Genomic DNA, 121,896 nt, shown 5'->3' with positions numbered 1-121,896 from the left:
TTGATTTGTTGTTTGGGTTTTGTGGTTTGGCTTTTTAAAGCAATTTCAGCTGTAGGCTTACTGGTTTGGCTGCCTGCAGACACACCTAGAATACTTGTAAAAGTACGTGGTTTCTTGGCTGTACTGAGAACTTCAGACAGATTGGTTTAAGAGGAAGTACTTCAGAGATATCTGATGAGAAATTGCTCTGTGCTTGACAAATTGCTCTGGACAAGAGAATGAAAATAAAGAAATGAGACTTCAGGTGATAACAACCTGAAAACAAAGAGCCAGAAGATTAGAACTAGGATGTGGTCAGAAGTTTCTGAATAAAATATCAGTGATATCTTCCTTGAGTTTCTGCCACTGGAGTTATGTTTCAGATGTGTGCTGCGCACAGAGAGTATATCTTCTGTACACAAGAACGTATTACTGTCTTCTGCATTCCCACCACTGTTCCTTCTGTTTGCTATGAGCTAAGCAGGTGTTGACATTCAGGTTCTCTTACCATTATTTTGATGTAATGATACACGGAAAAGACTCCACTACTGAAATAAATAGTAAAGTAGGTATGTTGAGCAAGCTGTATGCATTGTTTTTAACAAACAGCTTCTTAGCAAATCATTTAACCTCTGCTTCCCCCCTCCCGCTGATTCAGTACTACCTGACACCATGCATTGAACTTGAATTACAGCAACAAGAACTAGAAATTAAATTCAAAATAAATGTATTTTGATAATGTTTGTGGCTTTAGAGTTAAATTTTTTTATAAATAAACACATTAAACTTCTTTATTGTTACACATAAAGCTATTACCAGACAGAGGAGTAAAGGACTTCAGTATATGATTTCAGGTTGATATCTTCGACCTGTCCTACATATTGTGTGGCTACAGACAGGGCATTTAATTTACCTGTGCCTTAACTTCCCACCTGTGACACAGGAATGGTAGCACTTCCATCTCTCTTCAAACTGCTATGATGAGAAATAAATATTGCGGACTACTTAGATGCCATAGGAGTGGAAACAAATTAAATACATGACACATAAAATGATGGAGCTGTTGTGATTACTGTGAATTATTATGAACAGATTCAAGACAACTGGATTGGTGGTCTTGAAAAAAGAAGGAAACGGTCTGTGCACCTGTGAGAGAGTGAAATCCCCCCTTTTCAGTGCGTCAATGCACGCAGCAACCAAGGTAAATTCACCTCTTTTCCCTCGACTCTTTTGGTATTGTAATGGCTGTTGGTTTTCCGAAGGCAATTACCACCCAGATGTTTTCCTATCCCGGCGACGGCCCGGAGGAGCATCCACCGGCCCGGCCCTGCCCTGCCCTGCCGGCCCAGCCCGGCCTACCCCGCCGGGCCGCTCCGTCGCGCCCCCTGGAGGCGCCAGCCCAGCCCAGCCCCGCGCCCCGGCCGTGTCTCGCAATCCCTCGCGCCTTCGCCGCCCGGGGCTTTTGTCGTGGGGCTCCAGAGACTCGCCTCGCGCCGGGCCTTGGCGTTTGTCCCGCCCGCGCTGTCCCCAGGCGCCGCTGCGGCTGCTCGGGGCGCGGGGACCCGCACACGCACTGACGGGGAAGGAGGGGATTCCCCGGACAGCCTGCGGGACGGAACAGAACGGAGCGGAGCGGGAGTTTCCGTGCAAGAGCCAAGGGGGAAGGCACCGGGGAGGCTCCTCACTCACTAACGCGCAGGGAAGAGATTCCCCGGACAGCCGGCGGGACGGGACGGAGAAGGAATTTCCGCGCAGGGGCCAGGGGCAAGAGACCGGGGAGGCGCAGGAGCGAAATCGCTCGGGACCGCACGGTGGGCACGCCCCCACCGGGGCACTTCCCCGCCCCGCACGCTTTGGGGTCGCGGCGGCTCCGGTGCCGCTTTCCCCGGAGAGCCCTGGCGCGTCCCCTCGCTCGGGCCGTCGGGCTCCCCGCGCCCGGGGCGGGCACGCGCGGCTCCCGCTCGCGGTGACGTCACGCCCCGCTCCCGCCTCGCCGCCCCAGTCGGAGGGCGCATCCCGCGGGTGCGGAGCGGCGCGGGCCGGGGCTCCGCGTTCACCGCGCTCCGCGCCACGGGCGGCAGCGGCATCGCGAAGGGGAGGCCAATTGGCGCCGCCTCTTCCCTCTCTTCCTCCCGCCTTCCCGCCCGCGCCGCTCTGTCCCATGTTCGGGCTGGAGAAGCCGGCGGGGCAGCAGAAGCCGGGCAGAAGCGGTGGGCTTCCGAAGATGGCGTCCGTGGGGGATTTTAACGTGCTCAGCTCCAGCATCCCGGCCACCAGGGTGGAGCTCTCCGTGTCCTGCAGGTACGGTGGCGACTCACGGCCGCATCACCCGCTCGCCCCGCGGCGTCGGATGGGGCGGACGGGCGAGCGGGCAGGTGCCCCTCGCCCCGGGCTTGTCAGCGGAGCGGGGAGGAGAAGGGCAGCGCGGGACGCTCTCCGCATGCCCGGTGCTGTGCGAGGCGCTCTCACTCCTGCCCTCGGAGGGTGCCGAGCGCGGGTAGCTGCCAGTGCAGCCGCGGGCAGAGCTGGACGCAGCCCGGGGCCGGCTGCCAGCTTGCTGCAGCCCGCTGGCCGCGCACCGGGCGTGTCCGCCGCAGGGTGCTGCCGGCGGACCCCGGGGCCGAAGCGCCGGCTTCCGCGGCGGCTGCGGGTCCCGCCGAGACGGGCAGCGGCTGCCGCCGCCCCGCATCCTGCCCGCGCCGCTGCCGGGAGCGGGAGTCGCATCGGTGAGCGCGCAGGGCGGGTTATCCGGCAGGTTTTTAACTTCTGGAGCTGTCCCAAGAGCCGTGGTGGGGACGGAGACCTCCCGTCCGGAGTAATCCTGTCGTGGGTTATTCAAGGCTCTCTTGCAAAACTTAGGGGAACGGGCGTGTTGTGTCGCCTCGTCATGTTTTATCGTAACGCTGCTGCCGCGAAATTGAGAGAATGCCAACCCATAACACCAAATGTGGTGTCTGTGGTTTTGTTCTTTTGACGCTTGTTTATAGGCATTTCAAAAATCCTGCTTTCTCCTGTGACGCAGAGATTTTCTCATTAGAGGTCTAAAAAATACTTCTGTTTGTGCGCTTTTCTATTCATGTCTTCGTTCACATTCCGCAACTTCCTTGAGTATTTCCTAGTAGTTGCAAAGAGGTCACGCCTTTCACCAGCAGAGTTGGCAGCTTCTAGAGGAAAATTTGAGCTATCAGTGTGTTTCCTGATGGGAAATGAGCCCGTTTCTTCTACAATCCGTTGCTTCCTTTTATAATGTAGCTCCCCAGAGCTGTTGCCATTACCAGTCCTACTACCAGGACAGAACGGCAGTGCTCTAAACTTAAATTGTCAGACCACTCCCTCTCTTTCCTTAGTAAATAAAATATGATTTGATGTTTTATCAAGTGTTGGTTTCAAAAGAAGGCTGAAGCAGTGAGGAATAGAGTAAGATTAAATTTGTAATACTGAAATAGTCACCAGGCTGACATACAAACACCCCGTTGTACTTGCTGGCTGTCTTTGCAAAGTTCACAAGCACCGACTGTTGTCCGAGGAAGGGTGTGCTGTAATGTGTAAAAGCAGTCCAGGACCCTTAGTATTACTTTTAAGTTCTTCAAATAGCCTGTCACAGTTACAGATGTCAGAACATTTATGCTGAATTTGACCTAATTCACGGAGTATGGGAGTTCCTTTAATTCCAGGTATCATATGTATATACCTGCAGTGTTTTACAGTGGTTTAAGAATCTTTCAATAGTTACAAAGAAATGCAGGTATAGAACGTAGTCAGTCGATTCTGACCTTACTTGTAACTAATTTCAGTATATTTCAGTATATAGTTTACAGCGGCAGTTTCTCTGTAGGTGTTGTTAAAAGCCATGTCAGTTTCGTTGAAACTCTTTCGTTTGTCTTGATGTCAAGTGCAGAAGGATGGGAATTTCAATGGAGATTCCTTTCTTCTGTATGTGCTGGATGACAATTCTTGATTACAAAATTATGCTTCAAAGCGGAGTATAAAATGAGTGACACTAGGGCAGAGATTAATGAGTAACACGTTTGTGATTCATCTGTAAACTCACTTATTGGCTAAAGCTTGTGAAATGTGGTGTTAAATGAAATTGTGAAAGACTCCAAGAGCAAACTGCAAAATACAGAGAATGCTAAAAATTCTTTAATAATTAGCAGCTGTGTATTCTTTAACACCTGGAGAGAAATGCTTTTAACAGCAGTTTGGGTCACAGCATTTGTTTTCCTTGATACCTGAAGAGTTGTAGGACCAATTTGATCACTAATTTGTGTCAACAATTGTTAGTTGATAACTATTATTTATTCCTGGACTTTTTTCTTAGGTTTTTCTTTTTGCTTGGCTTTGGGGTTTTTTGTTATTGTGGTGGTGTTTTGGGGGGTTTGTTTGGGGGGTTTTTTTGTGGTTTTTTTTCTTGTTTTTCTTACAGGAGATGAGGGCAGTTCTTCCAGTTGGTACAGGAGGTGTAACTTGGTGGTCAGTGAAGCAGTGCAAGCTGTTTGCACCACAAAGTAAATTTGTGACTCTGGGCAATATTCTGTCATCTGTTCTGTCTTTCTGTCTGTCTTATTCAATAAGGATACAGTTTCTATTCATTTAGCTTTCAATTCTGTGTGGTTTTTCTGTCAGCATTTCCCAATTTGCCTGCATGCTCATATGGCAAGTATTAATGACTTATTCAGGTTCAGCACTATGCAGATGGCATTGCACTACTTGATATTCTCCGAGCCACCCTGGTTTAGCTCCAGGGTCACATCAGGTAGTCTTTAGTAGAAGTGCATCTCATGAGATGAGAAATTCTGTGAAAATTGTAAAATCCAGGAATGTTTTGGTTATCATGCTCTTTCTGGGATTTCTTTATGGCTAAAAGCTTTTTATATCATTCCCATGGCTTTTGAATGCCAACATTAGTAGTTCTACAAATGCTAGACTAGCAAGAAATTAATTCTAGTTATTACTACTCAGTGCCTATCGAATAAAAACTTCACAATTCTCTTCTGACTCTATAAGATGTAGTTTATCAGAAAGCACTAGTCTTTGATCAAAAGCCAGATCTAATATGGCAGAAGAATTTACATGTATTATCCCAGAGGATCCTTTGGTGTTGGTAATTGTCCACTGTTGTCTGGATCAATTGTTCTAGTAGCTATCTCCCTCTGCACCCTGTCTCTCCCTTCATCACATGTCCTGAAGGGCATTCATGGTCTGATGAAAATGTTACCGTCACCTGCCGTGCAATCTTTAGTTGTTGCTGCCTGGCATAATTTTGCACAGTTGTCATGTGGTGAAGGACCAAGACCTTGTCCCTGCAGTCTGTGTGAAAGAGTGGAAATAGGCTGCACTCTATCTTTTTCTTCACTACTGTTTTCCAGCCCAAAGGTTCCTCTTCATCTAAAGGGGTGTTGGCACTGCATGCTGGTTATAAGCCTGTGTCTAGACATGACTCTTCTCTTACCAGCTGTGTGGGTAGGCTTGTGGTCCTACACGCACAGGTAAGCTTCAGGCCATGTATGTGTCATCCTGTTTTCCCTCCATTGATACTCTCCGCTGATTCTATTCTAGTTAAGTTTTGGAAAAATTTCATACTCTGTTCCCATCTTCCCTACTGTTAGTGCAGTTGTTGTGTGTTGACTGAACTAATTTATCTAATGCTGAGAATTGCAAGTTTGTGCTCTGTGTGAACATAAAAAGTTCAGTGTAGTTTAATGGGTTCAAGGTTTTAATTATTTGGTCTGATCTGTATAATGATGATTTCTGTTCATCATGGTTACTGTGTGAACTGACCTAGGTTTTTTCCTGGAGTACCTGATAATTCTGCAGCCATTCTGCAATCTTACGTTAAAAAAAAAGTCGAGTTTTGTTACACCTTATGTTAGTGTTTATTTATGGACTTACCAATCAGAATTATCTTCTTGAGAATGTTTTTTTAATATCTGTGGGAAAGTGAAGCTGTAGTTTCATCATTTTATGACTTCTAGTAGTGTATCAAAGATGACACGGTTATTGGAAAGACAGTAGAATTGTTGTAAAATATTGACACAGTACAGGGTCACTTTGCTAATTCAGAACGTTTGTTATGCTAATACTGCTCTGAAAGGCTCTATGTTCAATCAGGCAGTGTGTCTTTATAGGTCGAGGTTTATGTAGGATAGGCTCTACACTGCCTGTGTTCCCACAACAGGCATAATGTGCGTAAAAGCACCATAAACGCCTTGTCACTGTTAATTCAACAGAAATAAAACTGGTTGCCCATGCGTGCTTTGCATCAGTTCTATGCCACTTCACAGTTTGTACAGAGATCTAACAATAAATGAGCTGAATGGAATTAAGCAACCCCTATTCTCAGTAATTAAGATAATTTAATTTCAAGTTTCTTGCACAGAGGAACAAAACATACTACTTCAGAATTTTTTCTTTTGTTTGGCATTCTGAAAGTCTTAACCAGCCACTTCCTAGTGTTTGCAATACCTAAAAGTATCCTTAATTATATCTTTGATTGTCCTAGGCATTGATTTCTGGCAAGATCACATCTCTCCAGCCATCATACCTACCTTCTGGGGTTTTTTAAAATTTTAATAATTTTTTAGAAATCCCTGTCACAGAAAGAGACAATGATAAAAGATATATTCCTAACAAATTATTTGAGCTTGTAACTCTGTATAGTACAAAATACAGAAAATGAAATTAATTTTGATTGTAAATCTGGTTTTTATTTTCCTGCTTTCTTTGTGTATGTGTTTCCAGGTTGGATTAAGGGTCCGTGGAATGGTTATATGTGACTGGCAACAGAAGGTTGATCTTACATGTTTTTTTTCTTTGAGATGAAACTACCTAGACAACCAGCTGGCTTCGGATGAGAAAAAACATAAATGGGTGACAGTGTCCGACAAAATAGTCATGGAGACGCATTCCTGATAGAGTGCATGGTTTAGTTTTCACCTGTGTGTGTGTCAATTGTTTGAAATTTAAACATGCAGCCCTGTGACTTCTAGAATTTAAGGCAGATTGCATGGGTGAGTGTCTTCAGGAGAAATGAGCGTTAATGTCTTTGAAATGAGCTCTACCAACGTCAAGCTGCACAGGCTTGTTACAGAACCCAGACGGTTTGACTCCTGAACTTTGGGGTAATAGACAAATGGGTCAGCACAAAGTCCATTACAGAACCAACATACCCTGAATTTCTAAACTCCAGAGGAGAATGACATGTTCAAGGGGGGAATAGGTGGTAGGCTGTTCGGGAAGGCTATACGTTCTGAGTACCTCAGCCACTGGGGGAAGGAAGAGGGCATCATGCGGCCGGGAGTTTAGATTAAAGGAGGCTGTGCCCTGTGAAACCTCCAGAGAGAAACCCCACGTGCATATGGCCCAGTGGACTCCCTCTCTTTATTCGAATAAAGCTGTGGGACTGCTCTGCCTCTTCTGTGGACACTGGCTTTTCATAGCATGATTTTCTGCACACTAGGGACAGGCTGTTACAACCCATCCCTGAGATGGGGTAACTAAAAGTTCTTACTAGATCCCTTGGGGTGGATCAAAGTGAAATGACACTGAATGATCAGTGTGAATACACATGGCAGGTTTATTTCAGAACAGTTTGATTACAATGGAAAGGAGGTGTGTATCTACTTTGGTTATTTTCTATAAAGGTATACAAATATCACTTAAGAAAATATACAGGGAAAAGAAAGAAAGGGTAAAAGTACATAAAGGAGAGGAAGGATATCACTACCTATGGATCCAGCACCGAGACTCGATTGTAGCAATTTCGATGTCCCTTGATCGAAGTGGTGGTCACGGTCTTTATCCGTGGAGGGTGGAGAAGTCCCCGAATAAAAGATTCAGTGTGTTAATATATGTTCAGGTGGGAAGGCCCAGGTACCTCCCCTGGGAGTGGAGTTTTACACTGATGAAATACTGTGGATCCTCCACAGTCTGGGGGTGCTTGGGGGATCTCTGATGATTTGTGGCCCTTTCTAAGACAGGACCACTGTTTCTCACGACTGCACGGTTGAGCCAGTTGTGACTTACCAGAAGGAATGAATACCTTCAGGCTTATGTATGAATGTCCCGGTACCTCCCCCAGGGGGTGGTTTTACACCTGAGCCTTATCAGGAGAGGACATTGGCATGATAAAAAGCATTACCCCACCTTGCAGGATCTGCTTCTTACTGGCCTTTTCCCTTATCTGGCTCAACAAAGAAGGTTGTTGATAAGCAAAGCTTGGTTTCTTGTGGTCATCCTCTGGTGGTGGGTGTGCACCTCCTCTGCACTGTGGCTGTTCTTATGAAGATCAGTGGTTTCACCACACATCCAAAAATTCTTCTCCTCCCCTTTGTTTAGGGGATGCAAATCTGGCCTCAAGAAAGCACCTGCTGCTTTTGCAAATCTGATTGTTTGAGTCATTAACCTTTAACATTTCACAAAGGCTTCAGATTTCATGCAACCTTGCAAGTCTCAGGACTTGTCAAGTTTTGTCTGAACTTGTCTTTGCTTACATGAAGCTTTGTTTGGGTTTACTTAGCTGCAAACCCAAACCCGGTACTGGGTGGCGGCTGCTTAGTTTCACTTTGGCTTTTCCTTGTATAATTATGTAGTATAACCGTATTTCTTTTAGCAGATAGTAGTAGCAAGTAGTTATTATGTGTATAGTGAAGTATTTGTGACCCTCACAGAATGGTGTAGTGCAGCAGAGCATTGTCACCGTGTGATAGCAGAGGCTTTGCAAATTGGGAGCACAGGATGGGAGTGTGGCAGCAGAGGGTGAAAAGAGGGTGCTCAGGATGTCCCCTTACTGGGGATCCCAGTGCTTTAAAGAGGTCATCCGTGGTTGGTAAGGAAGTGGAGTTTGGGAGCTGGGCAAAACCAAAAGTGGTGAAAGAGCAGGTCTCAAGCAGATGCAATACAGGCTGTACACGGTGTACATAAATGTGGATATAAAATGGAGTTGCAGATGAATGAAGTCAGAGCTGTTAACTCAGCTGGGGGTCCTCAGAGTGGGGAGGAAGAAGTCATCAACATCATACTCCTTCTCAGACCACCTCTTCCACCCCTGCCACCTCTGTAAACTTCACGGTTCTCCCCAGACAGGACATGGGACACTGACGGGTGGCTCACTGTAACACCCTCCCCCAGCTGAAGCCCACTGTCCTAGGCCTCAGAAAGGTGGCATACAGGGAAGCCTGGCAGCAGGAAAAGATCTAGGTGCTAGGAAATGTGCAATGACTTCATGTATTTTTATGAAGGCTTTCTATGGCAGTATTATTTTCCTCATTTTTTTCTCTGCCCCTCTGAGCAGTGGCTCACCCACTGACAGTCCTGCAATGGCAGAGAAAGGATAGATATTACACTGTTGGTATATATTTGCTTTTTAAATTACTTCTTTGAGGCATACCTTTCAAAGAGTTGTTTCAGAAGAACTGTGCGAAACTGATCCGTATGTTTTATATGTTGTTATACATTAATGAAACACTCTATTAACTGTATTATACATTCCTAAAGAAATCAGATCTCAAGTAGGGCAGCATATCCATGGATTTGGATGGTCTGGGTGAAAGTAACTGGAAAGGAGTGGTGAGTTGACACTAGATTGAAGATCTCTTTTGAGGCCACCAGCAGTCCTTAGTGCCATCTCCCAGGATACATCACCAGGAGCTCAGAGCCAGAGACTGTTTACCTGTCCACCCTTAACAACATAAATGTGGATGGCTTATTCTGTTGGTTTCAAATAGTAATTGGGGTGGTACTGAAGCAGAGTTCCATCATGTTGTGATAGTACTAAATGGGCTTTTTTAAAATTTAAACTGGAATAGTCCAAGATTGTGTTCAGGTCTGTTTCATCTGTGGAAGTGTATTTTTATAACCCAGCATTTCCTGTCTGTTTCAACAGAACTCCTGTAAAACTATTGCTGTGTTAGAGTAAATAAACTTGGCAATTCCTTTGGGGTTTTTTTAACCCTCAGAAGTAGTCAGCAGTTTTAATAGAGGTTTCATCCTAAAATTGTTTGCATACATTTAGCCAGAGATGGCTTTCTGTGGATTGTCATAAAACTCAGGGAAGCACTGCTGGTCTTACGCTTCTCATTGCTTCTCCCTTTCTTTTTTCCCTAATGGCTTCTGAATCAATATATTCTTAGCTTCACAATAAAAGTTACAGTGAGGCTGAAAATTATTTCTTTGTTTTCTGGTGAACAAGAAGAGTGAATTACTTCTCCAAAGGTTATGAAGAGGTATTGGGAATGTTTTCTTAAGCTTGCACATCAGAGATATGTTTGCTTTCTGTCTGGTTCTTCTAGTGCCCCAAAGAATGGAGATGGTTGGAACAGAAAGGAACAGGTCATCCTAATTGCCTGTTAGTCAGTGGAGCCACTGTTGTCTCACCTGTGAGCTTATTCTTAGAGAACCAGTTATTTTGACAAGAATGTAAAATTCTGAGAAATTGTCTGATCTGCACTTAGGTCCAGGGCATTTTGAATCTCGAGAGCTGGAGGCTAACAGCTGGCTTTGTTGTGCTCTGACAGAATACAGGAGAGAGTAAATAGTTGTGGAAGGGTGACTACTTAAGCTGCTACTACAGTTTGTGAAATTACTTTGCAGGTAGGTCAAGTGGGCTCTTCACTCGAGTGGACTCTCTGGATCATACGTCATCTTAGGACTGATCCTTGCAAGTTCAGTGGTACCATCAAGGCTGAAGGGCAGTGACTACTCGGTTAATACAGTTATGTTACATTTAGTAGTACTGTAGATACTATTCTGCACATTAAAAAATGACTGGGATGCTCCCTTCTTTATCAGGATCGTCCTTGAAAAAGTGATGTAGGCCCATTGTTAAGTGAGGGAAACAGAAATGCATTTGTTTAATGAACTAAGCACAATTCCTTTTTCCATAGATTGATACAAGTGTGACAGAAGTAGTGTATGCTTATAATGTATAATACGAATATGATACACTGAAAATGTACGTTTTCTAAAAATTAAAAGTTATTTGGCATGAGTAACTAACTTCTGTGTTTGCAAACTGCTGAATGCTTTATTTCACAACCAAAGAAGTTTTGCATGCATTTAAATGTAATCTAAAGAGGAAGAGAAACATAAAGCCATAGCACCCAGAGAAATTCTTACAAATTAATCTGAAGTAAACCCCATTTTTATCATTAAGGATTTCAGAGCTGTTGAAAGCAATATATAAGTAAGTCTTTTCCCAGTCAATGCAGATTTATTCCTTTTTTTAATTTTGAAACTAGAGAAGCAGATTTTAAACTGTTCAGTTCTGTAGTTACTGTGGTCTGTTGTTCAGGGCCGGAATTCTGTAATTTCTGATGGAGGAATTGGTTTTACTTCTGCTTAGCAGTTTGGAGTAACAAAGGGTTAAAAAAAAACTTACAGAGAAGGAAGTTCAGCAATTGATCGCTAAAATAAAGTGAAATTTGAAGGAAAGTATATGTGGATAAGGTGAGTAAATGCTACTATTTAGTGTACATCTGACAACACACATATAATATATAATGGACGAGAGATGTAGGAAGCAGCGTGGGCTGTGATGGTTTCTGGTTAGCTGCCACTGCTAACCAGATCAGTGAATCTTGGAGCATCTGATTTATACCTCTGAGTCGTTTTCGATTAAACAGTACCAGACACTCAGCATTAGGAAGCATTTCTTTACTGAGAGGGTGGTCAAATGCTGGAACAGGCTTCCTGAAGAGGTGGCCAATGCCCTGAGCCTGTCAGTATTCAAGAGGCATTTATTTGGACAATGCCCTTAATAACATGTTTTAACTTTTGGTCAGCCCTGTAGTGGTTGGGCTCTTGGGTGGGATGATCATTGTAGGCTCCTTCCAACTGTAACATTCTATTCTAAAAAACTTCTTGAGCGCTGCACTGTTACTTTATAAAACTGTTGCTTTGGTAAGGTTTTATGGAGTTTATGAAACTGTGTGAACAAAGTGATTCTGTAAGGCATAGATAAATATATTTTAACTTTTATCTTATTTAGTGATCGCTTTCTTCCTTGCCCTGGGGAAATTGCTCTCATTATACAGAAAAAAAAATCCCAGCATTTCCAGTGTTATGGATCCTATTAATTTCTTTTTCCCTAGACATCTACGCTGTTGCAACTGTTTTGGAAGGTCCACTCCAGAATGGGCAGGTGCAGAATGAAGTCCTTCAAGATCTGTGCTGGTAGAATAACACTTTCTGCACAGATATTCCTAGACTTCCTTGCTGTAGATGTTTGATATGCATGTTTCTCAAGGAAAAACGTTTTGGTTTTTTTCCCCCTCCCTCATAATTGACAGAAATTCCTTTTCCTTTTGCATTCTTTATCTGAAATGCTTAATGGGCATTAAAAAAAAAAAAGATACCGTGTTCAGTTAAAATAGAAGTCTGTTTCTCTTGATACTTTGATTAGGAGAAAGAAAAATTTCAGGTATTTCTGGTTTCTGAATTTGTGAGCTTTCCTGAGACAAAGCAGTTTACTACCAAAGAGAATGCTTTTCTCAGGAAAAAGTGAAAAAAATGACACTGTATTGCTCAGTCTGTGCAGAAAGTGCTATTGAAAATTAAGAGCACGAAGACTACCTAAATTTCTAGAAGGACATCTAGTCTGCTTTATATTTTGTGTTACTATTTCTTGTGGCTGTAGATTGTCCTATGCTTATGTACCATGCAGTTTTCTTATGTTTGAAGGAGCACTTTGTTATCCCCCTGAAATGAAAATGCACAAATGAAATTGAACAGCCTATTGAGTTGTTAGGTGATTTAGTGGCCAAATCAGACTTTTTTTTTCTTTTTTTTGTTTTCCTGTTGGTACTTTTTCTTTAAAGTTCCTATTGAAATTGGCTGCATTGCTTGAACAGCTTGCTAAGTTCTTATGTTACTGTTTTGGTTGGCTATTTATGATTTGGACAATCAGGCATGCTGCAAACTTTGCTGAAGACATTGTTTATTTGTAGGAAAATGTGTGAAGGGTTGAATTGACAGTGTTGCAAGTTGTACTAGTTCAAGACAATTAGTTGATTGCATCAATGACCTAAATTACAATGTTAAACTTGGGTATCTCTACCCTTGCAATGCTTTCAGGAATACTGTTTATGTAGAAATGTTCTTAACTCTCCGATTACCCCAGAGCAGCTAATAGCTGGTGAGGAGGAACATTCTTAAAAGAAGTATTATAGATTCTTACCTTCTTTTAATGCTGTTCCCATGGTGGCTGCTTTTCCAGCTGCTGGAATAAAAGTGTCAGGATAGACTGAGCTTACAGTACCAGGCCAGTCTTTATGCTAGTATGTGTATAGGAAAAATAGAGGGGAACAAGATTTAAAAAGGAACACAAAAAGAGTAGAAAATATCTAAAGAACTTGAAGCACATTAACTTAGTATTAACATGACTAAAATTGCTTAATCCTAATCTGCAGGGACAAGCGCTAACATACCAATTATAAGGTCACTGTATAGTCATCATGCAGAGGAATTAGAATTGCTTGGAATTCTAATGGTGAGTATGATCCAAAATCTAATGTGCTATTTCTTTCATATAACTCTAATTATGAGGTTTTATTGCAATTCATTTTGGGATAATCCAATTCTAATTACCAGGAATTAATGGTGTATCTAGGTATGTATAATTAAAGAGGAATAGGAAGCAATTTTCGTTTTGGGTTGGCAATTCTGATATTGCAGAACTTGCTACACTGTCTTTTAAAGCAGTTTGTAGTAAGTGTTGTCAAATACTGACTTGGGTTCACTGATTTTCCTAGGTTTCTTAATACTTCCAATTGATATTTACGTGATTTTTGTTTGGGTAGGATACAGTTTCGCTGAGTATAGTTGTATGTGTAAGAATTACACTTCGGAATGGACTAGAGAAATTCTGAAGAATTAGTGTATGCAGAATTCAGGTTCATTCACAAGCACTAATATTAAAGCTAGTGCCTGCTTTGGCTAGATTAAATAAAACAGATCTGTCCAATGTTCATTTAAAGCTATTTTTTTGTTCATATTGCTTGTTTTGAAAGGTGAACTTAGCAATACCTGAATTTGGAATACGGTATCTTTTCATTGTTGAAGTCTTAAGTGGACCACTTAGAACACCTGTATTGAACAAAATATTCATACACTTTTCAGCACTGTTCAGTAGCACGAAGATTATGTGATTTAGATCTGAATGAGAGTAGTAATTGGTGACCCTTGAAGAGGCTCTATTAATTACTAAAAATAATAAGCTATAAGGGATGTAAACTGGTTATTTAATCCTTTCTTTTGCTCTGGGGTAGGATCAAAGAACTTACTAGAATTTGTAGCTCTGTGACATATTCTTGAAGGCAGTGGGGATTTCACATCATGTCTGCCCACCTTTAACAGTGAAAGATGGTAAAACAATGGAATAAAGTTCAGCTTCTGTGCCTGCAGTGCAGAAGATTCAATTTATGGTTAAACCTGTTCCTACTTGCTCTGTCTATATTGAGGTCAGCTTCAATTTGTAGCAGGGTTTCTTTCCCTCATAGATACAGTCTTTATACTTCCGATTATTTCTGTTTTCACTGAACTCCAGTGGCTCCATGTCTGTTTTAGATTGCAAGAAATTGGAGTGTCCAAAACATTATTGCTTGAATTGAGTGTTTGCCAGTGTTATGAAGACCAGACAATTAGTCTAAAGTGGCATTTTTTGTTTGTGTATTCCAGTATGCCTTTTTCCCAAAGGTACAAGGCTCCTGACTTGCATTCAGTTTGTGGTCAACTGTGATGTCTAGGGCTATTTTTGACATAACTGCTGTATATCCAGCTACGTGTAGCTATGCTGCATTTTTGCTGTTAATACCTTCCAAAGTTTAATAGCTCTTTGTTGTCCTTGTTCGATGCCATCCTGTTTTCAGAACATTTTTCTAGTCTGTCAAGATAATTTTAAAAATTTATTTAATTTTTTTTTTTTTGAATGATGAAATGTTGGTAACTATTCTGAGAATAGTTTCTGGTCAGTCCTGATTCTTCAGAATTGTTAATTTAAGTCCATTCATATGTGTATGATTTGCAGCTGGCTGAAGTGTGGTTATGATATTGGGACTGCATTCCATAACAAAATTAGTATTTTTTCCTAGGTGTTCTGTGGACGATTAGAAGAATCTTAGTTTTGATGCATGTCCTATGTGTGGATCATTTCTGTTTACCTTACTTGTCCATGACAGATTCTTAGAGATACTTCCTGATGGCTCTGAAATCTTACAGCCATTCTTTTAAATAAAGTCTTAATGTTTTTGGGTTGAACTGGCGAGTTACTCTCTGGTAGACATTTGCAATTTAAAGGCATTTCTCTTCCCAATGCCTGTGTACTAGTTTGAAAACAAACTAGTGGGAGACACCAAGTCAGAATAACAATTTAATAGGGAAATAAAAAGGAAGGGGGAAGAAAAAATAAAGGCGGATAACACTGTTTCAAACAGACAGAGTCAGGATACAACCTGGCACCCTGTTAGTCAGCGTGGTGGTAGCAGTCTGGTAGAATGGTGGCTGCAGTCCTCTAAAAGTGGTGATCCTGTAGTAAAGGGGTCTGCTCTTCCTCAGAAGGTCCAGTGGTGGCTATGTAGCTCCTGTCCTCTGGAAATCCAGTGGGAAGGTTGTCTCTGGTGTTCAGAGTCTCAGATTATATCCAGGATTGTTTCCTCCCTCTGGGTGGAGCATCTCACAATGGGGTAATGAGTCATGAGGCCAAGTGTTGATGAGGCTCATTAACAGAAGATAGTCCGGAGGGAGTTCTCTCTGAGTCATGCGGCAGGACAATGATGGGCCATTAACAGAAAGATGGTCTGGGGGGAGGAGGCAAGGAAACATTGCCCCACCTGATTTCAACAGCTCATGAGGATGGTAATAGAATACACTGCAACCCAGGACAGCCCGTTACGTGTACATGTAATGTACATGTGGTTGCTTTTTGATTCGTGGTATTGGAGTATATGAGCCACAGTTTGTTCAAATCCAGAATGGATAATAAAATGAAATGTAAGCTGACTCCAGTGTTAATGCTGATTAAGTCTTGTATATTAGGAGGGCAGAAGACTAAGCTGGCTCTTGATTAAAAATGTTAAAAACGTATATGCATTGGTATCTGATTTGAATCTTTCACAATTTTTTTATACCTAAGATTATTTTTATCTTTTTTTTCCTTATAGAAATCTTTTGGACAGAGATACATTTTCTAAATCTGATCCGAGTGAGTATATAGTATTTTATTGTTTATTCTTCTTACCTATTCTAAATGTGCAAACACCGGAATAAAATTAGGTGGGTGATTTTCTTCAGTGTCAGTTATGTTTACATTGTCTTTGTGACAGTTAATTAGAATAATTAAGTTACACTTGAATAAGTTACAGTTATAATTAATGCTATGTGAACTGGAATTTTAAAGACTGTTTTTAATACTGCTTTCCTGAGCTAAATAGTCCCTTACTTAGCATGCAACCCATTCAAAGTTTCCTAAAATTAATAAATTCTGGAAAGTTGGGTTGCTGTTTCTTTTTTAGTATATGTTGTTTTAGAACTTTTTCAAAGCTATTAGGCAAAATACTAAATAAACTAGAAACATTTGTTGCTGTTAGTACATACTGTCCACTAATCTTTGAGTCAAATGCTGAAAAATAAAATTGAGTTAATTAATCTCTGGGAAGCACTATCTTTCCTGATCAAAAATGGTATGATGGTTTTGGAATTAATCTCTTCAGAATTGTAAGCCAGTGACACTCACTTTTCTCATAAGCTGTATTATGACTGGATCCCCCAAAACTCTCATGTCTGTGAATTTATGATGGAACTTTTGATTTAAAATTCATTGCTCTCTTCTTGTATTAGATGCTTTGTAGAAACTTTAGTCAAGGAACCAAGATAACAAAAAATTTCCTTTCTTTTCTGATAATGTTTATCAGAGGAGTTCTGTAGTGTTAATAGACCAGTCCTTAGGTTGTGGTGTCATCTTGTCTCCCCTACAACTCTCCATTTGCTTTTATCTATAAGTTCAATTTCTGTTTTTAAGCCTGGGCTTTTCTTCCTTAGGATACCACATATTGTGCTTACTGACATTGGAAATAACCCAAGACACATATACTTGTATCATGTGTCTGAACATGCACCCATGTCCCGATATTTGAATACTGAGTCATGTAGCAGTATGAAACATCTGAGTACTTTTGGTAGAGTATATGTTTCTATTCTGCATCAAAAATTTCTTGAGAGAGATTCCACAATACACTTTTGAAGGGAAAAGCTTCTACTTCCTGGGGAAAAACTGCAAGAAGTTAGGAGTACCTTTGAGATTTCTAACCTATAAAGCTTTTTTTTTTAAAAAAACCCCCAGCAAACTAGGAGACATAGGCAATACCTTGCCTCTGGTGTAGGGAGATCACACAGAAACAAAACTGAGTGTTTTGCATATTAATAAAAATTTTTAGTTGGCTAAAAAAGCAGTAAAAATTAGGGTTGGATTAGATGATCTTCAGAGGTCCCTAACAATTCTGAGAAAGAAGACCCTCAGTTAAACTGTTTTGAAGAGTGCTCAGTGACCTATTGCCCTCTCTTGAATTCAGAGAGCTCTCATACTGGCAAAAGTGATAAGGTGTCTACAGTTTTTAAGCTCAGATATTATTAAGGACAAGTGCTTGAAGTTTTTTATCAGCTAGGGAACTCTATTTGGCATAAATCGCAGGGTTTGAGTGGCAGGGGTGTGCGGTGTGACCTGTGTGGGAGAAGGCCATGCACAACCCTGTGACAGTCACAGCTGGTTCCAGTCAGCTCTGAAAACCACATGAGCGGTGCTTGCCTGCCAGAACTTCTGCCAGCCAGGGGAGCACACAGTGCCCTGCTCAAACGTAGCCCAGTAAAAAACGTGTCAGCAGTTGCGAGCTAGAGGCAGAGCTGCTGAAGTTGCTGCCCGAGCTACAGTGCTGGAGATGCTTTCTTGGGAGGAGATGCTCCATGCAAAAGGCTCTGTAGCCTGTGCACAGCCCGAGAACGCACAGGTGGGCGAACCAAAGTGATCGTGGCTGGTGGGTGACCCCTTCTGGGGAAAACATGGAAACAAAGTGGCAGGAAAACCAAAAGAAATCTTAGTATCTATTTTAAAATATTTCTGAGAAGTAAACTGGTGGTATTTTTTAATGGATTCAGAGTATATGGAAATATTTTTAAAGTATCATGAACTTGCTTATCAATTTGCAACATACTGCTTTTTCAGTTATGGTAAACAGCTTATTTAAAGCACTCAAATTGGTGGTGTGCTTTAAAGATCTGTTCTCCAGCTATGAGTACCCAGGTATGCTGCCAGTCAGGCCTGTCTGTCACAGGGTAGCAGTATAAAACCATGGAGTACAGTAATACTGTCCTTGGTGAAGAGAGAAGAGGGAAACTGTTGGTTCTAGAAGTGCTCATACTGTATTTTCACTCAAGAAATTACTTGTCAGAGCAGCTTTGCTTTTGGGTACTCTCCAAACAGTGTACATCCAGTTTTAGTACTCTGCAGGTTTTTTTACTAGCCAGTTTAGTTTGTTTGCTTGTACTGTTCTTTAGTTGGGCACAGAGATACGGTCCTGCTGTAAAATGGGGGAGTAGTATAAAAGGTTCTTGTTCTTTTGTATCTGGAAGTACAGCAGAACAACTTTCCTCAATGTCTGTGCACTTGGACAAAGGCCATTCTTATGCTGGTCTGTATACAGTAACTTTATTCTGTAGCTAAAAAGGTGTCAAAACCAGCGTTCTTCCACTCTCACAAGATCCACTTTTACAGCTACTGAATTTGCAGTACATGGTTCTACCCTCATACAGGGTAGAACCATGTAGAGTCATTCTGTATGTTGAGGTCTCATTGCATTTGGCTATGGCAGTTCTAATATGCTTTTTATACTCCAATGCTTTTAGCTAAGCATCATACTAATAGTGAAAATCCAATTTTATCTTCTTGGTCTTTCAAAGGGACACACATGAATGTAGTTGACTTCCATGTGAATATAAACAGCCTTCTCCTGAAATTAAAAAGGCACTTGTGATTTCTCTGGTTCTCTTAGGAGATATGCTTGGCCTTTTTTTGATACTGTAATTGCTACTCAGTATTCCAGTTCCGACCACTTCCCTGCAACCTAGAATATTCATGCCAAGAGGAATAACTGTAGAGATAGTAGATATAGATGGGACAGGCTTGGATAGCCCTTGTTCATGAAGTATTTTAAATAATACTGAAGCCTCTTACTGTCAGTGCTTTCTGCTCAGTGGAATCAAAGCAAGTCACATATACTGATTTACTGTAGCATTTGGACCATTCTGCTCTCCCAGTTTGGAGACCACTTTTTCTAGGAATATTTTTTTTTTAAATCGACAGGTTTTGTTGTATTTTTTATTTTCTTCTAGACAGCTGAGCTAAAGTCATGCTTCCCTGATGAGACAGGAATAAGCCCTACAGAGGAGATACAGATTAATGATTTTGGCATGTTTCTTCTGTCTGATGATGGGCAGAATTGTTTTCTTCCTGTGCTCTGACAACTCAAGCTGAGCCCTGCAGAGCTGTGCTGGCAGCAGCACAGTTGGGATGGAATGTCCTCCTGTGGAGCCCTGTGGCTCCTGAATATGGATCATCAAAAGAGTCCAGTATGAAAGACTGAAGACATAAAAACTCTTCCCTGGGGAATCTCCCCATGGAGAATAGTAGCAAGAAGAATCTCTTGGCAGTTGGGACAAAGGGACCTTAGGGCAGCTCTGCCTAGAAGGTATAAAAGCTGGTCAGTGAAGAGTATTAGGGAGCCTTGCTAAAACTGGTACCATGAAAAGGTTTAGGTAGCATGGGGAAAAGGTCAGCTTTATTGTGGGTAAGTCTTCCTTGAAATGGAAGAGGTGTGTTGTTATGTTTGGGAAAACTGGAATGGGCAATGTTGGTGTAAGAGTAGTTGCCAGGCTAAAGGATAAGCATATATGCATTGAAGGGGAAGGGACCAGAGCAGATAAAGGAGGCCCAATCTATCTTGGAAAATAGGAAGATGCAGGCTATAACAATCTATAATATTTTGGGAACTGTATCTACAACAGAGTAATAACTGTTGACTTTCCCACCCTCTTCTTCATTGCAAGATTTAATTAAATTTACCTTGAATGTGACATTGTGGTATCAGTGTCCAGAGTTAAAAATTACTAAATATTAATATTCCTGACTACAGATGTAGATGTATCTTCTCTTGGAAGAGCTCATATGGCAAAGCCTTCCAAAAGGGTTTCTCAGTTTCTCAGTGCTGCTCTGAACTTTCTCATTGCTCCCTCAGTTTTTGAGATGATGAGAGAAAAACTATTTTTTCAGCTCTACCTTAGGATGATATAATGGCTTTTGAAATATTATTTACCCCACTTTATTCCTCCTTCTCCCACATGACAATGCTGTTAACTGTTTTTGCTTAAAAAATTGGTTGCTTCATAAAGCCCTTAATCTCTGGTTTGAGCACTTCAAGTGCTTTAGATCAACTTTACCATATTTATCTGCATTTCTCCAGTGGATATGACTTTGACAAAGTTTTTGATCATTGCAATTAGCGTATGAGGATCTTTACAAAACTCTTTCCAAGAGCCTTTAGAGATAGTGAATCTTAACATTGATGGAGACCAGTATCAGGGTTAGTTTCCTAAAATTTATGGGGTGAGTTTTAGAGGAAAGGTAGAAGAATTTGAAAAATTATTCTGAATTTACAAAGTATTTATCAGACAGACTGGAATATATGTCTTTCTTATAGCTTTCATTAGGTCTGACTTTTTTTTGAAATGTCAGTTTGAGATGGGTATGTGTATGTGTCCCTGTCAGACTTGCATACTTACAATAAAATATGGCATGAGATGATTGCTTATTAGGCTATATTTTTGTTATATTTAAAATAGTGGCTACATCTGCAGCCTAGAGGGGAAGACCTTATTGCAATCAACAACTTCCTCTGATCCCTTCTCTGTGGTGAGTGATCTCAGTGACAGGATCTGAGGTAGTGGCCTGAAGTTGTGTCAGGGGAGGTTTAGGTTGGATATGAGCAAAAGGTTCTTCCCCCAGAGGGTGGTTGGGCACTGGAACAGCTCCCCAGGGCAGCGGTCACAGCACCAGCCTGACAGAGTTCAAGAAGCGTTTGGACAATGCTCTCAGGCACATGGGGGGACTCTTGGGGTGTCCTGTGCAGGGCCAGGAGCTGGACTTTGATGATCCTGATGGATCCCTTCCAGCAGGGTCCCTTCCAGCTCAGGATACTCTGTGATTCTGCAATTCTAGATGTAAAGGGTAGTCAGAAGTTCAGTAACCTACATAACTTTCTTTAGCTGATTTCACAGCTTCTATTTCATTCTGTTTTCTCACATTTTCCCATTTCACTTCATTCTTCATGTAATACGCTTCAGCAGCCTACTCCAGAGAGTGTTGTAAAAATAGGCTTTTTGGTTTGGGTTCAGTCTACTATAAACAGTAACCAAAGGTAGGCACATAATTGCCAAGAGTTTATTTAGATTAAATGGAGAAAGACATCTCCTGAGAATTATTTTGAATTTTTTTTTGTAAAAGCTTTTTTTCATATACAAGACATCTTATTTAAAAAATAAAAGTGTTAACTTTGAGCTTCTATGTGAGCTAAAATAGTGAAATAGCTTTTTTCTGTTTCTCCTCTTATTTGCTACTGCCTAAGGGGATTTTTTTTTTTGGTGTGGAGAAAATGCATTTCAAGTAAGAAAATGCATTTAGAAAGTTGACTTCATTTCTGATTTGGTCTGTTGATCATTCTGACTTCACTGAGAACAAAATCAGACCTCTACTTTTGTTGTTTGAGGCTGCAACCTAAAACAGTAATATTTTTAACTTTCTTTTGAAAAATAATGATTGGCACAGGAAAAGAATTTGTTGAGGAAAAAAGTGTTCAAGTATCTGTATTTCTGTTGTTTAGAAAGGGATTGAAGAGGAGTTTCAGGTAAAAGTTGCTTTATGGTAGTTACCTGCAACTAGTTCCAAACTGTAGAAAATAAGGTTTATAGTGCTCTTTCAGTGCAAATGATCTGTACTTAAAATAGTGTTTAAAAGACCTGATAATGATCACTGTACCCCTGTCACCAGTCCCTGTGATGAAAGCTGCAGCTTAATGTGTAGTGAGTGCTGTACTGGAAATACAGACCTGAGTGAGACCTGGGGGATTGTTCTGCTCAGTCTTTCAGAATCAGGTTAGGTCAACAAATTCAATTGATTCCATTTTTTATCAGGCTTCAGTTTAAAAAAAATAAAGTATGCATATGTGAGATGCTTAAATATATATAAATAATTTGAAGTAAAATTAAAGGAAGAAAACCTGAGAAGTCTTATTTTTTTCCTTTTTCTGGTTCTATTTCCCCTGTTTCTTTTCAGTGGGGTCCTCACTTGTTTTTTTTATTTTAATTTTCTTCTCTCTTGAATGAAGTATATTTTAGGGTAGTTGTGCATTAGATTATCTAGAATAGCCTGACCATCCACATTTAAAGAAGACCTGCTTTTATCCAGTTTTGTTTTTAAAGATTGACAGGTGCTTGCTGGAGGTCAAGTGTAAGCGCTGCCTCCCATTTTAAGGCGCTCCATTTATTAGCTGATTTCTACAACAACTAGACCATATTGTCACCAGTCTGGTTAGGCTTGCTGACAGTTGGGGGAAAACATTACTGTTTGATTGTCCTAGTTACTAATTTCCACAGCAGAAGAGACTACAAAATTAGTTAATTTAAGGATATGTTAAAGTTTGAAAATAACCAAACTTTTTTTTCTTTTCACAGTCTGTGTTTTGTACACACAAGCCATTGGAAACAAAGAATGGAGAGAGGTAAGATGCATATTCATAGATGTATAAACCCTTTCAGTATATTTAAGGCTGATCATTTGCTCTAGCAGAGGAGGTCATGTCATAGCCTCTTGAATGCCATGCTAGGCTTATGGGAGTTCTATGAACTAGCAAACACTTAGAACATTGCCACACTGATCTCAATTTCCATATCTATATCACACATTTCCATCAAAAGGGGAAAATAATAGAGAAAATACATGAGTTTCCCATTTTACAGTCTTCCTCAGATAAATTAAACCAGACTTAGCTGTTAATTTGGATAAGGTTTGTGGCTCTCAAGAAAGGAGGACACTCAAACAGTACATGATCTGTGGAAGAACTGAGCTGTGGTGATGGTCAGTGTCAACAAAATTAGTCTGTAATTGTGGTGAAGATCTACCTTTGCTTGTGTAGTGTTTCAGAGAAGTTAGATGCTGCTGAATGGAGTGTACACTAGGTGACAAGGGAGGGAGGATATTATGCATAGGTTGGACTTCTTATCTATGTGTGTAAACAGAGAGATACGTCTTAAGAAACTAAATCAAGTACCTCAAAATTGGATACCTGCAGCAGATCAACATTTATAGCCTGGAACTCTGTCCCGGTTCTTAGTCATCTAATTTTTCTCCTCTGTTGTTACTCTTTGAAAGAACTGATAGCATTGGGGAAAAGGGTGGTCATCTTTCTACTGATAAAATACACTATTTACCTGCATTCAGAGAGAATTGCTGGAACTGTTCTTCACTACAAGTGGATCGCTGTGTGTCCGTGGGCTTTAATTATAGAGCCAAGAGTGGAATGTACTAGCTTACTGATTTTCTCTGTAAAAGAGAGGAGGTCTGATACTGTTGTTTTCAGAACTGATATTTTCTGTGATTATACTGTATAAAATTTCCAGTGGGAGGTGACCAGGGACACAGAAAACAGACCTCTTCTCTTGTATTTGGTGTCCTTGCCAGTTGGCCAGAGAATTGTATTTTCTGCTTTGCTGAAACATGGTGGATGTGGGTTTCAGTCTTGTCAGGAAGAGAGAATTTAATTTGTCTCATGCTTGGGGAAAAGCTCATATAACTGTGCAATGCATGAAACACTGTACCTATTTAATTTGTAGTTTTTAGCTAAATTGCTGCTCTCTGTTGTTCTTAAGTAGGTACTAGACATTCTCTCAGTACACCTACTGGATCACATTCCTCTGATGATTTGTATGAAGAAATGTCAGTTTAGGGACTCAAAATGGGAATTCACTAATTCATAATTAAATTATCAGATATAGTGGGCATACACAGGGTTCTAAATGTCTGGACAGCAAACTGTGAAAACAGCAGATTCTTAAGTCATTCAGGTGTCTAGGTGGCTTGGTACAGTTTGGTTGTCAAGCTTAGGTCATCACTCGAGCATTTGGGTCCTCTTCTGGTCCAGGAGAATTTTTTTCAAAATTTTGGCTTTTATTATTGTCTAAGGTTCATATGTAACTTGGTGGAATTTTCATACTTCTCTTGTGTAGCTGTTAAAAATGGTAAGTACTTGTTTTAATATTATAATTGTCCTGATGGTAGGATGCTAATATAATCTTTCCTAGAAGTACGTATAAATAAAGAGGAAGTTTAGGAACTACAGGCATTAAAACAGACTTTCGACATTGCAGTTGCTAGAAAATCTGAGTTTTTTACTTTAAATCATAATTATCTCCATCTTGTCTATCAGGAGGTTCAGATATAAATATTTGCAACTCAGTTTTATGTTTACAGTTAGTGGAAAAAAGTAACATCTGGAGGGCAGTTCACCATACCTAATTTAGATGTCTGCATTAGATCAGATGAGTCATTCTATAGAAATGCCTCCAAGAGACGATCAAAAGTCTAAACTTCTGACTATGTCAGATGTAAAGTTCCGTGAGTAGAATCCGTTCCTAGTATCTGTTACAACAGTCAAAATTAAGAGGTTGGCATTGTGGAGGGGCTTAGTCAGAACTGTGCTTTATATGTGTGGCATATTGTATTTATACCAGCAGTAAAAAAATTAAGGTGGTAGGTAGAAGATTAGTCCTTTTAAATAGTTACTTTGATTCTGTTACTTTCCCGAATAGTGTTTCTGAAGGTTTTTGCTTCTTGGCCATGTTAAGATTTTAGCTTTACACAGTTGTTAGTGGGGAAAGTAGGCCATGTGGAGAAATAATTAATCAGTAGCTATGTTATTAGTCATAAGTGACTGGATTATGGAAATAACCTCTTCTGCTTAAAAAGGCTATAGGTCATTGGGAAAACAGATTTTAAAAGGTGATTAATTTAGCTGAAAAGTATAGACTAGTGATTTTTAGAGAACAGCATTTTGATGTCATAAGTAAGGTAAATTCTATTCGTAATTTGTCAGTTAAGTAATTAGTTATAGTAGTTAAATCATAGAATCATAGAACCATTTTCAGAGACTGAAAGTAGTACATGCCTCAAACATTGGTATAAAGTTTTGCTCATTATAAAGAAGCTACAACCGAAGAAGCTTCAGGCCTGAAGAGTGGGACTTTGGACTGAAAGTCAAACTGTTGAGTAGATAAAGGGAAACGCATTGTTCAGTCATCTCAGGCTGAGGGAAAGGTTTGCATCTACAAAAGGCCAAAGCCACCAGCTGCAGCTATCCCCAGTTGAGTTTGGGGTCGGGGGAGAGCACAGCTCACAGAAGCCAGGTTTACACAGACTCCCCCCAACTGAGGGGGGAGGAGGAGGTTTTGGGCGCATGGTGCAACCTCTGGTGAGAGGCAATAAACACCCATCCTCTGTTACACAAACTGGCCCAGCTGTGGAACCCCCAACCCCACAGGCCACATCCACGGGACTTCCACGTGAGAGGCTTGGCCCCACAGGGCTGCACAGAGTCTGCTGTGAGAGACTGACCCTCACCCCAGGGGGACATGGCTGGACATGCCCACCTAGCCTGAGCATGTACACCCATGGGACTCTGTGCCTTCTGGGGAGACCTTCACCACCGGGAAGACCAGCTGGAGAGGATCAACGAGCATCGTTGGGATCCGCGGAGTGGTGATATTTTCCTTATTCTGTCCCCCCCACCCCCTTCCTCCCTTCCTCCCTTCCTCCCTTCCTCCCTTCCTCCCTTCCTCCCTTCCTCCCTTCCTCCCTTCCTCCCTTCCTCCCTTCCTCCCTTCCTCCCTTCCTCCCTTCCTCATATTTACCATCAAATAAAACCCTTACTATTGTTACTGGCATATGGTCTCGTTTGCGCCTTAATTCGGGCAGAGGAATTTCCAAAGAACCTTAATAAAACTGGGTCATAACACCATTTAAGTTGGAAAAGGCCTTTAAGATCATTGAGTCCAAACATATTGAAACACAGAATTTTAAAAGAAACATAAAGATGTAGTTAGAAGGTTAGCTGTGCTGAATTTAGTTAAAATAGAAGTGAGCTTAATCAATTAAAAGTTAATAGTTAAGAAGAGCTGGACCTCAAATGAGTTTTCAAGATGTGAGTAACTGATTACTAAATAACTGATTACCTATCACTTTTATGTTTGTTTAGCTGTGCTTGGAATGAGAAACAGAAACATTGATAAATAGATTTAGGGAATGTAAACAATTGTCAATTTCCTCCCTATCTGAGAACCTATTTAAAGTCACTCAAAGAGGAACTGGAAGGTCACCAAAAGTAATTTGTATTGTTAAAACCCAGGAAGGCAGAAAGGTCAAATTGAGGAAGACTACTACTTCATCTTATGAGACCACTCCCCTAATAAAAAGACCACCGACTCAATTCAGAGAACATACTAGGCATGCTTAATGACATTTAAGCTAATTTCCATACGAAGCGGAGAATGGGAGGTGTTAATGTTATACATATGCATTTGTTTTTTGGTTATTCATAACTTTTGTAGATAAATAAACTCTGTGTCAGCTTGTACCTTTGTGCTGTATATCAGGGAATTATCCGGCGCAGCTGCCTGGCGCTGGAGTAAACATATACTTTATAACTCTAAACTGTTAGAGAGTCTTTGTCCGTCTCATTTGGGTATCAATATTAGATCCCTACCCATATTTTTGTAAATCAGTATGTGAAGGAATCACTTGTGTAGCCCATGTAAAAAAAGTAAACAGACAAAAAACCTGAAGCCTCAACTAAAACCCAAACCAGTAATTTAAAATATTGAAAGAAAAGTTAGTAGTGCCACTGAATTCAGTCTCTTGAGTTTTATAACAATCTAAGTATAATTGATGAGAGATAAAGGTGACAGTGTAATGGGTATTCAGTTAGGCCTTTTCTGGTCTCAGTGTGACTTGATCATCAGCACATTGCATATTTATCTTTGGTTACTGATACACTCTGTAATACGTTGTAAATCAAGTCTGGCAGATTTCCCAAGGGTAACGTGGTTGTAGTGTAAAATGAAATACTGTTTATTGAAAAAAATGCAGAATTGAAGATACGAGAAGTACTTACAAATTTATGATGTTTTATTATTTTAAAAAATTAAAACTGATGCTTAGCTGCCATTTTATAACTTCTTTTTCTTTTGAAGTAACTTCTCCTTTGGATTCATACATAGTTCTATTTCTAACTGAGCTATAAAATTTAAACCCATGATATATGAAATATGACACTCATGGCATAATTTAAGAGGAAGGAACCTATGTGTTCTCCAGCCTCCTGTTCATCTGCTGTGTCTGGGTCACCCTTCTGATCCATGAAAAGCCATCTCCAAAGTTGGACCAGGTTGCTCTGGGCTTCCCCCAGCTAAGGTTTGAATTTTTTTAAAATCAAAATATTTTCAGCTTGACAAGACCTGAGGCACTTCCTATAAACACCAGGAAACAAAAGGCATTTTGCCAAAAGCTCAGAGAGAGGAGCAATGAAGAGAGAGCTGAACTGAGGTGAAACAGGAGATGGATAGTGCAAAAATTATACATTTGCAGTGGTAGGACTGCGTTCCCTAATATTTAAAGCTATCTGAAATAATATATGCAAGCTTTTGCTTGCTGTTGTGTCTGGTTGGAGATTTTTTGGTGGGCTTTTTTTCTGGAAACACTGGATTTTTGTTATTGATTCAAGTTTTTGTGGATTTTTATTGGCTTTGGGAGCTGATATTGATACAGTTTAGGTCATACAATACAAGGTGTGTACCGCTCTATATTGAAATATGAGGTCTTCTGCCACTCTGTCTTCATCCACAGATAACTGATCTATTCATGTGAATGTCGTAATTTTCTTTCATGGCATCTGTTTAAGAGAAGTTTTTACAGGCTCTCATATACCTCACACATTCCTGGTATTGGCAGTTTATTTAATTTTACTTCCTTATAGCATGTAGCTTAAACTTGCACTTTTCTTTTACAGTTTGGAAGAACAGAAGTAATTGATAATACTTTAAATCCAGATTTTGTAAGAAAATTTATAATGGACTACTTCTTTGAAGAGAGAGAGAATCTGCGATTTGATTTGTAAGTTAACAATCTGACTCTAACAGTGCAGCCTCTGTAAGCATGTAAAGTTTTGTCCAACATAAAATCAACTTGAAGAGAGGTGGTATCTATTGACATGGGATAAATTAATGTAATAAACTTGACTGACTTAGGATTGCTTCCTCAGTAATAAATGTGTAACATTGTAATGACGGAGTTTTAAGAAATTGGCAGGTTAACTAGTCAAAGTACAGTTATACTTAAAATTATCACTTTCAGAAAATAGTTAAAGAGCAAAAGATGTCAAAACATTAAAATATTCTTCCAGCATAGCCAGCAAAACAGGTATGAATATACTGTCCAGAAATAAAATACTGTACAAGTAGTACAGAACCAAAAATTTCTTTACTTTGCATCTAAATGTACTAAATTTTAAGATTTTAAAACAGCAGCAGTTGTTCTAGAAGTAGATGGCTTTTGACGTTATTCCTGATGTGCTCATTTCATACCACTGGTGGAATTGTTTTGACTTTCACTTTATTCTTTGGAAAATAGAGTTGAGAGTCCAGTCACCAGGTCATGTCACTGTTGCATGTCATCTCTTGCATTTCAGTCCATTCTGGTTGTTTCAGTCTTTGTGATAATCAAGCTTGTCTTGTTTTTTTAATTTTCATCCTCTTTTTTATTAGCAGTTCTTTCTTAACCTTGCCCTAAGAGAGAGTATGAATAACCCTCATAGATAATTAATTTTTGCTGCAGTTTTGCATCATACTATGCATAGTGGCCACAAACTTTCTTTACATATCCTTTTTTAGCTGAAGAACTCTTTTCCCATTTCTTTTTATTTCCTTTGCAAGATGTACTAGACCACCTGTTTCAAGGAATGAAAGGAAATACTTAATGCCAGGAAGATTACAGGGTGCTTTGACGTGGCTAGGTACAAATTCTTCCGCTTTCACAATGGAAGCCTGATGCAGACTTTATTTGTAATTTTAAAAGTTGGGTTTAATGCCATTCAATCTGTGGAGTTATAACTATTGTGGGTTATTTTAAATAAGTTTTAAGTCAGAGCTAATCAGTTCGTGAAATAAAGGATCCTTCTCCAAACATTGCTGAAATAACCACACAGTGGGGGCTGTGTGGAAATCTGGATTTGTTTGCCTCTTGCTTCTCAGAGAATGCATGTATCTTTTGGGGAGGGGGCAGTGCAATAAAAGAGAAAAGTGAAGGAAATGAACTGGAAAAGAGGAAAGCCAAGCTCAGTCTAGGGAAAGAAAGGGGAGTCTGTAAAGACCTTCTGGATAAGTGCTATCTGGAAAGGACTTGGGTCTGGAAGGGAAAACACAGCCTCCTGTTTAATTCTTATGTAGTCAGGGAAATGGACTCCTGTTTGTCTGTTTATGACAAAATAAATACCATAAATTCTCTGTGTAAATACCATACATTCTCTGTGCTTATCAGAAAGACCCCGACTGCTTTCTGCTGCTCTTCTGGGTCACCTGGACACAAGTCTGTTCTGAGCTCAAAGCTGAACAGCTGTTGCTGTCTTTGCCTGCAAGTGACCATATAGCCATATTGTGTGAATTTACCATAGAGCCCTATAACAGTGATCGATGAGAAATTAAATATCTTAGAACTCTGAGTTAGGAATGTAAATCTCATATGGCTGCTCATGGATTAAACCCAATTCTGAAGCTTTAGAAAGTTTCCTATATTAAATTCTGTGACAAAATTGTGTACTACTGTTGGCCAAAGTGTTATTTTTCAAAGGAATTCCTTATATGATTCATATCTTTCGCAGGAAAAGAAAAATAAAGTGGCAAGTATATGTCTGATATTTGGTGCTCCATAAATGAGCATGACCTCCTTCCTAAAATGTACAGCTACCAATGTCACAGGCCCCTTTCTGTTCACAACTGGTACTTTGTTAGTGATTTTGCCAGTGAAGTAGTTCTTTGTTTTACTTCTGTAACTATCCTTCAGGTCAAATTATCAGTTGTGTTTTTCTGTTCAATTTCACCAAACAGTTTGCTTTTAATTGGAGGTTTTAACTAGTATTAATGATATTTACAGGAATTTTTTTTCTTTATAAATATGTTTCTAAAGTTTTGAATGTGCTGTACCATATCCAGCGATGTTATAATATTCCTGTCATCCTGACTTGTGGTCTGGTCCATGATGCATCCCAGCAACCAGTTGTGGCAGCACAACCAAAGGGATAGCACTCCATGCAGTGGGAACAGGAACATGCAGGGGAGCAAGGGATGGGCAATAACAGATAAAAACATTTTCAGTTTATTGGTATTGAATTGGAATGGATTATTGATAAAAATATTACTTGGATTATCTGGTAAAGATGGAAGACTATTAAAGTATAGAGATTAATAATCCCATATGAATTTCTTACATTATTTTTTTCAATCTCTCTTAAATTCGGAGAGTAATATTTTTAACTCTTGATTGTGGAAGGGAAACGATGACATTTTCTAACTGGAGCAAGACTAAGATTATGATAAACTCAAAAGAACAAGTCAATCTCTTGCTAAAAGCAGTTTAGTTTATTGTCAGTTATTTCTATTTGCTTATTCAAATGACTGAAAAGTTGCATAAGAAAATAATTTACAAGTTTGTTTTCTAGGGTTAATTTTTAATTTTCAGTCTGCTATTTGGCATCTTTCATTGTTCAAACAGGAATATCAGAAGAATTTCTCTTTAAAGCATCCACTTTGTTGGAAATGATTTAATTTCAAATAGCTAGTGAGCCATAGTCCTCTAATATGTGATGACTCAGTTTGTCTTCCTTACTGGGGAACTTCCATTCACAAATCTATTTGTGTGAATTTCGCACATGGAAATAAGTGAAAGAATTCTTAATTTTTGTTTCTTTACATAATTGTCCTCAGATATGTCATCTGGCAACTCTGATATAATTTTTTTTTTCCCCGAAGCTATGATGTTGACTCAAAGAGCCCTAACCTGTCAAAACATGTAAGTTCTTCCTCACTATTAAACTTCCTTGTGCTAAAATGCTTACGTTTCTTAAGTATGTTTATTTTCTTTGGACAGTAATATCAGATACATAGAGACAAATATGGTGGTTGTGCTATGAGTAAAAACACATACAATGCTAATGAGTATAATTTTAATGCGATATTTCTCTTGCAAAGAGTATATTTAAACACACATGTATACCTTTTCAGATATGTGATATGCTGCATTTTGTTGATACTTTTTTGGGTCCTAAAAATTGAAGCATGTTTTGATTGTGTCACAGTGTTAAAAGAAACCTTTTATGCTCATGTTGTCTTGAAGTGGGAGGGATGAAATAGTAACTTTAAAATTTAGAGATGCAAGAGTAGAATTCAGAGGCTCCTCAGTGACTATTTTTTATAAATAAATGCAGGCAGGCTTTGGTAAGAGAACCTTTGAGAACCTGGAGCAAAGGAAACAAGGATAGTAGAAGGAATACTCTGTGTGCTTTGCAGTGAAAAGATAAGACATTTTAGCCGTTGATCTCCAGTTACTTCCTCCCTGTAGAGATTGTGTAGTGCCTTAGAATTACATCTGTAAATGTAACCCACTGTTATGTCAACTAGGTAGTAGTGAGTCTGTTTATGATTCATTGTTGCATAGTTATTACTAAGATGTGGTGTTCAGCAGAATTTGTTCTTCTGTAGGGAACAGCTCAGATAAATAGGAAACCAAATTTCATTGCTTGAAATATGAATTCTGAATTTTTATGTTGTTGCTTTTCAGGATTTTTTGGGACAGATGTTTTGTACACTGGGAGAAATAGTGGGATCACAGGGGAGCAGACTGGAAAAACCAATTGTGTAAGTATTCTGGAATGTTGGATGAATGCATACTACTGCATGAGGCAAGAGTTGTGCTTTTTTGCTTTGAGATATGTTGATATACAGAATTCACAGATACAGCTTTTAAGAGAGCATAAATAATTACATGCAACAGAAGTCTTTCTTTATATAGGCTATGATAATTTAGGTTCCATTTTGGACAATTATCAAAGGAATTGACTAATCCAAAATTTTTTTCAACCCCGTTACATTAGAAGTAGCTTGAGTGTACTCATCAAAAAAAAGGTTTTGTTTTAGTTTGCAAATTAGCATATCATAAAACTTTTATTGCCTTTTGTTCAAGCATTCGAGTTCCTGCAAAAAAACCTGCATGAAGAAACAGTGAGGAATCAGCTGACCAAATTATCAAATTTCTAATACAATCATACAAAATTATTAACATCAGCAAATATTGTGGTTATTAGACAATAGTATTTTATGATTCTCCCCTTAATCCTATTCTGGATATTAAACTTTTATAACATGTCCAGGAAATAGCCTTGAGGACCAGTACAGTAAGTGGCATAATAGAAAAGTTGTGTTAGGTTATGTGATTAAAAAGGTTGTCTGCAAACGAGCGAGAAGAGTGTCCCAGTGGTAGGTGGGGGAGCCCAAATACCTTGTCCTGCCTGCTTTCAGACCCATCCCGGGAGAGTCATCAGCTCACGGAGTCCCATCTCCACACCCTCAAAGGATTACAGAGGTACAAGGCAGGCATGGGAACTCCAGTAACATAATTAGGGAAACAGTCCCTGCCTAGCTCCAGGGCTGGCCCAGGAGAACCAGAGCCCCAGCACCGTGGGATGGCAACATGCAGTCACTGCTTGTTCTGGGCATGGTTTTAGTTCTTGAGGCTGAGCAGGTTGGCTGCACAGTTTGACTTCTACTCGAGCACAGAAATACTGTCTTGTCAGTTGGGACAGGAGGTTGGCCCTATTTTGTTCACTTCTACTAAAACAAAAGTTCACTGACTTTTCACTATCTAGGCCTAGCTCATACTAGGTGCTTCAGTGAATTGTGCTGTCACACATGGACTGGTTTGACTGGTTCTCAGTTAATTCTACTGGAAGCCTGTGGTCACTTGGTCAGAGAAAGTGCTGACTTTGAAGACACCTATATTTAGTAAGATGAATCTTACCTGACTTTTTGAAGGTCTTCAGATTTGCTTTTGTCCTCAATTAGTAAACTATTCAGCGCAGTACCCATTTTTTTCCTGAGAAAATTCCTGACATTTATTTTGAACGTACAGATAAAAAATTGTCCATTCAGCAGTTGTTAAATGAAGTCTGAAGTGAGTAACAGATGAAGTTTAAAGTTTGAAATTATCTATTAGAAAAGAAAAAAATATCAGTGAAAATTCTATGCAAGAAAGGTCTTATTTCACAGTTGTGGTGGCCTGTGTAATACATTTTCTCTTTGGTAAACAAGCATTTCTCAGGTCTGGCTTCTGATACTCTCTTGTATGGTAGTTACTAGGTGGACCCAACATATGGGTAGATGCATGTTAATGAGAGAGTGTTTGACTTTTTATCAGTTCTTCTTATTGTCCCTGTTTTATTTTCTCAGTGGTGCTTTTGACAGTGCTGTGGCTTGACAACTATGCCTGATTGATTGTTCATTCTGGACTCTCTGAAGTCTGGATATCTGGGTGTCTAGGAGACATTTCTGTTGTTCATGAAACAATTGCATTGCATTTCAGGGTTGTTTGCTTGTAGGTGTGTGTTTAATGTCTCTTAATATTCAAACAACGAAAATTCAGTTGACAACATTACATGTCTTCCCTTCTTAGGGATATTTACCATTTTGAATTTACTGCTGATGTTCTCTTTATGATGTCAAGTCTGTGTTCTTATATCATGAATGCTCTTTATGATTTATGAGTCAAGAGAGCTTTATCTTTTCACCATATTTCTGAAGTTCATTAACATTTCCCTTTTTGGTTCTCTGCCAATGGATGTACAAAGAAGAGAATGCTTGGTGCTGTTTTAGCCCAAGCAGCTACCATACAGAAGTAGCACTTTTTGTGCTTAAGTAGTTTGAGAAGCTTGAATTCCATTCTCTGGCATTCAAGTAAGTTGTGACATTCTTTCAAAATGAAAATTAGAAAGACTTGAAGCTTATTCTTCGGATCTATCTACTCTAGGCATTTACAAAAGTCTTAAATAATTCAGTACTCCATGGCTGCCATGAGCTGTCCAATTCCAAGTCAGACTGTGTGTCATCAGGGAAACTTTCCTTAGGAAGTCTACAGTGAAAGGGTAGTCTTGTCCTTCATCAGAATTAAAGTAAAACATCTCAAGCCTAGAGAGTTACCATTGCAGTGGTTAGGCAGGCAGGCTGAAACACACCTTGCACTCATCTTCATGGCAAGTACAGAAGTGAAGGTACACAATGCGCATTTTTCTTTGCCTACATGGCATGCATGCCTTGCAGTTTCATTAGTATTATAAGCACCAGTGGATTACACCTCTGAGGCATGAACCTGACAGTATTTCTTCTTGGCAGCAGTGGTATTGTCCCCTGAACCTCTCTCTCTGTTTCTGATATTATTAAGGACTTGGAGTTTTATGCAGTGTGTCACAGGAGAGTCTTGCTCCCAGTGTTATTATCCCTGTGACTCTGAACATTTTTTGATCAAGAACATACTTTAGTGTTGCACTTTATTTTACAGACTGGCCAGCTACAGAGGTGACTATTTCTTTTTGAATAATTTCTACTGGAAAATACTTCTAGTAATTCAAAGAAGGTGAAATTGATAATCTAACATTTTAACAGTAATGTTTGTTCTTTTTGCCTATTTGGTTACTAGATTCATTAAATACCTTCTCACGACAAGCTCCGTGTGTAAGATTTACTCTGACTGGCCTTGCATGCTCCAGCTGTATTGGCATGAAAGGATAATGTGCAGATACATCTACTTCCAGAAATTACATGGTTTTGTTTTTCTCTCAAGAGAGTGTCACCTGCTCAGACATTATCCAGAATTAGATCTTTGCACGTTCTGTCTTCCTAGAGAGAAGATGCTAGCCACATTTATAACTCTGAGCAATGTTTTTTTCCAGGATCTGCTAAGTGCATTCCTGTAGGGATTCCCTTGAGTGAGGAGGTATCGCCATTGCAAAGCTTAATGAGCATTCGCTGCTTGTTATTCACATCTGAGAGCCGTTGCCTGCTAATGAGGCTGTACTGGAGCCAGCTGGCCTATTAGGTGAAGTTCTTTCTCCTGTCCTCTTGCTGTGAACATAATTGATAGAAAAACACCTGAACTGACTTTCTATGTATATTTCTCCTATCCTTTTATCTGTGGGTGTGATCATCAGAGGGCTAGGCTCTGCAAATTCAGGGATAAGACTAAATTTTTGATTGACCTGAAAAATGTTCCATTCGCTGCCTCATTGCAGTTCTAGCTTGCAGAATTGGAGGCTCTTTTTAACCTCTCAGGTTTGAATTTCCACATAAATTGTCATCTTTTTCACAGACTCTGTAAAGGTCCATCCTGGTTAAAGCCCAAGTACTCTTCAGAGTGTCCTTTCAAACTTCTCTTGGTGCTGCAGATGTGGTGTCTCAATTGTGGAATTATTTGTTCTGAGACAGTAATTACTTCTCAAGACTCTTGTCTAGACATGCAGGTATTGTTGAAAACCTTTCATGTGATAATGGTTGTCTGTTCTGTTCCTCTAACAATGAAATTACTTGCTCCTTCAAATACTGTCCAAAAAGAGGTGGTCACTGCAGAGAACCTACAGGTTCTGGACTCTCAAACCAGTAGGACCCCCTGAAATGTAGACTTTCACATTTTACTTGCCTTTATTCAGTTTGCACTCTATTCACACTTAGACTGGCACATTTTCTATATCTGAGTTTCAGATAACTAGCACTGAATAGTGGAGTTGACTGCAATTATGCAATACAGATTACAGATAAAATATATATATATATTTATATCTAATACTCATTATTACCTCACAAACCCTGATATGTAACTCTTTCCAGAGAAACCCTGTGAAACTGGTAGCCTGAACATAAATTTTCTATTGTCATTTCAGTGTGATAGAACCAATTCCAGGGTAGCTCAATACCAGCTATCCCTTAGAGCTAAGGAAGATGGGCAATGGGTACTGCATTCTGGATTTAAACAGGTGGAACTCTTATGTGCCTGTCTTCAACACAGTATTAGTCATATTTCTCTGGCAATTGGAAAGACTGGTCTGTAATGATGAATCTCTAAGTAATTGTTTTTTTTCATACAAGGATAAGAACAGCTTGAAATTATTTTAGTGTTTTTACAGGGCATTATTGTTAGTTAAAGTTCATTCCATTGCCCTGATCTGTGACCACTGAGGTTTTTGTCAGGGTGCTGACTTTACATTTAAGGATTTTTTTTCTTAATGAATGGTTTGTAAGGGAATTCGTAAGAGAACAAACTCTTTAGTGTCTACAAATGGTCCAATACTATTTTCAGGCATGTAGACTTAAATATACCAAGTTTGTAATTAATAGCATCAAAAACTGTATAAGTCATTTGGTAGAGTTTTTAATTCCTGAATAATGAGAACCTTTTGTTCTGTATTCTGTGCTAATCTTGATGAAGTATTTCACCTCTTCACCAACCATCATGTTAAGATTGTCCTTCTTTTACAAGGCCCATGGTATCGAGAACTTTGGTGGTAGGTTAAGCCAAAGCCTACTCCAGGTGTTTTCAGATATGACTATACTTGTGTGTACTTTTCACACCTACTCAAAAATTTAGAATTTTTTTTTCTGGCATATCCACCCAAATATCTTCAGGGGATTGCCTTTCCAGTTTTCAGAGTGATAATTCCAGACACCTCTGTGTTATAGGGTTGGGCATCCCTCATCCTTTATGTTCATTGGATGAAATGAAGCATGTCTTTGCATAAACATTTTCATATGCAATTCTCAGTTGGAGATGGACACTTGACTGCCATGTGTTACAACTGCAGGCAAAGGGGCACAGGGTTCTCCATCAGGTGGCAACTGTTTGGTGATCACTGTCAGAAGTGGGGTTTGCCTATCAACAGTTTATTTCTGTTCCCTAGCTCTTCAGGAGGTGATCAGAGTTACATTTTTCACCATCAAGCATCTGACACAGTAATCTTCTGGAAGTGGGATAAATCTATTTGACTTTTCACACTAAAGATGATGTTTGGTATTTTTTCTTCAAAGTGCTGTCACTGCTCATCCAAGGTCTCTTATTTGGCCCTAATGGCACAGTCGACTGGGCTGAAATACTTCAGTTGGAAGAATTTTAGTTCACGTGGTGGTAATGTGATACTGGTGCTTTCTATTTGAGTTGGCATAACCTATGGAACTGTGGTGGAGAGAACTTCTGATTTTTTAGTTACACTTCTGAGATTTCAATTTCTTCTTTTCTTGTCAAAGCCAGGATTGTGGTCATCTGTTCCTGAAAACATTTTGCCATATAAGGTCAATATCACCCTGATAAATAAGTAGTTTATTTCTTTTTCTGTTTCTTCAAAATTTCAGAATTTTTTAAAGTCTCAAGAAGTACTGTTCAAAAGAAAAAGTGGAGCTTTTTCTTCTTTAGAAAATCTGAGATCTCAATTTCAATATCCTGTTGATACAGAAGCTAAAATGGGTAATTTTCAGTGTTGAGCTGTTGAAGGGTCACATATTTAAAACCATATGATTTGATAGAACTGTGAATTGTCCTGTGTAACATTTGGAACGATCAGATTATTGTTTCCTGTTATTTGAAGAAAATTACCCTGTTTTGTCTAAAAGTATTGTATGTTATGAATCATGTGTTAAGTGGAAGAAGACCATAAGCTTAGTATGTATTTTAAATTTTCATTTAAAATTTCCCGACAAAAACTTGAATAGTTTCCTTTTCTGCTCATTTTTTTGTGAAACTCAGACTTGCCATGTAGTCCTGAGGAGATCCTGGAGAGCAGTCATGTACCTTTCTGATTACTGGCAAATGACTGCAGGGGTATAGGGGGAGCATTCTCAGATCTATTCCTCATAGACTGAGCATCAACATTTGAACAAGAGTTTCAGTGAGCCTGCATAAATTTGTATCAATATTTGCTCCTATATTCATAATTTCTAAACTTTTTCTGTTATTTTCCCTCCAGTTCTTTTTTATACCACAATCTTGCTAAATTTATTTCAAGTTGTAGAGCATTGTAGAATTCAAAAGGATGAAAGAAACTAATAAACAAAGAACAACAGTAAATATTTACATGAATGTTTTGTCATAACAGAAGTTTGGGAGTGCCCTCTAGTTCTCTTAGAAAAACCTAAAAAATACAATAAATTTGAAAATACTCTTACCATAATGTGATCTTGGAAAGTAATTTTATTCAAATAATAAATTATTTTCAAGAAAGATTTAAAGAAATAAAAAACTAGAAATAAAATGATCATAAGGAAGAGCATTAGTTTTGAAGAAAAGCTGTAAGTAACTGCCAAGGTGTGTGCTAATGGACACACAGGTAGGCACTAGGATATTACAGAACTTCTCATTTATAGTATAGCATTATGCAAAAAGTTGCATCAGTATTGTACTTCCCTCTGCCTTCTGTGTTGAGTGTGTCCCCCTTCAAAAGGCTGCTGGCACTGAATACTATCAGATTATGTGTGGGTTTTCTGTTCCTCTGCTGCTTTTTATGCTGAGGAACTGTTTTGGGCTTTCTGGTGTTGCAGCATATGTTTTTAATTGCTGTCTGGGTGAATTATAATTTATTTTGCAACTCCTATATCAGATATGGTGGTGAGATTATTATATGTCTTCATAGATATTTCAGAATAAATGTAAAATAACACTGGTGTATACTTTTAACTATATTTTAGTTATATGTTTAAGTAAAATTTGCAAAAGGATGTTTTTCACAAATCAGTTGTAGAGTCATCTCTAAAGGAAACATCAGTGGGAGAGTGGACAGTAGAATTCTGGTGTTATTTCAACCTATTTAAACTTTTAATGCTGTTTCCTTTAAAATCAAAACTGGGTTGTTTCTTGCTAGTTTGAATAAATATGCAACTCATTTACCAATTCACTTAGGATAAACCAACTTTTTTACACAGCACAAGTGGCAGAAAAGGGAAACTGTATTGCCTACCATCAGCTTTGTGACTTGAAAACTTACCTTGGGCTCTCTGTGTCAGTTGTAACTTTCATATGTGATATTAAGGAACTAAGGTGATGTGGTTGTGTTTTCTCACAGAGGAATTCCTGGGAAGAAATGTGGAACTGTCATAGTAACAGCAGAGGAACTAGGGTGTTGCCGAGTAAGTGTGCTCATTGCTTTTCAAAAATAAAATGAAAATTTTTTTGTGATTTACACTGCACTAGATTGTTAACGGTATCATTTATAAATTTACATTTTGTGATTTGTGTAAGAAGCTAGAATACTTCTTTCCTATAAATTGCTCTTAGTTTTAGAGAGAAGAAGCAGAAAGAAGCAGAGGCCAATGCTCAATCTCTCTTGCATTCTCTCTGATGTTCCTTCATGTGCTCACTCTCTCACAGTCTCTTGCAATATCTCACCAGCTGTCACATACTTGATCTTCTGGATTTTTGTTCTTTATCCAGACTTTTGCGGCTCATATTCAGAATGGCAAAGAATTTTGGAATCACTGAATTGCTGAGGTTGGAAAAGACGTTGGAAGATTGTCTAGTCCAATCCTCCTGTCCTTCTTAGAGCAAGTTACTCAGGGCTCTGTGCAGTTGGGTTTTGAGTCCAAGCAATCTCCACAGTCTCTCTGTTTCAGCATTTCAGCACACTCCGCGTAAAAAGGTTTTTCCTTATATTTAGGTGGAATTTCTCGCATTTCAAGTATGTACCTATTGCCAATTTTTCTTCCACTGGATACCACTATTCAGAGGCTGTTTATTCCCCAGCATCAGGTACTTATACAAATTGATAAGCCTTCTGTTTTCCAGGCTAAATAATTTCAGCTCTCTCAGCCTCTCCTCAGATGAGAGATGGTCTAATCCCTTAATCATTTTAGTGATGCTTTTGGTGGAATTGCTTCAGCATGTTTGTGTCTTCTTTGTACTGGGGAGCCTAGAACAGTGCTCTGGGAATGAACAGTACTCCAGGAGTGGCCTCACCAGAGCTGAGTCATTTCCTTCAACTTTCTGTCAGCACTCTTCCTAATGGAGCCCAGGAGGCTGTTGGCCTTTGCTGCCAAGGGCACATTGATCAACTTGGTGTCCACCAAGCCCCCTCAGTCATTTTCTGCAGAACTGCTTTCCAGGTGTTTGGCCTGCAGCCTGTACTGGTACACAGGGCTATTCCCCTCCAAGTGCAGTACCTGGCATTTCCCTCTTGAACCCCATGAGGTTCATGATGGGTAGTTTTTCCAGCCTGTACAGATTCCTCTGAACAGCAGCACAACCATCTGTTGTATAAATGGCTAGTTCTAGTTTTGTATTGTTTGCAAACTTGCAGAGGGTCTGCTCTGTCCCATCATCCAGATTGTTAATGAAGATATTCAACGTTCTTGGCCCATTTTTGATACCTTGGGTTCACTGCTAGTGACTGGTCTCCAGGTGGGCTTTGTGCCACTCAATGACCCTTTGAAGCCCAGCAGTTCAGCCAGTTTTCAGTCTCCCTCACTGTCCAGTTATCTAGTCTATAATTCATTAGTTTGTGAACAAGGATTTATAGGAGACAGTGTATAAGGCCATTCTAAGGTGGAGTATAAACAACATCCACCCAGTCAGCCACTCATTTTGTGAGGAAAGGCTTCCAGTTGATGAGGTGTGAATTTCCCCTTTGTAAATCCATGCTGTTGTCTCTTAGCCACCTTCTTCTTTTTCATGTATTTGCAAACGTTTTCCAGGATTATTTGCTCTATCATCATCTCAGTGATTGAGGTAAAACTGGCTTGGATCCTCTTGCCCTTTATCAGAGACAGGAGAATTTCCCCTGAACGTCCTAACTTTACAAAGATAGCTGAAAGTGGCCCCACAGTAACAGTAGCCCACTCCATCAGCACTCTCAGGTGCATCCTGCCAAGTCCCATGGACTTCTGTATGTCTGATGTGTTTAAATGTTCCCTTTCCTGGTCCTCCTCTACCAAGGGAAGTTATCCTTATTCCAGGCTTTCTCAGGTTCCCAAGAGTATTGAAGGCAAATCTTATCAGTAAAGACATAGAAAGCATAGAAAGCTATGAGAAACATGGACCTTGCAATGTCCTTTGTCACCTGTCCTTTGTCACCCTGCCCCACTCAGCGGTGAGCCCACATTTTCTGTCATCATCCTCTCACTGCTGTTGCACCTGTAGACCTGTTTATGGGGCACAGTCTGGCAGCAGGCCCTGCCCCAGTTAGCTGCAGGTTTATCTTTGCATTTATAATCCTTTTTTCATTCTTGACTTTGCCCAAAGAGGTGACTTGTGTGACTTGCAGTTTGCCTGATTACAGCGAAGAAACTTGTCACCTTATTTGTTGTCAGATTGAATGTCCTTGGTACCTTTCAGGCTCATTTACTTGAAGGTTCCAGACTCTTTTTAAGAGTTGGCTGCTCAGCTGTTTGCTTGATGGGCAGTAGGAGCAGACAACAACAGGTCTAAGTCACTGAAGGAATGAGGCTGAGTTGTGTCTCACTGGAGTTTTTAAAATTAATTCTAATATACTTTCTTGCCTGTGTATCTCCTTCTTTCAGAATGCAGTTTTGGATGTCAGGAAATCCTTGAAAAATCCTGAGGCATTTTACCGTAGAAAAATTTTCTTCCTCTGGTGTCCCCTACAAAGGAATTCTTGGTTCCAGCCATTCAGACTGCACTATTAAGACATTGCACAAATGTGAATATGTAGAGGGCATTTAGAAGACAGATACCCCCATTTATTTTGTTTTCTATTTGCATAGTTTCGTCAGGTTTTTTTTTTGTGTAGTAAACTGCATGCTGTCTGTAATTTTTCTTTATTACCCATTTCAGGATTCAGTTTTAATGCAATTTTGTGCAAACAAGCTAGACAAGAAGGACTTCTTTGGGAAATCTGATCCTTTCCTTGTATTTCATCGAAGCAATGAAGATGGCAGGTAGGAGCTTGTTAAGTATTTTTGCTGGTAATCACTAGGCAACTTAATTATTTACAGATGGTAATATAGTTTTCATTTTTTCTTTACATTTTTCAGATTAAGCTGTATTAGTTAATGTTTGTTGGATTTCAGTTTGTCATGTTATGCAGTATGGGAATAAAACTATGGCAACAAATTGATCAAATACTGCAGTTCAGGGTTTTAAGAGGTAAATGTCTTATAAATACAGAGCACTATGAAAATTAATTGTAATAAAATAGCTAAATAGTGTTACTTTTGCTAAGGTATAGTATGCATTTAAAGAGAAGTCTCAAAGTGTAGCTGCAAAATATGCTACTGCTTAGAAATTGTGTTAGATAAAAACATTTTATACTGAAAATTTAAATTTGGAAGTATCTTATATCTTTTTGACAGAGTTCTAGGAAATTGAATTCAAAAATACCCTGAATAGAATTTATATTTTTTACAAATGGCTATTTGCTACATAATTTGCTGAAGTAGACTAATCTCTTCTGTTGCACTCCTAAGACTTGACATGCACTGGTCAACACAACACTGCCTTTGTGGGTCTCTACTGGCAGTTTAAGATTTCCTGGAAACTGCAAGTCCTCACGTCTAACATTATCAAACCAAAGGCTAGACATGTATCCCGCTACTTTTTTCTGTAGCTTAACTGGAACAGTTGTTAACATAAATCTATGTATGGGGGTGTGTGTGTGTTCCCTTCTCTTTTCCTCTTGGAGGCAGATTCTAGAAACAGTTTCCTGAGTATACACTGCCTATCTAAAACTGCAAGTCTGGAGGAGTTATGGCTCCTTTGTGAGTGGCATTAAGGTCACTGGTGGAATTTTTCTGGGCATTCTGGGAGTGCTGGTATGTGCAGCCTCTCTTGGCCTTGAGTGCCATTCTTCCCCACTTCCTTCCGAGGGGTGAGTGTTGAGCCAGTGATTCTTTACTGGTCTCTTGAATCCAACAGGATGCTGGGGCAGTACTTTTGCACCTGTGGCAGAAGGATACTTCTTTTTTTGTTTCTTAGCTTCAGGCATGTCTTCTGAGTCATAGCCAGGATAAAAGTGTAGGCCTTTAGGATGCAAGGAGGGCATTCCCTCAAAGAATAACTAGTATAACTGTATGAGGAATTTCAGTAATGATCTCACCAGTAACTTTGTCTCTTGTTTTCTTTTGAACAATTCAGTCCCCAAGATGATAGTTAAAAAGAGGTGTTTTAATTTTGTGTCATTTAGAGAAAGGAGAATGCATTAATACAATTCATGAGAGAAGGTGATCATGGAATCTCAGAGAGGCTTATATGTTTTACCTAAGACAGTCCTGGTTAAAAAATCATGGACATAAAATGGGGAATAAGAATCTGAAAGCCATCACTCCTTTGGCTCAGTTTCTTAATCTCTAAGCAAGAATCAGATCCTCACAAGATCTGTTTCTTTCTGGATCTGTGACTGATTCCTGGATGTAAAAGGTCTGTTTAAACAAGTGGGATTGCTCTTCCCTGAGATACTCACTGAATGGTTATAGTTCCTGTTGAAGTTTTGGGCAAAAACATTTTAGATTTAGAGTTGTTTAGCACTCTAGTCTGTAATCTCTCTCAAGTGGGTCTCTTCAGTCTTCCCTTCCTTCTGATTTCACCATATTTCTTTTTTTCCTACCTTAAATTTTATATGGATATTGCATGTATGAATGATTACAGTTCTTTTGATTCCATCTTCGATGACTCAGAAGAATAAGTAAATTAATACAAAATATATATTTCTCTTTTGTTTGTTTGTTTGTTTAATTACAGTTTTACAATCTGCCACAAAACAGAAGTTGTAAAAAATACATTAAATCCGGTGTGGCAGGCATTCAAGATTTCTGTCAGAGCACTGTGTAATGGAGACTATGACCGGTAAGCTGCGGCTTAAACTTTTCTTAGCATATACAATTTTTTTCTCCCTAACTTGTGTGTTCTTTTGTGTGTTAACTTTTTCTACGCAGTCCAGCCCCTGGTGTTATTTAATCAACATTTTGAAAGGATAATATGTGTTCAAAACCATTCATCACATTAAAGAATTTAGAAAAATAAAGTAAGTAGGCTAAATCTGTAGGAAGTGCTAGTGGTGTTTTTTGGAAAAAATACTTTGCTCCCTATGGTGTGAATTAAAAACAGAACGAAAAGACAAATTTAAAGCATGGCCTCTGTGACAAGTGTACACAAGCATTTTTTAATGTTTGAATGAAAAACAATGATGATCTGTTTTCTTTGGGTGACAATGCAATGTCAGAGGATGCTGATAAATGAAAGCCTTTTAAATACATAGGTCAGTAGATGAGAAACACAAAAGGTAGTCATCTTCAGATTTGAAGTTTTCAGTGATGCCATGCAAAAGGATCTATCTTTAGGTGGTAATAATACCATGTTTTTAATCAACATTTTACCACTAATAATAAGCAAATTAGTTGAATAGAAATGGGTATTTTTAGACTCCTTAAAAATGGCCATGTTGGTTACTCTTTCAATTAGATGCTATAAAAACGAAGCAATTTTGTAACAAGCATGTTCAAATAGAATTTTTTACTTGTATTTGGGTTAACGTGCAGAATGCACAAGCAAGATAATATTCATTAAGCTAGTCTCTGGACACTGCACTGTTTATCATATTAAAGAAAAACAGTTTTCATAATAATTAGAAAAGATGTTTTGGTACAGGCATACTGAAATAACTCCAGCATTCCAAATTAAGGGAGCTAAAAAGTGTAGTAAGACTCCTGAAATTATTGTGTGTCTACTGTTGACCTGCTTTCAACATGACGCGCTCAGTGAATAAAGGCTCCATGAAATTTCATGGTTTCATGCACCCTGCATGCAACAATCATGCTTCAAATTAAGAAATAGTCATTAGCTGTCAGATTAATTCAAATTAGTATCTTCTGATAGTCCAGAAAAAACTTTGGAGGTTTGGGTTACTTTTAGTTAGAAAACTCTTTCTTTCTAAAGGTAAGGATTAACTTCCTGGCCTCCATGTGATAATACATAAAAACACAAACCCCAAAGGTCTCTGTCAGATAATGATAGTTTCACTGATAAAATTTTGGTGCTCTGGGTTCTGTGATAGATGTGAAAGGTGGGAATAATGTCATTAGTAAAAATATATCACAGTAAGTGTTTATTCTGGTGTTAGGGAGACTAACCCCTAGTTAACCCCTAACACCAGCTAGTGCATGCTTCTGAGAGAGCTCTGTCTACTTTTTCATTATGGAATGACCAGGATTTGCTTAATTTTTCTCAAACTATGCAGTTATACAGTGTTTTCAGACATCACAGGAATGGCATTTCAGTACTACAGTAGTACTTAATGTCTAATATCTTTGCTCTTTCTTTCTCTTAGTCTGAGCTCTCAAAAAACACTTACAGTTATTTTCTGCATAAAAGTTTTAAAACAGAGATACCCATCTCTAACCTTGATTATTTTTAAATGAAAGGGTTTTTTTAAATATTAAAGTAGGAAACCCATCCTCTAAACTGTGTCCTTTAAGGTAAAGGTTAAGTATCAGTATATGAAGATTGGAAAGGCCTTTAATATCTTGCATGTCATGGAAAATAGATAAAAGTCAAGATCTGTAATTAATCCTTTAATATGAAATAAATTTCAGTAGAAAGAAGCTTTATTCAAGGATGAATTGCTCTTACTGCAGTAACCTGTCTGAAGATTCTTCTCAGGAATTTATCTTGATATTCTTAATAATTTATTTTAATAATCAAGAGTTTTCTCAGTGAGATGATTTTGCTATTTGAACACAGATTTGTAAGACAATTCAAAACTTAAATCCCCCTATACCTTACGTAAATCTTAACTTAGTGTGTTCTGTCTGTCGTAACAGGTTTTGAAACGTAAGTAAAATAATGGTTGTCTAGGGAAAAAAACTTCGCGCTATTGCCTTTTTTTGCTGAATTCCTTTGAAGATGAAAATAGTTTCCTTTGAAGGGTGAAATACTGGGTGGGATAAAAGAAGTTTGGAGTTGTTTTTCACTTCATTCTACAGAACAACTTTCACTTTATTCAGTTTTTATTCTAAGGTAACTTAAACCCAACCTGAATTATGCCAGAGGTATAAAATATAACAAATGGTGTGGTTAGGAGCCTTTAAACTTGATTTGAAAAGAGATACATCCAGACAAAGCAACTCCTTTACCTATTTTGGAATATCGTAAGAAATGTGAAAAACATCCAGGTGTGAATTTCTTGATATTGTATTGTATATAATATCAGCTGTTGCTCAGCTTTATCCCCAGAGTCCCTTCCTAGTAAAGAAAATTAGTCAATATTTATTTGACTGTATGTAATTGGAAAAATGAGGAGCAGCTTCCATGGAAGTAAATTATAAAGTAATTGCTTAGATTCTTGTCCTCTCTATTAATAAGACAGACCTGATTACTTCACTTCATGTGAATGTGTTCTGAAGAATAAAAGTAAGTTAAGTTGTTGCTTAAAATACAGGAGGTCTGGAGGTGTTATTTTTCTACCCCATGTTCAGTTCATTTTAGGCCAAATGGGATTCACTGTTAGTGGTAGTTGAATTTGCTTGCATATATACTCTTTCTGTAGTAAAAGGAGATGAATAACGCTATATATTATCTCCATGTATCTTTCCTGTTTCATCAAGGATGTTGACAATAATATGCTCTGTAGTATTTGCATTTTAAGAAATACACTCTTAAAGTAAGTATGTAAAATATGAGTGATCTTTACTTGGGAAATGTTTGCTTTCTACACTTGATCTGTTTCCCAGTCAGGCAAGGTTAGAGCTGTCCTCAAGGGTTCACTTTACTTACTCATAAGGAAACAGACAAAATGTGTTCTTGAAAACTTTGACAATACTTTAAGGTTTAAAGAATCATTTATGAAAAAAAAACCACAGAAAATTCAGAGCATCAGCACGTAAAAATATATTGGTTAAACTTCCAATGTGTTTTATTGTTTTCCTAGTTTCCACAGTATTTAACTATTGATTTATGGAGATGTGTTGTGTAACCTGACAGGCTATTTGCTGCCCCATGAGAAATGACTGAAAAATCCTGCTTTTTGGATTTGGCACAATTGATGCGCCCATATGCTATTAATCTTAAAGGTAATCCGGGTACATATTTAACATTTTAATAGAGCTGTGTTGTTGTTTTGTTTTTTTTTTTTTTTTTTTATTTTAGGACAATTAAAGTAGAAGTGTATGACTGGGATAGAGATGGAAGGTAAGACATTTTTTCTGTTAAACTTAAGGGTTATCCATGCATGTTTATACACATTTTAATACATATAAGTATTTAGTGTCCAGTATAATATTAGAGAAAGTTAGTTATCAATATTTAGATGTACAGGTACTGGAAAAAGTTCTGCTGTGATACAGCTCTGTGTTTTGCACTTGTGGTAAATACTGATGCCTTGGCCTATTTAAAACATGCTGTGTGTATATTCATCCATGGATCATGATAAAATGCATGTGCCTGCAGTGGCTACTCATGGTGGCCTAAATATTGTGATGTAGAAGCCACCTATTAATTGTCTTAATTTCAGATTGGGTCTGAATGTTCATTTCCATGTCTGTCTTCATCAAAACATTATTGTAAACTCTGGAGTTGGAAGATCTGAGTTTTGTATAACTCCCCTTGAAAGAGGACAGTGAAATATATGTGGACTTTCTGTTGCTAAATTCAGGAGGGATATCTGTTATTCTTAAGAGCTGTGAACTTCAGTGTACTGGCTGTACATTTTTGTCTGAAGGAATGAGCCTTTCAAATTGCCTTTATTTTGACAAACAAGGTAGAATTATTTTTTAACACACTGGATCAATACCTCTTGTTCTTTTAAAAAAGCTTGAGCTTCTATCTTAATACTTTGATTAAAAACTGTACTCATAAATCTTGGTACTAGAACTGAAATGTAATACAGTAATATGTTTATTTCTATTTATCTTTAAGTTGGTCTGTCTTAATTATTTCATATTTATATTTTTTAAAATATATGGATATGCACTTGCATTTTGATTTTTAAAATTATGTTATTTATTCTACAGTAATGTCTTTAATACTACCAATACAATTTGTTTCTAGTATTATAGATAATGATAGTTGGCTTCTGTGGCAACATATCTTGTAATCATAATAGGCAAATTTATCCTGTGCTACTGTTCATTTCCTTGCTGACAAGATCTAAACGCCTATTCACTTTTCTCAGGTTGTAATTTTGTCTTTTTGGTTCCATCATGAAGCCTGTTGATTTATAAGCATTCTTATATCATGTTCACCCTCTATGAATACCTGCTAGTGTAAATTCATCGTTGTAGATCAGATATTCCCTGGAGAGACAAAATAACATATTCTAGCAATTAAAATAAGTGTATTTAAATTTAAAAAGCCACAGTAGCAAAAAATCATTGCATCCCTGTTAGAATTTCTATTAACCTTCTTTTCTCAATGAGATTTGGCAAATCCTTAAAAATTTTATACATTGGTGCTTTTGTGTATAAACCACATTTTTTGAAAGTAAGCTAGCAATGAAAAGTTAAATCATATTGCCAAGTTAATAAAAAATAAGGGTTATATTTTATCAAGCTATCAAACTCCATGTGCGGTCTCACTTTGTCCAAAATCTCTAAGATGAAAAAGAAAAGGAAGAAGTCTGACAAATAACACTAAGTAACTGCAAGTCTGAGTGAAATCTTGAACATGCTGTGGATTTTAGGCAATCATTAGCCTCTTCACTCTCAAGTAGTTTCAATTATTATCTGTGTTTGCTCACATCACAGTCTGAATACCTATAAAATTAGTATCTAAAAAACAAAAAGTGAAGGATACCATTTACATGTTTTTCTTTTTATTCTAATGGTATGAATTTTTTTTGCTTTTTGCTTTCTGTCTTTTTTTGAATTTAGAAGCAGACCGAGCACTGACATCTTACATGTTAAATTTCTCTGAAAGATGAGACAGCACTCATCTCATGTGACTTCAGACAATGCAAAAATCAGACACGTAGATTGAACTAATCATTTAAGCTACTTCAGTGGCTTACAGGGGAAAATAGCCTGATTGAATCCATCCTACCTGGAATAAATTGCCAGTTGATGGTGCCTATAAACTTGCTTAGTGACCATAGCAAGAACCTAAGTGCCTGATTTAACTTTGACATTGCCAAGTATATCTGAAATGAATCCCTTTCAAGAGTTACTCTAACAATTTTTTGTCCAACTCTGCTGTGCCTCAGTTTATATTAATTCCCATTTGTGATGGACAGTTTTTTATAAGCTGTTGTTACATCTGGATGCCTCACCATGCTGAATCTGTTTGCTCCAGAGATATGCAGCCTGGGCAGGACCAATCTTTGAAAGATTGCCTGCTCTCAGATAGCAAAGCAAGTTAGACTGAATATTACAGGCTGTTCTGCAATCAGGAAGACAAAATTACTGTGCATATACTTGATTTCTGAATCATGACTTGACTTGGATTTTGACTTCCTGAGTGTTGACTAAGAAGTTTTTTTTCCCTTTTCCCCATTCTGTGGTACCTGTGCTTTGAAAAAATAGCACCATGGTGCCTTGGGTTGAGCTTCTTACTTCATGTTCCCAAATTACATTGTTGGGAGTAATTGTAATGTAGTATCATGATCATATTATCATCAAATAGTTCTTACTTATTTTCAAACATCACATCGCATTCTTGACAGGAAGTAATGCATACCCTTTGTAAAATTAACACTGTCAATTATGAAACATCTCTTCATCTCAAACCAGTTTTTGCACAAAACTTGTCAAAATGTGGACAACTTGTTCTGATGCCTTTTATTGCTTCTAGGAGCTGTGACAAACCCCAAAATATCTGATGCTATAAGAAGTCACAAAAGTTGGTTTTGTTACTTGGGGCAAGCCCACTTGTTTGACACCGTCACATTTTTAGGGTTTTTTTATTGAGTATCCTTATGTATGAAGCACTTGCAGACAGGTTTAACAGAAAGAAAAAAATGAGGTAGTGCACAACTTCACATCAGTAATACTATGATGTTCTCTCTGAAAGCTTTTTCATTTAATTTCAGAAAAAATGTCTCTCAGCATACATGTTGCAAAAGTAATTTTGCAGTCTTGATGCTTCTGATCTCTTACATAGAAAAAGTGTGTTTGGGGGGGTTGTTGAGTTATAAAGTTGTAAATATTGTCATGCTAACCTGGGGCCACAGAAGCATTCATCTGAGCATATCAACACTGCAGGAGAGATTTTAAATTTCAGATTCTAAGCTCTTTCAGATTCTAAGCTCTTTCACCTTATTCTTTTCTAGCTTAATTTTTTTTCATCTAGCTTCCTTCTCCAGCTAGATGGTTGATTTTTAAGTTCTTGCATTTTCTCCTTACTCACTGACATACTCCTGATTATGATTGTTCTTTCCTCTATTGTTTCCTTTTCCTTTAGATAGTAAAAAAAAAAAAATCAAAGTTAATACAATTTTGAAAGCGATTTGAAGGCTAAAAGTGGAAAACTTAGGGAGATGGGCCTCAAGTGATAATTTTGTGTGCTAAGACTCTCTGGTTCAGTGTTCTGATATGCCACTCATGGACAAAAGTCTGTAAGTCTAGGAATATTTGGTGTTAGGAAGGCAAATAGAATAAGTACTTTGGATTCTCAATCTGCAGACTAATAAGGAGATCCATTTGCTGAAGTGTGATCATTAATATTAAGATATTTTCTTAATGAGGTATACATCTGGCAAAGGCATATTTTGACCAACAGGCACTCAGCCTTCACAGCCAGCCTAGTGGAGGGACGTACAGCTACCTGAATATTGAGTGTAAAGATCCAAGGTGATCTTTTAAGTGCAGAGGGCTCTGAAACTGGTTGTGTATGCCCATACCTTTTTTACGTGATTCATCAGAGGAATCTTACCTTTCTAGCTCAGATCTTGTCAGTGTTTGTGTATAGCCATAGGGAAAGGAGGCTTTTCAGTGTCTTGTAGAATTAAAGGAGCAATTTACTTTTAAGCATTGCAGATTATTTTGCTCCCCAGAGACAGTCTTGTGTGGAATGATGTTTCCTGTTTGCTGCAACATGTTTGTAGGCAGCCATTGAACTATTGCTTGAATTTCTGCCTTTGAAATATACTATCTGATTTGAAAATATAAGGTTAGAACTGTTATGAGAGGGGGAGGTTCCAGTTTAAGCAATATACATTTTTCTCCAGTGCCATGGTTACCCAAGGTTTTTACACCTCGTGTGCTACAGCCCCAATAGAACCCAAGTTCCATAGCCTGTATGGATGGCTTCCTCTGTTCCCTGCTTAAATAGTCCTTGCAGTCTAGAGAGCATTCAAGCAGGAATACACCTCCAAAATACGTTTCTTAAGAAAAGTCTTTATCTTGGAAGCAATTTCCTGATCTCCCAGCTGAAAGGGGAGTGCTTCATGGGAGGTGGTCCCTTCTGAATCTGGGTAATGAGGAATATCTTTACCCTATAGTTTTCTCAAGCTTTCTTACAGAATGCTTTGCTTATTTTGTATTAGCATGATGACTGACCCCTGAACCTTTTAGTTGTTTGATTTACATTTTACATTACATTTGATTACATGATTTTTTTGAATTCATGCTGGTTTCAGAAAATGAGATTTATATTTGAGGTGATTTTTAAAAATTTCCTTATGAATAAAGCAAGAAAGAATTTTGATGTTGCTATGGATTGTTTCCATTTTTCATCTTCTTGCAACATTCAGATTTATTTAAATTTAATATTTATAACTTAATTAGGACTGTGCTGTATTTCTTAAAAACAAGTTTTGCAAGTCACAAAGTCAGGAAACTTTGACTGTCTCTTGTAGTTTACCATTGGAGGGAAGGTAAAACAGTCAGCTTCATAGCTTGCCAGATGTGGAGACAGTGTAGAAGAAATACAGCTCCTTGTTAGGGCACAGGTGGGAAAACCTGGACCATCAGTAGGGAGAGTTCAGCTGGCCAGAACAGAGAATGGGAACAGACCTTGTGACTGCTGGGAGTTGTGTAGCTGACAGTTGGGGCACCCACCCCTGTAGTCCCTCCATTCCAGGTCCCTGTCTGAGATACAAACCTGCAGCTCGGTCACTTCTGGCAGCCCTGTGGTTTCTGTGCCCCACTTCCCAGACCCTGGGCACCTTTCTCAGTGATGCTTCACCTGCTACAACTCCCTCTGGCCACTGTGCTCACAGTGGCTCCTGGGCAATGTGCCAGCCCCTGTTCATGCAGTTTCTAAAATGTGGATGACAGCAGAGGAGTGCCAAATGTATTCTTGGAGCAGGAATAGAATTTAGAAAGGAGAAGCTTGATAACCACTGCTTACTGTTAGGTTAAGATCTGCTTTCCAGTAATACCATAAGCTGAGTAGCCTCAGTGGGTTGCTTTTCTCTTCCCAGGTGGGAAGACAGAAGCTGAAATAAGCTTTGGGTCTTCCCCTTAAAAGTTCAATGTTGTGTTACACAAATTGGTAGGGCTGGTCTTCTCTGGTTTAAGTTCTCCTTTCATACTTTCAGCGACTCCCTTTCTCTCACACAACTTCATACACAGTTCATAGCCTGTAGTTCCAGTGGTCATTCACTGAGGAAGTGGTGATAGTCTTTGGTAGCCTGCTCTGTTTTTTCAGATTCTATAACTTACATTGGAGTCAATTACTGATTTACAGTACAGTCCTCATTGTGCAGCTGAGTTAAGCAAAAGCCGTCAAAAAGATTTAAGCTAATACTTTTGAACTCTAAATTTGTATTACTAATAGGGTGAACAGAAACAGAGGGAGTAATAAAGATTTTTAAGCAAATTATATCTGTTGCCATTACTTGTTTCTTGGGTGTCAGTTCATATTGGCTGTGTGTCTCTTTTGCATAAATAGATAAAATACATGTTTAAATTCCTAAATGTTTTGCATTTGATTTGAAAATCTTGTTTTTCAAACAGCCATGATTTCATTGGAGAATTCACAACAAGTTACAGAGAGTTGTCGAGAGGACAGTCTCAGTTCAATGTTTATGAGGTAAGTGTTATGAGTATTTACTCACTCTCAGGAAATAAATGAGAAAACAACAGTGGAAAACACTGAAAGCAATGGAAACCTATTCTTGCCACTAATGAGAAGATGAGCCTGTGTGGCTATAACCTTTTTTTTTTTTTTTTTTTTTTTTTTGGCTTCTGTATGGTGTGCTGATCTTTGTTATTCCTTAAGGTATCTTTTAATTGGTCTCAGACTGCTGCCATTAAACTTCAGTATTTTCATAGGTGGCAACAAATATAATGGTTTAGATAAGCAGCAAAGAAGGCAGGGAAGGAGGTTGCTCCAATTATGTGCTGCAGTTTTATTTTGATGATGAGCAAAGGTGCTGCTGTGGAGAGCACGACAAAGATAAGTGAAAGCCATGGGATTTTTTCTTACTTAGATCCAAGATCAGCCCCAGAGTTACAGTAATTTACAATAGTTTCCTGTGAATAGTGTCATAACCAGGTTACTGTGTGCAGTGTAAATGTCCTCTCCTGTTGTATCACTGACGTGAATCCTACCCTACCAGGAATAGTCTGTCATAACATCTTAAGTATATTTTTCAATTTCCTAAATATAGTATCAGTATCATACTCTCAGCGACTTCCTACATTTCCTGAGCCTCTCATGTTTGCCTCCCCACACTGCAGTCCTCCATACTTGGGTACTACTGATAAGTCTGTACAGTATCAGAACAAAAGGTACTGGACAAATCCTTTTTGAAGTGTTTTGCTTTTACAAACCAACCCAAGGCAGGTGAGTGAGTGTCCCATATTTAAAGATAAGAAACATTGCTAGAACCACCTCTTTGCAATTGAGCTTTTTTTAACAGGTTAGAGTTCATGTAGCTTTCTAGGTTCCTGCAGGGATGTAAATATTTCAGAGGCTAAAAACTGTTGTTTAATTTCTAAAGTTACCTGAGATTTGAAAAGGCACACACAAATATTATAATAATTATAGTATCTTGAATTATAGGCAAGAAACAAGCTGTCGTTTAATTCATCTTTGCTCCCAAGTAGATGCCTTGTTTCCCGTGATATTTCACTCCAAGCTTTAGTGCAGTTCCTTGCAATTCCTAAGAAGCCAATTGTCAAGTTACCTGAAGCAGAAAGTTCAAATGAATCTCCTCTTTGGCATTTAATGACTGCTGGCAAGCAATATGCTGCTAATTCAGGCCTGACCATTGAATTCTGGAGAGCAGTGAATGAACTGCTGCAGGGCAGACAGGCAGCCTGTTACCTTCATCTTCATCTTCTGGGCAAATGTCAGCAGGAGTCACTTTCTGGCTAAGATTTTGGTTCAGCAAGAATTACTGCATTGTTTAATTGCTGCCATTACACAGACTTAATCTATTGCTCATCAGTGGCTGTTAAATGGAGGAGGAGGAGTTACTTGCGATTTTTTAAGTGTTAATGGCCTTACACGTGTAAAGGAGTAAAAGCTTTTCAGAATATTTACTGTATTACAACAGGGTGGCATACGGGGGGTTGGGGGGGGGGGGGGGAAAAAGAGTGAGTCACTTATTTAGCCTGTTTGGGAAGATCTCAAATCAGTTACCTCTTCCTGCCTTACATTTCATAGCTGTTCTGTGTTGTGCAAGGAATAGGATCTTTAAATGTAATTTCTTTTTGGTTAGGGAGAGAAAAGTTTTGGAAGACAAGTATTATTAATATGCCCATTTTCAGGCAAAATTCCTTAAATATTTTATACCAGATAAGCAACTAAGATTTCAGTTGGGAATGTTTTCATTCCTTATCATTTGCAGAACATCTGTGAGTAGTTTACAGTAAAACTTGGCAGTAAGCCACAAGGCTTTGAATTTCCTAGTTATATAGGAGATAGTTAAATGACCTAATTAACAAAATAATGTTTTGCTTCCAATTCCATGTGCATTTCTGGAAAAACAGGAGTACATTTTCATGTGTATGTAACAAAATTAACTGAGACTTGCCTTTGGTAGGTATTCAGAAGGGAAACAATTTTTATTGGTGGCTACGGTGAGAAATTTTATAAGTGTGGGTTCCAGATGTTCAAGAAAACTGTTCAATGCTTTATAGTCCAGTTCCATGAAGATTCTTGGGTATGGGGAGTGCACTGAGACCTCCCCCCTCCTCCCCCCCCAGCTCCTGTATGACAGTCAGGTGGTGGTCTTCAACATTTTCATGAAATTACTTATTTCATGAAATTTGATCTTCCTGTCAGCCAGATCCTGTCATTGAACTGAGTACAGAAACTGGGAGTAGAGCAGCTCTCATGTTTCTCAGGTGATGTGAGGAGCAGATGGAAACAGATTAACTGGATTGTGAAGAGATGCATTGTGAGATGATGAAGTAGTGACACCATACACTGAAACACTGGAATCAGGAATGCAGAAAAATGCACAATCTTGTGAAAATTCAAAGAGTGTTTCCCCAAGCACTCAGATATAATGAATGTTCTCATCTCTGTTGCCCCCATCTGTTGTTTGTCCAATGTGAGTATCAGCACTGGCTCACCTGACAGGTGCCATGAAGATAAATTCGCTGGTTTTCAACATGTGCATATCCCAGCATTGAGATGTATCAGTAAACAGGATACTGAATCCACTGAAAATAGAATACTTTCAGCATTGAAAATACCTTACACTTACCTTTATATTAGTTCATACTGCTTTAATGTTTGTATCTGTGTTTCTAGGTAATAAATCCAAAGAAAAAAGGAAAAAAGAAAAAGTATGTTAATTCTGGAACAGTAAGTAAATACATTTTATGTTACTGAATGTTTTTCTTTTTGCTTGAAACAGTGTAGTTGACTTGTAGTTTAACAGGATTAGAACAGAGCCTTCTGTCAAAGCCACAATAAACTACCAACTACACCATTTTTTCAGGGTTTTTTTTATTTGGAGAGTTTGATATAAAAGGTATCCAAGTGTACTGTTAGTTTGCCAGTGGTTTTCAAAATGAGCTCTACCAAAATTTCAGTCCAGTAATTGAAACTGTTGGACTGACCGTGTTAATTTTTATCTGAAACATACCTGCACTTCTAAAAGTAAATTTTATTTTAAATTTATCTGAACATCATTTATCAGAACATCATTTACAAAAAAGTGAAGATAAATGTTGAGGATTTGTGTATTGGAAAACCTAATTAGTTAAGAGATGTTTTTGGAAAACACGTCCACCATGTGGGTTTTTTCCACATGAGCAGTTCCACTGAAGTCAGTAGTGCTTCTTTCATGCTGAAAAGTAGCCTTGAAGGAATGTTTCAGCATTCTCACATTCTTGTCTTAAGTCTGTTTATCAGTCAGAAAGTAAACACTTATTCTTCTACCTCTGGTTTAAATTATAAAAAATTGGCAGAAGCAGCTTGCCTATTAAAATTTACCGTACAATATCTAATTCATTAGATAATTTATTCTTTGCTAACATATTCCTTTCATTGAAATCTGTCATATTAAAATAAAGTTACATTGAATTAGTGAGTCAGAAACTTACAGAGTGGTTATTTTCAACCAGTGCTAAAAGTGTACTCAAAATTATAGGTATGAAATCTGACTTAGGGTACAGAAGGGCAAAAAAATGTATTTTCACATTCAATTTTCTTGTTGATTTTGGTTTAAAATATTTTAACATCTTCACAGGTATCTATCTGCATTTGAAAGAAACGTATTTTACTTGTGTTTGAACAGGCAAAATCAACTGTGTCTTGTTGTTCTTTAGTCCAGTTACCTCAAAATTTCCAATAAACAGTTGTTAGAAATTTTCTTTCTTTTTTCCTGCTTTACTAGTGTCTCTTCTGTTGGTTTTGTAAATTCTTTTCGATATCAAGTCATTCTCTGTCCCCATTTGCCCTTACTTCTACAGTCCTTCAGGCTTCCCTTATGCTTCTCCACATGATCACTTTCTTATGTGTTTGCCTGGAGTTTTGTTTTTCTTCTCCTCGTCATTTACCTGAGATATTCTTTATCCCACAAATTTTCAAATTTTCAAGCCAGGCACTGAGACCATAATTTTCATTAATAGGAGGTAGAATTCTGGAGAACTTAAAGTGGATATAAATCACTGACTGCTATCTCACTGCTTCATTTAAGGACTATGTACATACCGTGCACATCTCAATTTATTATTACTTAAGGGGTCATTTTAAATTCACACAGTCAAGGTATATACTAGGCAGAAGTGTTTCAGAATACATGGTTACTTCTAAACAAAGCCTAGTAGTGAAATGACAAATTCACTGCATAAAACTTGAAGCATTGGTAGTCATTGTCTATACGTAAGTGTAGCGGGTTGAGTTTGAAACCGGGCGGAAACACCAATTAAATGTAGTGGTTTTGATTCAAAATATTCATTACTTACTTATTTTCCTTCTGTGAGGTAAGAATTAGGAGAAAAACAAAGCAGGCCACAAACCTTAAACAGTTGCAGTACAATGAAAGAGCTTTATTACTAACAGAATTAAAAGTAAAGAGAAAACAACAAAGCAAAATTAAAGTAAATCCCCCCCCCCCCCCCCCTCTTTCCAGCACTTCTCTCCTTTTATCCAGCTCACACAAGGGATAACAGAACATGGGATGTTAGTCAGTGTTGTAGTTCTTGAAAAGTCTCTCTCTTATGCTTAAGGAAAAAAGGGTTTTCCTTCAGTTGCACGTGGTTCCCAAACTGCCACCAATAGCAGACCCGCCCGGAAACAAACAGTCTGCTATGTGTAGACATCTCTCCCATGAAGAATTTCACAGTTCTTTCACACTACAGAACATAGGCCATCACATGGGGTTATTCATCTTTTTAAGGATAAGTTATTTTGGCCTGCACACAGAGGCTTTTCTTCGCCACAAGTCTCTAACAGCCTCTCACTGCTTCTATATAGCCTGGCATAGGCACTCTTCACAAACTTCATAGGCACACGTTGATTCTCCACCCCCCCCCCCCCCATGTTCTTCAAATGGATTAAAGAGACAAACAGTTTGTGGTATTACAGTTTCTTACCACGGCATGCAAGAAGGTTTCTTTTAAGCTGCGCGCCAGAATCGCGGCACCGCCCTCTTTTCTCCTGTCGCCATGCTCAGCTCCGTCCCACGTGACTCGCTTTCTCTTTCTCTCTGACTCTGAAGCCGCCATGTTGAAGGGTGTTCTTGTTCGGGCTTTACGGTGGGGAAAGCCTCGCTCCCTCTGTGCTGCTGGCTGCGTGGTGTCCTCTTCAGTTCAGCACGGAGTGTGCTGGCTGCAGACAGGAGGCTCTGCCGGCTCCCGCTGGCTCCGCCGGCTCCGCATGGAGGGGAGAGGGACCCGCCTGTCCCCAGAAGCCGCGCTGGATGGGTTTAGCTGTGAGCAGTCCATGGCTGGTTTGAGCTGCCTGCGGCTCTGGGACAGTCCCCCTCAGTGACCCAGGGTCCGTGCCGCGGCGATGGGAAAGGGGGAAAGGGGCAGTGGCCCCGGCCCGGCCCAGCAGGGCCGGGAGGCTCGGAGCCCCCCCACCTTCCAGCAGGCGAGCTCCGACCAAAAGGGGAAGTCCCGCCTTTCCGTGCGGTTTAAATATGTAAATTGTGAGAAGCGTAATTGGTCTTAAAGACTGTCCATCAACTCAGGGTCAACCCAACACAGTAAGTAAACACTTGGGCCACTTTGGGAGTTGTTTGTTTCCATTTTCTGACTTTTAAACTTCAGATGCAGTGAAAATATGTGCTTAAATTAATTAGGAACAAGATGACTAGCTGTAAGAATAGATGAACCATTAATATGACTGTGTCCACTGGGAAAATGCATAGAAATTTTGGGCTTTTTTGTGAGACTGTGCTACTGATAACCTGGTAGAACATTGTTATGGTCTTCTGTTCTCAACTAAAAGGGTAATTTCGTGGTTTAAAGCTTAGCTAATCACTCAATCACAGAGAGCTGTGACAAAGGAAGTAGGATGGAAGACTGCCTAGAAGTTTACTACCTGTAATCTCATTCTGAGTCTAAGTTTACAACATAGGAGTATTTTCAATTTTTATATTTTGCTGCAGGTGGAGGCAAAATTTTGTGATAGACTTCCATTCCATTTTTATTCTTTGTATCATTATCAGTGGATTTGCTTTGAGTAGTTGCTTAAGCAGTTTTCACTGACTGCTTGCTGCACTTATATTGTGAGACAGTTTATGTAAATAAAATTAAAATAATTTTAATTCTTTGCTTCATAAATACCGCACAGTATGTGAAGATCTTAAATGCTGGATCTTTTCCACTTGAGTTCATTCTTCTGTGACTTGATCACTGAAAATGCCAGTAACACCTTTAGATTACTCTGTCTTTTGGAGCTATATCATTTCTGAATGATAAAATCTGGGACTGCAGAAATTTCTTATCTTTTTATTTATATACATATGTTTGGTATATCTGTATACTTTACTAGATTTTTGCATTCTGGACTGGCATCAATACTCAATACTGCCTTTAATGTGAGATTAGTAATTACATAAATAATTGTAATTGAGTTCTTTAAACAGTGTTGGAGTGCTCATAGGGTAGATGCATTATCATGTACCCTGTAATATTCAATTGTGGGTGTGGTACACAGAGTTTAGGAAACATGCATGTGGTAACCTGCTCTGGAATACAGTCTTCTGCCCCTTACCTTTTCCTTAAATAAAAAAAAAAAAGGCAATTATAGACTTCTCAATTTGTCTGTTCCTTTCAAGAACTGCCTACTGAAATTATTTAATATCTTTTTTAATCTTCTTTTTTCCCTTAATACTGTAGGAAATTACGTCCTAAGGACAGAGATTGAAAAACATTGTGCTTATGTTTCTACTTGTTCAACTGGGAAACACACAATTCATGTCTGACTCTCTTTTATTTGCTTTCAGGTAACATTGCTTTCCTTCCTAATTGAAACAGAAGTTTCATTCCTTGACTATATTAAAGGCGGGTATGTGATTAGCAACAAACCTTTCTTGTTTTCACAATCTCATTATAGTTTTTGTTTATGTACTATTTGTTTATGATTCTAAGCAGCATCTGTAAGAAGCTGTATTATTTCCTCATTTTAGGAGCTGTTCTTTCCTACATAAAGCATGCAGATAGTTAGTAAGTTAAGTTATGGAACTTTGTTTATACTGTGGGAATTGGTGTTGATACTAAAACACTTGAGAAAGAGTAATGACCTCTGATCAGCCAGAGGAAATTTAATTAAACAAAAAGGAATTATCTATATATTATTAAATTATTAAAATGCTGTCTATTTCTTCCGTCTATACTGAGCTTTGGGGTATTTAATATTGGCATTTATTTAGAGCTTTTCCCCTTCAAAAACATTTTTTCAATACTAATTAAAATTTTTAACATGTTCAATTTCTCATTTATTGTCATTTTCTCTAAAGAGAAGTAGAGACAGAAGTGTCAAATGTCTTACGCTAGAGCATGACTGGAAATGAGACCAAATCTGAAAAATTCCTGGCTCTTAACATCCCTGCCAGAACACTGTACATCTCTAAAACAATGGAAATTTGTTTTACATTCCTAGGCACTTAATATGGATTTTTGGGGCATAAAGTCAGCGTATAGATTCCACATGTTTTTTTAGAACATTGATTACCTGTAAAGAAACAATTTCCATTTTTTGTTCCAGTCTTCAACAAGAGTTCAGCTGAAATAAAAAAGAAGTCTGTGCTGTGTTTTGACAGTAGCAATACAGGCCGTTGCCTTTGTTCCCAGCAGTGGCAATCGTACATTGCTGTTGTGGACTTTGACAGAAGTTGAAAATGGCCATCCATCCATGTTTACCAGAACTTCTTATTGATGGAAGTCTGTGTATGCACAAATGCATGAAGAAACAGTCCTGCCTTTAGTGCATCTGTTTCCTTCGAAACGTGTTGTACATCTATGCCATGACCACCCTATTCCCCATTCATTCAAAATTCATCTCTACTGGAAGAGCATGTGTAAGGAACTGAGGAATTGAGGTTTATGTCTAAATTTGGAAAGAGAAGAATATAGGGGCTGCTAATGTAATCTTTTCAGGGTGTAATCTTTTCCCAGTCCTCACGGAGATGTTACAGTACAAGTTGTTAATTATCTACATTCTTCAGAAAAATCATGTAAATTTTGAATCAAATCATATTGTGTTGTTCTTATTGATATTTTGTACATATCTCATTAATTGCAAGTCAAAGAAGACTTGTGATATTAATAAATTCCACTTAAGCTTTTTTCTGCTAGTTTTATAAAAAAGTAATATCATTCAGTAGAATGCTCCATATTTAAAAGTATGACCAGTAATAATTTAATTATTTTATACAGAATCTTTTTTCGTGATTCATAGAATTATTTCTAGATACATGCTAGTGAAAACTAGAAGTACTTGTATAAAACCTTACCTTTCTTTCTGCAACATAGGCAGTTATGTAAACTTGACAAGAAGGCTCAGACTCAGAGTTATTTTCCTGGCTTCTCCCTTCCTTTGTTTGTCTCATTTGATATTACTATGCATCAGTTACAGTTCAGTTGGCAAATTTTTGAAGGAAGGGGAAAGAGAAGATTTTGTCATTAATCAGCCTGTTTTCCCATCATGTCCTCCAAAATTGTTTTTCTTTAGTTCCCTGTTTTTCTTCCATTTACATAGGCAAAAGGTAGAAAACACTGATTCAGCAATAGGCACAATATTTGCTCTTCCATAAATGGATGTTTATAAAATACTTCATATTCAGAACTTCCACTGTAATTCATTTGAGGTGTCTGGAATTAATGCAAATGTCATGGAAATCTTGACAGCTTTAACAAATTAGGATTGCAATATTGATTTCATTTATGTTTTGAGTCTGCATCTGTTTAATTGGGATATTTCATTACCAGTATCATCAATATGATTGTTGTTTTCTTAAAGAACTTTGGAGAATGAAATAGAGGTTTGTCCATAAATTCAAATTTCATTTTACTATATAAAACAGGATTTTATAGCAGTATGGCAGAAAAGAGGAGGATGTCTCTTTTGCATCTGAATATTAAATCAAATGGTGCCATCTTAATAGCTGGCCTTTCCTTACATCTTGATACTTAATCACATATTTTGCCACACTGACCTTCCCACATTTAAAGTTGTGCTAAAATTCATGTATATTTTAAAATCACATTTCTCCTGCCACTTAATACAGCCTCAGTTAATAGCATGTTCCTATCAAAACACCTCCAAATATATGAACAGGTTCAGGAGTGTAAGGGATACACTCTTGAAGAGGAATGCGATTGAATTTACAGGAATGACTACTAAACCTACTTTAGCATCTACTCTTTTTTTGTCTGGAAGACCAGAGGCCACAAAGCTCCAAGACTTAGTGGACAGAAAAGATATTTCTGTGCAGAAGTTTCTATCTTGTTTCACATATTAGAAAAGGTAGTGAGCCAGTTATTTGTAAATCAGTAAAATTCAGTAGCTGAATCCTTTTGCAACTGAAGTATCCTTGTGATCTCCTGTCCCAGATTAGTGCAGGGTAAGAGGAAATGTTTTCCTCCCATCATGTTAAAAGCCTTACCTTTATCCAAGTTTTTAGAAATGAACACCTGTACATTCAAAAGGAGTTGGACACACATTTTTAACGAAACTGTATTGAATTGGTGGTCAGAAGGGAAGTTCAGAACTCCTTTCATGACAGCTATTTTAATCCAGGCAGCACACCATCCACTGTAATGGGAGGCATATTTGCTGTTCAGAGGAGACTTGGCATGAGGAAGTTACAAAATAAGGGCTGCTGTTGCTACGTATTTTGGAAGCTTTGCCATGTGTTTCTTGTATCCTTGGAGAGTAGCAAGGAGTAATAAAAGTATGTAAGAGGAAGAGCTTGTAGAGACTTTATCTGAAAAATCTTCTGTATGTTGTTACAGCGTTTGGCTCAACAAGCATCTGCAAAGGGGAAATTCTAAGTGACACTGGGTGTGTAGATGCCATGGAGAGAATGCAGCCTCTTGGTAGAATTAGTTACTCTGTCAGCTCTGTTGCAGAGTTCTTTGCAGTAAGTGGTTCTCCAACCTTCAACTGCTCCCCCCTGCTGACAGACCAGCTGGTTGTTATTCTGAAGCCATGGGGGGGAAATCCATGGTTCCTTCCAGTGTACTGTTTAAAAAACCGTAACCATTACAAATGTTATCAAATGTAGTAAAAAACTACATTCAGGCTTAATTTGTTCCCATGTGTATATCAATACTGATGGAGCTCTTATTAAAAGATGACAGGTTTCACTTAGCTCTCTCTGTGGCTGTGAGGTGAGGATTATTGTTCCTTTCAAGACACTTTCTTCATTTCTCATGGTATATAGGATAAAATCACCTGTCCACTGTCAAATAAATAATGTATTTCTATAACAACTGAACTCTGGCCATAGTAGCAGTGATCTAAGCAGCACTGAATCCATAAGGCACATTGCTGTGCTTGGACATTCCACCTGAGTTGTGAGAGGACATTCAGCAGCTCAGCCTGCCTAGCCAGGTGTCATTATTTTAATGGCTTTCATGGAAAGCCTTGCGACCTCGCTGCATCACTGATCTAGGGGATGTTGTGAACCTTTGTAGCTCCCTGGAAAACTATATAGTTGGAAAAGCAGGTACAGAACTGTAGCCAATGAATTTCATTTCAGAATACAGTAGGTTTTGTTGTCTTTCTGTGTTTTAAAATTTGCATTGTTTCATCAGTCACCTCAGTTTGAGGAACCACCAGCACCACCACTTTGAGGAATATTCCAGAAACTGATGCTGTCAGTCATTATCTGAAGTCACATGGAAATTGACTTTGTTCATTTTGCTGTTAGCTGTAGTTTTAATATTCTTTGTCTTACTTTTGTTAGCCATTTTCCTTATAAATCTTTTATAGTGCTTTCTCTTGATTCTGTCTTGAATTCAGATTCCATTAAGCTGTTATATCTTCTTACCAATTGGATCAGAGTAGCTCATTCAGGAAATGAGTTTACAAATAAGTTTTGCTGTTCTTATGCAGAAGAAAAGCTGTTTAGGGGTCTTTTTTTCACAGTGACACATTCTTCAGCATGCAGAAGGATTTCTGTATTTGGTGTATCTGACATGTAGTGCGTGGAGGAGTCTTGTTACTCTTCAAACATTGCACCATACAGAAACCCTTAAAATTTAATTACAGTTTTGTTTAGAAATGCCAATAGTGACTCCAAGCATAAGTTTAGGAACAGTTGTTATCATTATAGTTATGCTGATAATATTGATAGTTATATTAATAATTATAGTTTTGAGACATAATTTGTGATGCTGTTGGTGTTCAAAGAGTCTTCTTGATACTGTGGATTTTGTAGGATTTTACTTGATTTTGGAGAGAGAGTCTGTGCATAGTCTGTCCAGCTTAATTGCTGTTAGCCTTGATCAGTATGATAAGGTAATACGTCCAACAAAAAAATCAGTATTACTGTTGAAAGTGAATTAATAATATTTATGGAAGTTACATTCTTATTAATGATTTATTTAGGATTTTTAATAAACAATGAAAAAAAGGAATGATGGAGTCAAGTAACTGTTTTCAGCGTGTTAGTAAGTTGGTGTTGTGTAGCCCTTGGCTTGAACCTTATATAAGAGTATTTTCAGTGTTTATTTACTCTATTAGAAAGTAAGTGTCCTACAGTTTGTCCACAAATGATAATACATCTCTGTTTATTTTTCTACATAGCAGTACAACTACTACTAAGATTTGTGTTTGCTTTTTCTGCAGAACTCAAATCAATTTCACAGTTGCTATTGATTTCACAGCTTCCAATGGTAAGAATAAAAATAAACATCTTGTGTGGGTTTGTGCTGTGTTCAGTTTTAAGCACATATATGTGTGTGTTTGTATCAGTATTCAGCTGGCACCACCTGGACTCAGGATTCCATTTTGCTTAGCAGCAGATGAGAGGCCAATTCCTGTCTAGGAAAGCAGGACAAACAGAACAAATAAAAGTTGAAAAAGCTACATGTAAAATTGAATAATCAGAAACAGTTTGCAGATATCTGTGTAGTTTTTGATTATTATTATTATTTTTTGGTTTTTTATAACTGCTGGGAGAAAACTTAGAAGAACCCATTGAGAGGGGCCAAATAGTTCCAGGTAGAGTGAGGCTGAAGTGGGGTGAAGCTAAGATAAGCTGTGATCCTCCTCTAAAGCTGCTTTCAAAATGTCATAATACTTTTGTAAATTTTGTATTAAAAGTGTATAAATTGCACAAATCTAGAAGTTTCTTGCTGCCCTTTCAATGCTGAAATACAGCTACTATTGTTATAATGTATTAGGAACTACTAAAAAACTACTAGTAATAAAATATGTTCAGAACACTGCATTTTTACCTGATACAGCTTATCATTTTTAAGAGAGAAAATTCTGAGGTGTTCAGTTTTAAAGTAAATCTCATCCTTGCTTCAACAGGTAACCCTTCACAGCCAACTTCATTGCACTACATGAATCCCTATCAGCTAAATGCTTATGGCATGGCACTGAGAGCTGTTGGTGAAATAATTCAGGACTATGATAGTGATAAAATGTTCCCAGCTCTAGGTTTTGGAGCTAGACTGCCTCCAGATGGAAGAGTATCACATGAATTTGCACTGGTAAGTAAATAAATGTTTATATATTATTTGAATTCCTTTACTACAACAAAATTTTGGGAGTTAAGGTTGTAGTCTTAAGCAGTTACTGGACAAGTAAAGAGCGGAGAATGTGCTGAGTCTTCTGTGCTAACTGCAAACAGTTGTTTCAAAACTTTTCATCATAGTGAAGTTATTTCACTTGAAGTTACAGAGAGAAATCCAGAGTCAAGAAGTCCCTGTAGGCCAAAAATTGTAATAAAGAAAAGTAATAATCTTTAACTTCAGCTGTAGCATCTTGAGAAACAGATGCTTCAAAGACTTCAGACTGAAGCTAATCTCTCTAAAGAAGCAAATGAATCATGATCCAAGATAGTATTTCATTATTATTGTTCTGTCTCATTTTCTGGGATCACTTTATCTTTTACAGGCTGCTAGTTCAGAGACATAGGGATATCTAAGTGGACTAAAAGATGAGTTGATAAGAACAAATTTGAGATTGGTCCATGGGTCAGTTAAATTGCAAGCCTAAAATCTACCAAGATTTGCCAGAAAGGTTGATCTGGTATAACTGATGCTTGTGATTAGTGTTGATGTTTATATTTTTGTTCTCAGAGTAGGATAAAGTTGTCAGAATTACAGCAATGTAGGTATATCAGGAGAGTTCTAATCAGATAGCATCAAAGACATGGCAGAAGACAGGTGACTGTAGATATGTATTTCTTCTGTCAGCCTGTGCTAGAAAACAATGCCACATGTCTTACTTCAGGGAAAGGTTTTCCACATAGATAGTAATTTAAAACAGGTGCAATTACAAGTACTCATTTAAATTGCAGACTTTCTTTGGACTTTGTGTAGCAAGTTTAAATGTATTGATACATCTTTCAGTTTTAAGGATGTTTCTAAAATTAATTCACTTAATTTTTGAACCATTGCGATGCTTTTATGGAAGAGAAGCACCACATACATTGTGTATATATATGTGTATATAATCCATATATAAACATGGATTGGTGTCTCCCATGTAATGCTAAGCAACGTTTTCAGCTCTTTTTTTTTAATGTTCTAGAAAAATTCTGTGAAAAATCCCTTTTGGTTTTCTAGATTTTCAGGCAGGTATACTTCACCTCAGAATGAAATACTGGCGCAGTAAGTCAATGAGGTTTTGGCATATGAAGGAGAGTAGGATGATTTGAAAGGTTTTGTAGCCTTACATAGATCATTTGCCTGGCCTGACATGGTTCTGGAATTCAGCTTATATTTTGTATTGCCATCTGTAAAGACGTATCCTCATTAGAGAGTCGTTACGGAGATAGGTAGTAAAATGCCTGCCCTAAGAATTTACAGTACCAGCCATTTTGTTGCCTCCCAAAGAGTAAATTCCTTTCTTCATCTGTTTTTACCAGGTCAAAATTAATTTTTTGAATGCGGAAATGTTGGACCAAAACAATGAGAAGTTTGTAATTTACCTTACACTCTCATAAGTGTAAAAACATTGGGATCTGGTTACCATTTCTTTGTTTCACATTTTTAAAAGAATAAATCATTGAGCCTGAACTGTGCTTGTAAACACGGTTCCAGTTTTATATCTGACCTGTGATTCCTACCTTAAATCCATGCAGGGAGATGCCTGTTACTGTTGTCTGTATGAAGGAGAGTATAATTACACTAAAAATGCTATTCATGTCTAGGAACCAGTCCCAGTGATTCAGACTGTGTGGAACATGAGGCTGGTAGAACCTCCTTACCTCAGCAGTTAACACTCACAAGCAGACATGACACTTACACTGGGCATTTGTAGTAAACTCTCTTAATAGATCCTAGAATCCTTAGGTCTTTGCCTTCTAAAAATGTACACTGGGTAGTGTTCATTAACCTACATAATTTTCACTTCATAATTACTTTCAGTGATTAATCATCTCTTGTTTTCATTAGAATGGAAACCCTCAAAATCCATACTGCCATGGAATTGATGGTGTAATGGAGGCATATTACAGGAGCCTAAAATCTGTACAGCTTTATGGACCAACAAACTTTGCTCCTGTAATTAATCATGTAGCCAGGTAAGCATCACAACAGGTACTGGGCAGAAACTTCTTAGTGTCAGAACAAGTGTTGCATAGAAAAGGATGCCAGTTACAGAGAAAGGTATTTATTTACAGTGGTTTTGTTTATTCAGTCTAATGATTACCTTGTGATTTTGAGTAGGTTTGGAGACCATTTGCTGGTATTATGCAGAATTTCATTGCTGATTAAAAGGTAATACAAGTGATCCAGTTGACCAGCCTGTGTTAAAATCTTAGCAGAAATCATAATGAAAGAAAATTTTTGTCATGTCATGTTCCTTTTTCATCCTTTAGAACACAGAATTATTGCTTCACAGAAAATACATACATCTATCAAAAATTTGTATAAAATCTGCATTTTTTTAGGTATATGTAGTTTCTCTAACCTCTAAATGTCCAAAATGTCTACAAAACTTGCCAGCTCTCTCTGTGCCAACAATTCCCAGCTGGTAGTGGTACTTTTCAGACAGTAGTACAGCTGTCATCGTTGGGTAACTGTGGTGCAGTTATGCAACACCTCATCTGACTTCTCAAAATAAAAACCTTCCTGTGTCTATAGAAGTTCCTTAAGAGGGATAATGTTGCCTTATTTTGACAGACAAGATCTTGACTTATAATCTTGAGCTCAAGATTTTGGCAGTATAATATCTCCATGAATTTATATAGGAAAGTGATATGGCTTAGGTGATTTGTTGAACAGATTTTATTTTATTTATAGACACAGAGAAAGAACTACTGGTTACAAAATAAAGAAGTAGGGATGTGTAAATAATTGTACTGGTAATGTTTTATTTATGAACTTGCAAAAAACCTAATTTTAATAGCAAGAAATACTTACTTATTATCTGGTTTGGCTGTTGTTAGTTCTACAGACCAGCAAAAATAATTTGCGAATTTCTGTGGTGCAAAGAATTTTCTGTGCCCCTGAGCATGGCTAGATAGCTGATTTCATCTATTTATCCTTAGGGTTAGTTGTTTCTTCTTCAGATCATACAATTAAAATTATGTACATGTATATTACATTGCTTGTTATCTGAGAGTAGCTGTTGCCTTTAAGCTTTCCTTTGACATGATCTCTTCAGTAGCAGTTTTCCATTTGTGTGGCACCCAGTGTCTGCATTATCCACATTATTTGGAAATCTAACTCATCAACTTTCCTGGCTCTTTCTTTTTCTTCAGAACTGGTCATAGCGGCTGAGATGCCTGGCTCAGAACTTGGCAGTTAACCTCATTGCAAAAATTGAAAATTTTGATCCAATGTTATCAAACCATTGGCATAAAATCAGTTCTTTTTCTCACCAGTTGTTTCTCAGGAATATCTGTCAACTTTTGCAGAATAACAGAAGACTGTCCACCAGTATTAGTCCTTCTGCTGAACTTTTGTCTTTTTTATCAAGTTGTTGCAAACCTTGGGAGCTCCTCCTGGTGGCAAATCTTGCTACATTATAGTGGGAGAGCTAAGTGTCTTCACAAGGATTTCTACTGCATGATCATCCCTAAAGCAATCTGTGTATCAGTCCAGTTCTCAGTAACACCATTTTCCTTCAATGTTCAATTTCTTGATTATTCTCTTGAGTCTCAGGGACATGGTACTGACCTGCATTTACTCTTTGAACCTACCTTCATTCTTAAAGAAATTTATTCTTTCCACATCCCTCCTACTTAAAAGTATGCCTCTGATGAAATCTCTGTAAACAGTGTCAGATATTACTATGCTGTTGTGATCTTGGAGCTCTTTGGAAACACTTTAAGCAAATAAGGATTTTATTATCCTTTCCCGAGTTAGGGAGTTATCTAAACTACACCAAATTCAACTTAGTGTCTCCTCTCATCTCCCCTCCTCATAAAAGATCTTTCTTGCAAAAGATTTTGGAACATTTTCATCTGTAAAAAATTTGAAATAATCAAATTTCTGTTCCATTTCTTCAGTGTAGGTATGTTGACAGTATTAAGTGCTCAGAAAGGTTAATAATGTTTATTTTACTCATCATACCTTGTCAATGCAATCATCATTGAAAAGATTATAAGCATTGTGGAAAAATGAGATAAAAGAAGCCTCTGCATGGTAGTGAAAATGTGTTCCATGGTAGCTTTTGTTAATCTCGATATTTAACTATCAGTCTCTACTGCCAGCAGGCAAGTAGGTGATATCCAACAGGTTCACTGCTCGTATGGCTTCTTTACCCATCTGTATCCTGGGGAGAGGGTGGAAGATGGTGGCTTTCTGTAAGTTAATTATGGCTTTCTCCAAACTCTTATAAATGTTGTGGCTGCAGCATTGTATTTATCAGCAGTACTTGCTTGCCAGTGCATTGTGTTATCATCAGAGTTAGAATTTTCTAAGCATATGCAACCATCATTGAACATACTCTGTTCAGTGAACCAGGTCTTTCATATTCAGTGACCAAAAAAATAGTGAGTTCTTTGACAGTCATATTATGTATTTGGGCATGTATTCAAAAGTATTCCTGTGGCAACTCATTTTTCTCTTTTACTGGTCTCTATACAACTCACTGCAGAAAGTTCTACTTTTTGACTCCTAAACAGCACCAAGAGCCTTCATGGAAGTAGGAACTGTAGTGGCTGTGAAGCAGCAAACAGCTTCCCACAAAAAAAGTTCTTCTGTTCAGGCCACAGGATTTAGTGGGGCTTCTATGGACTCACTCTCTTTCAGGACTTTGCAAACCTTCAAAAGCTGCTCGTTTTCAAAGAGTAGTTGCTTCTTGGGTCCTTTGACTGAGGTGGGAATGGCACTGGGTGTATTTTATCTTGCATTCCTGTACAGCACAGGGAGAAGCTTGAGTCTTGAAGGAAAGGACATCTGTGGGTGGTGCAAAGAAATGAATATCTAAACCAGGGCTGCAGGGTGCGTGTTCAGCCATTTTACAAATGTACACATAAATGTGAACTATAAATCTGAATCATGGTCAACAGTAAGTAACCTGGTTTTGTAAGACAAAAAAAAAACCAGAAGAAAAAAATACGCAACATGTTAATTCCTGATAAATTTTATTTGTGATATAAACCCAACCATTCAGTATTAATGTATACCCTTCATAGGAAGCGATGTACCCAATAGGTAATACCTGTTAAACAACTTGGACTTTCTAAGAACTCATGATTCTGTAAAGGGCATTCTATCCATGCTCCTTTTGGTAGTGGTGCAGTTCCCATTTTTCACTAATACAGCACATGCAGATCATCAATATCAATATTGTATTAGTTCTGTTTTTTCAATGTTCTCATTTAAAAGTAGAATGTCCAGCTTAGATATGAATGTCTTTAATTTTGAAATTCCCTGTGTTATGTTTGTGAGTCCTTGGTAGTCAGATTTTACAAATACAGCTTGTTTTCATATTAATTCCTTTTATAAAGTTGTTTTTTTTTTTTACTATTATAATGTTCATTTTCTTCCCTTAGATATGCTGCTTCAGTAAAAGACGGCTCCCAGTATTTTGTTCTTCTCATTATTACAGATGGAGTTATATCTGATATGGCTCAGACAAAAGAATCCATAGTGAATGTAAGTTTTGCTGAAAGTGTTGAAATTTAAAAGAATTGTTTCTAGGAATTAATCTTTTAGGCAATAAAGTGAATGGGTTAATAGTTCAGGCACTAGATTTGTTCCATAAGTACCCATTTTTACCAAGCAGGAAAAGTTTATTATGCATGAAGATGAAAAGAAAACAGAAGCTGAACTCAACCTTAGATAGTGTTCTGTGGTAAATGATACTCTTCTCTCTAACACTTGTTTTCATGATTTTCCTCATCTGCTTCTTGCTTCCTCCTTCCTCATGCACATCCCACCATGCAGTTTTGCTTAGTAAACTGTTCTCTGTCTTTCTCATAATTGTAGACAGCTTTGATCCACACACTTTTTAAAAACTGCCCCCAACTTTCTGATCCTGAGTGGCAAGCATACCAGTCATCTGATTTCCCTCAAAACAGTCCCCTAGAATTCTGAAAATTCCTTATTATTTGTTAGTTTCTGCATTATTTTGAGTATTTTTCTCTTCAAAACTGCCATGTGTTTAAGTAATATTCTGTATTATGAGCAGTTCTATTGTGCGTTTGCCCCTGGGAAATTTCAGATTAAAGTACACACAGAAACACTCCTAGGCATGGTTGGAAAAGATCTCTAGCAATAGTTTTTAGCATAGCACAGTGGATCTAGTTAACAGCCAAGTGGTGAGTTGAAGAGCCTACATTAAAAGCCTACATTTAGCATCACATCCAAGTGAATAGTGTAGAATTAGGTGGCAGAGTTTGGAAGACCCACTTTCACTACCTGCTGTAGAGATTTGATACTGTTGCAGTTTGTGGGGTGCGCATGAAAATACTGCCCAAGTGCTCTGCCTTTCACTGAGGGGTTAGCCCTTGAGTTCCAGCCTGCAGCACACAGAGTCTGTGTAATGATAAGCTTGGAAGTTCATTCTCTAGCCCATACAAAGTTTGAAACATAATTTCTTTCAGATGAGCTTCTTCTGGGTGACAAAAAGACTCAGTGGAGAAAAAAAGAGCAGCTTTTGATTCTAATTCACCCTTCCATGTGAAGTCTCTGCATAAGAGAGCAGCAAGTGCAGTTGTCTGATACCTTGCAAGGTTAATTCATTTGCCACTAAAACGTACAGAAGAACCTTATTTTCAGTAATAGTTCATTTCAAGGAGTAATGGCTGTTAGTCTACAACTGTCTGGAAGCACAGCAGATGTGTTGTTAGCCTGGAATAAGTGGAAGCTTGGGAATATTTGCTGTCTTGTTTTTCTATGAAGATGCCTTCATTTTTCTGCATATTTCTTGAAGTGTGAGCACAGTATATTCTGACAGAACTAATTAAATGCTGTTTGATAGCAGTTTTTTCAGTCTTAATAATACCCATAATACTAGAAAGGGTAATGATGTCCAATGCAACTTGATGTGTATAAAACTCAAGAGTATATTTCAATTTTTAACATTAATTGTGCTTTTAGGCATCTTTCTCGTTACAGCATATATGTCAGATGCATTCTGTTCTACCAAACTGTTTAAAGGTCATGCTGTCATTCAGGAAATGCCGACACTTAAGTTTATGAGCAAAAGCTTAATAACTCTTTGTCTTTATGCCGTCCTTGCCACTTGCTGTTTCATATTTCATTGCATCACATAATTCTGTGTCTGTGTGAGTAGGGATCTCATTCTGTTCTAAGAGATCAGAAGGTGTACATCTATGATTTTTTTGTCCAGTTTAATGTTTAAAATGGCTGTAGACATTTTACGGTTTATCAGAATATCTCAATAAGCAACAGAATTATCAGAATTATCTCACTAAGTTGTCAACCCTGACATTTGCTGAATGTTCTTTGGTTTTAGTTGTTACCTTCTTCATCAGAGGCAGATTCACATTATTTCTATGAACTGGTGCTACTATCAGGGCAGGAGAGTCCAATATTTAGGATAGTGTCTTTGTAATTTTAAAGATTTTACAGAGTTTATTCAGGGAAGGCCAGATATCATCTTTGAATGAAAAAGATAAAGTAAAATTAAAAATCTTCCCACAGGCCAATTCTGTATCTTGGTTGTCTGTGACAGGGATGATTGACCAGAGTAAAATTTCATTAATTGAATAAATGTAATATATGTATTGCTCAAATAGATTATTTATTTTCTTTTAAAAATTGGCATAAGATCAATGTACAAAATAGTGTCCCATAGTTCCAAGCAGCTGTGTAATATCAAAAAAACAGCAAAGCACATTTAAATAAATGTCAGCCTGTTATTAGGTTCATATTTGCAATTACTGTCAGTTTACAAAAGTTTCTAAGAGAAATTTGTCCTCTTAGTTGTCCTGTTAGTATTAAATCCTAACATAGTTTGTTGTGTTTAATTAGCATCCTATATGATTCAAAGACTTGGTAACGAAAAAATAAAATGATCATGTGCCTTTCTATCTTCATCCAAGATGTTTTGTACCATTTAAGCAGATAGTTTACACCACTCAACTATTTAAGGGAAAAAAATTGTTCTTTAAAACATAATTTCTGTGTGTTTTTTGTTCACCTTATTCTCAGATCTCATAGTATTGGCAGAGGTTATGTAATGCATTAAATCTCTTTCTCCTCTTCTTTTGAAGGCTTCGAAGCTTCCCATGTCCATAATTATAGTGGGGGTAGGACCAGCAGAGTTCGATGGTAAGTGTTCTAGTGTTTTTTCTAAATTTTTTTTTCTATTTGCTTACATTTTAGTAATATGTGGCTTTTCAAACAAATACTGTTCTTCAAATGAACATTATATGAAGTGAGGAGTGAGTGCTGTTGACATTTCCAGCTGGATTGATTGATTGATAACTCAGTGTGATTACAAGCTACCATGTGGAGCTGTGTAGCCCCTCAGGCTCTCTGTTCAAGTCAGAACCATATGGGGGCTCAGCATTTATAGTAAAGTAAATATACTTAAGAAGTGTTAAATTTCTCCAACACAAAATATTTAGATGCCTCGTGAAGTGTCAGTTGATTGGAAATACTGATCTTACTGCAGTAATAAAATCTTGAGAAAAATAAATATATTTGAGGTGGTCTGGGTTAAACAGGGTTTCACTTGGTAACTGTGCAGCAGCATTCAGAGAATATTACAGCAGGAGAGAAATTACCAGGTTATTTACATATTCTTTCGATGATATTCTGGAACACCATTCTCTATTGCAATAACTAAGTTGCTTCCATTATTTGTATTAATTTATTAAGTATATATCACTGCACTGTGAAGTGCAGACATTCTGTGTGTGTCTGTTCCTCAAAGCCCTAAATCCTTTCTTTTTCATTCTAGTACATCTGGTTAGACAGTATGCCCTCTGTTGCACTGAAATATACTTAGTACTACTACCACAGATGTTTAATGTTGACTAATGACTGCATGTCTTAATTTTTGTACAAATACTCTAAGTGTATGAAAAAAGAGGAAAAAAAAATAAGACAAAAAAATTTATTTTATTTTAGATTTATTTTATTTTATTACAAGCATTATTCTTGTGCTGTTTGGCAAGTGGTATATTAGTGATAATTTTAAGTATCTTATTCTGTGAAGAAATTGTCCAGGTGAACACTTACACTTCAGATGATTGTATGCCCCAATCAACGAGAAAAGTTTATATTCATAAATGCATATGATGGAAATTTGTAAACTTCATTTTTACTCCTGAGAATTCCAGCATGGTCCTGTGTTACTCACCATCTCTCACCCCTCCGTTGCATTTTCCCTTTCTCCCTGTTTGTCTAGTCCTTGGATTTGCCCAGGCTCCCTCTCTCTGTCAGGACATGTTCTTGGGGTGTCATCCCTTCCCTTTTCTGAAGTTAGGGTTCTGTTTGTACTGCAGAATACAGTTTCCATCTTTAGAGCCACAATCTTGGAGTGCTTTGCCTCAGTGAGATTCACCTATTAGGTGTATGCCAAGTCTGTAGTCCCTCAGTGCCCAAGAGGGCAGAGAGAAATTACCTCCATCTACAGAAATTGCTTCTGAACAGACTCCCTGTCTGCTGTGGATGCTGAGGAAGTGTGGGTGCAGGGGCGTGTGGCTTAGGCACTCTCCTGACATTTCAAGTGTCTCTGAAGCTTCAGTTCTGCCACAGAGAGACCAAGCTGCTCCTCTTCAGATACCACGGTTCCCTAGATGTCCCAGCCCCTGGGGACTACCAGAGGGGTTCTTAAAAGTCTGAAGCTTGGGTAGAAGACACATATATTTGGCAGAGCTTTACTTAAAGGATGTGAGGATGACTGTAACAGATCACAAAAGGGGCAGTTTTGCCCAGTATTCTATGTCTGACATGGCCATGGGTAGTTTCCTAGAGAATGTTAAGAACAGACTAAGCAAATATGATACTTCCCTGAATACTGTTTTTAGGTTGGAGTTTCCTGAGCAGGATGTGCTTTATGGCTATTTTGGAAATTTTTTAGTGAAACTCCTTCAAATACTTGTTCAGTCTCCTGGTTTGAACTCATGCACATTTTTGCAACAGCATCATCGGGCAACATGCTCTGCAAACCTGATTTTTTTCTTTGAACAAATATGCTCTGTTCAGCTTGGCTTCTGATAGTGTCATTTATACTTTGTAGTTCCTGCTTCAGAAGAACTAGGTTTTGAAGTGCTGGTTTCAGTGAATTCAGCCCAGTTTGTAAACCCCTGAGAAGCTCAGTGGTGCAGGGCTTTGATTTTCGTAGCATACACTGAAAGAAAGTTTGTAGAATTGCAGGTCCAACATCTGAGCAATAATCTGAGATCCCAAATCTATCAATTCCAGCACTGGCAAGACAGCAGGTACATCTTTCTACCTGGAATAGCTTCCAGGTATCTGGACAACAGAGCTTTCCTGTATGAGCTTCCTGCTCAAAAGATACAAGAAGAATTACACAATAAATTTAGTAATTTTTTTTAAGCACTCCTCATTCCTATACATTAAAAGATACTGCTTTTTCACTATGAATGTGAGTTATTACCCCTTTATGCTGTATCCTGTATCTTCTGTAACAATAGCTGCTGAAGATGAATTCTTCTCCACCTCTGAAAGTATATATATTTTGCCTTACAAAACCAGATATACTTCTGTTTTGAGAGATGAAAGAATAAAAACTTTGTCATAGCCTGTTCTTTTCTGAAGGTGACAGTAAAGATAAAAGTATGTATTGTCACCATGAAAAAGTGCAAAACAACTACAAAACATGATGTATTTTCTGATGCAAATGATCTTAAAAGAGTTACCTAAAAAAGAATTGTTGGTTTTGTTGCTCTAAAGTGTAAGTTGTCTGAACTTTTTCTCAGTAAGATGATTTTGTTGTGTACCTGAACTTACAGGGTTTTTTTTGTTTGTTTGTTTTCTTTTAAGCTATGGAAGAACTGGATGGGGATGTAGTGAGGATTTCTTCAAGAGGAAGGTTTGCAGAAAGAGACATTGTGCAGGTGGGAGAGAAAATATATTCTCATAGATAGATTTTACTGTTCCTCTTTTTTTTGAATTCTTGTTTCTATCTATATTCCTACCCTTCATTTTACCTTAGAACTGAGATACTTTATGTTGAAGTGTTCATAACAAGCTCAGAAACTCTCTGTGATACCTCTGAGCCGTTTTGTAACACACAGTAGTGGATCTGCATTTGTTAGGAAATGACCCCAAACTGGCAGGACACTATTATAAAGTCTTAGTGTTATACAGCCATGGGAGAAGAGTTAGCTGCTGAAAATTTGGAGAAACATACAGTTTCTCGAAAAAATGGTATCTGTCTAAAAGCAAATCTTTTATGGAAGACATGTTTTCCTGGTAGTGGCTGAATACATTTATAAAATAGAGTATTTAAGTTGGAAGGGACCTGCCACAGAGTTCTAGTGCAACTGCCTGGGCACTGCGGGGCTGACAAAAAGTTAAAGCATGTTAATAAGGGCATTGTCCACATGCCTCTTAAACACTAACAGGCATCCTCAGATTTAAACCTCACATTAGATCTGCCATTTCTTCTTCTCCTTTTGTTCCTCCTATTTGTCAAACTTCATAGTGTTCACTTATTTTTCCTCTTACTTATTTTCACTTACTTCCTTCAAGATAGGTTGGATTTTTATATTGTTGTTTAGTAGAATATGTATATAGAGAGAGAATAACTGAGCTGTATGAATAGCTCATACTGCATGATAATTAAGGTCAGATTGCAGATAACGAACTTTGGGATATATATATATATATATTTGTTTCCATTTATATCTGGAGGAACTGAAACTTTGCAAAATGTTTAACATTACAAGTACTTATACATGAATGTTTAAGGATTGATTGATAACTGCTAGTGGATGTAGTATTTCAATCCAAGGAAGTATTCAAAACATGTATTTGACACCTGCTTTTATAGTTTGGTTTTATTAGAGTACAAAAATAAAGAAAGCTACATAAATATATGGAAATGAAAATGATCAGATTTTTTTTTCAGTCTTCTTGCATACTACATTAAAATTTCATCTCCATTTTTTTCTAAATGGGGATCAGAAATGAGCATAAGATGACAGAAGTTAAATTACCCTCGTACTCTTTATGGATATACATTAAAGACAGGCATGGAGTCTTGAATTCTAATAATTGAAAAAGATACTTTTTTCATTTTTGCAACATACAAAGACAACAACTGATGGGAAAGTGAGATACCAAAACTCTTAGAAGAGTAAAACATACTGGCTTCTTTAGTCACTGTTGTCAGAAAGATAACTGTAAAAGTAGGGATGATGTAGGACAGCTGAACAGGGATAAATTGTTTCAATGATAAATTGTTTCTCATTTTGTCAAAGCCTTTGCAGTGTTCCTTGGTGTCCATACTGGGCTGGAGAGGAGCTATCTGTAGTCTGTTATGCTGTAGATGTCAGTGCTTTCAACAGAGCAGTATGTGGGGTGGACTCCAAGCTAGGATTTCTGCAAAGCCCTGTGTGCCATGTCAGATTTTTTAAAGCTAATTCAAGTATCTCTGGCATGTATTACACTTGTGTTTAAATGCATCTAAATATAAACAACATAATTTCTCTAAAAAACAGCAGCCCTAAAAGCTTCAAAGAGCATAAATGGATGGAGTTCTAACATGTTATAAACTACTTGTGAAAATGCTTTGCATCAGAGAAATACTAACCTATGCTGAAAAATAAAAAAGCAATATGCAATGAATACCCTTTTGTATTTCTTTGGAATTCATTGCATATCAGAATTGTAATAAAACATTTATTTATTATTAATATATTTTAATCAGAATATTGCCCCATGACATATTGAATTAACTGAAGGCAGTATTATTTTGTGCTCTTTTTCAGTCTAAATGCTAACAAATATTTACTTTATAGCCTGACTAACTAAGTAAATAAGAAGGGATTCTGTCAAACCCTCTAAGTTGGGTTTTACCTTTATTTTGTATCTGGCAGGCTAAAACTGATTTGCCTTTATAAAACTAACTAGTCAAATACAAAAAATGTATTTTTGGGGTGTATTAGCTTAATTGAAATTAACTAGCAAAATTACCTATTAATTCTAACAGTATTGTCAAATATTTTGCTTAAACTAGTCCAGGAAAAGTTTGTCTGTTAAGTGAGTCACTTTATGTGTTGTATTTACTACTGACTGCAGTTAATGTAAAGGCGTGTTCTTCACTGTTTCCTCCTCACTAGTACCTATACATATTGTAGGGACTCTGTGTTACATATGTACCATTTCTTCCTCAGTTTTGTTTAATTTCTACTCCTTTTTTATCCTTTTGCTGTTGAAGATGTTTGAGGAGAATACTTACTTGTAGTGTTTGCACCTGTTGTTTCTCTTGAGAATTTTGCCTATTAGCCTTTTTAATTAAACTCTTAAATTATAGAAAAAGCACTTGACATTCCACCAGTCTCCCTTTGGTTTCTCTTAATTCTCTTTCATTTGACTCCTCTGCCATCTCTACTTCTCCATGTTAGCTGTCCTTGTACATCTCTAGGTTTGCTTACCTGTCCATAGTTCCTCCAGCTCCTCTGACATCTGCAGTGTGAGGAGAGGCAAGGAAGAGCTAAATCAGGCCATCACTGTTGTATAATTGCATTTCAACAATTACACAGTTGAAATAGCCCCACTTTGCTACAGAGCAGTGGTCTGAGATTTCATGTCTGCAGACTAATGGGTAAGGTGATCTCTTAGGATGGGACACATTTTGTTCTTTAACTCAGACTGCATGTATTTTTTCATAAGGAAGAAAATCAAGGAGACTGGATTGTGTCTTTTTTCTATGCCAGTAGCACAAGCATCTCATTAAGTATTACAAAATTGAAGCCAGGGCTGAGCAGGTAGCTGGTTTAGGTGTTGAACATCTGGGTATCACATAACAAGTTCTTCTTTGATCCAATCCTTTTTGCTTAGCTTCTTTATGCATCTGTTAGTATCATATTAAAAGTGTTCAGGTGGTTCATAGTTCTACTACATATAATACAAAATGGTCAAAAATCTGAAGTCATCCTTTCTGTTTTGTTCAGTTCAGGGATCGAAAAAATCTATTCACCAAGTGCTGGAGTGGAGGCAGTCTGTTGGGTGGCCCCAGGAGCAGGGAATGTAAGCTAAGAACAGCTTTCTGAGACAAAATTACCTTCTTGTATGGAAAGGGTTGAGGGATAACCTGAATATATCAATGAAGAATATCATCAGCAATCTGAGTTAGCCATGGCTTATGTGAAGGGGGTCACCCAAGTGAAAGCATGACATTCTTTCTATTAGAAGACCGATCTATAAAAATTGAGATACAATGTGTATTTATAAAATACATAATATAAAACACAATGTATGTATATGTATGTTAAAAATGTGTAAGGTAACATATTAATCTCCTCTAACTCCCTAGGTTAAGCTTTCTTATTTTTATGTGGTAAGATGTATTCTGTGTCTGCTTAATGACCTGAGTGAACATCTCTTTTGTTTTGTAGTTTGTGCCATTCCGAGATTACATTGACAGAAGCGGAAACCACGTGCTAAGCATGGCAAGACTTGCTAAAGATGTTTTAGCTGAAATCCCAGAGCAGTTTCTGTCCTACATGAGAGTCAGAGGAATAAAGCCATCACCTGCACCACCACCCTACACACCCCCGATTCACGTGCTGCAGACTCAGATATGACTGCTCCGAAGTGCTTAGCATTTATCCCTAATCTCTGGATGCAGCAGTAGCTTCTGATAACTTTTTGAAGCTAGGAAAGTTCTCTTCACATACCAAAATTCTCCTATAGTTGCATAAGCAACTGGAAGGCTTTTAAATGCTAGGAGCAAAATGTTGATGTTCTGGGACTTCTTTTTTTTAATCCAAACACCCTACTTTTTGATGTATTTATTGAAGGGGGAAAGCACAAGTCAGGTTTTCAACTCAGAAGATTGGGTCCTCTCTGAATACTGTGTGTATATAAGTGTATAGGAATGCTATTACTCTGTATCAATGTTTACATGTTACTATTTTTAAATTTCAGTACTTTTATAACTATTCTTAAGAATAAAAGTTTGGAATATTGACTCACATGTCTTCTAGTTTGCAATAGTTTGTCACAAGGTAACAAGAGAAGCAATATCTCTTTGAATGTTTTTCCGGACAAATACAAATGAAAGCTAAGAAAAGGACAAATATATCTATGTGTTTTCAAGCAACTGAAGTGCTTCAGTCAGTGCTCAGTAATCCATTCATCTCATGTATTGAGAATTTCGACTCCTAAATGTGAATAACATAATTGCATATGACTTATAACTTACTCCAGACTCAGAGGGGGAGGTATGTGTATTTTTTCAGAGATTCTCCAATTTCTGAGTTTATCTAAGTTTACAGTTTTTAAAACTAACTACTGAAACAAATTAGAATAGTTATTTGCTATATTTAATTAAAGAAAATTACCTCAATCCAGAACTATCAGAGTATTATAGTTGACTCACTGAGCTCATTAAATCATATCATGCATTCCTTAAAGCACTGGAAATTTTGCATCAGAAATGTCTTTTGAAGTGATTACAGCAGATGTTTTATAATGGACCATTTTAAACTTTAAAAATTTAAAATCTTTACTTTTTTTTTTTTTCTAGATTGCCTATTCAAAGGGATGCTGACTCTTTAATATTTGGGTTTAATATTGTCATTTAATCGCATTTCCATTCAGGGTGCATGAATAATAAAGTTAATTAACTGGTTTAAAAATTGCACAACTACGTTGCTTTGTGCACAATTTTGTGTACGGAACTACCCAAAAAATTTTATTATATGCCTGTTCGTATATAATTATAAAATGGTTTTGCATGTATATTTTGTACAAAACACACAGTTTTGTGAGTTTGTGTCAGATACATTTTATTTAGAACAAATGGCCTTAAATTTCACAAAACTCCTGAAATGATTGTGAATTGCCTTCAAATACTGTTTAAACTGAACATTTTAATTTTTTGTGTCACAGTTGTAACTGTCTTGTATACGTAACTTTTTTCTTTGCATATAACCTGTTTACTAATTCTGTTTCTTACTACTGTATGTTGTAATGTACATTATAAAACTAAGGTGCATTTTTTAAGCATGAGAAGTTTTTTGCCAGAAAGCATATCTTCAATATTAATGGCATATAACTATGAAATGCAGAATCTTCCATTTTTAAATATATATAACTTCCTTTAACTCTTTCATGTGGGAAATTATGTTTTCCAAATAATGATTCTGTTAGCAAAAAAGAAAAATAATTTTTTTGTAAAAGAAAAATCTTGTTTTATTTTTATTTCAAAACAGTTTTTACATAAATATGGAGTTTAATTTTCTCACCAAACTATGTATTTCTCAGTGGATTGATGTTGCATGAGTGAAATTTGATACTTGGCAACTACAAATTTTGATGAAAGTGCATCATAAAGAGTAAGTTTAAATCTGCTGAATGCTGGTGGTGTTCTCCTTTCATCTTCTGCTTTTATTTTTTTGCACCGACACTGTTGGCACTTTTGAAAAATACTGAAGTAAAACTATTTTTTTTGTTGTTTCATTTGATTAGACAAATCTTTATGCTGATACTTGTATTGGTTCCCAGTGGGCCATGTATTTAACATATCACTAGAAGGCCAGAAAACAAACTTACTCAGTTGAGAATAATTTATTAGCTCTCATTTAGCCAGCACCTTCTATTAGTTCAAAAATTAGTCTCAAAACTAATTTAGCAGTTCATTTAACAAGTGAAAGAACTTTTGAAGATAGGTATTACTTCATCAAAGTTATTTTGTCTGTCCAGCCTAAGTACCAGCATATTCTATTCCACGCTGTTGGGGTTTTTTCATCTCTTTGGTATTGGGTTCTAAATATAACATATTTAATGGAAAGAAATAGTTGTGGTAAGTGGACTGAGAATTCTAGTGGAAAAAAGCTTTTTCCAGACCTGTGAGATTCCCTGTCTATATGCTTGACATCTTGATTCTGTAATGTGTGAGAATCATTATGTTGACTCACATATTAGCTCTCATTCCAGTTTTGGGATGAGGGTTAATGCTCAGAGCTTGAATTTCTCCAAAAGATCACCTACAGCCATTTCTACTCCTGGCTTTATTCTTGAGAATAATGGAACACGAAATTCTTATTCCTTCCCAAGCAATGCTAGCTGCTGTCAAACCTTACTTATTTGCCATGCCTGAAGAGTAGCAGAGTATTTATGTTTATGAAAGGTAAAATGTGACATGCTATGTGACAAATGAGTTGTCCTGAGAGAAACTGTTGGCCTTGACAAAAGCTCTCCTACTGGTATCCATCTTGGAATAGATATTTTCTTTGTAATACATGCAGAAATTTTTCTGGTGGGGCAAACTGCACAAGTGTTCCTGCAAATGAGAGGGGACACTGGCTCATGGAGTCTGATTCAAGCGTGACTCTTGGGTTTGATTCAGACTGGTGAGGAATTGTTTGCTAATCTGGAAGAAGAAACCCGTTTGATTTTGGTTACAAAATAGAATTTTGTAACTTTAGGCAAAGATGAAAAGTTACACAGTAGAATTTACATCGACTTCAAAGCAGCTCAGTTGTGTACAAAAAAAAAGTTTGTTGTGTTGTGCTGCAGAGAGGTGTCTGAAGGAGAGGAAGAGGATTCAGGAAGGTGGTATTCTCAGAAAAGTTGCATTTGAAAAGCTGGAGATTCTCACCTAAGTAGGAACAGATGAAAGTCACTCCAGGATACTTTATAAAATGGCTGAAACAAACAGAATGATAAATTATTTATCATCTTTGAGAACTAATAAAAGGCCACATGATGACAAATTACACCAACACAATGGGAAACCTGGGAGTGTAGTAAGAGGCCATTATAACTGTGTGAGAATTTTTTTTTTAAGAAAAATCAACAAGAGAGAATTTGTAGCTATGTGCAAATGTAAAAGCAAGATATGTGTGAAAAAGTACACAAAAACACAAAAAAATTTATGACTTCTAAAGCCTAATGAAACCTCTACTAGAAAGGGAAGGAAATTTAAATCAATTATTTAACAAAAGTATGAGCTTTTAGCCCTTTAGGGACAACATAAATGCCCAATGCTTTTTTCCTTCAAGCTTCACAGAAGACGGATAAACATTGAATTAAATAGTAAATTAAAAATAAATAAATCTAGACTAAGGTTTACCTCTACCAATAAAAATTTGCTACTAATACATAGTTTTGAAACAATTTTCTTAAAAAGAAATATAATGAGCTTCAGAATAAAAAAGAGAAACAGCTGCTTTAACACAACATTTTAAAAGCAAAGCAGAAGATATCAGCCTCGTTTGAAGTGCTGTGAAGTACTATAGGGCTGATTAGATTGTTCAGAAAAATGCTATCAGTCTTCCATCGTCAAACTTGAGAAACAGAACAATTGCTGTTCCATAGGGACCTGTCTTGCTTTTGGTAGTATTCAGTCATTTCCATTGACGAAGCAATATATAAAATTTTGTTATTAAATTACTGGATTATATCAACTGGAGATAGTTTAATCACTTCAAAAAATGGTATTAAAACATGAAATTATTTTTATGAATTAGAAAAATTACCTGAAAGAGGAGCAAATTCAATCAGGGCAAGTAGGTAAGAGTACTGGAGTAGCAAAAACCTACTGCACAGTTAGAGCACTTTTTGGCTGTGCAGCAATTCTTTAAAACTGAGATTAAAGTGGATCACAAAACCGATACTGAGAGGAAGAAGTCATAAGTTAAAGCATTGAATAATGGCCACCTGAGGTAATCCATTTGTCCACAAAATAATTAAGGCCTTGGCTCATGTACCAAGTCCAGTTTTGAGACTTCAGATATCATGCGGCTCAACTGGAAAGACTCAGAGGACTGATTGTGGGGGCAATGAGGCCTGTCAGAACAATTTGGCCAAATGATAGGGAAGATTTCTGCGGGGTTGGCCTCCCTAGCAGAGGTTGTCTCTGAGTGGACTACCAAGGGTCATGCATGAGACCAGGACATGCCCTACTGAATGAATGTGTGTGTGGAAGAAGGTGGATGTCATTGCAGCAGAAATATTTTCAGGAGAGACTGTGTCCATTCCCTTTGTTGGGTTGCTGTTTCGTTCTGCTCATCTCTTTCATGCGAAATGTCCTCCACTTTTAAACTGGCTTACAGCACTTGTACACATTTTCTGCAGCTCTCCATGGTGGGTTTTTTCTTCTTTGCCACTGAGTTGGTAGGGAATGGTTTCCGGTTTTCTTTCCAGCCAGCGTTCTGCATTGCCATGAGAGTGCCAGTGACTGTAGATGACTGATATTTTTGAGTTGGCCGTCTAAAGGAAGGGTATAGAGTACTTCAGTTTGGAGCATATGCCTACAGCCAAACACTTGACAGTAATAAATTTCATCATTGGAATTTTTATTCGATGATTTTACTTTGCAAACCATTGAAGGCCTTGAAGTGACTGAGTGTTCTTACAGATACCCCATCCTGCAGAAGGTGTACAAGTGTTGTGAGACAAGCGCGTGAGACAAATGCTGTACAAGTTCAGCAATAATGCAGTGTAGATCCTAGGGCAGTGTGTGCCACAGGTGGTGAGAGAACCTTCCCAAGCCACAGTGGGCCATGGCTGTGCACTGAGCAATTCCACTCTTCTGCATTGCTCTGTTTCCCAGGGAGCAAAAATTCTGCCCATCCTTTGAGAGGAACAAGATAGCAAAAATTCTGCCCATCCTTGAGAGGAACAAGATTGCCGTAATGACTGAGTGGCCTGTGTGTCTCTGTGCCACAGGCTGCTCTGTGGTTTGCTTTGCTTCAGGCTGATCATGAAATCAAAGCAATTGACTGGATGTGCAAAGTGATTAGCACTGAACGCTGTGTTTTAAATTGAGTGGGCCATCAGGACACAATCACCAGCCAGAGGGAATTCAAGGAGAAGCAAATTGTCTCTGTTCCATGAGCAAAGGGCTACTGCAGACTGTGGTGAAGATTAAATACTTCCACTGGTGCAGGCAGAAAGGCCCTGAAAGTACAGGAGTGACCAGACAGACTTGGTGGATGTCTTTCTGTGAGCAAGAGAGGATGGAAAATATCAACAGGTAATCAAACCTGGAGGAAAGGAGGAGAGTCCAGCACAAGTCTCTCATGGCTGTTTCTGGCAAATATTGTTATTAATGCAGTAAACAAGGGAGTTAGAGGCTACATTTATAAAGTGAATGTAAGTATCTGATCACCAGGATTGTAGGCTGGAAGGCCTGAATAAATTTTAAAATGGTTTTGATGAATTTGTGGGGGGAAAAAGTGGAAAATACTACATTCAGGAGGGAATTAAATAAACACAGGTGGAATGAAGATAAAAAATACCTTTATAAGTTTGGAACTTAATAATCTGCAGATTATAGCTGGGCTGCAAACAGAATATGAATCAAATTGTGATACTGCTGCATAAAATGCAAAGATCACCCTGGAAGATGCTGACAGCAGTTGTGTTCATATGGCAAGGTAGATAATCATTGCTCCAGGCTAAACTGTACCGAAGCCTGAGCTTGGCACTGTGTCTGGTCGATGGGGCCACACTTTAGGGGCAACACAGACAATTTTGAAAGAGTCCAGGAGAGAAAAAAACAGATGGTTTTTAACCTGCGAGGAAAAAATTCAAGCATTTGGGTATGTTTTGCATGCGGATTACCAGAAGGAGTGTGGTAAGGAAGGAGTCTGTGCAAGGGCTGCTGCAATGAGCTGTTCTCAAAGGCTGGCAGTGATGGGTGAGGTTGCTGTCTTTGGCAGCAAGAGTGGCTTACATGGACAGACAGGCAAACCTCCCAAAGTGTCTGGAGTTCCCTTCTAGTGCATCTCAGGGAAATTACATCATCTTTGTCTTAGAAATTTGTTTAGAACACTCTGGACAGTTGCTAGGGATGCCCTAATTGTGCAGCCTCCCTCTGAGCACGGAAATAATACATTAAAGAGTTAAATATCCTCTGAAACCCCCTTTGTCAGTCCTGCAAAGGTAGGTGGCCTAATTAAGATAGAAGCAAGGATAATACAGAGGGAGAGGAAGACTGGAGTGGGTGGGTGATTAGGAAGGCACCAGGAGGGCTGAAGAAGGCCCTGGTGAGATCTTGTCTGAAATACATGTGTGCTTCCAGTCACCTGTTTCCAAAGTAATGGACTCAAGGGGCTGGTGAAGAGAGAGACTCTTAGGACACTTGCATCCAGTGGGCAGGTGGGATGACCAGCCCCTGTGTGTGACCAAAGGCTATGAGGAGAGAAGAGTCTCATGGCGGCCACATCAAGATGGTGAAGGTCAGGTGAGGAGCAGGATATGCCAAGCAAATTGGTGTAAGTGGACAGCAAGATGGCAGTCCCCATCTGTACACCTGAGGTTTTGCAACAAGATGTTGAAGCAGCAGTAAAACTGTCCCACTGATAATTAACTAGTCAGTTCTACAGTCATGACACCTCAGTTTGATGTACTCACTCAGCTGTTGTTACTAACCAAAACCCAGCAAAACCCAGAAATACTCCCTATAATTCCTTTAAAAAGAAGAACACAGAATATTCTGTTGGGTCCTTGAGATTCATAGCACTAGGCTATACTGAAACATGCAGTTTCTTCAGTAACAAGAACTGGTATTTGCCTCATATCTCTGATTCACTCAGACAATTACATCTCTGGATAAAAGAATTGAAGAGTCTTTAAGGGATGTTGGAATAAAGCTGTCAATAGATTAACATTGTCGGATGCTCTTAAATCTGTGCTTTGCATGTTCATCATGTTAAAATTCAGAAATAAATGCCTCCTTGGTGTGGAGAGGAAATGACTTTACGATGTAAGCTGTAAATGCTCTCCCCCACTGACCTTCTGTTGAGCTCATGGTTTGCTCCTCCTGATTTACCAAAATATGAATATCGATCTAATATCGATATCCAACTGAGATGGACAAAAACTCTCTAACAGTTTAGAGTTAGAAGGTGTATGTTTTATTTGGCGCCAGGCACTGTGTGGATAGCTCCCTAAGACGCAGGGCCCTGATACAAGCAAACACAAAGCTTTTTATTTCCGAAATTATGAATATCCAAAATACAAATGCATATTCATAACATTAACACCTCCCATTCTCTGCTTCATATGGAAATGAGATTAATTGTCATTAAGCATGCGTAGTGCGTGTCCTGAATTGAGTCAGTGGTCTTGAATTGGGTCAGTGGTCTTAAAAAGATGAAATAACTCATCTTCCTCATTTTGACCTTTTTGCATCTCTGAACTTTTAACAATCCTAATTACTTTAGTGACCTCTAAGTTTCCCCTTGCATGACTTTTGGATGAGTTCCCACCAAGGGAGGAAATTGGTAATTGTCCTTGTTCCCTACACCAACTTATCAATGTTCCTGTTCCTCGTTCTAAGCACAGCTAAGCAAACATACAAATGACAGATCATCAGTTATTTGGCAATCAGTTACTAACATCTTAAAACCCATTTCAGGTCCAGCTCTCCTAACTATTTTAATTAACTCTCACTGGGCCCAGATTCTTTCCTATTCCCACTAATCTCAACACAGCCAGCCTATAACTAAAATCTTTATGTTTCTTCTAAATCTATGTTTCACTCCAGTTGGAGCTGCAGACACTCACTCTTTTGTTGTAACCATGACAAGTATTTGATAACAAAAGCCCTGCTGGTTTTAAACGAGTCATCCTCATTTTCTCCTATCTAGACCTCCTCAGAACTTGTCTCCTTTCTATAACTCAGACCTGTACAAATCTCAGCAAATGCCACTGTGGTGGCCTTACAAAAAGCCTAAAATAAAACTGCTTTTTAGCATTTTACTCAGTGATTCAGTCAGTAGAACTGACACTATGGAGAAATCACATCTGCTAATGAAATTGGCTATTTACCTGTGCCCTCCAGCATAGGAAGAGGTTTTACAGTATATAAAACCCCAAACCCCCACCTCACCTGCACACACACCACAGTTGCTTCTGAAGTAGCTTTTCTCATCTTGCTAAGCCTCTTGGAAGAGCACAGAAAGGAAGAAAGTGATGCCGCTGTGAGTGTGAAAAACCACCGAGTCGCAACATTTCATTCTTAGAGATGCTGTCAGCTGCACTGCAACATTTCCCACTGCCCTAGAAAAATTAACAAGAAAATAAATGTGTTTGAGCACACCCCCACGTATTAGTGAGGTGTTTTTTTCTGGTACTGTTAGGTATTTCATGGTACAGAAGGATTCTAAATGCTCATTCATGTGTGTACTGTGTCATTATCACTAGATCTGTCATTGCAAGGCAGTACCAGACTTCCAAAACCTCCAAAGGCCCAGCTGAGATGGTAGGAGCTGAAATAAGTGCTTTTGTCTCCAGAAGCTACTGGGTTTTGCTGTGTGCTGGACTACTGCTTGCTGTAAGAGGTGCAGCAGGGCAGCCAGGACACCTGGCTGCAGGACAATTGGGCCTTGGGCCACCATGCTCAACCCCCAAGGACGGCAGCAGGCAGATTTTATTGCAAGATAGGGGAGCAAAGCTGTATTGCTTACAGGGCAGGATGGGGCCCACTGTGCTGCAGCTCATCAAGCCTGAGAAGCCAGCAAGCTCTTCTGGTTCTGTTTCCTTCTCACTCTTATTACATTACGGACCATCTAAATTGTGATTACTGTAAAGAAAACTAAATGATCTTGTCCTCCAGGTGCCTCATTATGGCATCTGTTAGAAATAAGCCAGTGACAGGTGGAGGAAGCTCCAGACATCTCAGTTGCTTTCTAAAATTTGCATGAATTTCATTAGGAGTTGGAGTGCAGGGGTTTGGCCATGCACTGCTTTGCCTTCCCTGTTGGCTTGTACCTGTGCCCAGGCAGATGTCACAAGAGTTGAGGAGGAGTGAAAAGTCCCTGCATAATTTGAAAACTCTCCCACCTGATTGTTTTAAGTTTGTGTGCTGTGTTTAACCTCAAATCCGAGCTTTAACAGAGACTCAGAACAGGAGCACCTCCCTCTGCTCCCTTTCTTCCTACTGCCGTGCTTTCCATCCCTCCACCCTCATGGCTTGTCCAGCACCTTCTGCTGCATGCAGGGCTGGAGTGTGAGAACATTGCAGTGACAGCTACCCCTGTTTCATCATGGCCACCCACCTGAACCCCACAGGCAGGTGCCTGAGGGAGCAAGCCCCAGTGGGGTTTTGGTGAGCCCTGGATGAGGGGAGCAGGGCTGGCAGTGACCTCCTCCAGGACTGCCATCTGATGCCTTTTGCTGCCTCTGCCCTGGCCCCGAGGGTTGGTTCAATAGCCCTTCTCCTGGGGTTTAGGCCTTTTAAAAAGATTAAATCATTGTGTATGTCCATCATCTGGACAATCTGTTCTGGGAAGAAGTAATAGCCCTCTTTACCCAGCGCAGCCAGCTGTACCTAAAGTCAGACTCAGCAGGAGTGTGAGTGACACATGGCTGCTCAAAGCCACAAAGGGAGGCACTATTTTTGGGAACACATTTGTTTCCTCCAATATTTCCATCTGGCAGAGGCAGAAGAGTTGATGTCTGAAGACCCATGGTCCAGGTGGCAGGAGAGCCCCCTCAGCCAGGGAGACAGGGCAGGTCTTGCTCCGGCAGTGGGCACAGGTAGCCTGGGAGATAAGAGGGCATAAGCTGTGACCTCACAGATTTTTGTTTTGAGCCCACTCCTGAGAGGAGTCGCTGATCTCCCAGTCCCCTCCTGAGAGTGATAAGTCCATGCTGCAGCAGCTGAACAGGAGCTCTTGCCAGGTGGGATATATGGTGGAGTAGTGGATGAGTCAGTCATGAAGCTATTTCTCATTGTACTAGTTTGAAAACAAACCAGTGGGAGGCACCAAGTCAGAATAACAATTTAATGGGGAAATTAAAGAAAAGGAATAAAAAAAGAAAATACTGGTTCAAACTGACAGAGTCGAGATACAACCTGATACCCTGTTAGTCAGGGTGGTGGTAACAGTCCAATAAGATGGTGGCTGCAGTCCTCCTGAAGTGGTGGATGTGGTTCTGTTGAAGTGGTGATCCTGTAGAAAGGGTCTGCTCTTCCTCAGAGGGTCCAGTGGTGGCTGTGTAGCTCCTGTCCTCTGGGAATCCAGTGGAAAGGGTTGTCTCTGGTGTTCAGAGTCTCAGATTATATCCACGATGGGATGCTTGGTTCCTCCCTCTGGGTGGAGCATCTCACAATGGGGTAATGAGTCATGAGGCCAAGTGTTGATTAGGCTCATTAACAGAAGATAGTCCGGAGGGAGTTATCTCTGAGTCATGGGCAGGACAATGATGGGCCATTAACAGAAAGATAGTCTGGGGGGAGGAGGCAAGGAAACACTGCCCCACCTGATTTCAACACCTCATGAGGATGGTAATAGAATACACTGCAAACCAGGACACTCATTTATACCAGTGTAGCTGCTGGCAAACCTTCAGTTAAACCTAAGCAACACCTGAGCAAAATGTAGGCAGAATCACAGCTTTGATGGTCTTTGGAAGCACTTTACTTGCAAGGAAATCACCATTTTCCCAGATACTGATAGGAGTTGACAGGAAAAGCAAGAATAACTCCCTGTCCTGTTGCATCAAAGAGTGAGAGACAAATTTCACAAAGATCAAAGATGTGAAATGGGTAAAATTCAACAAGGTAGATCTTACCTGCTGTCAGAAATCACCAGGCTGGCATTTGCCATCACAGGGAACTGAGCAAAAAACCAAGAAAACCAACACAAAATGAAGGCATTTGCCAAATAGGTGCTTTCAATTAAGAGATCATATAGTAATGATAACCATGAGAAACTGTCTTGTGGTGAGCCTCCTTCCTTGGCTTCTCTGCTGGAAGTCTGTCCTTGTACAGGCTGTCCTAGGATGCAGCTCTCTGTAGAGCTGGCAGCCTCGACTGATGACCAATTATCTCTGGAGGATCCAGGAGTGATTGCACAGTGTGCCCTGGTCTGCAAGGAGCCTCTCCAGGGAAGTCTCTAGGTTTAAATTCAAGCGCTTGGCACTTGAAGTAATGCCATGATAGTGTTCTGTGAAGCTGATGAAAATCTCTTTCAAGTTAAGTGTTGGCTGTGATGCAAGAAAAGGTTGTCTTGGAGGGTTTCATCTATTGTCATGGGCTCTAGTGGAAGAAGGACAGAGCAGAGGTGCTGGCACCTGTGTGTGCATGAGCATTCATTTTGAGCTTAGAGAGGACAAGGGAATTTGCAAACACAGTCATGCTGCCAAAGGGACCCAATTACTCCTGTCATGTCTTTTCCAGAACAGAAGGCAGCCCCACAGCCAGTGGATCGGCTGCTGGAGCAGTGCTGGGCCGGTGGCTGGGGGTGTGTGGTCAGAGAGTGGTGGCAGTGGGCACCATGGCAGGGATGCGGGAAATGGGTAGAGGAACAAGCACAGCACAGGAGGAGTGTGCAGCCCTGCCACCACTGTCACCATTGGGCACAACAACACTAGTGACACCACTGGACAACACTGGAGATGCCATTGCCCAGGAACCCCAGCCTGTGGAAGAGCAAGTGGCCACAAGGAACTCCCTGAAGGAGATCCCATGGAAATATTAGTGTCAAATTCTTTGCAGTGGCAAGGGAAGGAACTGAGCATGGCACTGGTTCCCAAAAGGAGCAGCAAAGCTGTGAAGAGAATATTAATGAGACAAAACTGGTGAGTTGTCACTGACCTAAAACCAGTAGTAGGGAAGCTGCTGTAACACTGGGTTCTTCTCCTGCAGCCTGGTTTCCAGCCAGCTATGTGTTCCTCCTTTTACTAGTTTGAAAGCAAACAAGTGAGAGACTCCAAGTCAGAATTACAATTTAATAGGGACATTAAGATAAAGGCAATAATACAGAAACACTGGCTTAAACTGACAGAGTCAGGATACAACCTGACACCCTGTTAGTCAGGGTGGTGGTAGCAGTCTGATTAAATGGTGCCTGCAGTCCTCCTGAAGTGGTGGATGTGGTTCTGTTGAAGCAGTGATCCTGTAGAAGGGTCTGCTCTTCCTCTGAAGGTCCAGTGGTGGTTATGTAGCTCCTGTCCTCTGGGAACCCAGTAGGTAAGGGCTGCCTGCGGTGTTCCAAACCTCAGATTATATCCAGGTAGGAATGCTTGGTTCCTCCCCCTGGGTGGAGCATCTCACAATGGGACAATGTAATTTTATGAGTCATGAGTGAGGCTGGATGGCTCATTAACAGAAAAATCTCTCTCTGGAGGGAGTTATCAGGGATGTGTCATGGAAGAGATAAAGAGCACTGCCCCACCTGGTTTTAACAGATGGTGATAGAATACAAACTTTTAGTTACATCTTACATTGTACCCTAAGACACTCCTGCAAGGGGAGGAGACACCTGGCTGGGAAGCAGATGACTTGGGAAGAGCAGAGAACTGTTCTAGGGGATTTAAAATTTAATATATTTTATTCTTCTATCTTTCATCATAATCGTGCTTTGCTGGAGTCAATATTAACCTCAAAGAAAAGAAGTGTTCATGTATTGATTACTTATGTTAATCTATATATTTAAACTTTATGTATTTATCTATAAAAATAAATAAGAATAAGCTATTCTAGTAAGTGCATTTTCAGTTGTCCAAGGTTGGCGGAGGGTTCAGTAAGCCAGCAGTTGGTTTTTATCAAATTGATCACATCAGTGCCACTACTTTTTTATAACTAGATCTGAAAGGAAGATTGTGTACAAAATATTTCCCTGGCATCATTGCTTGCTCCTGCCTAGGAAGTACAAGGCAACACTGCTCTTATGGAACAAGTCTCAGTATTTTCTTAATTAAGAATAAATAAAAAAGAAGACAAAAGGACCTTCTTTCATCTGATTAAGTAGATAATAAAAACACAGGCTACCCTTAAGCACAATTGCTGATTAAACCCTTGTGTCTCAGTTTGAGACAGTCACCCCAGGACACCTTGGATGTGGAATAAACAGGCTGAAGAAAATTTTAATACATAAACGTGGGTCTGATCTACTAAAGAGCCAAAAAACTATCCCTAATTGGGAAAATTCTGCACAAGGAAAAACAGAGACTGAAGGGGAAGGTACATCATTTCTGTAAATCGCAATTTGCATCAGGGCCATGCGGCTGGGGGCAGATGGCTCGGGCTGAGAATGTGTCTTCAGTGCCGTGGTGGGGAGGCACCCCCAGGCACCAGTGGAAAGCCTGGAGGAGCCTGGCACAGCCAGGGCAGCTGGTGTGGGCAGGGGGCTGGGGGCTACCAGGTTTGCAGGCCAGTGGTTTGGGCAGCAGGAGAGGGGAAAGGAGAGCTTAGCATTTTCACCGCCCAGCAGTGGGACTGCCAGCAGCATTCTTTTACTCTTTGCCCACAGGGATGACTTGCTAGGGTCAAGACTGCTTTTGTAATATTTGGAGGAGCTCAGATGGCAACATAAAAGTCATTTGGATTTCAGTCAGAAAAGAGACCTCCTTCACTAATTTGTCCCTTAGTGGAAGCATTTCTCTGTGGCAAGTGCGACGTGACTAAACCTCACAAGCCAAAGATCTCAGCAGTGCTTATCTGCTTGCAGCACACTGCATTGCCGCTTGCCCAGAAGTGTTAAATAGGCTTGGATGCACCAGCAAGCTCTTTGCCCTATTCCTGATAGTGCTGTTTCATTCCCAAGCTCCAGTACTCAACCCTGCCCTGCTTTCAGGTCCTGCTGCTCCATTTTTAAGCACGAGTGGTGGCAGATGTCACTGGCACCAGCAGTTGCTGTCCTGATACAGCTGTCAGCAATTGCAACACCAAGAGACTTGTGAGTGAGGGGCTGAATCCTGGTCTGCACCAGTAATGCCACAAATCACATTGGACAGAGATGAATTTGAAGGCAGTCTTGGCCTCCTGGCCAGAGGGGTGCAGAACAAAACCTCCTACAACTACAGTTACAAGACAAGACTTAGCTCTCACCTAGCTGAATGCAAGACAGCGTCCCATGTTTCCAAGCACTGGGAAAACAGCATTAGATTTTGTTTCAATTACTAAATGTATTTTTTTACTTATTCTTTTAATGAATGAACTTCAATAGCAAAAGTCTTAGAGGATGTGGGATAACTGATCAGCTACAAAGCCTAACCAATGACTTTGCATAATTTATTCCACAGCCTATCTGCAAGGACATTATCCAGGACATAGCAGCTGGGAAAACTTTATTTTTCACCCAGGCAACAGCTAATGTCCCCCAAAGAAAATACTGTCTTGTTCTTCTCTGGATATTGCATCTCCTAATTAATGTAATCTATTTAGTCTGCTTTATTTGATTTTTCACCCACAGAGGCTGCGAAGCTTCTGCTCTTAAACCTGGACTTGCAGTTACCTCCTCTGGGTAGCATGAGGCCCCTGTGCCACACAGACTCCTCTTTGTAGGAACTGGGAACAGCAAGGGGAGCACTGTAACTCACTGCCTGCCTCCTGCTTATCTCCTTGTCAGGAGAAAAGGATGATGGGGCAATCCCCACTGAGAGCAGGTGGATGCTAAGGCAGAGCAGGGCTCAGACATGCGACATGGCTCTAAATATGTAACTTAAAATGACCACATTCCTTACATGTCTTGGCTACTCTGTGCCTTGAAGTTTCCACTTTGCCCTCAGTGAAGAACTGGAGGAAGCACTGCTGCCATTTCCATTTGGGTCTGTGCCTTCATGGCATGTCCTCCCTGGTGTGGGAGGCAGAGCCCTTTCCATTTGGAGGTACAAGGACAAAGCTCAGGTGATGCTGCAAGAGCTTTCTGTATGAGAGAAGTTTGTCTTTTCCATATGACTTCCATTCCTAGTAAGATAGTTCTTAAAAGAAGCTGTCCTTTGAATGTTCTCTTCCTTCACTCTTCATGTTGCCTTCACTACGTGTCCCTCTTGTGCATCATCTTATAGTCATGTCCTATTTTTAGCTCACAGCTCTTCCATCTCTTTATTCCTCTCTCAGTTCATCCACAGTAAAAATAAAAATCTTTTTCTGAGGCAGGATCTCACCTTTTAGGTCTGTTCAGGTGGGTTAAAAATATTTCAACCAGACAAAAAAATCTGAATGGTTTCAGAGGCTCACAGGCTGCATGGGGAAGTGAGCTGGCAATGCAGGGCGGTTCAAGTGTTGCTGGCATGACTCAGAGCTCAGTTCTAGATCAGCACTGCCCTGACCACAGCCATCCAAGCCAGGAACCTCCAGGCCACCTCAAACCCTACAGGTTTTGCATAGAGGAGAGTAGATCTCCTCTGAACAGTCAGCCTCTCTCGGCAACATTCTCAGTTGGGTATTATCTGGAGAAATCTGATGTAACTTGAACTGGACTTTTGAGTGGCTGTCATCCAGGGGTCCCTTCCACCACAAAGCCCTTTGTGAAAACATGATCTTGAGGAAATGGAGCCTGTGGAGGTGAGTGCCAGGAAGGGAGTGGCTTGATATATATTCTCAGGAGTAATCTCCTGTTGCTTTCAACTCTGTGTTCCCTGCTGACTACACAGGAATATGCTGCTTTAGAAAAAGCAGAGAAAGTATGATAGGAGAGTATTTGCTTCAGCACAATGATGGAGTCCCACCAAGAGTGGCCTCTGGATTTACTTCCAAGAAAAAACTGGGATATTTCATAGTTTCAGCGTCACCCTGGCAGTCACCAATGCGTGTGGAGATGGATATCTCTGTGGGCACCACAGCTGCTCACACAGCTTCTCACCTGTGTGGGCTGCGTGGCAGCCAGAGCTGCTGAGGTTCCATCTGTGCCACAACACTTCTGATGCCTTGTTCTCCTGCTGCAGGAGGCAGATTTAGGGCGGAGCAGTGGTGTCTGGTACAACAGGACCACATACCCTGCACGTACGATAGCAGCAGCATTCCCATTTTCCAGGCTGGGGAAGGGATCTGCTCCCAAACTCTCTTCTGTGTACTTGAGAAAATCTGCTTGACAGCATCTAAGAGGCAGGGAGAAGCACTGAACAGGGTAATACACAGAGATTGCTCTACGCATATCAGCCAAATCTAAGAATGTACCTAATGGGGTACATTCTCCGAATTCCCTCTCCTGGAAGCTCTTCGAAGGGTAGCTGAGCCTGCCAAATGTGGCTCTGACACCACCATGGATATGCACAAGGCCTGGGCCGGGGATGCTTTGAGATAACAATGTCACGGCTCTCTGGAGCAATCTTTAGAGATGAATGTGATCTTTAGTGATGGCTGCAGCTGGGAAAGCCACGTGGTTCCAGGGTGTACCTGTCACACCTGGAGATCATGGACCTCTGGTGACTCCTGGGATCTTGCAGTCCTTGTCATAGGCCATACACTAAGCACAAGCACAAGTGGGTAACTTGAGCACTGGAGTGGGACCAGCTTGCCATCTTCAAAGACCACATTCAAATATCAAGCCCATCTTCTCTACTATACTAAAATTGTGCATTTCATCCACTGAATGCCACAGGAGGAAATTCAGTATTACCTTTTGCATCATATATGGGAAAACTCACATATATTATCCTGTGTGATTTGGAGTTTTAATGGGGATCAGAAGCATGTCAAGACAGCAAGCCTGGGGTGCACACATGTTGAAAAGTATAAGTCCTTGTATACTGAGAAGGAGATGAGATACAGAAGATCTGTCAGAGCCAGTTGTACTTTACTGCCTTGCTCATTTGGTTTCTCAGGGAATCCTCAATCCCTAGAATGGGCTAGATTATTTTTAACTGTTTTGAGAATGAATTTCAGGTACACAACTCCTCTTTCCTTCTAAATCCCTAATACTTGCAAACAAGCAGCTAAATGTTTTTGACATGATTACAAAGGTAATGCTTGCATTAGTTATTTAGAAGGTGACTTTGGAAAAATACTGAGACGAAACTGCTCTAGCAGCAATATTTTAAACATTTCAGCTGCCTTACTTCAGTTTTGTTATTCCTTTTTTAAAAAAAAAACGCTATTAAAAATGGCCTTTTGTTCTTTGTTTTTTTGTTCCCTCCTTGTCAAGTTTGCTCAGATTACAAGTCAAAACATAGCTTTTTCTTCTGTTCCGTGGTGTAGATTTACTGTCAGAGGAAAATTTGCCTTCCTTTTGTTATAAATGCCATAATAGACAACAGGCAGATGGTAATAAACTATGTTGATTTTCCCATGTCTTGCTGGTGGTGCAAAACCCACAGCTCTCTCTGCAAAGTCGGGAGTCAGCCAGGAGTGGAAAGGATTCAGGTGAGCCACTGCACTTTGTTGTGCTGGGTTTGGCCATCACCATATATTTCAGGTTGACAGCTGGTTCTTGGCTCATTTGCTGAGCCTCGTGGACTGGGCCAGGTTTAATCTCACTGTCAACTAAGAAGGACTTAGGAATTATCTTTTCTTCACCAGTGATATTAGACACTGAAAGGATACATTGCTGTGCTTGGCTGCCTTGAAGAGCAGTGTCTGTGGCAGCAGGAAATCTTCCCAGCTCCTGGCTGCAGAGATGATGATGACTCTACCAACAGTGGCTCCTGGAGGATGTTTACCAAAGCTCCAGCTGGAGCAGGGGGCCTTTTCTCATCTTCTTTCCACTCACAGAACTGTCTGTCAGGAGTTCCTGTAAGAGACATTACTGTTGCAGCAGAAAGACTTACTGATCTGCATTTAACATAGGTCAGGGAAATTCTCATAACAATGCCTAAGACAACCTCAGAAGGTGAAGGCTGAAGTGTCCTGTATTTTTCAGAAGACAGATTAAAAATCTTTACACAAAGAAAAAGTGCTCTATCACTCTTCCCAAGTACAGCCATGGCCTCCTGAAATCCTGACACCCAATATTGGTTTCAGCTCAGGGCTGGAGCTTTCCAAATGCTGCTCAATCTCCTTCTGACAGTGAGTGCAGGCATTTGCTGTTCTGCTTTCTGATGCCTCACGCAGGGCAGAATTATTTTTGAAGAAGAGTCCTTTACTGGAGCACATGAGGAACGTCCATCAGCTGGACCTGCGATAAGTTCATGTGACTTCTTTTCCAAATCACCTCCCCTACCAGAGACACTGCCAAGAAACAGAGAACAGAAGAATGTTCGGGAGCAGATCCTTTCCCCAGTCTGGAAAAGGGCAATGCTGCTGCCCTAGCACATGTGGGGGATGTGGCAGAATGTGTTACCAGATCCCACTGCTCCACCTCCCTGCTTCTCCAACACGAGCATGTCAAGCTCTCCAGGTGATGCTGACAAACACATATCCTCTGAGCAGATGAGGCACAACACACACCCTCTGCAGTTCAGGGCTTTTATCTGCCTCTCTGCCCAAGCAGTTGGGTCGCTCCGGCGTGAGCACCAGCTGAATCTTGGCAGCACACGGGGAAGCAGGCTCTCATGTCTTTTAGCATCTGGGCATGAATATGGACCTTCAACAGCAGCTGTCTGTTCCATTTTTGTCTACAACAGCCCTTGCTGCTGCTGAAACCCAACAGACCAGCTCTAGCTTACCCAGGCCGTGAAGTAGTGAACTTATTTGCAACACTCAGAGCTTAAAATGCAAACAGAGCAGTAGGGTGGTTGCAGACAAGAGCATAAACTCAAAACCAGCCCTACAAGTCTGTGAGGGAGATACCAATTATCTGGTCTTCCCTTCAGCATGGCCAAAACCATAGTACTTCCCTGTGATAATTGATTTTTCAACTAGTTGAAATAATTTCCAAAGTATGCAAGCCTGGGAAAAAAAGAAAAAAGCATGCCAGTAAAGGAGAATTCCCACATAGATTTAAAGACCAGAAAAGAAATTCAAGCAATTCACCCCTCCAGAAGAGGACACCTCATCTTCAATTACACAGAGTATTTCATCATCCCAGCCCAGCTATTTCACTGATTAATTACTCTGCTGAAAGTCTTTGTTTTCCTTCTAGCTTAAATTTATCCAAAATCAGCTTCCAGTCATTAGCGTCCCATTTTAATGTCATTGCACAAATTGATAGTACATATCTTCTAGATTCTTGTACCTTAGGCCTGCCCCTGGGTCTCAAAAACTTTAATGCCAAAATATCATTTGTTGTCATTAGCAACATCTTGGGACTGCTGTGTGAAGGGACCAAAAAGATTGGATGTATTAGGCTTTAGCTAAGACACAGGAGAGGATGCAGCAGTAAGCACAAAGCAAAAAGTAGAGGGAAGATAAATCAGGTACTTCTGTGAGCCTTCTCCCCCAAGAACGGGGTGATAGAGTAAAAGAGCATAGTGCAAGCCCTGTCCAAACTAAAACTGATAACATAAAATAAGCCTTACAGGCTAGATAATAAATCTTTGTAGCTCACGGCTCCCAAAGTGCTATCAAGACTTTGCCTGCAGCCTGAGCCCCACTGTCCCCAGCAGGGTGATGCCTGCTTGGCCCCCTCACAAAAGCACATGATCATCCATGCAGGAAGAGGGAGTGGTCCTCAGACTCAGGTGTGTGGTGGTACAACCACCCCCACTCCCTTGAGCTGCACTGTGATCTCAGAAATGCTCGTTAGGCCTTGGCCTTGATGAACAGCACCTATTTTTGCCAATACCTTTGCTGGTGATTCTTTGAGCAACCTAAGACTGTTGTAACAGGGTCCCACTGGCTGACAAGCATGGGGTTTTTTTGTGAGGACTCCATTAACCTTAAACCTTTTCTTTCAGGCCGTAATTTTTGGTTCTGGATCTTGCCAAGTGTTGTGCTAAATGATCTATTCCTGTCCTACCTTTGTGCCACCAGTCAACTGTGAACAAAATTTTCATGTTTGTGGTTAGCCATGGACTGCCTGGCTTTTCCTTCCTCTCTCAAGCCTGCCTTTAAATTCCTGATTGAATATGTTTTCATCTTTCTTCTGGGATCCCAAAGCCCTGTAAGCTGTCCTTACCAATGTAATGGACCAAGGAGCACAGACCACTTCTAAGTAAAATAACTGTGAAGGTGCTAGCTAAAGACCTTGGATCACACACCACAGATTTTGTGCTCTGTGTCAGTATTCAGTCCCATAGTGTCAAACCGGTCTCACCAGCAGTCCAACATGAAGGGATAAAAGAGCTCAGGGCTGATGGAGAACCACCAAAACAAATGTCCTTCTGAGCAAAGAAGAAAGCCAACAAACAGTGGAAGAAAATTAAATACAGGAGAGTGCTTGTATGATAGGATATTCTGCTGTATTGGGTTACTGCCTACCTCTTTGAAGAGAAATTGTTGGCTGGGATATTTGGAGCATGACCACTTTTACAAGATCATTAATATCAGCCTGAGTGTTCATTCAGCTCAAACCACCAGCGAAAGGGAGCTCCTGGGAGAGCTCCAAACACTGTGACTGGGACAGACTGGGGACAGACTGGGGCCTGCCTTGTCTCTTACATGAGTGGCCTCAGTTTTTAGGGCAGTCAACAGGTTTTCTGGACCCTGCACCCCTCTAAAGATCAATTTCTTTGGCAAAGAAATTTGCATGTTTGTAGCATGGTAGAAATCAATGACTGCTAATAACAGCATCAAGGGGCCACTTCTGGATTCTACAGCAGCAGACAGGCTGCAAATTAGCACAACTGTGCCAAAATTATCATTTACAAGGCCTTCAAATATTGACAGGTTTTTATCTTGTCTCATTTCATCCAATTCTATTTGCTGTATCAAGAGGGCATAGTTCATTTTTGATCGATTTTGTTTGTTCTTTCTCAAAGAAGCTTGTCTTATAAGTCATATAATACTTCTAAAGACAGGAAAAAATACGCATAGAGCCAGGAGGTGTTGGAACTGAAGCCAGCTATGAAGGAATCAAAGGATTTGTCTGCCTTAATGTTAGAAGTCTGTGGTGCAAATATCTATGGATGAGCCCATCACCCTGAGCTCCCATTCTTGTGAAGAGTGAGAAACGGGCTCTTATGGGGTGTGACTCAGCTGGACTATTTCTGGCAGCTTCATTAGAATGAAGTGAGTTTTCACAGGGGTTGTGCCAGTTTCTCTCTGGTGACTATAAAGGAAGGCCAGCTCAGATGTGGGCATTTTCACACGGAGACCATGGTTGCCCTCTGACACCTCTGGGTCTTTCATCCCTATTGAGACAGACTCTGTCATTCTCCTTCATCTCCAATTCTACTTTAAAAATAGTGACTCTTAAATTGACCGTCCCAATAATGTAAGAGGATTGAACCTTTCCTGCAGGTGCATGAAGATGTGGGCTAAGCTGCAGGATGAAGAGCCCAGGGCAAAGTGAGATGCTGTGTTTCCTTACAATGCCGGATCTTTCCACAGTGCAGCTCACTGGGCTCTACCTCTGCCTGCAGGCAGCAATATTACAGAATCAAAGAATTGTTGATGGGAAAAGATCTTTAAGATTGTCAAATCCAACTGTTAACCCAGCCCTGCCAAATCCACCACTAAACCATGTCCCTAAGTGCCACATCTACACATCTCTTAAATGCCTCCACGTATGGTGACCCCACTACTTCCCTGTTCCAGTGCTTGGTAATCTTTTCAGTGAAGAAATTTCTCCTGGTATTGAATTTAACCTCCCATTTTCTCTGATCCTGTCATTTGTTCCCTGGGAGAAGACACCTGGCTACAGCCTCCTTTCAGGCAGTTGTAGAGAACAACAAGGTCTTCCCTGATGCTCCTTTTCTCCCGGCTAAACACCCCCAGCTCCCTCAGCTGCTCTGCACAGGACTTGTGCTCCAAACCCTTCGCCAGCTCCATTGCCCTTCTCTGGACCTGCTCCAGCACCTCAATGTCTGTCTTGTAGTGATGTGCTCAAAACTGACCTCAAGAGTCAAGGTACAGCCTCACCAGTGCCACGTGCAGGGGAATGATGTCCTGGTGGCCACAGTTTTGTTGATACTAACAGCACTGCAGGAAGCTGGAGGTTGCAAACCCTGACAACAAAGTCAAACCTTTTAAAATAGTTTGACTAAAAACTTCCACGTCTCCCAGTTGTTAAAATGTCATTCTCTTTGTATTATCGACATGTTCGGTCTCCAGTCTTGCAGAAAAATTACTTGTATGACCTGATTATATATGCACACAGCAAGAAGTACACAAATGCCTCATGAAAATCAATTAGAAATTCCCAAAGCACAATGAAAAACTAAAAATATTAAAGATGCCAGGAAGTACTACACCCTTGGTGTGTGACATTAAGAAAAAGATGCTTACTGAGTAATGGAGCAGAAGTGCTTCTTTCCCTTTCAGGTCATCTTTAAAGATGTTCTTAACTGATTTAGTTGTGCTTAATCAATTGAAATTGAGAGAGGTCACAAATCTAAGCAAGAAAATTTGCTGTGTTGAAGATTTTAATAGAAGATAATTGTTTAATACAGGAGGCAGCAATTTGCAATATTCCTGCAACATATTTCCTTTTAGTCCTCACTGCCTCAATGCATCTAGAATATTTACACTTTATCTTACTATCTTTGTTTCCCTCATACGACTTTATTCTTTCACACAATTTCTCCACACCTGTAGTTCCCTATTTTGCTATGCTTCGGTGTCATTTTTCAGCACCCAAAAGCTCTGCTTTTTGATTGGTACATCTCTGGAGAAAATGCATTTTCTTTCTCTGCAGCAGACGGGCCCCAGGGATTTAGCATTGCTCAGGGACATTCACATTTCTTGGGCAGGAGAATTTTACTCCTCCTTTCTCTTCTATATCCACCAAACAAAACCACTGATCTGCAGCCTTGATCATGTAAGCACAGAACTCATGTCATTACAAAACACAAAGCCCAAAATCCGCTGGGAAGATTGTATAGCTCAACTCCAATACATCTGTAAGAAAGGTACCTATGAAAATGTTAATAGACTTAAAAGCACTAGGAGGCAATTTGACATACTTCCAGGAGAAAACAGCAGCGTTACCACATAAGCATCAGAGAAGATAAGATAGTTTGCCATGGTTACAAATACAAGGAAAATAAATATGTCTGATCCTTTTCCAAGAAAATGGGAGAAAAATAACTGGTGAGGTGCCTGCTTCTAAAACCAATTTCAATATATAAAGAAGCCTGTGAAAAGGATTCTGACTAATACACTGCCAGGCAGGGAGAAGGAACAGCCATTTCTAAATATAAGAGGCATTGAAAGTGTAACCAGAAATAAAATGAAAGTTCCTTTTGAGCTTTTTAGGAGTGAGACCAACCCAATAAAATTGATAATGCCCACTGATCTCAAATCTGCATTTTTGTATCACTGAACAAACTCACTTGACACCATCCAGGAGCAACTTCACTGCCAGTGTGACCCAGAAATTGTAACTTTGGCCACCTAATTGCCTTCTGCCTGGGAGCTGGACATTCAGCTGGAGGCAGCACAGGCATTGCAGGGAGGTCATCTCTCCTTCTGAAGAGCCAGCAGGCATTTTCGTCTAACGAGTCTGGACTCAATTCCTGTAAAGAGATGTTTATAACAAGGTTATCCTTAGAGGTAGATTTCCTTCACAGTTTCTCTTGGTACATGCAGAGGAGATTGCTGTAACTGTGTGTGTCAAGCTGGCACACTTACTAGTATAGAGCTACTTGCAGGTAGCTTTCATACTTATAGATAAACCCTGACTCACAAGCTGTTTTCAGTTATTTGCACTTAGTTTAAGTCAAAACTAGAGGCCAAGAGTCCCTCTTTCCTTGTCTGTTCCCTGATTCCTTGAGTGTGATAGGCTGTAATTCTCCCCAGGGCCTTCAGTCTTGTCTGCCCCAGCACATTAGGGACAGTTTAACACTCTTATCTCTGAGTAAAAAACAGCACACGCTCACCAGTCCTTTCAGCTCAGCTCAGCTCTTTGCAGCATGGCCAGACCTGACACTTAGTGTTCCGTTCAGGTAAATGTGGTAGTCACTATCCCAGGCTGGTTCTTCTGGGTCTCTGAAGATTCAGCGGGAAAATGGCACATTTTTCAGAGTACTCCATGCTTGCCTTGCAGAAAAAAGGAACACCATTTGTCTTATTCAAAAAGTGTGGGAAGAAACTCCCTATGCCACTTAAGGCAGCAGGGTGCCTGACACCAATATTTATAATGGGGAAAAAGGCTTTTCATCCTCAGATTCCCCAGCTGAGCATCATGGGCCAGGCACAGCTAACAGGTATTTTAGGCCCTCTTGTTCAACTAGTTACAATGGTTAAATTGATTTAAAGTAGCATCTGTGATGGTGATAGCTCATAACAACCTCTAGATAGAGATCTGAGTTGCTGCATCTTTCCAACAGCCATGTGGTGCTGGACTGTCCTGAGCTGCCTCCAGCCCCTTGACACTGTTGTCTGGTGTGTCAGCAACAGCTCCAGCTGAGTGGGCAAACCAGAGCCATGCCTGCCCTTACACACTCGGGGTGCATGGAGCAGTTGCACGAGCACTGGCTCCCTCAGCTTGCTGCAGCTGGCAGGCAGCAGGGATGCAGCCATGAGCACAGATGATGCAGTGTCTGAGCATCATTGAGAGCCATCCTGCCAGAGGGATTGAAATAAAATAAATGTGATGGTACTTCCCCACTTTCCAGCACAAAAACAGAGAGAGGGTAGGTTGCTAAGAAGTCCTGCTACCTGCTTTCATTTTAACTCAACTGGATGATTTCCATCAAGGGTACAGGGTAGCCCTTCTCCAACAGCACAGGACAGTTTAAAGAATCCTGAATCCAGAATCCTAATTCAGCAGCTGATTGCCATAGATACTAATCTAGTCATATGGAAAAAGGTGGGATGAAACTTTTGTTGTTGTTGTTCTAATACATCTCCCACTGGAAATCTGTAGCTTTCACAGCAAATCTGGGGTGAGGTTCATCATCTGACACAAAGGCAATTGCCAGGATTTTTTTTTACTAAGTTCCAGGTACCATTGTAGGAGCGAATGTGAGCCTCAGTTGCTCCTGGGCACTCATTTGCAGTTGTAAATAGTGCAGTGCTTGGAAGCAGTTCGGAGTACAGCTGCAATCAGACACCGTCAATATTGGCTGTTCAGTGCCAGAGACACAGGGATTGTGTGAGTGCTTGGAGCAGCAGGGGCGAGAGATGCTGGGAGCCCAGCCTCTGCATGATTCCTCTACAAGTAAAAACACATCTGTAGCCTCTGATCACTCTACTTTCCTGTTATCCATCGATCTTAAATGTCTCACATATTTGACCCCATTTACATAGGCATCTATCCCAGGAATAACTCCCTTACAATGAGTGCAGGATTGCGTGTTCTGAGGTCAAGAGCAGCAAGATAGCAATTACAGAGATAATTGTTTTTAATGCAGTTTTCACCTACAGAGTCCCATTAAAATGTTCTTTGCAGAAGAACAGAAAGGAACAATGTTTTAATATTAGGTTTACAAGAAACACTTTATTCCTCCTTTATTATATCCAAGTTCCTTGACAGCAGCCATGAATTAATCTTCACATTGTGCAGTCTGATTTTTTTTGTGGAGCAGGTTTTGCTCCTGCATCTGAGTACTGAAACTTGAAAAACACTGACAGTGTCTATGATAATTAAAATCAGTTGAAGGACACTGTTCAGTACTCTCTAGATAGGATTAAAATTCCTTGTGTGTCTCTTAAAAATCAGCTAGAAAGGAAAGGCCAAAATGTTAAGACCTGTTGGAGCAGGATGCATATAAACAATTTTTTCCTCCATCATGTTATCGATGGTGCTTGGCAATTACCTGAATTAATTCCTATATGTCCTGCAACAGCTTTTGTCTCAGTGTCACCTACGTCCACACTGAACTGGTTATATTTTGTTTAATTCTTTAGTGTCGCCAGGAACAACACTGGTCAGGCCATCTGCAACCATGATCCTGCTCGTTCCCACGCCAGAGAGGAGAAGCAGCTCCTCCCGTGCCTGCCACCTGGTGGTACCTGGGGACCTGGTGGGTACCTGCCACGGCTGAGATCGGGGCAGGGGGATTCCCCCCTGGAGTACCCATGGATACACATGCTGGAGCAGGGAAACGGCCATGGCCCCTCCAAAGTCACTCCCACATCAGCTGTTGAAGAAGTCAAAGAGCCGCCACTACCCCTTGTGGGTATCTTGGTAACATCCACTCTGCAGGGCAGGAGAGGTGCCTGGAGCAGCTTGTCACAGGCTTATTACCAGAGGAGCACCTTTGCCACACTCCCTAGGGACAGGCTGGGCCATGCATCAGGGTGGGATGTTGGTCTGACCCACTCCCATTTTCCTGTCCCAGGCGATGGCCCCACTTCCCCCCAGCCTATTGACCTAGAGGGTAACAGCCCCTTCTCATTTCCCCCACCTGTTACTCCTAAAGACCCTGTTTCCTTCCATTCTGACACTCTGGTCCCAGGAGCCATTCCACGACATCTGCAAGATGCCAATAAGATCACAGCCCAAAGGCATCAGAACACACTATTAGTGCATGACAATTCTACAGTGGCTATTTCTTGTATATTTGATAGATTAGAAGCACTTAAAAGTAGGCTGGTTTTTGTTTCAACACCTCTTCTGAGAATCAGAAATAAGCCAAATGAAGTGCATTTATCAGAGCCTCCTTCTGCTTCTTCTTAGCAAGAGGTACAATTTTCTTTTATGGAATTTCTTGGTTCTTCACTTCTACTCTGAAATTTTACGTGTACTTCTCAAAGTATCCTTGGAGAGCATCCAAATTTCAAATTCCATCAGGCTCCAACAATTTGAAAATATTTTATGTATTGCTGTACTTTCTAACATCTTTCACTTTTCTGTTCTTTTAATCTGAATTTGAACCATTTCCCCTCTGTTTGAGTAGCTGTTCAATCACTACCAAAGCATCTTGTAACAACTGACTCAAAAGAGGCGTTCTGTCTTCTTGGTATTGCCTGCCATTAGCTTTCCTTCTGCAGTGAGTAGTGAACCAATGTGTCCTCTGATATTTCTCTTTCTAATGCCTCCACAGATTGTGGAGTCTGCTATTCTTTATTTCTTTTTCTCTTTAATTTGATTTTCTCCATTCTAGCACATGCTGTCCTTTGATAGTCATCCTTGTTCCCCTGACCTCATCCCCATTTGTTCTGTACTTCTTTCTTGTATGAGTTTACTGAAGAGCTGAAATGGTCCAAACTGGTCTCCTGCTGCAATTTCCAGTGTGACTACATGCTGGTAGAATTGTATCTTAACATCATTTTGTACAAGGAACTGACAATTCTCCTGAACTATTTACTTTTAGATTGTTTTTCTACAAACTATTGTTTATTATCTTTCTTTGGTTACTGAAATTGGTTTCTTGAAGCCAATTGACTCAATTCTGTTTGGTTTGGTTCTCCTCCCACATTCTTTGTCTAAGAGCTGTTACACTTAATAATCTGTCCCTTAGCAGTTAACATCGGCCTATCAGCTGCACACTGATGATGCTTAAAGCGCTCTAGGAAGGAAGCAACAGTGTAATCAAAGCAGCCATGGAAATGGCCATATTAATTTGATTTGTGTAAAGGAAACCTAAAAGATTTCAAAAGGACCTGAACTATTAACTGACCTCCCATATCTGCCTTGGCTCTTTGTAGTAATTTATGGTACACATTCACCTCTTGACATTTCACTGACACAGCAGGAGGTAAATGAAAACTTAACCTACCTGCACTAGAGATATTAATGTCCTTATTGGTCACAACTGCAGCTTTACTTTCCACTAACATCCTGTGGAAAAAAAAGCAATTATCTCTACAAAACCTCCAAGAGTTGTGCCTCCAAGAGTGCTGCCTCCCAGTAGTGATGCAGAGCAGCTTTAGCAGTCAAACTCAGCTGCTTGTATTCAACATAGAGGAGAAAAATCCCTCCATGGAGTAAATCCCTGCCTCCATCCTGGCAGTGTCACAAACTCCTGGCTGCTGGGAGAGGACATGCCAGGCCTCACTGCGTGGCACATCAGCCATGGTGAGAACATGGTTCTCCATCAGAACATGAGACAGAGGTTGCCCAAAAAAGTTGTGGAAGCCTCATCTGTGGAGATCCTCAAGATTCAGGTAGACATAAGAGTTGCTGGGCCTGACTGTGTTTTTTCCCGCATTTTCTCAAGGATGGGCTGGATGCCCCCACAAGGGCTTTCCAGCCATCATGCCTGTGAAGCTTCTAAACCAGTTTCCCACCCTCCCTGAGGCAGACTGGGATTAAAGCAGAGAGAGGGGCTAGAGTCTGCCTACCTCCAGAAACACCAGCAGCTATCGATGAGTCATGGGTTTGCCCATGGTTTTGCCACTGGGCAAAATCTGTGTGTGGCTGTGGTTCTTCTTTCTCCTCCCTGCACAGTTCTGCTTGTTTAAACCTTTCTTGAAAATTTATTGTCACTGATGAGGTGTGATTTTGTGGTTGAAGTTTACACAGGTCAAGTCAGCAGTATGTTTTTGAGAAGCTGCCTTGGAAATGGGACATGGTCCAGGCTGCCATAGATCAGGACTTAGCAGAAAGGTGACATATGCAGGTAAGGTGGTCCTGGAAGGTGCAGGATTGTACCCAGTCACTGAGACACATCTTTGGGACGTCACATACAGGTAAGGCAAAGGCAGGCTCTAGGCCCCTCCCTTGCTGCTGCAGGGTACAGGAGATGCATCCCTGCTAGGTTGTCCCCCCCAGAGTCTCTGAAAGAAAGGCAAAGTTTGGCCCTTCTCCTTTCCTTGTCTTTATAGTCACCATCCAAAGATATTTCTCAGCTACTGCAGATGATTGGACCCAGCCCTTCCCCAATTAAACCAATTCCCACTGCAAATGGCATCACAAAAATGCAGAGACAGAAATGCTGCTAGGAAGAGCTCTGCCAGTAACTCACTGAATATTAAAAGGCATCAAAGCACTGCAGATAAAGTTATTTCAAAGGCTAATTACGATACCAGTCCTTCTGGCTTTAATTCTAGACTTGAAATATTGCCGTGCTAAGAAAATAGGATTCATAGTACATGAGACACACAGGGGAAGATTCAATTTGTAATGATAATTTGAAGCACTTTAATAGGGTTTCACCAGCAATATGAAGATTGGCAGTTTAATAATTTGTGGAAATTAAGAAGTAAAGCTCAGCCCTCATATTTAAAGCCTTCCTAAAACATCCGGAACACAGTGCAGGATAAGCCAAATATCTGGCAAATTCCTGATTCTCTTTTCAGAGCAAGACCTACTCCAACTGCAGCACTGTGGCTCTCACTGCAAGAGTTGAGTGCCTGAAGCTGATAGAGGAGAGGAATTTTAGGCTTAAATTCTCCAAAGCCTTCCTACCAAAGCACTCAGTATTCTGCCACCCTTGCAGCAGACATTTTACGATGGTGTTTGCAGAAGCTGCTTGGGTGCTGAGCCAAAAACTTTACAGAAGATGGGAAGTAATTCTCTATAAGGACATCCTCAACAGAAAAGCAGCAGAAATTATCACATCAACAACCTGAACTTGCAAAAGCAGTGTCTTGAAAAGCCTTTAGTTTAAGGAGAAACTTTAAAAATTGCATGAAAGAAATAAGCTGTGCCTGGCCAATATTTCCTATCCTGCACAAGAGTGCTGTGTGCCACAGAGCCCAGGCTGGTGCTGTGGTCTGCTCACAGAGTGCCCTTATCCTCAAGTGGGATCCATCTCCACCCGCTGCCACTTAGCAGATACAAGGAGGGAGAGAGATTTCTCCTCCATTTAGCCAGCTCAGGACATCTGCCTGCTGCCTTACAAGAGGTGTGGGTGCCAGCTTTGACTGAAAAGCTGGTCTCTCGGGTTAGGCAGTTGTGGACAGTGGCACCCTACAGATCACCAGTGACAGGAACAGCATACGCATGGTCTTAGGCACTGGCAGTTAGTCCTTTCTAGTATTTTCTGATCTCAACCTACCCATCTGTTCATGGACTAAAGAGAGGCAACGAGAGAGTTCAAGGCTGTTCTGTGCCATACTTCCCAATAAAGGCACTTACTAGCTTTATTTTATCTGTAGTGCATTAAAAGACACCAGTGAAAAATGCAGTCAGTATCTGCCACAGGTGCAGGAAAAGTACATGGAACATCTTTGCTGCTGGAAAGGGATAATATTTTGTCAGTGTGCTAGCTTTGGCTGTGGTAGAGCTAATTCTCTTCATAGTAGCTGGTATGGGGCTGTGTTGTGCATTTGTGCTGGAAACAGTGCTGACAATCCAGGGATGTTTTAGTCACTGCTGAGCTTACACAGAGTCAAGGCCTTTTCTGTCCCTCACCCCACCCCACCAGTGAGGAGGATGGGGGTGCACAAGGAGCTGGGAGGGGACACAGCCAGGACAGGTGACCCCAACTGGATTTTCCAGACTATGTGGCATCATGCTCAGCATATAGAGCTAGGGGAAGAAGAAGGAAGAGGTGGAAGAAGAAAGAAGAGGCCAAGGCAGTCAGAATGATGGTGTTCGTCTTCCCAAGTCATTGTAATTCATGATGGAGCCCTGCTTTCTTGGGGATGGCTGAACACCTGCCTGCCCATGAGGAGGGATGAATGAATTGCTTGTTTTGCTCTGCTTGCGTGCACAGCTTTTCCTTTACCTATTAAACTGTCTTTATCTCAACCCACAGGTTTTCTTGCTTTTACCCTTCTGATTTTCTCCTCCATCCCACAATGGAGGAGTGAGTGAATGGCTTTGTGGGGCTAAGTTGTTGGCTGGGGTTAAACCATGACAGAGAGGAAAACAGGCATTTAACGAAATTCCCTAACTCCATGGACTTTGTCAAGTTACGGGAAAGCAATATGGTCTGAGGGAGACTGTAGCTTAGTTGGTGAGGAAAGAAAAGGAAATAGAAATATAATTATTAAGTTAACACAAAAAGTTTGATAAGAAGCAATGCTACGTGCTGCTCAACTGTTAGCAATGGGTTTGGTAAATTTGCTGAGGGGAAGGTTTCATATCTGTATTTTGACATTTTCTAGAAGTGACTGTAAAAAAATTACAGCCTTGTTGTAATACATCCACCACCTTTCAATTCTGGCTTTTGAAACTACACAACACAAGAGACAACTGGCTTAATTTATACAAAATGCCCTATGTGAAGCTGTATTTTGGTACACAGAAGTTAGAAAATAACCTTACCTAAGAAATCATATTTTCTGATTAGATTCTGTGGGTGCTAATTAAGAGTCTATTCCTTGCAGCTGGAAGATAAGGAATGCCTGAAAACCTCTTCCATTTGTGAGAAGCAGGAGGAAAAAGTGAATCTGGCTGAGCTGGGGTTTGCCAAGGTTGCTTATGCTTGGTACACATTTGCAGCCCGTCAGTTCTGAGATCGAGTTAGGAGCTTGGTGTCTGCAGCCAGGAATAGTTCAGCAGTGGGTGCATGACAGGCCACCACCTCCTACAGATGCCCAAACATATCCCTTGTGCTGGAGAATGGATAGAAAGCCCACAGGTACCCTACAGCAGGCTGCTGGGACTTGGCATTCACACCAAAGCCTCTGCAAAAGATGGGACCGTGATTTCATTTGTAAGCCTAATCAGATAGCCAAATAAAACCAGAGAATCAGCATAATTAATTCAAATCTATGTCTGGCAAACAGGTTCTCTGTATGAGCCATATTTTAAGTCAGCATAAATTGAAGGTTAAGCTGGCCTGCCCTGTTGTAATCAAAGCAACCCATGGGCGGCTTAATTTTAATTACAGCTCCTGAGGACCATTTAGGTGCTACTCTGGATGCTGCCTAGGCATTATAAAGATGATTATTAAAGTTGTCAGTCACAGATCATAGAAGTTCATAAGCGCAGAAAGAATTGATTGGTACCAGCTTGTCCCTATCCAGAGCACAAGGAGGACTAAAAAAAAGCAATGTAAAGAGCCATCTTGGATCTCTAAAGCATTTTAGAGTTCTGCCTAAAAGTTGCTGCATAAATGCAAGTGATTATTCCTGATTTGGCTGAATGAAGAGGAAGAATGCTTGAAAATGAGGCACTAAAAATATTGCCTTTCAGATGTGGAGGTTAACAGATGACAGTAAGCTTCATTCCCCAGCCTTGCCCCGATATCTGGGCTCAGGGACACTAAGGGACCTTCTGTAAAATTGAAGGGTCTGCCCTAGGGGTATGAGGAATGCCCTCCTCCTCACAGCCTAAACTTTGTGCTGGATCACTTATAAACCTGAAAAGAAGTTAAACATCTCTCATGAGCTGATCAGTGGGATCTCCCTGCTATCACTGGGAAAGGTGGGAGAGCAGCCATCTGTTTATTGCCTCTTTGGCCACCTCTGTGTGGGGCAGCAGGCCCCCAGGAAGGATGAAAGAGGGACCTAGGTAATCAGATTAAGAAGATGCCTAAACTGTAGGTATCTAAACTTTCCAAGATGAACCTTGCCCTATAGTCCAAGCTACTCACAAGACAACACAGAAATCCACTGCTGAGGATGGGAATGCAGCTGACCCCACAGCAGTGGGGCAAAGGAGCCATTCAGCCCTTCACCATCCCCATTCCCAGCCCTGTGCAGCTGAAAGGGTACTTTATTTTTCCTCAGACCCCTCAGATCCTGTTCAAACGAAGCCCCAAGACTGCTGTACTCTTGCTAGAGGGCAATATTTTCATAGGAGCAAGGGCTGTAAAGCACAACAGAAGGCTGCAGGACCTGCCTTTCTGTGCAATCTAAAATCAATTATTAATGGCAAATAGGAATCTGATAATGTACATGTTATGCAATATATATTAAGAGCTGTACACATATGAGATGGAAAATGGATAATGTTTGTGATTCTTTAAAAGGCAATTGCTGTCACTTTGGTTTGACATTTCCATGCACAGCCCTCCAAAGGGAGGAGGCTGTTTATTCTCTGTGCTTCAAGGAAAAAGGAGAGGAACATTTTTCTCATACTTTCTGCTCACTGGGTTTCCTCACGAATTTCAGACACTCAATATTTTCAGGTTAATAGGAAGTGATAACTCAGAGCCCAAGTCATTCCTCTTGCAAGTGCTAATGTTAATCTATAAATAAAACATGCGTTGTAAAGAAACAACTCCCTCATGATGGGGGGGGGAGCAGCCAGCCTGCTCTTAAATGTTCAAAGCTGGAATTTGATGAAACACTTTGGGATGGCGGCACGAGAAGCATGCCATGTCCCAGCTCTCCCCATGCCAGTGGGGGGACAGGGCTCAGCTGCCCCATACCACTGTTCCATCAAGGGACAGGGAGAGATTCCATCCTTCCTCACTGACTTTCTGGGTGTTCACTGCTGCCCCCATGGTATCTGGAAGCTGGTTAACCATAGTGGGTGAATTAGGGTGGCTGAGGAGCTTCTTCTGGCCAGGGTTCAGTCAGGTTTTTGCAGACGACCCAGACTCTGAGCCCAGAGCCAGAGGAGCAGCTCATGGCACTTGCCAAAGATCCCAACCCCCTGTCCAGGCAGGAGGTGCCACTGCTGCAGTTGCTCACCACAACCCTGCAGCCAGATGCTGGCTGGCTCCAATCCTTATGGGCCAGGGCTGCCCAGGGCCTGGCTGCCAAGGTGGGTGGAGGAGGCAGAGAGAGATACCAAAAGCTGTTTTCCTCCACATTCCTGTGGTCTTATTTCAGTGCCTTCTCTGTGGTTGGGTGTCTTGGTGGAGAGTGAGGGGCTGGCAGTGGGACGTTACCATCAGAAGAGAGGGATTGGTGTTTTCAGACAAAATTTTCCCAACCCTGAGCAGCAGAATAATTCAGACACACAGCCACCAACATGCAAAGTGGTTCATGGTTGGTGCTGTAACTTTTCAGGTTGCCTTTAAAAGATTCACCAAGAGTAGGAAAATGTAGGTAGTGAAATGTAAGGCACATGATAAATTGATGAGCTCTAGTTCTGAGAAAGGGCAAAGTAATAAATGTTTAAATAATATGTGGGTATTACTAAATGAAGCTTTCTTCAGATTATACAAAACAAAAAAATGCAAACCAGAAATCTGCATTACTGCCTTTTCCCTACTGGCCACAGAGAAGCTGAGGATGCAATAAGCCGTTTCAACTCCAAAACCAGAACCTGACTCACATGTACCGGTATTGAGGAGAAAATAGCACCTGAGAGCTTTAGCTGCTTAGGGTATGACTTACTCACCCTTACATAAGTGTTGCTGAGGGTATGGGGAGGCTAAGAGCTGGCTTCATTACACTGCATGTGGGTATTGTCCCCTCAATAAAATATTTGGAGTAATTCTAACACATGACTTTGCAGAGAACACAGAAAAGTTATTTTCGTTGAGTATTGAACAGCCCCTGGAAGGAGTTTCCCTGCAGGAGGCTGCAGAGAATGCACAGGATTGAAGAGGTGTGTAGTGGAGGTTTCCCACTCCAAAGGTTTTCTTGTCCCAAGGCTTTCCCTCATTGGCTTCAAGAAATTGCTCACAGAGGAGAATGGCTGCTAGTCAGGGGGATGGAGCAGGACATGGAAAACTTCCCAGTGAAGCAGCAGTCAAGCATCCAAAGGGAAATTATTGTCTTCATGCAAGACTGCTCTTCTCCCTGCTTGTTATTGCTTTATGGAAACATCTGTCAGGCAGTATTTTGATTTTCATGTTTTCACTGTTGCAGAAGGAAATAAGAGCTTTATGACACTGAGACCTAGTCTCTTCTCTCATAATCTTTTTGTTTAATATTTGTGCTGCTTGGGGCAGGGATTGCCTTTCCATTGCATCGGCAGAGTGCTTTCCCCAGCAGGGACCTGTTCTGTGCCTCCACTGATAGAAGCTACCATAGCGAAAATAATTAATAACAATAATAAAATGTCATTTCTTCCTCTCCATTACTTGCTCTGTAGGTTTGCTATTAACCTGTCTGAAACTGAGCAACAGCCAGATAACAGATAACAGCAGCCAGAGACAAGGTGAACCAAACAGGGTGGACACATGACCACCGTCATGCTCCCACTGCAAGTGATTGAGGTTTATTTTAGGAGTCCCACCACATCCTTGGTGGAGCACTATTAGGATTTCACTTTGAAAAGAAAATCATCACCTCTTGCTTCCGTGGCTAGAAAGAGGGACCTCAGGACAAAGATGCACTATTTAGATTAACAAAATTTAATAACAGCATGAGTATGAGTGAATTCTTAGTGCATTAATTGAGGTGGGATACATTCAAAGACCTTGATTCCAAAATCATTTGGGCAATACCTCTATGATACAAGCATGACACATGGGCCAAGCTCTGGAGCTTTGTACCAGCAATGATGTTTCTAAAACAATTGATGTTGCTTGCCTGCTCATGTTGTGGAAATGTTTCCCTTCATGGCACAGCTCCTCCTTCCCTGCCAGTGCCCCTGCAGTGCTGTCAGTCACCCTCAGTAAGTCACAGGAGGGCATCGGAGAACCAACAATAAAGCAAATGGCTTTCTAGTGAGCACAGAGGCTCAGGGATGAATGTCTGGAGGAACTGTAGCCTGGTACACCTAAATTAAGAAACACTCTCTGACATGGGAGGCTGACTCATTCGTGTGATGCTCAGTCTGCCTCCGTCCCAAATCCCCACCTGGGGAGACATGTTGTGTGGTGATTTCATCACCTCTTGCTGAGGTCTGGAGGGACAGGCCCGGTGACCACTGGTGTCAGAAAGCCCCAGGCAGAAGCAGAGACGCAGGCAGTGTCGGAGCTGGCAGCTACCCCAGGTCTTGCTGGACTTTGCAGCTTTGGAGCATGCATGTCCTGCATCAGTTTCTGCTCTCCACCCTGGCAGAGGTGTGTTCTGAGACAGGCACAGCGACTTCCCCAGCAGAGAGAGAGATGTGCACATGCAGATACAGCACCTGCTCTGTCACTAATTCTCACTTGGTAATCGAAACATAACCCTGACCATACAAAACCCTCAAAAGCTACCAGCTCCTCTCTGCAGCTTGAAGCACAGTTCATGGCCTTCCAGGTGAATACTGCCTAGGCTAGGGCGATTCAATATCTATATCAATAACTTGGAAAATGGAAAAATATGTACAATATGTGTTCCGGGAAAGTGTGTAGTTAGCCCCAGTCTGGTGAGCCACAGGAGAATCGTACAGAGCTCATTACATCTGACAGCCCAAATTCGCTTGGTAGATTACTATCACATATGTTTAGTTGAATCTCAGGTTCAGCACTTCTGAAAGCTACTGGAAAACCACAAATATGTTTCCAAGGATAACTGAAAAATACCCCTAAAAAACCCCTCAAACCCCCAAACTATATTAATGAGAACTTAAAGAAGTTCAGTTGTAAAAGTCTTGTGCTGTAAGGATAAGGAAGAACATGGTCTTTTTCTATGTAGACTTGGAGTCTTTTTTTCCTTGGCTGCTTTACACTTCCCTTGAGCAAAATCTGTTGGAGCATCTGCTGAAATTGATGGGAGGAAAAATACAGAGTTTCTGCCTAGAGTTGTGATCTGCGGAGAGGGGGAAGATTGGCTTTGGTCAAATCTCTGGAGGAGACAAGGTACCCTCTGAGGGGATGGCACAGTCACCTGCTCCCAGGGAAGATGTTCAAACAGAGGGTGTTGGGACACTGGAGGAATTTTCCCCAGCTCAGCAATAATTTTCAGAGCAAAAGGGCCAAGGACCAGTGACTCCCCTAGAGCAATGTGATCAGTCACCTCTTTCAGTGCCTTGTTCTCAGCACCAAAAATTTTCTCTTAAAGCATTGCCATGTCCTCAGGCAAGACACCTTGTGTAAATCTTTCGGTGAAAATAATTAGCCATTGGAAGCATGGACCTAGAAATACAGGAACATCCCTGTCAGCAGAGAGCATTAAATCAAAGGTGAGTATCTGTCTAGATAACTTCTAGTGCAATGAAGGACACAGAGCAGGTGCAGGAACTCTTTATTGAAACCCCACGGCTGTGTGTAAAGAGCATTACATATGGTAAAGATGGTCCCTTGTGGCCTTGAAGGATGAGATTTTCCTGCGACCAAGTGTTAAAAATTGAGCAGAGCAACATGTATAGTGCTTGAGGGAAGGAATAAAGCTCAATGTCCAATGAGCTCATTGTGTGTCACTTCTCCTCCATACTCTGGAGTCAGGTTGGCCTTCAGATAAAAAGGGAGCAATGAGGTGCTCTGAACTGCTCAGTCCAAAGCCACAGGCAGAGCAAATGAGATGACTGTGAGCTTTCAAAGCTTCTGAGGGAGACAGGACAGAAACTTAGATGATTAAAAACCTTGTGTGTGCAATAACTACATTCTCAAAATCATTTCAATGAGAAGAACTAATGTCAGAGGACAGATTTCAAAAGTTATTTAAACATCTGAAGAGGCAGTGAGGTTCCTCATGCTAATTTTTAACAATCCCATTTATGTCTCTGCACTCCCATAGTTTCCCCAGCACACCTGCTCCTGGGGAGCCAAAGCAAGCAAGGTACTGTGGCTGAGCTTGATACTAAGGGATGCACAAAGTTTGAGCCATGTTACCATATGGACTAATTAGAACGGAGAGAACTGTGGGTGTTACAAATCAGCAAGGTGCTATCAGAAAGATACTTGTCTTGAGTCATTGCAGAAGGAAAGCTATGATGTGATTCTCAAACACAAAGGACAGCAGACAGCAGCAGTGCTGATGTGCATCTAAGGAGAAACAAGGACAGAGTCGAGGGTGAACACACATCTTGGTCCAGAAGCCATAAACAAGATAACAACAGTCACAATAAGATCCAAATGTATTCAGCACAAGGGTCAAATTTTTTTATTTGCAATCAAAGCACTTTACTTTATGAAAGGTTCACACTTCTAACATTAAAAAAATAACACAAAGAAAACAGCAGGACAAAGCTCTCAAGAGAAGCATTATGTCAATACACTTGCAAAGCAATGTTCACTGTGAGATTGGTTTGTGACACAGGAAATAAATGATCTAATACTGTGTTTCAAAGCAGATACTGCAAATGAAGACAAAAAAAGAAATGTCATCATAGCAAACACATATAAAAACAATTAGTGACAGTCTGATTCTAAGGCAGAGAATTCTGCTTGTTCTTTACATTGGGCACATCACAAACTGGTCTACTAGAAAGATATTAGCATGGAGGTATGAGGTGGTTTTTTTGCCCGGGTTTTTAAATAGCAGGGGAATTCTCCCATGCTCTGGAGTCAAGAACAGCCTACAAATGGTGATACACAAATGGGTACATCTTCTGAACAGAAGACAAAAGACACGAATACAAATTGAAGTCCAAAGTACTCAATGAGCTGAGATACATTAGGGATATAGAACATCATCTCGAAATTAATCCCATGAAAACACACATCATGGGAAATCCCAGAGCATTGAGAAATAGAAAAAAAGAAAACATAGGTGTATGGGAAAGTTAGTTGTTAACGAGCAACTTTTGCTACATTATATGCTCACCAAAATAAAATAAATACCTAATAAATACCTGCCTAAGTGGAAGGTTTAAATGTGAGCAGTGCTCCAGAAGGTAAACTATGGCTGGCTTCAAAAAAAAAAAAAAAAAAAAAAAAAAAAAAAAAAAAAAAAAAAAAGTTAAGTAATTCTGACCCAAAGGCAAAGGTTATGCAAAGTGGAGCATCTTCAGTTCCCTGCTTACAAGGCAGATATCTGGAACTGCCCCAGCACTCAGCCCGGCTGCCTCAGCTGCCATCTATGAAGTCCTAGAGGGAAAGTGTGAGTCAGGAGCTGATCTGCTGATATACATACTGGAAAAACACTGGCACCTTTCAGGGAAAGCACTTTCAGCCTAGAAGCATAATTTTACATATATAACCAAAACAGAAAATAGGCAGATACACATAAATATGGAAGTGTATTTCACAGGCTCACCTTCATCTGGAGGTTGGTAAGAAGAAATCAGAGTTTAAATAAGGCAGAGAATTAAGGTTTCAAAAAATTGAAAGTTCATTAAATGCTGGAAACAGATTAGCATGGCATTTTTGAGCAGCCTTACTCCCAAAGATTCCCTTCGGTTTGGCTGGTCAGTGATCTGATGGTGATCAGTTAGAGCAAGAGGAGTATTTTTATGCATTTCTGATACTGAGTGAAATTGTGTCAATTAGCAATTACATCAGCTAACATCCCAGTGGTCCCTCCTGTCCCTAAATTCAGTTTTATTGCATCCAGTTCTCAAATTCGTTAAATCCCTCTTCCCTTGACAATGGCTGGAAGAGGTGGGATGTATTGGTGTTTTGGAATTTAAAGCCCAGTGATCCCACGGGTTACTCAGCAGCACACAATACACCACTGCAGACAGTGCTTCAGGACAAGGAGCACGAAGCCCATGACTTGTGTGGCTTATCTCTTAGGTGCATGTCAAGGCTTCACAGCACATTGCCAAACAGGCTTGCAGAAATATTAACACAATGCATAGCTTGATTTAGAGAAGTCCACATGATGGTTCATTGTATTTCATTATTCTGACTCATGTCTTGTGTCAGGATCCAGAGACAAAAGCCACTCTGGGCTTCATGTCGTGTCACAGAAGAAAAGGAACCAGTCTTGTAAAAGGTACATTCAGCTCTGTCTGACAAACCTGGGCTCTGCTCTTGGCTCGCAGGGTGAGCCGGAGACAGCCACTCATCATCCTCAGCTTTACCTCCCTTGCCTGTAACACTGGTATCAGCCTCCCTTTGTGAAGTTTTCTCGATGCATTAATGAGGAAACTACATATAAGTTCATCAAAGATCACCTCCACTGCATTGTCTGTGATTCTTCTTCAGCAGCTTTTTGGTGCCTTTTTTTTTTCTATAATCTTGACATCTTGTTCAGCCTCTGAATCTTATTTTTCTCTCTTTTCATCAGAACAGTGTATTAAGGCATTTCTCCCTTCTGTGTGATGAAATGCTTTGCTAGGCAAACTTTATAATAAAGGGATTCTAAGTGGTGCTCTATAGTAGAAGATTAGTAATTTGAAATCCCTTATTAAAATTAATATCTATATAAATATTTTGCTGTGAAGATGTTTGAATTAAAATGTGTGAGTTACTGCTCAGAAAAAGAAATTAAACACTAATCATTTGAAAAAATGACAAAACAATTGTCCTAATATTTTTGTATTTTCCTGTAATTTTGACACTTTTTTCATTCTACTCAAATTAGAACTGAGGAATCAACACACTGAACATTCTGAACTTAATTTTATGTTGGCCAGGACAAAAAGTTTTCACTTCATCAGACACCAATCCTTGCCTTTCCCAGTGGGCATCCTATTAGATAGATCATATTTTGGGATGTCATACTCTTTTTGCCTCCTTTTGGCACCAGCATACCATGAGACTACCTCTCTCATGTCCCATTTCAAGCTTTTCCTGATTGCTGGGACACTGCAGCGGAAGGGAAATTAATCAAGAATATTTCAGGTTTACCGGCAAAGGGATTTTGTTTTCCAGTGGAATATTACAGAAGCAAAAATCATGTGGAAAAGGTCTATTTTCTGTGTAACACTTTTGTAACCCCTCCTGTGCAAAGCAGGCTGGTGGGGGCTCCCACATGGCTGCAGTGGGCCAGGACAGGCAGAGTTCCGTGGAGGAGCCCCTCCCCACTGGCAGCAGTGCCAGCCTGCCCCTGCCCCTCTCGCTGCACAGGAATCTGGCATTTCTCATATTCATTTTTTCCACTGCTTGACATTTTAGTCCCTTCCTCAATCGCTTTGCCATCATGTTAATTAACAGTCAAGACATTAGCACTGCCTACATTTTCATGACAGCCCTCAGGGCTGGAAGCAATTAGTTCAGTGCAGACCTACAACAAGTACTGCAAAGTAAAGGCAGAGGCAGACCAGCTCCAAAACAGCAAACAATAATGCCAAACAAGTTCCATCCTTCCTCCTTTCCTATGCTGTTTACCAATTTGTCTTTACATGCACTTTTTCTCTTCTTCCAAAGAATGATTTTCCTGAGGGAACACTACTGATATAAGTTTCATACTCTGGTTCAATTCATATTCAGTTCATATTTTTATTTCCTGCTTCATATTCATATTTGCAAGAACAAGAACTTCAAGTCAGCCTGCTCAGCTTTTCCTTCTGAGGCTTGGCAAACAAATGATTTTATTTCCAGAAGTGCTGAGCGCCCAATGGCACCAGCTGAAGTCAGCAGAAGAAATGAGATGCTTTACAGTACTGAAAATCACATCATTTATTTACTGACATCTTAAAGATTTAAGAGACAATGTTAGCTTCCTGTTTATTCTTGACCTAAAGTGATAATGCTGCAAAACTCTTTGAAGCCAGTTCTCTCAGTTATTTTCCTCCATAATTCTTAAAAGCTCCCCAAAAGTGTGAACAGAAAGGGAACCTCGCTGAACTCACTGCTCAATGCCCTTTCTCACAAGGCTCTAGACACCTCTTCACCTGTGGCATTTGGCCGGGGCCTGGTGTGATGCTCTCATTTGTTTCCCTGAGCGTAGTCATACATTGGAGGCCTGGAGGATTCCTTTAAATTGTGGGCAGACTCCTTGTGGTTAATAATCCATGAGGAGACACCTTGATTTTCAGGAGGATTAAGATTCCCAAATGGTCATTTCCATCATTCACCCTTCCATGACAAGCAACTTGCATCTTTGCTCTCTACGGTGCA

General features: G+C 39.8%; 1 protein-coding gene across 2 annotated transcripts; it reads left to right on the top strand.

The window, feature by feature from the left end:
* The first annotated feature begins 2,140 nt into the window (after positions 1-2,140).
* Positions 2,141-82,093, top strand: CPNE8 (copine 8). 2 transcript variants are annotated; one of them, XM_048301992.1, is made up of 20 exons: positions 2,141-2,280; positions 16,134-16,174; positions 22,747-22,793; positions 28,131-28,234; positions 31,144-31,183; positions 31,952-32,028; positions 39,261-39,324; positions 41,984-42,087; positions 43,886-43,990; positions 47,288-47,329; positions 53,032-53,107; positions 55,784-55,837; positions 59,934-59,995; positions 64,784-64,830; positions 65,474-65,655; positions 67,567-67,694; positions 71,118-71,220; positions 73,806-73,863; positions 76,549-76,622; positions 80,130-82,093. In XM_048301992.1, exons 1-20 carry the CDS (start codon positions 2,141-2,143, stop codon positions 80,316-80,318), a joined length of 1,737 nt encoding a protein of 578 aa, XP_048157949.1. In that variant the 3' UTR covers positions 80,319-82,093. The 2 variants fall into 2 exon arrangements, with proteins under 2 accessions (XP_048157949.1, XP_048157950.1); XM_048301993.1 differs by lacking the exons at positions 2,141-2,280; positions 16,134-16,174 and adding an exon at positions 20,885-20,929.
* Positions 82,094-121,896: the final 39,803 nt, after the last annotated feature.

Source organism: Corvus hawaiiensis, chromosome 4 (genome assembly GCF_020740725.1).
Source record: "Corvus hawaiiensis isolate bCorHaw1 chromosome 4, bCorHaw1.pri.cur, whole genome shotgun sequence".
In the NCBI taxonomy this organism is placed as follows: domain Eukaryota; kingdom Metazoa; phylum Chordata; class Aves; order Passeriformes; family Corvidae; genus Corvus; species Corvus hawaiiensis.
The sequence above is the reverse complement of the archived record's forward strand: the minus strand, read 5'-3'. Positions and strand labels throughout refer to the sequence as shown.

Bases quoted from the DNA above. Each gene is read 5' to 3' on its own strand.
- CPNE8 (XM_048301992.1), top strand. From the start codon at position 2,141: ATGTTCGGGCTGGAGAAGCCGGCGGGGCAGCAGAAGCCGGGCAGAAGC. The intron at 22,794-28,130 runs GTAAGATGCATA...TTTCTTTTACAG, and splicing joins GAAACAAAGAATGGAGAGAG to TTTGGAAGAACAGAAGTAAT. The intron at 39,325-41,983 runs GTAAGTGTGCTC...TACCCATTTCAG, and splicing joins AGGAACTAGGGTGTTGCCGA to GATTCAGTTTTAATGCAATT.